Source organism: Tenrec ecaudatus, chromosome 7 (assembly GCF_050624435.1).
Source record: "Tenrec ecaudatus isolate mTenEca1 chromosome 7, mTenEca1.hap1, whole genome shotgun sequence".
In the NCBI taxonomy this organism is placed as follows: domain Eukaryota; kingdom Metazoa; phylum Chordata; class Mammalia; order Afrosoricida; family Tenrecidae; genus Tenrec; species Tenrec ecaudatus.
The window spans coordinates 163983413-164105308 of NC_134536.1; the positions used below are offsets into that span (position 1 = coordinate 163983413).

A 121896-nucleotide genomic window follows, 5' to 3' on the forward strand; every position below is an offset into this window, starting at 1 on the left:
TTGGTGAGTCAGGATGTGCGTCACTCTTTTCTTTTTTTCCCCTATGCCCCCTCGTTGGCTCCTGTGTGCTCTGAACAGACTAGTCCTCTTCCCTCTCCTTGAGCTGTAGTTTCAGCGTTGTCCTCTGAAGTGAATTCTCCCTGGGGGGAGGGTGGTGCTGTCCACTTAGTTGGTAATGGGGCCGGCCCCTCAGGCCTCTCTCTCCGTCCCCTGCTTCATGTCAGTGTGTTGCGTTCTTGTCTTGGAGCTCCGGGTTGAAGTCTTGTCTCTCTTTCCTGATCTCCCCGGAGCTCTGGGCGTGAGCTACCTATCTGGTAGCCATCTTCCTGAAGTCCTCACAGCAGGCACATCTTAATCCTCAAAGTAACCTCCTGCTTTTCAATACTCTAAAGAGATTCTGTGTAGCAGATTTACCTCCAATGCAAGGCATTGTTTGATCGCTTGACGGACGCCCGTGAGCATTGATTGTAGCTCAAAGTAAGATAAAATTCTTGATGACAGCAGTCTTTTCTCCGTTGATCACGATGTTGCCTGTTGGTCCCGTTGTGAGGCTTTGGTCTTCCTTACATTGAGCTGAACTCCACACTGAGGGCTGCACTCCTTATCTTCATCAGCCAGTGCTTCAAGTCCTCCTCTCAGGAAGCAAGATTGTGTCACCTGCATATCAAAGGTTCTTAATAAGCCTGATACTCCGTTATTCTTCATATCATCCAGATTCTGTAATGATTTGCTCAGCATACCCATGGTGAGAAGGTACGGCTTCGACTCACACCTTTCTTGATGTGAAACAATTACTCGCTTTGAACAACCGCCTCTTGATTCATGCATGCATTTCACAGGAGCAAAATGTCGGGTTCTGGAATTCCCATTCTTCTCAAAGCTCTCTGTAGTCTGTGATGATCCACACAGTGGAATGCCTTGTCAGATGCAGTTAGGTGAAAATGTAACCCCTTATCCTTCGATCTCCCTTTTGATTTATTTTAAAGCTGTTTCCATTTTTAATATTTCTGCTTTCTTTGCAATTGAGGTTTTCCTCTGGTTCCTGTTTGGTATTGTTTTTGTTTGTCTTTTTCTTGAGTCCTGAGTATCAGCTCCTCATTTCCCCCTTCCCTTCCCCACCCTCCCTCTCTCACAAACCCTTGATAATTTATAAATGATTATTATTTTGTCATGTCTTACACTGTCCAACATCTCCCTTCACCCACTTTTTTGCTGCCCGTGCCCCAGGGAGGGGGTTATATATAGATCCTCGTGATCGGTTCCCCCTTCTCCCCAACCTTCCCTGACTCTCCTGATATCGCTACTCCCGTTATTGGTCCTGAGGGGTTTACCTGTCCTGGGTTCTCTGTGTCTCCAGCTCTGATCTATACCAGTGTACACGCTCTGGTCTAGTCTGATTTGTAAGGTAGCATTGGATTCATGATAGTGGGGGGAGAAAGCATTCAAGAACTAGAGTAAAGTTGTATGTTTCATCGTTACTACCCTGCACCCTGACTGGCTTGTCTCCTCCCCGTGACCCTTCTGTAAAAGGATTCTTTAGTGATTCTAAAGCTGCATTTCCACAACCTCATCCCAGCTCCTACCTTCTGAAAGAATAACAATTTAACTTTTGAAGTGAAGATCTCCTCTTATACTTTACCTAGTGATGTTATCCTGCCTTGTGTTTGACAGACTAGCCTTCAGTCACTGCCCAGTAGTGAAAGGGTTGTAGCACCATACAGACCTCGCCCAACCCCATCCACCTTAGACCTGCTTGTTCCTGGGCAAGTTACGTAATCCGAGCATTAGTTTCCTCCTCTGTAAAATAGACAACACATTGGGGACTGGGATTAGAAAGTCCTCATAGAAGAAATGACATTTAATTTGTGCCCAGGGAGAGACGAGTCGAATTTTGATTGGTTGGCAGAAAAAGACAGCTCTGGAACATGAGACAGTACATGCAAATTCAGGGATGCATAAATATATATCAAGAGCTTTGTGAAATAACAATAGATAATTGATCAAGGATACACGAGGTTGGAAAGGTAGGGGAGTGGGGGAGAAAAGATGAGCTTTTTTATTATTATTAAATACTTTTATTGGGGGCTCTTACAGCTCTTATCACAATCCATCCATCCATCCATTGTGTTGAGCACATTTGTACATATGTTGCCATCATCATTCTCAAAACATTTTCTTTCTCCTTGAGCCCTTGGTATCAGCTCCTCATTCCCCCCACCCCCATGAACCCTTGATAAATTATAGATTATTATTTTCATATCTTACATCATCCTCTGTCTCCCTTCACCCACTTTGCTGTTGTTTGTCCCACTGGGAGGGGATTATATGTTGATCCTTGTGATTGATTCCCCTTTTCTCCCCCACCTTCCCTTTATCCTGCTGGTATCAGTACTCTCATTATTGGTCCTGAGGGGTTTATCTGTCCTGGATTCCCTGTGTTTTGGGATCTTATCGGTAGCCATGTACATCCTCTGGTCTAGTCAAATTTGTAAGGTAGAATTGGGATCATGATAGTGGCAGGGGAGGAAGCATGAAAGAACTAGAGGAAAGTTGTATGTTTCATCATTGCTACACTGCACCCTGACTGGCTTATCTCTTCCTTGTGACTCTTCATGTCCAATTGCCTATAGATGGACTTTGGGTCTCCACTCTGAGCCCCTCATTCACATTGGTATGATTTTGTTCTGGGTCTTAGATGCCTTAGACACCTGATCCCCTCAACACCTTATGATCACACAGGCTGGTGTGCCTCTTCCATGTGGGTTTTATTGCTTCTCAGCTAGATGGCCACTGGCTTATATTCAAGCCTTTAAGACCCCCAGATGCTATATCTTTTGATAACCGGGCACCATCAGCTTTCTTCACCACATTTGTTTATGCACCTATTTTGTCTTCAGTGATCTTGTTGGGAAGGCGAGCACCACAGAATGCCAAATTATTAGAACAAAGTGTTCTTGGGTTGAGGAAGTACTTGAGTCGAGGCCCAATGTCCATCTGCTACCTTAATACTTAACATATAAATATAAGTACATAAATCTATTTTGCTATCATTAAATATAAATATATTTACATATGTACATGCCTGTATTTAGACCTCTATAAATGTTCTTTGCCTCCTAAGTCTTTCCTCTGTAAAGAGGAGCTTATGCCAAAGGCTCAAGTAGAGAATGTTTTGGAAATGATGATGGCAGCATAGGTTCAAATATGCATGATACAATTGATGTATGGAATGCTATAATAAGAGCTTTAAGAGCCTCCAGTAAAATGATTTTTTTTAAGAGTTTTGTGTGACCTACATATTGACTACTCTCTGAAGAGCTATTATCAGTAAAGTTTATCCAGAGAGATAAAACAGATGACATACAAAGAACTGGAGCTGTGAATGCCTTCTGGCTTTGCAATAAAAAGACCCAAAACATTTTGAAGGAAAATAACTTCCAACCTAGACTTTTATAGCTTACCAAACTATCTCATCCAGTGTGATAAATGTATAAGTACATTTTCCAACAGGCAAAACATTTTTTTAAGTTTGCATCATATACACTGCTATTTAAAAAACAAAAGGAGACTTTTCTTCATTAAAATAAGACAGGAGACCACAAAAGGGTAACTACTGAATATAAAAATAGAAGATTCCTCACAGGGGACAGGTAAGTCCTGATAAGGATAAGGAAAGACAATCCCGGGATGACAGTTTTGTCACTGAGGGAAGCTGGTTATGATTGGAGCAGACAGTGTAGTCTATCTAATATGGGGGTGGGGGGTCAATATTGAGAGGAAATTTGTTTTTCACTAATGATAGATACAAATAAAACAAAGCAAAAGGAAAACATTAACTTCACGGAAAACAAAAACGTTGAATAGAAAAGGAAGAGTAAGTATGCTTTACTCCGTGATTTAGTACTAAATTATTTTGCTAATATGAATATTGAACATTGACCTAGCCAAAATTAAAAGATACCTGTATTATAAGAAGGGTATATATTAATTTCCTAAGACGGCTATAAAACACACCACCAGAGAAGGCTTTCCTGTCTCTGTCGACGTCCGGTAGCCCCGGGCTGGCAGCTGCAGCATAATTTCCATGTCACATGACTGTCCTCTCCCATCTGTGTGTCTGTCTGCATCGCTTCTCTTCTTGGAAAGACACCCAGTCATATGGTTAAGGGTCCACCCTACTCCAGTAGGATCCCACATTAATGGATAACATCTTTAAAGACCCAATTTCCAGTTAAGGCCATGTTTATGGGTAGCAGGACTTAGGGCTTCAACATACCTTTTTTGTGAGGGAGATATGATTCAATGCATAGCAAGGGCTACAGAAAGACACATGCATGGGTGTAGCATGGAAGCGAAAAAAATATCTAAATCCTCCTTTCCCACAGTGGGAAGTGATGTGCTCAAGTTGAAAGCTGACAAATCAAGATCCAGCACCACAACCTTGTTATTTAGAGGCAGAAATTAGTGAAAACTACTCTGTGAATGAGGACATCATGGGAAAGAATGTCAGGAGGCTGAATTATGATACCAAACCTCGTGGGACTATCTAACTCTTCAAGCTAGGTGTCGAATACAGGTTTGATAAAGGCTACAATGATAAAACATAAGACTGGGAGACAGCCAATGGAGAACTCTCTTCCAGGCTACCTTCCTGGAGGAGATGAGGGGAACTGGCTAAGATCGAGGCTTGCTGATGTTCTCATTAGCAGGAAAGAGTGGATAGGTTTTATTTTGGAGGACTCAAAAGAAAGAGAATTTGAGAATCTAGGAGCTGAGGTGTCCATTGCACTCCAAGATTTTAAAAGACTGATGGAACAGATCAAGAATCCAGGAGGAAAAATATTTTTTCCACATAAGAGACCACCTTGAAACTAGGGAGGGGGAAGGGTGAGGATATAAATATATATAAATCAAAATGATTCAGAACTGTTCCCAAAAGTTATCGTAACTTCTAGGTAATAATTCATCATGGAAAAGCACACTTCTTGCCACAAGAAGATTTTTTGGATAATTTTATTGAAATTTAAACAGAGATTAGAAGAATATCTTTCCCATGGTGTAGCAAGCCGGCTTCCAGCAAAAGAACAGCAGAAATGGGGGTGTGTTGGAAATAGACATCTCTGGTTGTATCTTCCAAGAATCAACTCATCCACCCCTGTCTCTGAGAACAACCCAGCCCCACACCTCAGCAGTGAGCTCTGGCCAGCCATGTTTGCATGGTCAGATCTTGCCCCCTATCACACTGCATTGAACTTGAATGGATACCTGTTCCATGTTTGACCTATCATATTTGTTTTTTGCAACAATTTAAAATTGTGTCCCGGAGACATGGGTCTCCTTTTCTGTAGGTCAGTGGTTCTCAACCTTCCTTATTGCCGCGACCCTTTTGCTAGTCTGGGTACTTTAGAGAAACAAATCCACAGAACCTCCTGTATAAGAGAGAGTTACTAAACCTCTTGGCATCACCTCTGTATGACTGGCTGGCCATACCATCAGGACCAGAATCCTGTGCAGGTTTGTGGCTGACCAGACTTTACTTTCAACTGCTGCTCCGTGAACCAATAAATTTTATTGAACACACACACAAAAAAGAGAGTTTTGTTGTGGTGACCCCCCAACCCTAAAATTATTTTTGTTGCTACTTCTTCACTGTCATTTTGCTACTGTTATGAATCGGGCGACCCTGTGAAAGGGTCGTTTACCGCCAAAGGGGTCGTGACCCACAGGTTGAGAGCCGCTGCTCTAGAGAGAGACCATGTGGGTGTTGCAATGAACAGGACCCGTTATATCCCATTTAGATCAACTTGGAACTCAAGAGATAAATTTCATGAAATTCATATGAATTGGTCCGTTCCAAAGTAACACGCAAAGGGCCTGAGCTGAGGAGTGAAATAGAGCCAAATAGCACAGCTGGACAGCAGGATGGCGGTCCATCTCCCACACACAATGGTCATCTCCCCAAGTTCCTTCTCCAGGTTCCAGCATCCCTCACACCTGGGAGAATTGGCCAAAACCTGACAACAGAGATATAGTACAGATGCCAGTAGGCAGTCTACTGCTGCTAACTAGAGCTTTGGGTAGGGCAAGAATGTGTGTGTGTGTGTGTGTGTGTGTGTGTGTGTGTGTGTGTGTGTGTGTGTGATGGGAAGCAAAGGGTGGTTGGTGTCCCACAAAATCCTGGAGGAGCACAGGAGCCCAAAAGTAGGGGGTAATAGGACAGAGGCCGCTCCCATCAGCAGTCAGTATGGTGAGGACGTGCTTAGTCGACTGGGTCACTGAGCGTGCAAGGCTGTCAGAAGCATGCCAGGAATCCATACGGTGTATCCACAATCCGCTTCTCTTAGAAGGGTCATGACCTAAAGTAACGGAGACCATATGACCAACGCGGTTCCAGCCCACAAGTCGACATTTTTGTTTCGGAGCAACCCAACACTTTCCCTACAACCTCGTCCCTCACCTCACCTCACCACTGAGCCTCTAGTTTCTGTCCACTCTGGGCTAGCCGAGGTCACTGGTTGACACCAATGGTTTGTTCCTAAAAGTCAGGAGTTCAAACCCACCCGGCTGTTCTGTGGAGAAAGACCTGGTGGTCTCCTTCCAAAAAGATGACAGCGAAGAAAGCCAGACAGAGTAGTTGTACCCTGTAACCACGGGTCAGTTGTACTCTGTAATCACAGGTCAGTTGTACTCTGTAACCACGGGTCAGTTGTACTCTGTAACCACGGGTCAGTTGTACTCTGTAACCACGGGTCAGTTGTACCCTGTAACCACGGGTCATTTGTACTCTGTAACCACGGGTCAGTTGTACTCTGTAACCAGGGGACAGTTGTACTCTGTAATCAAGGGTCAGTTGTACTTTGTAACCACGGGTCAGTTGTACTCTGTAACCAGGGGACAGTTGTACTCTGTAGCTCATGTGTTAGTCATACTCTGTAACTATGGGTCAGCCTTGACCCATGAACAAAACAACTAAGTCTTGTCTACATGCCCCTTCCCTGGTTTCTCTCCACCTCACAGAATCTGATTCTCCACCTTCATCCTGTTCAATTCCTCCCCTTCCTTCAATGGGACGTCTGGGGCCCCGTGCACCTGAGAACACTGGACACACAGGTGCTGTTGATGATGAGGATGGTGCCCAAGAGGAAGCCCATCAGGCCAACGGCCAGGCCCAAGGCGCAGATCAGGTTCCCTGTGGTGTCTGGTAGATGGGTAGACATAGAGGGCTCTGGGAGAGAGAGAGGGTGGGGGTCAAGACATGAGAACAGGATTCTAGAGAAAAGAGAGCCGCAGTGTGAGGAGGGTGGGCTGGGGAGCGGTCCACTCCGTACCCCAGTGCTTGAGGAGAGGTCCATCCAAGCCCCAGTGCTCCACCCTGCAGTCGTAGACGTCGTCCGCAGTCGGCACGAAGAGCAGGTAGAGGAACTTGCGGAATGAATGGTCCGGCTGGGAGTAGAAGCTGGTCTGAGAGACCCCCTCGCTGATTGTGTGACCATTGTGCAGCCACGTGACGTTGATCACAGGAGGGAAGATGTTGTCCACGGCGCAGATGAGAATGTTGGGCTGGCCCAGCGCCACCGGATACTTGGGGAACACCGTCACCTTTGGAGGCACTAGGAGGAATAAGGCTCTGAATCCCAAAGGCTCACCCCTCACACCCTGGGCCTCACTAGGCTGGGATTGGGGTGTTTCTTCTCATTTGGCCATGTGGAGGCAGGGGGTGTTCTGGGGACAGAGTGGTCATTGCTGGGGCAGGAAGGAAAAGTGAGGAAAGAAGAGGCTCCTGGGAAAGAAAGGGTCTGAGGACAGCAGTCATGGGTCCTGAGAGAGCAGCAGGTCAGACAGAATGGAGGCTCTGGGGTGGCATGCAGGTCCCGCTGGACCACTCCTGCCTAGCTGCACGGGCAGAGGAGGGACCAAATACCCCATACCGCTAGTGGCTCTCGTGCGATTGGAGCGCTGCACCAGGACGTCCAGATGGATTTTGATCATGGCAATGCTGGCCAGCCCACCCTGCGGGTCAAAGTAGGCAAAGTTGCTGAACTCGGGCAGACGCCACACAGCCTCCTTCGTCCTCAGGTCCACAGAGAAGAGTTGTTCCCCGTCAAATTCATTGACGAACTGGCCGGAGGCGTCGTAAGACTGGTAGAAGGCGGGTCCATAGGAGCCCATGTGGTCAGCTATTTGGGAGAGGTTAGCGTTAGCCAGAGGGAAGAAACTGTCTCCCAGATGCCATCGTTAGGTGGCAAGATGTGTGCGTGTCTGAGCAGGGCTGCTGGGAGATGGAAGAGCGAGAGAAGGAGAGAGGCAGGCACGTGCCTGACGCATTGCAGACCCCAGGGAGACACAGGGCTAGTCTGGTATCCCAGGGGGTGGGAAGAAGAAAGGTTGTCTTAAACTACGCTTGTTGTTAGGTTCCGACCCGTAGTGACCTTATGCCCAACAGAACAAAACACCGCCTGGTTGTGTGCCATCCTCACCATTCTTCCTACCCTGTTGCCCCGAAAAGAAGACTGTGTCTTATATTAATTTTTGCTCCCAAAGATGCACTAGGTCTTATTTACAGGGGATGCCTTATTTTTCCATGAAGAATACGGTACACATTTATTGTTTTATTAAAAGAGACCTCGCACTTCCTGTCTGCTCTGGCTGCGCTGTGGCCAACAGTGAGCTGTGCTGCGGCGCCCGCTGCTAGGGCCCAGAGTCCGGAGTTAGGGTAGCTTCGGGGGGGCCTTATTTTCAGGGAGGTCTTATTTTGGGGGATCCTTATATTTCAGTGAGAGGCAAAACTGGAAGTAGGTCTTAATTTCGGGGATGTCTTACTTTCGGGGAAACAGGGTATGCTTGAGCGCATTGTTGCAACCCTGGTGTCAATCCATCTCCTGAAGACCTTCCTGTTTTGACTGCTCCTCGACCGAGCAAGATGCCCTTCTTCAGGGATGGGTCTCTCTGACATCGTGTTCAAAGAATGTACAGAACAAAGCTATGCTTGGGCTCCCCCAAATTAACTCCTGCTCCAGCTCTGCTACTGGGTCTTATGTGTGAGATGGTGGGTGTGCACATGGAAAAAAGAGCATGTGATTTAGGACAGGAGTGGAAATGACGCTTTGGGTCCGAAACGCTGTAGAGGTGGGCGTGAAGAGAAATGGGCAATGATTAGCAGAGGCAATATTTTAGAGCTTTCACACAGAGACCAACGTATAAAAAAAGGTACAGTCGAAGGTACTGTAAAGAACTCTGGACCGGAAGTCAGCAGCTCAGGCCTCCTGTACCAATTCTTCCGTCCCAGACATTATGACTGAACATGTTTCTCCCCAGAACTGAGACTTGTTTTTCAGGAAATGGGGGCGGGGAGGGTTAGGTTTTAGCGGGTAAGAGTTCTTGGGCTTGCTCTGAGGTTATGTCAGGTCCAAAAGTTGAACAAGCTGCGGCTTGTCACAAGGAACTCACATCTAGAGCAGGATAAAGACGCATGCTCAGTTGACTCTGGACATGGTGACAGACACTGCCATTGACCGGAACTTGAAAGGTCATACCTTAAGTCAAGAAGTGGTCAAGATGGAACTTTGGGTCTCAGAAAGGAGGAAGCAATGGGGTGGAAACTGAACTTGAACAAAGCTCGTAATTGATGCTAGTGTGTGGCTGGACTGTGTGCTAAACCCAGAATGGACTGTGATAGAGTTGTTCATGACTCGGAGTGAGGAAAAGGAAAAATTAATCCTCTAAACTATCTCCTTTGTGTGAGTGGCCCAGCCCCCCCAGCCCCCACCCCAAATCCCTTACCCCCTCCCATCTCCTCGATCAACCCAGTTGCCCTGAGCACTCACCCTGGATGGTCCCTGTCTCTTGAGGGCTCAGGAGGCTTATCATGATGTGGAATCCCAGAGCTAGGCCCCCATTGAAGACCATTTCCCTCTGGTGCTATAAAGTCAGAAGGCTCAGACTGGAAGATAAAGAGGAAGAAAACATCTTTTAGATTAGGGGGAAGACCCTTGCTATTTTCAGCCAATCAGAGAAATTCTCCAAGGCAATGTGTCTGTTGCTAGGTAAAGAAGTAGAGTCGAGAGGCTGAGTGAGAACATGGAAGAATTCATTGGACCCAGGTGGACCAGAGAGGCTTGATCCACGGGAAGTTCAAAAGGAAGTCCTGTTTGCAGGACACGGGAGCAACTTAGACCAACTATTGCTCCGTCCTCCCAAGAGGAAGACTTGGGGGGAGAAAAGACCATTGTAACACTGCCCGGACCCATCCTCTCTGATCTGAATTCATAATGCAGGGGACCCTACTTTACCAATGCATTTAAAAAATCATTTTATTGGGGCCTCATACAGCTCTTATCACAATCCATCCATCCATCCATCCATCCATCCATCCATCCATCCATCCATCCATCGTGTCCTGCACCTCTGTACATGTGTTGCCCTACCTATGCATTTCTGCAGACGCATTTGGAGTTAGAAAAACAGAATCACTTTCACTAAAACACAAACCTTGCCGTTGAGTGGATTCAGACCCACGGTGAGCCTGCAGGCCAGAGTAGAACTGCTCCATAGAGTTTCCAGGACCTGTCTCCTTAGGAGACCAGGAAACTCAGTAGGTTTTGGAGACCCCTGACCTTTAGCAGTCCGATGCTTAACCCATATGCCTGCAGGGCTCCGTGACTTCACTACGAAACTTTGAAAGGGACACATTAGCTGGACAATAGGATAAGCATGTCTTTTAAATCATGATCTTATTTTCTATGAGAAAAGATATGCACTTGCTGGATATGCTCCGTGGGAGGGAGAGAGGCAAGGAGCTCCCGTGGACTCTTCTGAGGAGGGCGGGGGACGGAGGGATCTCCACTTGTCCTTCCAGAGCCACGAGGCCCACCTGGGCCCGCAGGTGAGTCTGTGGGACTGCATCACTCTGGCCTTCCAGCTGCTGGTTGGGCTCTGCCAACGGGAGACACTGGCAAAATGCGGTCTTCTGTCAAGAGCATAAAAGAGCATCGTCTATCCAGGTAAAGAAAGGTAAAAGTAAATATCTTTTGTCGAAAATCACACATGTTTTTTAACCTGGATGGAATCAGTGAAAGCACGTGGCTCTGTGGTTCCCAACTTGGCAGCACCTGAGGAGGAAGTTGTTAAAAACACAGATTCCTGGATCTCATCCTGACCCAATGAATCGACACACAGGAAATTTCCCAGGAGGTGGGCCAGGGAGCCTATGTTTTCAGCAGGCTCCCTAGGTCATTCTGGGGGGCAGCCAATGGTGGACAGTCTGACAAAAGCGGCTCTGGTCCTGTTTCCTCAGTGAAACATTCTGTTGGGAAATGCTGAGCGGCTCAGAGCCCTGCTTTCAAAGCAACTGAATGACAGCTCGTGGTGCATTTGAATGGCGTTATTTGTGGGGAGCACAAACCTTCCCTTCGTTCTTGTCATTTCCATTCTCCAGGGACTACACTAAACTAATGGCCAGCAGCACATCGTGGGTATGTTGGATCTCTCCGGAGATAGTTACACCTGGGTCCTTGACTCCGCGCAAGAAAGAATTCACACCGAAGCCTGGTTGGTGATCCAAGTGAGTCTTATGAGAGTTAGAAGAAGTTTCAGGTTTACACGGCACCCATAGGACTCCTCCCGACCATGCAGCCTGGTGGAAATTGCTCAGTGTCATGTAGACCAAGTTCTCCTTCCCTGCCACTCTATGTTGGATCTCTCCCTCCACCCCCTCGACTCTCGGCTCCTGCCTTTTCAAGGATTCCACAGGGAGGCATGGTGGACGACCCCTGATCGACCCCATTGGCTGAATTGAATTCACCTGGCCCAGGTGGGCCAATCCAGGTTCAACACCCACCCATGCCCACTGGCGGGAAACCTGAGCCTCTCAGCATGTGCAGTGCGCTGCTCTGTTCTGGTGCTTGGCTCTCTGGGCATGAGTTAACGGACATCCCCATCCCTGCGCTAATCTGCCTAACAGGTACTCCGTGGAAGCTCGTGAAGAAATGTGGACCGTGCTTCAGTCCTGCCCCGATAGGTTACGCCAGATCTTTGTCTCTGCTCTTTTACGTGTGGAAAGGTTGAAGCCCCGAGACAACGGGTAACCGATTGGTAAAGCATGGAATGTTCGTGAGTAAAGAACGCCCCTTCTTTGTTTAGAAGCAATGGGTTTGGGGGGTGTCTTCTTATTGTTGTTTAGTTGTTGTCAAGTTGCCTCTGACTCCTGGTAACCCCATCTGTGAAGGCAAACAATGCTCCGCAGGGTTTGCCTGTGGCTGTGACCTGTCAGAAGCCCCTCAGCCGGTCTCTTTTCCACGACACTTCTGAGTGGGTTCAAAGCCCCCCCTCTTGGCTAGTAGTGGAGTGCTTAACTGTCTGTGTCACCAGGGATTCCACATGTCAGAATAGAGGAGGACTTGAAAACATGCATCCTCTGTGTTCTTAACTTCTCATTCAATTGCACTATAATCCAATAACCTCGTCAAGGTGACACGCCGTCTTTGAAATGTTTTGAGACTTGTGTTCTGGCTTGGAATGTGATCGATTGTTTGTAAAAGTTGCATACGTAGTATCATTGTTGGGTGCAGAACTTGATCAATGTTAATTAGAGCAAGCGTGTTGATTTCCTTATCCTAATCTAGTTCTCCCTATTTTGGGACTGACCTTATGGTGCTGTTGGGTAAGCATTGGGCTGCAAACCACAAGGTCAGTGGTTCAAACCCACCAGCCATTCAGTGGCAGAAAGATGAATTTGTCTGTTGCCATAAAGATTTACAGCTTCGGAAGCCCTGTACAGGGTGGCGGTGAGTCGGAATCAGCTGAATGACAGTGGGTTATTTTTTTTTAAATAAATGACTGGGAGTCCTGGTTGCCCTATCTGGTCAGCATGAGACTGCAAGGTCTGCAGTTCAAACATACCAGCTGCTGCTCTAGAGGAAAATGAGGTCATCGGCCCCTGAAAAGTTTTGTAGCCTCAGAAACCCTGTGGGTTGCTTTGAGTCAGAATCAACTGAGCAGCAGTAGGGTATAAATAACAGCGATATAGTTACATTTCTCACTATGATTTCTATTTTCCAATGTTTCTACTTTTTAAATCAATTTTGCCCACTATAGGTCTACCGCATTAAGTGCTTACTTTGGGGAATGATTTTAAACTCGTGTTGTTGAGGCCATTCCGATGCATAGCACCCCGAGAGGCGGAGTAGAGCTGCCTCCTGGGGTTTCCAAGACTGGAATCAGGGAAGCAGGCTGTTGGATCTGCCCCCACCCCCACCCCGCCAGGAGAGGCTCATGGATTCACACCGTCAGGCTTTGGGTTAATAGCCAAGAGCTCAGCCTTGTGTGACCAGGGCCCTAGGTAATGAGTATCATCTTGGATGACTGACCATTTCCCCAGTGGGCACTCACAGTCACCAGTCCCAATAATGCTTCCTGTCCTAAAGTCTGTTGTGTCAAAGTTCTTTTGGTGTTTGCTTGACCTACTTTGTCTCTATCTCTATATTTTTAAATAGGGGCTCATACAACTCTTATCACAGTCCATACACACATCAATTGTGTAAAGCACATTTGTACATTCATTGCCCTCATCATTCTCAAAACATTTGCTCTCCACCTAAGCCCCTGACATCAGCTACTCATTTTTTCCCTCCCTCTCCGCTCCTCCCTCCCTCATTTTTCATATCTTGCCCTGTCCGATGTCTCCCTTCACCCACTTTTCTGTTGTCCGTCCCCCAGGGAGGAGGTCACATGCAGATCCTTGTAATTGGTTCCCCCTTTCGAACCCACTCTCCCACTACCCTCCCAGTATCGCCACTCTGTTGCACCCCCTCAGTGTTTTACCTCGGTGTGGCCGGATTAGATAGGGTGCAATTCCCATACTGTGTCTCCGGTGTTGTCCCCTGTAGGGCTATGGGTCAGTGAGGGGCATCATGTCTCCTAGTGGGGCCGGCCATGTGGTCCTCTCTGTCGACTGGCTGCTCTAAGTCTTGGGAACATCGTCCTCATGGCCTGGTGGGCCAAGATGTGCTCCACTCTCTCCTTCTCCCCCTTCTTCTGTTCCCATGTGCTCTAATCAGATATGTCCCTCTTCCGGAGCTGCAGATTCAATGCTGTCCCCTGAAATAAATTCTTCTGGAGGGAGTTGCTTTGTCTCTTACTCTTGCTGTGCACTGATGCTTTGGGTGTGCCTCCTAAATGTCTTAAAGATTTTGGTTTTGATTCGTTCTGGCAGTCTCTGTCTTCTAGTGATTCAGTGATGCTTCAAGGCAGGTACTAGTTAAAAGTGAGCAAACTTGCTTCTCCAACAGACAAATGCTGAAACCTCAGTGGCTTAACCGAACAGGTTCATTTGTCCCCTCTGTGCAGGAAAAGACGGGTTTGGCCCATGGCTGTAGCTCTTCATCCACACAGGGCCTCATGCACACCGGCTTCATCTGGCATCTCCACCATCACTTCACTTTCAGCGTTGGAAAAGGCATGCCTGTTCTTCGGGGCTTTGGATCAACAGCAACAATTGATCTTGTGGTAGTTACATAATTTCAAGGCAACTTGATGAATAGAGTGAAGGGGCGGGGCTTAGCCTGTCAATCAGGTCACGGCCTGATGATGCCTCCTGGTGGGCATGACCTTCTCATGAGGGAGGATTCTGGGAACTACCTCTCTTTCTCCCTGGGGGTGGGTCTCGGTCTCTCTCTCTCTCTCTCTCTCTCTCTCTCTCTCTGCCTTGGTCTTCACGCTGATGGAAGCCAGATCCTTGGAGATGTATCCACTGCCATTGGATCCACAAAACTTTGCACCCACCACCCTGTGCTCTTCCTGTATTAGGTATCATTGCATGTGCTAAGTCTAAAGAGGAATTTATAGACTCGTTTCAGACATATGGGCTAATATTGGATTTACGGACTTGATCTGGACTGAGCTGAGATGTCTTCTCAATATACAATTGCTCTTTGAGATACAGCTCTCTGTTACACACATATGAGTGTCTCTGGATTTGTTTCTCCAGTTAACCCAGTCTAACATGTCTCCATTCTATTGGCAGAAATTAGATGGGACCAAACCTAAGTGCAAGCCAGCTGGAAAATTGTAGTTTAGCTGTATGGTGTCAGAAAATGTAATGCTTTTGTAAGACCATACCACATTTATTGTGAATATCGCTGTATTTGGACTGCTAGTTCCTTATTTTTCCCCAATATTTCTGTTTTCTTTGTAGTCTTTTTCAGTTTTATAAATATGTGATCCCTATTTTCCTCTAACAAGTCAAGGCCTCTAGCACGCTCTCAAATCCAATGGTTTCCATTCTTCCTCCTTCTCCAACTTGTTTGATCAACCCATTCCTTACATAATTTTTGTATGTTCTGGGTATTTTCCTCCTGTTTTGATTACTTCCTCCAAAAATGTGCTGCCTGTGGGCATTTGTGTGGCAAATCTTCTGAAATTTGGTATGCTTGAGAGTATTTTGTTATACCATCATTTTTTTCAGATCATAAAACATTTATTTTAATCTTTTTAAAAAAATATTTTATTAGGGACTCATACAACTCTTATCACAATCCATACATACATCAATTGAGTAAAGCACATCCGTACATTCTTTGTCCTCATCATTTTCAAAGCATTTGCTCTCCACTTAAGCCCTTTGCATCAGGTCCTCTTTTTCCCGCCTCCCTCGCTGCTCCCCCCTCCTTCATATACCATCATTTTTTTATACCATCATTTTTTAATAACATTCAGTTTTGTATTAAATTCTAAGTTCAAAGTACCTTCCTGTTTTAGTCTGGGTTGACTAGAGAAATACATCCAGGGAGACTCATGTATATAAGAAAGGTCATTATATAAAAGAGTAATTGTATATTAATAAAACATCCCAGCCTAGTCCAGGTCAAGTCCAGAAGTCCAATATTAGCCCACATGTCTGATACCAATCTATAAATTCTCTTCAGACTCATGCAACGCATGCCATGACACTAAATGCAGGAAGATCACCAATCAGTGCATGGAAAGTCTTGTGGATCCAGTGGCGGTGGAAGCATCTCAGCTCTGGCGAGGGCCTCCATGTGACTCCTCCAGCTCCAGGGCTCTGCCTCTATCTGTGTAGCTCCATGTGACTTGTCAACAGGAATGTCTTGCAGGGAAACAAAGCAGAGCGTCTGGGTCTGTGCTCCAGTGAGCTCCAAATGAGGTCATCAAGCTGCGACCTGATTGACAGGCTGCACTCCACCCCTTCAATCTTAATTGTCTCAGTTGACACCAGATTATGCAACTACCATGCACACCCCTTTAATAGCTTAAGGAGCTCATCTCAATGTCATTTTGCATCTCGTGTTGCCGTATAGGAACCCTGGTGGCACAGTGGGTTAGGCATCTGGCTGCTAATGGAAAGGTCTGAGGTTCAAATTCAACCACAGCTCCAAAGGAAAAAGATGAGACTGTTTCTGCAAAGATCTACAGCCTCGCAAACTCTATGGGGCAGTTCTGTGCCCTACGGGTCATTGTGAATGGGAATCAACTCAGTGAGAGTGGATTGGGTGCAAAAACGCAGTTAAGAAATCTAATATCAGTCTCATGTAGAATTTTCTCATTATCTTTGATTTTTTTTAAAATTTTACTATATTGTGTTGAGAGTAGGATTTTTCTTCTCTCTCCCTGGGGGGCATAATGAGTTTTCTCCATCCCTTAATATGGGAAATTTGTTTTCCAAATTATTTTTTCCTTTCTATTTTTAGTTTTTTCTCTTTTTATTTATTTATTTTTACTGGGGAGGAAGACCTAGTTTTCTCTCTTTATGGAAAGTGCACTTCTATCCTCCATCTTTGTTGGTCATGGATTTTCTATTTCTTTTCATGTTTTCTTCTGGGAGAGTTCCTTAGCGTGATCCTCTAATGAACTAATTTGTTTTCTCTTATATTTTTCCCATAATACAGTTTTTTTATTTCTACTACAATATATTTCTTACACTTGCAATTTCTATTTAGATATTTAATAATTGGATAAGTTGTTTTTGTTCACATTATAATAACTCCTCTTAGTATGTCTTTCAAGTTCATTGTAAATGTCTGGTCTGTATTTTCTAACACTTCTTTCAAGGACGCATATTGTCCTTTTTCTTTAAAGTGAGCCGTCCTCCTGAAAAAGCTTAGTGTTTGGGGTCTCTGAATAGCTATCTGTACCAACTCCCTTAATTTGAAGAGCTAGAACTTCAGGAGCTCTAGGGTAAAAACAAAAGCAAAGCACTGGCGTTACCGCCCATTGCACGCTTCAACTTCTTTCTATCGTTGTAAAAATATAGCCAACATTCATCAACATCTTCCACGTGTCCAAGTCGGTGCCACCAATTAAACCAATCAGATTGTGACTTATTGCTCTTTTGATATCACCTTACCAAGCAACCCTTCAGGTCAAGACTTTGCCTTCAAAACACTTGAAGCATTCAGCATTTGAAACACAGGGGGCATTTGGAGAAGCCAATCTTCCTGCATATTGATCAACCAGCCTTGAGGTTGGTCGATGGAGTAGTAAAACATTGAGTGACTAATCCAGCTAGCTTCCCATTGGTTGTTCTCATCTGCTCCCCACTCCAGCAGGAACTTGGCCTTGATATTTTATCCCTTGCCCTGCAAAGCTGTACCAGCAATTGTCTTCTTCTTCTTTTTCTTTCTTTCTCTCTCTCTCTCTCTCTTGGGTCCAGAAAGAGGCAGACAAGGATTGTTCAAATCCAACACTGGCCTTAATCATACTTCTGAAAGTCACAGCTTTCAACCCGCCCCTATTAGTGCAAAACACTTTAATTCTCAAAAGGGTCTACTACTTTCCATCTAGAGTTTCTTCAGGGTTTATTTTTCAGTGTGAGAACCAATCATGCAAGCTAATTCATTCTGGCTGGAAGCATGCCTCTCCATTGTTTTCTTGTAAAAAATATATGTATAGACGACAGTCCCTCTTAATTAGAAAAGTCTTATGAGAGAAGGGATCAGAGTTCATCTGATCTTCGTTATACAATTTCCCTCCTCTCTCTGAAGCCTAGCCTAGCCTAGCATAATATTAAATAAATGCTTGTCAAATGAACACATGATCACAAACAAGTCTATAAAGGGAGTGCCTGTGGTTCTCGGGCGAGGCACCCAACGTTGAGGACAAGTGCCCGGGACAGGTGACCATCCACGAAAACCAGACTAAAGTGTCTACTGCTCAGAAGTAGCACACAGTCAATTACTCGACATTGTCAGAAGCACTGACTTTGAGGTGCAAGGAGTTGTGTCGATCATCTTCCCTGGTGCACGGTAAAGCGAGGGAAGTGTTAGAGATGTAAATTGTTAGATAGCATTGGAATCCCTGCTACGTCCTGTGTACTGAGTGCTACACCGGAACTCACAGAGGAGCAGGACACAGTCCATCCATCCCTAGGGCCTGTGTTCTCTGATGTAACCACCAGCATGGAGAGTCCAAACTGAGACTTGGTAAGAAAAAAAATAATACAAACTCTCTTACTGCTCATTTTGTATTCGTGGTTAGCTTGATCTTTTTTTTTTATTGACCTTTTTTTAAAACATTTTATTAGGGACTCATACAACTCTTATCACAATCCATATACATCATCTGTACATGCTTTGCCCTCATCATTTTCAAAGCATTTGCTCTCCAACTTAAGCCCTTTGCATCAGGTCATCTTTTTTCCCCTCCCTCCCCACTCCCCCTTCCCTCATGAGCCCTTGATAATATATAAATTATTATTTTGTCATATCTTGCCCTATCCGGTATCTCCCTTCACCCCCTTTTCTGTTGTCTGTCCCCCAGGGAGGAGGTCACATGTAGATCCTTGTAATCGGTTCCCCCTTTCCAACCCACTCACCCTCTACTCTCCCAGTATCACCCCTCACACCCCTGGTCCTGAAGGTATCATCCACCCTGGATGTGCCTCCAGCTCCTGTATGCACCAGTGTACAACCTCTGCTCTATCCAGACTTGCCAAGTAGAATTCGGATCATGGTAGTCGGGGGCGGAAGGAGGGAGCATTTAGGAACTGGAGGAAAGCTGTATTTTTCATCGGTGCTACATCGCACCCTGACTGACTCATCTCCTCCCTAGATCGTTTTTAACGTATAAAGATGAAGGTCCTGGAATTAATTTCACCAATTTCCTTGTATTTTGAAGATGTGGCCACCAGATCATTTTTTATCATGTCATTCCTGGCGCGTGTCTACCAGAACGCTCTGGACAACGGCTTCCTGCTGGTGACCAGAGGGCCATTCCCTTATGCCTAGATTCTTCCAGGGAAGCAGCCCACTCCCCAGAGGCCATGCTTTCTTTCCTGTGGCTCCCTGGATCAGAGGACAAGCTCACTTTTCCATTTCCTGGTTTGGGCTTCGAAGTCAACGTTTTGTACATGTTTTTTTAAAAAAAATAACTTTATTGTGAATTGGGTGAAGGTTTATGGACCTGATCATCAGGTTTACATTCAACAACTCAATAAGGTGACTCATGGAGACCCCACGTATCACAGAGTACAGTGTTTCCTTGACTGTAACTTTATCAAAGCAGAGTACCATTCTTCTGAAGTGCCTCTGGGTGGTCTTGAACTGTCAGCCTTTAGCAGCTGAACTAAGCATTTGCACTACCCAGGACCTCCGTAACCAGCCAGGAACAAGGCACCTTCTGAAACTCGTCTGGACTGTGTGCAGGTAGGTCCATACAACCACAAAGAATCTGTGCTTTCTAGTGCCTTGTGACCGTAGTAGTGTGAGGATCAAGGGAGGGGACAAAAGAGGAGGATTCTGATGTTTTTAAGATCCAAAAGTTAGAATTTGCACTAAGGAATCAACATGAGCAAATGGCAGGTTGCAGGACAGTTGTACAACATTTTCGTCGTAGCTTCGTTTACGTGTGATGAGCCCTACACTCCCGTTCCCCCACTTCTGCACGGAGGTAGCATGACATCGTATGTCTGAAGAAGATCTTTTTTTTTTTTTTTTTTAGTAAGGGGAAGTTCTTTATTTTGTCATCTATTGTGTGGATATATTTCTTTTTTTTTTAACAATTTATTGGGGCTCATACAATTCTTTTCACAGTTCATACATATACATACATCAATTGTATAAAGCACATCTGTACAGTCTTTGCCCTAATCATTTTTTTCTCTTTTCTTCTTTTACATTTTATTAGGGACTCATACAACTCTTACCACAATCCATACATATACATACATCAATTGTATAAAGCACATCCATACATTCCCTGCCCCAATCATTCTCAAGGCATTTGCTCTCCACTTAAGCCCCTTGCATCAGGTCCTCTTTCCCCCCCCTCCCTCCCCATTCCCCCCTCCCTCATATGCCCTTGGTAATTTATACCTCGTTGTTTTGTCATATCTTGCCCTATCCGGAGTCTCCCTTCCCCCCTTCTCTGCTGTCCCTCTCCCAGGGAAGAGGTCACATGTGGATCCTTGTAATCAGTTCCCCCTTTCCAACCCACTCACCCTCCACTCTCCCAGCATCGTCCCTCACGCCCTTGGTCCTGAAGGTATCATCCACCCTGGATTCCCTGTACCTCCAACCCTCATATGCACCAGTGTACAGCCTCTGTCCTATCCAGGCCTGCAAGGTAGAATTCGGATCATGGTAGTTGGGGGAGGAAGATCTTAAGTAAGTGGCTCTTCCCTGACAAGCCTCCTCAGGCAGCAATGCGTGTCCTCGCCGCATCACGAGAACGCTAGTCAAGAGATGGTCTCTTCCTCCGCTGGCCTCAGTATTTTACGCAAGCGATTCCGAGGACGTGGGAAAGGTGTTCTCCAAAGAGGAGGCATCAGACGCTCCAACAATTCTCCTGCTACTGCCTTCTGGGGTGGGTCTCCTCAAGTCCCGGAGGAGCCACCTCCATCATTAAAACCACCTCAGTCACTAACTGATGACACTGATTGGCGTGCTGGGGACTGCGGCGGGGAGCGAAAATGGACAACCACTGCACGACAAGAAATAGCAGAGCTTTTAAATAAAGGGTGTGATTGGCATGCAGCTCACACGCCACACAGTTGAAGAGTCCGGTCGCTGGAAGACCTGTGCAAACCCCACCACAAGCCATTTCAGAGCGCCGGCTTCCTTGTCCTCCTTGCCGTCCCGCCTCTCCCGCCATGCCCCCTCCACACTCATCCCTAACCTGGTCTCTTTCTCTGTAGATTTACTCATCTGGGTTTCATCCCATACCCAGAACATGATACAACGTACACACACACCAATGACAGGGCAAAACAGAGAAAAGCCACAGGAGAAAGGAAAGCAGAACATATTAAAAACAGAAATAACTTTAACATGCATCCAAAGATTGATCAGCTGTTGAGGTGTCACATTTTAACCGAACTACATCGACCATAACTGACCTTACAACGCTGTCTGTCTGACAGCAAAGCTGTCCCCTGTCCTGGGCAGAAGGGACTCACCAAAACTTGATCTGTGTGATTCACACTCACTCATGGAGTCCATGCCGACTCACAGTGACCCTAGAGGACAGGGTAGAACTGCCCCTGTGGGTTTCCAAGACTGTAATTCTTCACAGGAGTAGAAAACCTCCTCTCTCCCCCTCGGAGCATCTAGAGCAGCGGTTCTCAACCTGTGGGTCGCGACCCCTTTGGGGATGACCGATCCGTTCACAGGGGTCGCCCGAGTTTACAAAATGACAGTTAGGAAGTTGCAAGGGAAATCACGTTATGGTTGGTGGCTCAGCACCACATGAGGAACTGTCTGAAAGGGTCACGGCGTGAGGAAGGTTGAGAACCGCTGCTCTAGTGATTTCAAGTTGCTGACCCGACAGGTAGCAGCCGAGCATGTCGCCACTGGGTCACCAGGGCTCTACTCCATGTGAGGACCCTATAAATGGATCTGGGGCATCCACTGGCGTCCACCAAAAAAACTCACTGGCACCGCGTTGATTCCAATTCATCGCGACCCTGTATGACAGGACAGAGCTGCCTCTCTGGGTGCCCGAGGCTTTAACTCTTCATGGCAGTAGAAAGCCTCATCTTCCACCACCCTCTGCACACTGGTGGCCAGAGCTATGCTTTATACATCACCAGAAGTCCCACTGCTCTCCGCCATCGCAGACATACCACAAGTGGGTGACTTTCACACATCAATGTATTTTCTCGCCCTTTACGAGGCTCGAAGTCCACACTCAGGATGCCAGCTTTAGGAAAAGACTTTGTCTCTGCGTTGGCCCCGGGGGGGAGGCTCTTTCCTCCGTTCAACGTCGGGGGCCTGGTGTCTCTTGGCGGATCCCACGTGTCCTTCTGTGTGTCCTCCCTTGGATCTAGGAGGTTCTCAGGACAGGATCCCTGGGTCCAAAGAGGTGCTTCACTCCTGGCTCTTTCTTCATAACGACAGAAAGTTCCTCTGATCTCGGTTCTGGATCCCAAATGAATCTCTTCTAGATGTCCCGGGGGCGGGGTGGGTGGGGGGAGTCCTTTAATCATACAGGCAGATGTGCGGCTTCCCTGTGGGCTTAGCTGACGTCTCACTTAGACGTCTGCTGGTTATTCGACCACCTGTGAGACTTGTTAGCTATCTGACATTCTTCGTTCTGATAGGCAGGCTCCATCTGATTTGCCCACTGCACTGTGCTAGTGCACCTCTGTCTTCAGAGAGCGCTGCATGAGAGTACCCATTGAGCAGGGTTCCGTCATCAAAGTGGACTGTCCTTAAACTGGGTTTGTGATTAAGGACAAGCCTCAAATCCATTCTTATATCTAAGATGGATTATATATATATATGAGAATGTCTACTTACAGGCAGATTATCGTCTTCTTTGAGCTTTGCCAATAAATGCCCAGAGCCTTAGAGCTGATTTGCATATGGTTTCACTCCCACCAAGCTACCACACATCCTTTTTACGTTCTTAGTAAGCGATCTAATCCCCTTGATGGGTTACAAGCACCTTCCAGTTGCATGGACTTGCGCAATCATTTGGTGGAAGTGATAGACTATGGCTGGAAGCCATATTAAAAATCACGGCACTACATCTTTGTAATGTGTCAAATTACAGAGAATATAGACTCCTCCTCTAGGTTTATATTCATCAGACACCACCGCCCCTCCCCCCAGGGCCCCTTTGCTTGTAAGCCATACAAAGAGAAACATCCTCAATGCTAAAAGGCCAGAGCAATAGGTATAGCACGCTTTGCCAACATAAACCTGCTTTTATAATCTGATGGTCATGGGCTTTATGTTCCGTATTAAAGTATCTTCCAGGTCAAGAGAGAGGACATGTTGGAGCATAGTTTTCTTCTTTTTAAAAGGGACAAAACACGTGCACTGAGGGCTCAGCTGCTCTCCGACACACCGTCGACCTGGCCTTCGATCAACGCCTTGGCTTGCCCAGTTCTTGGCATTTTCCCTGGTCAGTTTCCATGAGCTGCTGTGATTCTTCCCCACGGGGTCCTCCCAAGTGACGCCCAGTGTCTGTGGGCCTTCTTATCCCCTTTCAAAGAGTGTGGAGCGACCAGTATGCACGTGGGTGTCACTGATGCAGAAGTAAGTAGAGGGGGTCTGGAGAGGGAAGGGAGTCGCAGAGGTAGTCCACGAAGAAGTGAGAGAAGAGAAACCATAGACACGGAGAATCATGTCCACACACAGCCAAGTGATTACCATGCAATGTGTCATGTGATCCTCATAACCCATGGAGGGGGACACCATTTTATTTTATTTTTTAAATCATTTTGTTTGGGGCTCATACAACTCTTATCACAATCCATGCATCCATCCATTGTGTCAAGCACGTTTGTACATTTGTTGCCATCATCCTTCTCAAAACATTTGCTTTCTACTTGAGCCCTTGGCATCAGCTCCTCATTTCCCCCCTCCCTCTCCCAACCTCTTTCCCTCACAAAGCCTTGATAATTTATTAATTTTTTTCATGTCTAATGCTGACTGATGTCTCCATTTACCCACTTTTCTGTTCTCCATCCCCCAGAGAGGAGGTTATATGTAAATCCTTGTGATCCGTTTCTCCTTTCTACCCCACCTTCCCCTTATCCTGGTATCACTACTCTCATCATTGGTCCTGAGGGGTTTATCTGTCCTGGATTCCCTGTGTTTCCAGCTCTTATTTGTACCAGTGTGCATCTCTGGCCTAGCTGGATTTGTAAAGTAGAAGGGGGGGGGGGGGAAGAGGCAATTAAGAACTAGAGGAAAGTTGTATGCTTCATCATTGCTACACTGCACCTTGACTGGCTCGTCTCCTCCCCGCGACCCTTCTGTACGAGGATGTCCAGTTGCCCACAGATGAGCTTTGGGTCTGGGTCTCCACTCCACACTCCCCCTCATTCACAATTATACGATTTTTTGTTCTTTGAAGCCTGTTACCTGATCCCTTTGACACCTCGTGATCGCACAGGCTGGTGTGCTTCTTACATGTGGGCTTTGTTGCTTCTCAGCTATATGGCTGCTTGTTCACCTTCAAGCCTTTAAGACCCCAGGTGCTCTCTATCTTTTTATAGCCGGGCACCATCATCATTTATTATTAATTTTTTAAGACGTGGAAACAGGGCATTAAAGAAATCGTTTGGCTATCATATGGCAAAGCCACAAATAAAACTGATATCTAACTGACTCCAAAAGTGGTTGGAGTTGTACCCCTTCCGTTACCCCAGCTGGTAGAATGTATAGAAAGACGTGGCTCTTATCCAGCAAAGACACCATGGGCCCTGATCAGTATTCTTTTTCTTTATCTGTGAGACACATGGCTCCCTTGCTTTGTGTAGCGATTCCAACTGTCTCATTGGAGGTGACTAGGGCCGTGTGTTTAGCTGTCCGAAGGAGAGGGGCCATGGGGATACAAACCGTTTTAAAAATCTAGATTAATGTTTAGTCCCAGAGCTCAGAAACTCTGAGCACTAAATATCCCGAGCCAGATTCACCCACAGCCTTCCCCAGCCATTCCTGTCCCCACTTCCTCATAGGACCAACTCGGGAAGTACCCAGGGCAGAGTGGACAGTCTCTGGAGTTTACCTCTAGAAAGACCAGAAACTGCAGTGTCCAGGACAGATTTTTCTAGGGAACTGATGATATAAGGAGAGCAGACATAGACCTGGGAGTCACACACACACACACACACACACACCCATCAGACACATCTCGCTCCGACATGTACAGCTTCGCATTGAGCTCTGCGGGTTCTCAGGAAGAATGCAGTACAAGCAGGCTTCTCAGAGGGGGCCTGAGCACAGACACTGGCTAGTGAGGAGTGAGATCGTCCCCATGCTTCAAAATGTCAACACTGATTATTCTGCATATGCCGTTGTCCTGGACTGGGTGCGGCATGACATGGCGGGGTCCTTGGGTGCAGTCACCCCTGGGTATCAGCACAGCCAGAGGAAAGCTGGGACCGGAGCTTTAAAATGGACTTGGGGCTGGGTTCTCCCCGGGTTCTCCCCGATGCTCTCGTCTGTGATGGAAAGATGTCACCTGCTGGAGAGTCAACAGTGGGTTCAAGACTTCAGGTTTAACGTTCCATCCCCAATCCCTTTACCTCCTTTTGCCATTCCTCACACCCCGCCAGGGAGAACGTGGTCTTCCCTGCGAATGCTGCTTCCCCCAGAAGCAGTGAGGTATCAAAGGACCCCCCCACCCAAGGGAAATAACTTCTCCCTAACTCTCCTACACTACAACAGCACACAGCCCTGGGCCTCTGGGAACAGTATAACCCAACTGTGGGGTGAACAGAGCGGAAGGAGGTAGCAGTAGGGACACATTGCATAAAATTTTTCTTTTTCTTTCCCTCCTTTTCTTTTTCTTTTTTTAATTTTTTTTGTTTTTTTTTTCTTTTTTTAATTAACTACTTTTATTGGGGGCTCTTACATCTCTTATCACAATCCGCACATTCATCTATTGTGTCAAGCACATTTGCACATATGCTGCCATCTTCATTTTAAAAAATTTCTTGTTTTATTTATTTATTTTAAAAATAATTTTATTAGGGGCTCATACAACTCTTATCACAATCCATACACACATACATTGTGTCAAGCATATTTGTACATTTGTTGTTGCCATCATTATTCTCAGAACATTTGCTCTCCATGTAAGCCCTGGCATCAGCTCCTCATTTTCCCCCCTCCCTTCCCGCTCCCCCTCCCTCATGAACCCTTGATGATTTATAAATTATTATTTTGTCATAGCTTACACTGCCCAACATCTCCTTTCACCCACTTTTCTGGTTTCTGTCCCCCAAGGAGGAGGTTATATATAGATCCTTGTGATTGTTTTCTCCTTTGTACTCCACCTTCTTTTGTTCTATGATGCCTGATATCTCATCCCTTTGACACCTCACTTGTTTACCTTAAGACCCTAGGCGCTATATTTTTTTATAGTTGGGCACCATCGGCTACCTTCACCACATTTGCTTATGCACCCACTTGTCTTCAGCAATCATATCAGGGAGGTAAGCACACAATGATATGTTTTTTTGTTCTTTGATGCTTGATACCTCATCCCTTTGACACCTAGTGATCACACATGCTTCTTCCATGTAGGCGTGGTTCCTTCTGAGCTAGATGGCCACTTATTTACCTTCAAGTCTTTAAGACCCTAGATGCTATATCTTTTGATAGCCGGGCACCCTCAGCTTTCTTTACCACATTTGCTTATGCACCTGCCTCATCTTCAGCGATTGTGTTGAGAAGATGAGCATCATGGAATGCCAGTTTAATACAAGAAAGTATTCTTATATTGAGGGAGTACTTGAGTGGAGGCCCAATGTCCATCTGCTACCTTAATACTAAACCTATAGATATATGCACATAAATCTATTTCCCCATCCTCATTATAAATATATGTACATGCCTTTATTTAGACATCAATAAATGTCCTTTGCCTCCTAGCTCTTTCCTCTGTTTCCTTTTACTTACCTCTTGTCCCTCTATCATGCTCAGCCTTCATTTGGATTTCAGTAATTGCTCTTGGTTACATTACCCTTGACCATGCCCTACCAGGCCTCCTACACCCTCCTCACCACCGATTTAGATCACACCATTTCCTCCCCCTTCCTCCCCACCCACATAACACTTTTCTATCATGAGGTTCTGATCATCATCTAACAGGTCCAGGGGCTAGTTGTATTAATTGGTACCTTGTGAATATTTCATTCTATCATTCCTTTGCTGCTCTATGAAATGCTTGCTCCCTTCACTCATGTGGTACCTTATTCTCCTACCTCTCTGCTGCTTTGAAGTGTCTTGGATCATCTCTCTTTTTGTGATCTTTACAGTTAGTCTAGGAGAGGCTAGCTAAAGTAGCAAACCGCCCCAAACTCTGGTTTCCGCTTATGCTCCGTGTCAATGTGCGTCAGTCGGGGGGTTATGGTCATCGTAGTTTCTCAGAGGACCAGCCTGAGAAGCGTCATCGGGACATTTGCTACCAAAGCTCCTCGGCCGAGAGAAGGTGGTGCAGTCATTTGACACGCGCCCCTGGCACCATTCATGATTGCTCTGAAGCAACGCCTGCCACCTCTCACGTTGCACATCTAGGACTGCCTCTTAATAAGATACCCACTTACACAAGGGACACTTCCTGAGAACATCTACACACCAGGAACTATGCTAGGCATTGTGGGTACAAGGAGCCTCTAACTCCTGCAGTTTACAAATAAGCTGCTGTCCTAGAGAGGACTTGTGGGTTGCCACCGTGTTTCCTCGAAAGTAAGACATCCCCCCAAATAAGACATACTGTTTTGCCTCTCGCTGAAATATAAGGCACCCCCGAAAATAAGACCTCCTTGAAAATAAGGCCCCCCGAAGCTATCGTAACTCTGGACTGTAGTGGTGGCAGAGCAGCCGAAGCAGACAAGAAGTGCAAGGTCTCTTTTAATAAAACAATAAACAATAAATGTGTTCCGTATTCTTCTTCATGGAAAAATAAGACATCCCCTGAAAATAAGACCTGGCGCATCTTTGGGAGCAAAAATTAATATAAGGCACTGTCTTATTTTCAGGGAAACGGGGTAGTAATTTTCCATTTCTTGGCCAGAGTAGCGGTTAGATAGGTATTTGACTGTACGTGGTTGTTTTGCGCTTTTCTTGTACACGTCCTCGATTTTACATAAAATGATTTTAAAAGGTAAAGAGGTGATTTGTAGCAAAAATACATAAATAGGAATATTAAAAGTATTATGTATTCATTGAACATTAATGTTTGTGTTATATTAATATTAAAATCTAGGAATGCTAGATATTCAATTTAAGTAGGAATATTAAATTTTGGTAATAATTAAAAATACAATTAAAGAACAGAATAGATGAGATACCTGATGGAACTTTTGCAACTGAAGAATAAGTAAAAGCAAGAAAAGCTTACTAAAGTGCTTTCCAATGGGCAACGTAACCGATTGACACGGAAAGTGTCGCAGGAAATCTAAGAGACCTGAAGGGTAGGACTAGAGGCCCTAGCTTCACTGGATACCTGGAGAGCAGAGAAACTAATAGAAGATGAAATGTCTGGGGGAAAGTAAGAGCTTTCTAAGGTTTAAAGAAGATTAAGTAATTTTGTTTTCAATAGCACATGGAGTAACAAGAAGACCTTTTAAAAAAACAAATACATACCTACTTTATAATGTATACCGCCATGCCACCTGGACTCCTTACTTTATCAAGGAATGGCAAGGATTTCTAAGACAAAGAATGAATTCTAAAAATGTCTAGAGAGGGAGAGAGAATGGTTCACCCTTTACAGTAACACAAGCAGCGCCCCCTATAGACGAGGAGGAACTAGATAGACGTCATTGTTATTAGCAGCAGCGTATAATGCCAGAAGGGAGTGGGGTGTAGACTGTCCAGGACCACAGAGGCGACATAACCCCCCACGTTTATTGCCCAGGGATCATCTTTAAATCTTAAATTAAAAAATATATATCTCCTGAAATCTTTCAATCAATCGTTTAGCTTAATTAGTACAGAGGATCTTGAGCATTTGGGGGGTTTAAGAATCATTTGTATAGGATCAGATTAACAACAGGAACTGCAAAGTCAGGTAGGAAGTTTGGAAGGCAGTGAGTTTCTGCTACACGCGGAGGAACAATTCAGAAATAGAGGGAACCAGAGAATATAGCCAACCAGATTAAATAAATGGTACATGTAGAAGTAGCTGAAGCAGTGGGCCATTTTGGTGTGTATGTTTTCAACAGTAAAAAAGGCTAATGAGATGTTTTTGTCATCGAACTAAAGGAACAGAGCTTTTCCATCCTAAATGTTATACCCTGACAAATAAACAGTTTAATAAAATAGGTATTCTCCAACATTCCAGACCTCTGATAGTTAGCTACTCACAGTATCATTTAAAATGCCTTCAGAAGAAGAACCCACATAAAATCTGAAGTGGCTGAATAGGAGGTAGCAAAAATAAGAAAGGTAGTTGGCCAAAGTTTATTGCTAACTACTTTCTTTTAAGAAAAAACAATTTTTAAAAAGAAAGCTAGCGTGTGTTTTAAACAAACCCAAACCAAAAAATGTGGAGTACACCGACACGGAAGTGGTAGTTGGGAATGCTGATCATTCACTCCCTGCCATCAAGTGGATATGTCAACTCAAACTGGCCCTAGAGGGCAGGGTAGAACTGCTCCTGTGAGTTTCCAAGACTGTAGCTCTTTACGGGAGTGGAAAGCCTGTCCTTTCTCCTGAGGAGCAGCTGGGGGCTCTGAGCTGCTGACCTTGTGGATCTCAGTCCAAAGTGTAACCACTACACCACCAAGGCTCCTTGGTGGTGCTGATAGGAAGGGACAGAAAAGTAATGTGAAGAATTTATCATTGGGGGTAGACGCAGGAATAGTATAAGAATTGGTCCTTTTTTGTTGTTTTTAAGTCCACAGAATAGCATGATTAAGGAAATTAAATTAAGATAAAATATTTTATGAGTAAAGTGGGTGAAGGCAGATGTCGGACAGTATAATGCATGACAAAATAATAGTAATTTATAAATTATCAAGGGTTCATGAGGGATGGAGGGTAGGGAGGGAGAGGAAAAAATGAGGAATTGACACCAAGGGCTCAAGTAGAAAGCAAATGTTTTGAGAATGATTATGGTAACAAATGTGCTTGACACAATGGATGGATGGATGGCTTGTGATAAGAGTTGTATGATTCCCCAATAAAATAATTTTTTTAATATTATGGACAAAATAAATTGACCTAGTAAATAGGAAACAAGAAATGAGAAAAACAAAAAAATTAAAATATTTTAATTGCATGTCAATAAACTTAATTATCTGCAATAAATTGAACAGGTTAATAAAAACAATGAAAAAGAAAAGTCTCAGATTGTAAAATAAAAGGATATCTAAAAGTTGAAAATTAAGTCATGAAAAAGACATTTCAGACAGACAAAATAAAAAATAACTGACATAGCAAATGTAATATTCTATTTAGAAATTAAAGGGGGGAAACAGAGAGAGTAAGAAAATGTAATTCTTTTTTTTTTTTAATTTTAACAATTTATTGGGGCTCATACAATTCTTTTCACAGTTCATATATATACATACATCAATTGTATAAAGCACATCTGTACAGTCTTTGCCCTAATCATTTTTTTCTCTTTTCTTCTTTTACATTTTATTAGGGACTCATACAACTCTTACCACAATCCATACATATACATACATCAATTGTATAAAGCACATCCATACATTCCCTGCCCCAATCATTCTCAAGGCATTTGCTCTCCACTTAAGCCCCTTGCATCAGGTCCTCTTTTTTTTCCCCTCCTCCCTCCCCCTTCCCCCCTCCCTCATATGCCCTTGGTAATTTATACATCATTGTTTTGTCATATCTTGCCCTATCCGGAGTCTCCCTTCCCCCCTTCTCTGCTGTCCCTCTCCCAGGGAAGAGGTCACATGTGGATCCTTGTAATCAGTTCCCCCTTTCCAACCCACTCACCCTCCACTCTCCCAGCATCGTCCCTCACACCCTTAGTCCTGAAGGTATCATCCACCCTGGATTCCCTGTACCTCCAACCCTCGTATGCACCAGTGTAATTCTTAAGCTGATGGTGCCTGGCTATCAAAAGAGATAGAGTCTGGGGTCTTAAAGGCTTGAAGATAAACAAGCAGCCATCTAGCTCAGAAGTAACAAAGCCCACATGGAAGGACACACCAGCCTGTGTGATCACGTGGTCCCGAAGGGATCAGTTATCAGGCATCAAAGAACAAAAAATCATATCATTGGCTGCACACCTCCATGATATGATCGCCGAGGACAAACAGGTGCATAAGCAATTGTGGCAAAGAAAGCTGATGGTGCCCGGCTATCAAAAGAGATAGTGTCTGGGGTCTTAAAGTCTTGAAGGTGAACAAGCGGCCATCTAGCTCAGAAGCAACAAAGCCCACATGGAAGAAGCACACCAACCTGTGCGATCACGAGGTGCCAAAGGGATCAGGTATAAGGCATCATCAAAAAAAAAATACCATGGTGAATGAAGGGGGAAGTGCAGTGTGGAGACCCAAAGCCCATTTGTTGGCCACTGGAGATCCCCTCACAGATGGGTCTAGGGGAGGAGATGGGTCAGTCAGGGTGCGATGTAGCACCGATGAAGAATACAGCTTTCCCCCAGATCCTGGATGCTTCCTCCCCACCAACTACCATGATCCGAATTCTGCCTTGCAAGACTGGATAGAGCAGAGGCTGTACACTGGTGCATATAGGAGCTGGAGGCACAGGGAATCCAGGGTGGATGATACCTTCAGGAACAGGGATGTGAGAGACGATATTGGGAGAGTAGAGGGTGAGTGGGTTGGAAAGGGGGAACCGATTACAAGGATCTATATGTGACCTCCTCCCTGGGGGACGGACAACAGAGAAGGGGGTGAGGGAGACTCCAGATAGGGCAAGATATGACAAAATAATAATCTATAAATTATCAAGGGCTCATGAGGGAGGGGGGACCGGGGAGGGAGGGGAAAAAAAAGAGGACCTGATGCAAAGGGCTTAAGTGGAGAGCAAATGCTTTGAAAATGATGAGAGCAAAGAATGTACAGATGTGCTTTATACAATTGATGTATGTATAAGTATGGGTTGTGATAAGAGTTGTATGAACCCCTAATAAAATGTTTTTAAAAATAATGATGGGATTTATATCTTTTTTAAAAAATGTAATTCTCATGAACCCAGATAGCCCTAAAAATAAAAACTGAAAGCAACAAGTGATAGAAATCTGCAGAGGAAGAATTGGTGCTAAGGTTTTAACTGTAGATGTGAATATAGTTTCCAAAATTAAGAACAGAAGCACAGATATTGAGATCTATGGATCACAAGAGTCATCTATTGTGCATGGGTTTGCCATGGATTGAGGGGCTACCTGATTGTCCTTAACAACAACAAACAGCATTAACAATCTAAATGATACAATCAAAAATCGCCCACAATTAGTTCTATGTGAAAGACATTTCTGACCACAATGCAATTGAATACTAAATCGATTAAAAGTATCGATAAACATTTCATGTATATAGAACATGAAACTAAAGCACCATGGGGTTAAAAATATAAATTCTAGAAGACAGTACAGAATGATAAATCAATCAATTAGCTAATTAATTAATTAAAGTACATTAAAAAGTCGTGCCTCAAAGAAACTGTTAAGTCCTCAATAAATGTGGTACAGGGGAAAAAAGATGGTGAAAAGGTGTGCTGAAAATTTAAAGAAAGAGGATAGAAATGGAGAGTAGAAAAATTAAATAAGAAAACACAAATAATAAAAATAAGGGCAGAACATTTTATGACTGTCGCTGTAGGTGCTGCTAGTCAGTCCCAGTCGCAGTTACCCGATGTATAACAGAGTGGGACGCTGTACCCGATGTCCGACAGAGTGGGACGCTGCCCGCCCCGCTCCACCTTCACACTGACAGGTTGAATTCCCTGTTGCAGCCACCTCACTGAGGCTCTTCCGCCTTTGTACTGACCCACCCCTCTGCCCAGCGCCACGTCGCCCTCCAGAAATTTGTCATCCCCCCATAACATGCCCAGAGTGCGTGAGATGAAGTATCCCCATTTTTACTTCTGATGAATATTCTGGTTATGATTTCCCCAAGGCAGATTTGTACATTCTGGCGGTTCATGGTATAATCACTATCCTTTGCCAATGCCAGAATTCAAAGACACCAACTCTTCCTAGGCTTCCATTTATATTGTTGGGAAAGGTGTTTGCAATGAAGAAGTCGTTGGTCTTGCAAAATTTCATCATGTGATCTCAGCTTTGTTTCTATCACCAAGACCCTCTCTCCCAACTATCAATTCTTCTTTATTGCTTCCAACGTCCACATTGCAATCATCAGTAATTATCAATGCATTGTAACTGCATGTCTGATCAATTTCAGACTGATGAAAATTTCAGCGGATGAAACTTCTTCATCACTGGCTTTAGTGGTTGGGGGATAAATGTGAATAATAGTATTAATTGGCCTTCTTTGTAGTCATACCGATAATATTCTATCACAGTGTTGTACTTCAGGATAGTTCTTTTGAAGATGACGGGGACCCCATTGTTCTTAAATATGTCATTCCCTGCACAGGAAGCCATAGTTTGCCTTACTTGAAACGGCTGAGGCAGACTAGTAAAAGAAACACCGTTTTTGTCAGCTGCTAAGTAACTTGCCCCTTCCTCCCTTCCATCTCAGAAAGTCGACTGCTGGTTGACCCACCCGTCTCCCTCCCCTTATGGGAAAATCTCTGCTGGTGATTTATTTTAGCATGCCCTCCCAAGTTCCCATGGACACTATGTTTATTTCTGATGATTCTTCAATAGATCGTTTGTTCTGATTCAATATTGTTCCCTTTGATGTTGTAATGCTAACGGTGTAGTTAATCTTGTTGTATCCAGGGTGATGTAGTCAAATTCGGCATTGTTTCTTTTACGATAAGGAATGTATCTTGTACTGCTTGCTTGCTCTTCTTGAAGTGACCAGAATGTTACAATCAATGCTGTGCGCTGTAATGCTCCCTAACCCTGAAGAATAGTAACACTAATGTTGCTTTCTGCTGCTGTTCACGCTTGCTTAAGTCTTAGACAAAGGATAAATGAGTTTTTCCTCTGAAAAAGATGGACTGAGCTGTGGCCTCAGGACTGTAATCAAAGAATCTCTTAGATTCTAGCAGTCTGGTTAGATTCTGTCCAGAGATTCTGCCTCTGCCCGGCAGCTGCTCCTGGACGTCTGGGACCTCCAGGGGAGGTGGCCGGTTTCACCAGTGCCGGGACTCCTACCTTCCTTCCCAGTTGAGCAGCTGCCGGGGGACGCTGAAATGTTGGGATTCGGCCTGAGTCTTCTGTTCCTCCGGAGGTAAGTTTCACTGTGGGAGCGGTCTTCTGGTTGACTTGGGAAAGGGACAGGACGTGGGCTGAACTCTTCCCAGCTCCTCCTCACCAGGATGCTGGCTGAGGAGTCTGGTATCTTGTTCAGCTGGCCGCTTGTCTTTTCAGGCCGTCACTTAAAGTCTGGTGCCTTGAATTGGAAACTGGTTTATGAGCTTGTCGAAATGAAGACAAGTTCAGTGACTTGTTAGGTCGGCAGCTTGTCTTTCAGACACTTACTGAGTCTGGTACTCAGGTTTGGCCAGCCATGACTGTTTGTCTCTATGTGTAACTTGGTCAGGCTAATTATTGTCCTCTTTGTGAGTGTATTTACGTTTCTTTCCTTTTTAAAAATAATTTTATTAGGGGCTCATACAACTCTTATCACAATCCTGTCTTTATGTCTCTCCTGCATATTTTATATATATATATATAATTTCCCTTTCCTCCCTCCTGGTGACTGGGCTGCTGGTTGTTAGCCTCGCAGCCACAGACCTGGTCGACTGGACATCTGGACAAACATTTTTGGGGGTTGTTATTTTTGTGCTTTCTACTGGCAGTTGGCTAAAAGTAAATGAATTTTAATCAGGACCAAGCGTTTTTTGTTTTATAAATTTAAAACCTTTGTGTGGTATTTTTTTAAAAGAACATAGAGTAGTTTTATCCACAAACCTGGGGTGTGGACAGACCGAATGAATATTAATCTAATCTGCCAGGGCCCTTGGCAAAAGTTTAAGCCTTTGTTTTTATTGTAAAAATAAATAACAGTTTTAAACAGCTTATACAGAAAAAGTCTGGTTCGGTTTTCAGTTCTCCTGGTTTAATTCTTTTGTACTGTTCTTTTGATGTTGCCTGGGAAGATATTTTGCCTTTCTAAAGTTTTATCTGCTCTGCAGTGTGGTTAAAATAGAAGACCTGTTGAGCTCTGTGTGTTTGTTGAGGACTTGAAGCAGTTTCACCCAGACGTTTGGGAACCAGGATGTTTTTGAATGGGTAATTAACCTTTGCTTCCACTGAAGTGTAAGTTGAACTCGTAAAAGGAGTTTTTCTTTACTTTGTTTATTGTTTTTTTTTTCTGGCAACTGTTTGTATTTTCTCACTTTCAGAAGGGAATTAATGGTTTTTAATTAATATATTTAAATATATTATATATATATGTAGATGTGTGTTTGCATCTAATTAAAACTCTAAACTGCCCGTCAGGGGAGCACCTGAGTGGTTTTACTTTCAATGAAACGCCCCTCACAATTGTTCGCATTGTCCTGAGAGGGTTAAAAATCAGCTCAATAACTACCCTTTAAAGTGTTTGTCTCAAAGCCCACAGGGAAGAAGCACACCAGCCTGTGTGATCACGAGGTGCCAAAGGGATCAGTTATCAGGCATCAAAGAAAGATAAATCATATCATTGTGTGCTTGCCTACATGATAAGATCGCTGAAGATAAATGGGTGCATGAGCAAATGTGGTGAAGAAAGCTGATGGTGTAAGGGGATCTCCAGTGGCCTACAGATAGGCTTTGGGTCTCCACTCTGCACTCCCCCCCCTCATTCACTATGATAACATTTTCTGTTCTGATGATGCCTGATACCTGATCCCTTCGACACCTCATGATCACACAGGCTGGTGTGCTTCTTCCATGTGGGCTTTGTTGCTACCCTGCTAGATAGCCGCTTGTTTACCTTCAAGCCTTTAAGACTCCAGACGCTATCTCTTTTGATAGCCGGGCACCATCAGCTTTCTTTGCCCTGGCAGCATAGTGGTTATGTGTTGAGTGGCTATCCTCCAGGTCCAAAGTTCAAAACCACCAGCCGGTCCAAAGGCTTTCTGCATCTCATAAAGAGTTACAAACTCATAAAGAGTTACAGTTCCAAAGGGGAAACCAATCACAGTGATCAACATCTAACCCTTCCCAGGGGGATGGACAATAGAAAAGTGGGTGAAGGGAGACAATGGTTGGTGTAAGACATAACAAAATAATAATAATTCATCAATTATCAAAGGTTCATGAGGGAAGGAGGGTGGAGAGGGGAAAATGAGGAGCTGATATCAAGGGTTCAAGTAGAAAGAAAATGTTTTGAAAATAACAATGGCAACAAATGTACAAATGTGCTTGACACAATGGATGGGTGGATGGATGGATTGTGATAAGAGCTGTACGGGCTCCCAATAAAATGATTTTTTAAAAAGAGTGACAGTCTCAGACACCCACAGGAAGCAGTCCTACCCTCTCCTACAGGTTCTTGATGAGTCAGAATTGACTTGATGGCAGTGAGCAGATTTGTATCTGCATTGCGAGATAATGGTCATGTTTTCTGTCATCTGTCGAGTTGTGAGATACATTGGATCTGGAATTTTTATTGGTGATACGTTTTTGAATTCCAGAGACTAGTTGGCAATTTTTTTTAATTTTAACAATTTATTAGGGGCTCATACAATTCTTATTACAGTTCATACATATACATACATCAATTGTATAAAGCACATCTGTACAGTCTTTGCCCTAATCATTTTTGTCTCCTCTTTTCTTTTTTTACATTTTATTAGGGACTCTAGTTGGCAAATTTAAAGACTGTCAACAAAACCTGGGACACCCATGAGGTTCCGGGTAGCCAGCCATTTCAGAGTAATTATCTGCCCACTCTATGTATGTGAACACAAGTCTTCACTGAGACTTAGTCTAGATGTCCTGCACAGTTAGGAAGAAAGGAGTAACTAGCCTTAAGTTATTCAAGCATAGTGAGTAAGACTGATGTGGGAAAAACATCTGTTTCCCCCATGTGACCCTTGTCACGAGATTCAGGCTCATGTAGCAAGGCATACCCACTGAATTTTAGCGATTCTACATCTTTTGGCTCATGCGTGTTCTCATGAAATGCACATTTCATATTTACTGTTCCAACATAGCATGGTCAACATCACTGAGCGCTGACCCAACAGAATGCTCACATTACAGAACAATGGCACTGACATCGCATGCAAGTAAAGCTGCTGACGCTCATCCAACAGTTGTTGCAGCAGTACAGGCACGGGAGCCGCCAGGGGTCCAGGCCACATTCAGAAGAGGATGTGGAACAAGGGACATCATTGCTGATGTCAAATGGATCTTGGCTGAAATGGGAGAACACCAGAAAGGTGTTACTTGTGTTTCATTGCCTCTGCCAAGGTATTCAGCTGTGGGGATCAGAAATGAGGAAGGCTTTGAGAAGAATGGGAATTCCGGAGCACTGCATGGTGCTCATGTGGAAATTGTACAAGGACCAAGAGGTGGTTGTGCTGACGGAAGCAGGGAATCCTTCTGTCAGTAGGGAGAGGTATGTGTCAGGGTTCACCCACCAACCGTATTTATTCAGTCTGTGCGCTGAGCAAATCATCAGAGAAGCTAGATTATATGAAGGAGAATTGGGCATCAGGATTAGAGGGTGGTTTGTTAGCAACCTGTAACGTGCAGATGGCACAGCCGTGGTTGTTGACAGCGAAGAAGACGTGGAGCACTGGCAGGGGAAGGTCAAGGAGGCAGCCTTCAGTGTGGATGACAACTCATTGCAGAGAAGACCCAACCCCTCGCAGCTGGACCAGCAGGTGGCATCATGAAAAATGGAGGGGAAATGGGCATTGTCAAGGATTTAATCTTGCTTGGATCCACAACCAATGCTCATGGAAATCACAGTCGCAAGACCAAAAGCCATGTTTCCATGGATAAATCTGCCGCGCACACCTCTTTAATGAAAAGCACGGATATTACTCTGAGTACCAAGATGCACTTGACTCGAGCCACGGTCTTTTCTTTTATTCCATTTTATTGGCATAGAATTCACATACCATGCAACTGAATAGTTCAAGCACACGAAGAAGGCTTGTACAATCATCACCCCAGTCCGTTTTAGATACACCGTGGTATTTTCAGTCGTGCGATGCATGTCCAAGTTGGACGCTTCCTAAGGAAGACCGGAGAGGAATCCATGCATTTGAATTGTGATGATGCTGGAGAAGACATGGACAGCAATACGGAGGGCCGAAAGGACAAACAAATCTGTCTTGGAAGGAGGTGGCCAGAGCGTTCCTGCAAGGCGAGGATGGAGAGACTTTGTCTTACACACTTCCGGCATGTTGGAAGGAGAGAGGACGCCGTGCTTGGTAAAGGAGAGGGCAGCAAAGAGAAGAAGGCTCCTCAGGAGGCGGAGCTACTCCGTGGCAGATCAGTGGGCTCCGGCATGGGAACACGGGTGAGGATGGCAGTACTTCGTGCTGCTGTGTGCATGGAGTTCTTGTGGATCAGAACCGAGAGGATGGCATCTAACTCCACGTAGCCTTGTCCTCAGATGCGGGGCGTTCCTGTTTTTCACTCCGCCCAGTCTTTCCAAGAGCTGCCCACGCAGCGTCCTCACCAGGCTGTGTCAATGGCCGTGGAGCATCCTGTGGTGCACATCGACATCTCTGCCAGAGACGATCACACGGATTGATTGCTGGAAACTCTCCGGTTTCCCAAAGATTATTGCGCCCAGAGTCACTCCCAATCTGCCCCCATACGTACCTTAGCAAATCCGTTGAGCTGTCTCCCACGTTGTAGAAATGCTGGGTCAGGTGACAGGACTTTCTTCTTGGGAAGGGTTGGAAAAGACACCAGCGATTGTTTAGTTAAGTCTCCTATGAATTGAGTAAAACCAACTGTGGACCAGGTAGGAAATCTGATCTATTCAAGAACACATGACCGGCTATCAGAACAATGTATATGGATGGAAAGTGACAGATGTGGGGACAATTTTCCAATTATCTTTATGTCAGTAGTAACCAAGAGTACTGGACTGATTTGTTGATTAATTGAGAGAAAGCAACAAAAAGACAGGTAGGAAGAGAGAAACGAGGGGGCAGGAGGGACACAGAGAACGTGATATAAATAATGTTTTATTTGGGTCACATTCTAAGACCCAGAGAGAGAGTTGCCCTGGGTCAGAACTCCCTCTCTGGTTGGAGGACAGGAGTGTTTCCCTAAGGTCTGTTACTGGCTGCCCTACTGGACTGAGGAGAGAGGCCCAGAGGAAATGATCACTCAACTCAGGGCCCCTTGTTGGCAGGTGGTCCCAGGAGTGTGGGCATCAGGGCATCGCCTGGCCAGCCAGCTCTGACCCCTTACTCTCCACAGAGCTTTACGTGTGCCGAGGAGATGCGAATGCTGACTTCTTCTTGGAGCGCAACATTTACAACAGAGAAGAGTACATCCAATTTCACAGCCACGTGGGGCTGCTTCAGGCTGTGACTGAGCTGGCCCAGCCAGCGGTCAAGAACCGGAACATCCGAAAGAAGTTCCTGGAGCTGAGGCCACATGCCGTGGACTTGGCGTGCATACACAACCAGAGCTGGACAAGGGGTTCACCTGAATCGCAGGGGTGAGGGTCTCGACTCTGGGAGTCTGGGCTCAGGCAGCAGAGGAAAACAGTCTCTGCCCGGCCTCTGAGCCTCAGCACGTCCAAGGTTGCGTGCTTTGAGATGAAAAAAGGGTCCAGACCGCTTGGGAAAGAGTCTTGCTATAATTTGCAGGTGGGGATGGTATGTGGGGCATGAGGAGGCATTTAGGATGAATGAGGAGGCCATCGAGCAACCTCATTGCTTCTTTTTAAAGCAGACAGCCATCTGATCCAAGGAATGCTGTTGCCTGACTATTCTGTTTGCAAACAGACACATGGAAGGGCTGTGCAGACATAAGTCCAATAACTGCATAGCTTATTGGATGCTTGCTGTCCAGATAACATGAGGGGCCCTAGTGGCCCAGTGGTTAAGCTCTCGGTTGCTGACGCAAAGGTCTGGGGTTCAAACCCTATGGTCAACGGGCCGGTCTACTCCCATAAAGACTACAGCCTTGTCAGGGTGCGATGTAGCAACGATGAAGCATACAACTTTCCTCTAGCTCCTAAATGCTTCCTCCTCCCCCACTATCATAATCCCAATTGTACCTTACAAATCTGGCTAGACCAGAGGATGTGCACTGGTACAGATAGCAACTGGAAACACAGGGAATCCAGGGCGGATGATCCCTTCAGGACCAGTGGTGTGAGTGGCAATACTGGGAGGGTAGAGGAAGGGTGGGTTGGAAAGGGAGAACCAATTACAAGGCTCTACATGTGACCTCCTCCTTGGGGGACGGGCAACAGAAAAGTGGGTAAAGGGAGATGTTGGACAGTGCAATATATGACAAAATAATAATAATTTATAAATTATCAAGGGTTCATGAGGGAGGGTGGAGCGGTGAGGAAGGGGGGAAATGAGGAGCTGATGTCAGGGGCTTAAGTGGAGAGCAGATGTTTTGAGAATGATGAGGGCAATGAATGTACAAATGCGCTTTACACAATTGATCTATGTATGGATTGTGATAAGAGTTGTATGAGCCCCTAAAAAAATGATTAAAAAACACTGTTAAAAATAAATAAAGGGGTGGGGGTAGACTACAGCCTTAAAACCCTATGAGACAGTTTTACACTGTCCTGTCGGGTCACTGTGAGTCAGTACTCACTCAACAGCAATGGGTCAGCAGTATACAAGTGTCTGTCATTCTGCTCTGTCCACCTGTATATCTATCACGTGTTTATTTATCTATCTGGCATCCCACCACGTCACAAATGGTTAATGGCTGCGCTACTACTCACTGAAGTGCTGCCAGGTCGAGCCCACGCAGAAGTGCCGCCTAAGTAAGGCCTGGCAATCTGCGTCCAAAAGACCTCAATCCCCAGCAATAACAGCAAAGTTCAACAAGACGGAAAACCGCCAATGCTGTCCAAATAATACTTAGAAGCCCTGGTGGCACCATGGTTAAGCACTCAGCTGGTCACTGAAAGGTCTGAGGTTCAAAGCCACTGGCGAGAGGAAGATGTGGCAGCCCGCTCTCCTAGAGATTCCAGGCTTCAAGCCTTTACAGGGCTGTTCTACTCTGCCCCACAGGGTCACCGTGAGACTGAACTGACTCGGTCACAACCAAGGAATATTCTTGGTTTGTAAGTTAAAGGTTTCTGGTAAAAATGCCATGGAGTGCTGACTTTGACCTTGACCTTGTCCTGGCCATTTTGGTTCTTTGTGACGTAGGACAGGTCCTTCTTGGAACAAACCCTGTTTGGCTTACCCCATCCCCTGGCTTCTCTCTCCAAACACGTGCCCGGGTGCCCTTTGCGTCCTCAACATCTAGAAATCAACTCCGCAAAGTAGATCGCGAGCCCACTGGTGAGCTCCCTCGGCTGTGGCGACCAGGTTCTTTGCTCACTCCTAGTCCCGCCCAAGATGAACATCTCCCCCTCCAAGATGGGCACCTTGCAGCACCACAGCCTCCTTGTCTGCCACATCACAGGTTTCTATCCAAGCACCATTCAAGCCTGCTGGCTCCGAAACCACCAGGAGGAAACCGCTGAGGTTCTATCCACAGAACTCATTCATAATGAAGACTGGCCCTTCCAGATGCTGGTGATGCTGGAAATCGTCCCCCAACAGGGGGACATCTATGTCTGCCACGTGGACCACTCCAGTCTGGACAGTCCTGTCACCATGGAATGGAGTGAGTGACTCCCTGATGCCACCCCCACTCCCACCCCGGTTGCCTTACAGGCTTCAGAGCAGGGTCCCCTCACAGTGTGTCCTGTCACTACATATTGGGCAACACCTGTCCTGTGGCTTTCCAAGCAGCCCCCGTGGCTGAGGTCCGAAGGTAAAAGCAGGAGAGAGCTGTTGGTTCTGGTGGGTGTTGATCCCTCACCCGGGACCCTGAGGAAGCTCTCCCTGTCAGAAAATTGATGAAGGCACTAACCTTCCCCACAACCCCAGCCCTCACCCGCCAGCCCTCAGTCATGAGAACCAGCGGCTCCCTTCAGCCTGCGAGTCTGAGTCTAACGGGCTCATCTGCAAGGCAGCTGCTGTTATCAGCACTTACATCCTTGGGAAGGTGTGGCCCTGAGGCCCATGCCGCTGGGGTGTTTTGTCACACCTGCTCCTCCCCACTGGGTCACACCTGGTGTTGGTCTCTCCCTTTTCTCTCCACAGTCAGCAGATCTCAGATAAGGTGGTGGGGGGGGGGGGCTCATCACTGACCATGGGTCGGTTTCCCCAGAGGCCCAGTCTGATTCTGCACAGAGCAAGATGCTGACCAGAGTTGGGGGCTTTGTGTTGGGGCTCATCTTTCTTATAGTGAGCTTCCTTCTCCATCGTGTCAGAAGCCAGCGAGGTAGGAAACCTTTGGACAGGGCGCTCTTCTGTGCCTTTGCTCCGTCTCACTAACCTCTTCTCTTGTGACGAAGAAGCTGAGGTAGCAAAGCAAAGCCTCGGAGCCCAAGGGCCACTGAAACCGGATTCTGGTCAGGCACAGACGGCCCTGGGGGGACGAAGCTGTCCAGGCTGAACTCATGGCCCAGCAGATACCTGAGATTCCTGGTCCCCGGTCTGCAGGGTGCTTTCCTAAGCCGGTGGTAGGCTCATCAGAAGCATATCTGAGTTATAGCAAGCACGGCCCTTGTCCTGAGCACTGCTTGAAGGTGAGGTGCCATCGACCAGTTTCTACGAATGTGCTTCTTCAAGCATGATCGACACAGAATCTTAGCAAGCTGGGGAGAGGGCGACACAGATGAGGTTCCCTGCCCTCAGCGCAAGTCCAAGGAGGCACCAGAGAAGACTCAGAATGACACCCGAAGGCCCACAAACAGGCCTGAGTGAGGCGGCAGGACAAGAGCGGAGGAAGGCATCCCTGCTGATTGCCTCCCTGCTGGCACGTCTGGTCCTCTGATTCCTTGAGTCTTCCCCACCCCCCACTACCATGACCCCAGTGCCGGCTTCTCAATTCAGACTAGACCGGAACATGTACACAGGTACAGAAAGAGATGGGAACTCACGGCACACAGAATCCAGGAACACGAGTGGCAACTGTGATACCAGAAGTAGAAGGGGAAGAGGGGGAGAGGAGGGGAGAAAGGGGGAACCGATCGCAATGATCAACGTACAACCATACAGGGGGAAGGACAACAGGAAACATGGGGGAAGGAGCCAGCGGTCCGGGTGAGAGATGACAATAATAACAATGTACAATCTATCGGGGCTATGAGGGTGGGAGGGAAGGGAAGGGGGGGAAAGAGCTGACACCAAGGGCTCAGTAGAAAGTAAATGTCTACAAGAGAATGAGGGCAACGTATGTACAAACGCGCCTGATTCAATTGATGTGTGGATTCGGATAAGAGTTGTACGAGCCCCCAGTAAAAAAAAAATTTAATGGGTGGGTGGGGTGGGAGGGGGTGTTAAGCCAGGATGAACTTTACAGAGTACTCCTAGGTACTTGAATTGGGTGGGGCGGGAGGCACAATTTAGAGATCATCCCATGGCTCCTAGCCCCGGGCGGAGCTCCTGCAAAGGTGCACACCCAGTGCTCGCCACAGGCGCGGGTTCCACAGATACGCTCCCGGGGGTCCTGTCTACAAACTGAGGCCTGGGTGATTCCCAGGCACCTAGAGACAGGATGCTGTGTGTGTGATTTGCTACTCCTTCCCGCTCAATCTTGAAACGCTCCTTTTTCCTTTCAATTCAGAAAGCAAGGGCTTCAACCAATACGTGGTAATCTCCTCTCTTCATCCTTGGTGGGAATATCAGTCATTTATTGCGCCATAATTTGGGGGGGGGGCATTTATTAAATCTCGGTGTTATAAAAAGAGGATTCCTGGTGGCATAGTGGGTATGTGTTGGGCTGCTAACCACAAGGTCAGCAGTTCGAAACCTCCAGCTGCTCCGTAGGAGAAAGATGAAGCTTTCTACTCCCGTGAAGAGTGGTGGGCTCAGAGACCCGCAGTTCTCCCTAGAGGGTGTCTATGAGTAGGAATTCCACTTGATTGCAGTGAGTGTGAATTTTGCTCCAAAGTCAAGGATAGCCCAAAAAATCTCCTCCATTTTCCACCAGGCCAACACTCAACCTCTTGTCGATAGACAGAGAGAGAGAGAGAGAGATATAAAGATATAGCATAGATATATATATCTAGGAGAGCAAATGTTTTGAGAATGATGAGGGCAATGAATGTACGAATGTGCTTTACACAACTGATGTATTATGGACTGTGATAAGAGTTGTATGAGCCCCTAATAAAATGATATAAAAAAGAAATATAATACATATAAGGGAAATGTGAACTCTAAGCGTGGTATTTCTTTTTCGTCTCTGCAAGGCTCCTGCAGTGACCTTGAAGAGCACAGGTCCCATGGAGCAAGTATTTCTCATACTTCTGTTTCCAGCAACCTGACTGAACTGCGCCCCTGACACTAGCTTTTTCAGTTTCTATGGTTTTTTTTCTTTTTTACAGATGTATTGACACATCGTCTGCATATCCTATAATGCAAGAGTTCAATCATATCAAGAAGGATCATACAGTCATTACCACAATCAATTTTAGAGCATGTTCTCTTTTTTTTTGAATGGTTAAATTGCTTTTAAAATGAGTTGTGTAATCACAATCAGTTCCTGTGCTCCCTCACCATCATGCATTGTTTGCTCCCCCAAACCACTCACCCTCCCTGTCTCTGACCCCCGCCTCTACCTCCCCTATAAAGCCTTGCATCAGTTATTATCTCTATCCCTCTTCTCCTTCTGTGCTTCACACACTGGGAAACCCAACAGAAACAATCAAGAACATAAATAAAATTAAGTGGTAAGTATAAAATAATAATATAAAGATTAAAATACAGATAATCAGTAAGACAGAAAAGACCACCCTCGGTATTTTAAAAGCCAGAGAAGAAATTTTTGTCATGGATAAAATAAGAAATACTTGCACCTAGACCAATTTCTAGTTGGGCCAAGAGGGAGGTCAACTGACCAAGTAGCAAGTTCAATCCAGCATAATCAAGTTTAGGATGAGATCTGTCTGATAATAAAGCTGCTGGAGACCCTGGCCTGTGGCTAGAGGGGATCAGGCAGAGGCTTAATCCCACCAGATGCTCTGCAGGTGGGTTTGGGGCCCCCACTGTCCTCCACAGTGGTGTTCACAATGTAGGCTCTGCTACTTTTCCCTGGGTCATATTTGACAATAACATATTTGCTATTGTCATCTTCGGATCACACAAGCTGATGTGCTTCTTCCTTGTGGACTTAGTTGACTCCCTGCTTAGATGGCTGCTTGTTTGAATACAACCCTTCAAGACACTATTCTGATGGATAGCCGGGCACCACCTGCTCTCTTCATCACACTTTGCCGTAGCACCCTTATCTTTAGTGATCATTTCATGAAGGTGAGCATCAAGCAGGGTCCTGTTGGCAGAACTAACTGTTCTTGGATTGGGGCTGGAGTTAAGCGGGAGCCCAGAATCCATCTGCTTGTCCGTGGGGCTGGCATGACTCAGGTTTACTTTCGCGTTCGTATGATGGCGAAATCGAAACCCCATCGGACCAGCTACACCAGCAATAGCAACCAACCAACCAGCAAACAAACAAGCAAAACGAAGGCAGTAAAACAAAGCCCCATAGAAGCAGAGGAGTCAAACCACGCTCCCTGTGACATCAGCAATGATACCCCTTGTTCTGTGTTTCTTCTGAATCCAGCGTGGAGTTCTGTCAACGTTACTTGCGTGTGATATTAATGACATCGTTACATGAGCTCCACCTTCTGTTTAGTCCCTCTTCTTTGGCACGGGTATAAATAAGGATTTCTTCCAGTCCGATGGCCAGGTAGCTGTCTTCCACGTTTCTTGGCACAGATTCACAAGGGCCCCCACCAGTACATCGGTTAGTGAAATAGCTTCATTGGTGCCCATCAATTCATAGAGCCTTGTTTTTGGCTAGTGACTTAAGTGCAGTTTGGACTTCCTTTTCCAATTCCATCGATTCCTGATCATATGCCACCTATTGAAACGGTTATATGGTGCCAGTTCTTTTTGGTACAGAGACTCAGTGTATTCCTCCCATCTCCTCTTGGAGCTTCCCGTATCACTAGAGTTTTGCCCAAAGAATCCTTTAATATGGAAACTAGAGGCTGATTTTTTTTTTTTTTACTTCAGGTCTTTCAGGTTGAACTATGCTGAGCTTGGTCATTTTTTCCCCTTTGTTGTTGTTTCCCAACTCTAGGATTTTGCACATTTCATTATACTGTTTTACTTTATCTTTGGGAACTGCCCTTTGAAATTTTCTGTTCAGCTCTTGTTTTGTTTTTTTAATAATTTCCCTCATTCTCATCAGCTCCTCGACATTCTAGAGAAGTTTCAAAGTCTCTTCTGACATCCACTGCGGTCTTTTCTTTCTTTTCCTGTCTCTTCTGGACCTTTTGCTTTCCCGTGGCTAATGTGCCTCGGGTCATCCCACAGCTCGCCTGCTCGTCCGCCCTGGGTGCTCAGTGTATCAAGTGCATTGCTGAGAGAAAAGCAGGTGGAGACACTCATGATCCCGGTTCGGCTCTGGTGGGCTTGTTTGTGTTCTCTTCCATTTCTACTTCAGCTTCTGTCTGAGCACCGGATGCTCTATTTCCCAGGTCATCTCTGCTATTCTGCTCCAGTCACCCACCAGCTGTTTGGGCGGATGATACTGAGAATCTCTCCCGACAGGTGCAGTCGGTTTGATTCCTGTGTAGTCCAGCCGGTGAGGTCCAGATGCATAGTCACCACGTGGGTTATTGAAGAAAGGTCTTAGCAATAAAGAAGTCATTGAAAATTCTATCAGAAAAGTGGGCGAAGGGAGACGTCAGACAGTGCAAGATATGACAAAATAACAATTTATAAATTATCAAGGGTTCATGAGGGAAGGGGGAACAGGGAGGGAGGGGAAAATGAGGAGCTGATGCCAGGGGCTTAAGTGGAGGGCAAATGTTTTGAGAATGATGAGGGCAGTGAATGTACAAATGTGCTTCACACAATTGACGCATGCATGGATTGTGATAAGAGTTGTATGAGCCCCTAATAAAATGTTTTTTTTTAAAGTGTAGGGGTGGAGTCTAGCTTGTCAATCTTGATATGACCAATGAGGTCTCTGTGTGGACATGGCCTTTTCCTGAAGATTCTGGGAATTCTGGTATCCCCCCTTGGAAGCAGGAGACTCTCTCTGCTCACTCCCTTGGAGACTCTACTTTCAAGGCTCAGTCCCTGAAAGATATTTCTGAGGAGAAGCCACATGGAGCTACCCTGAGGCAGACAGAGTTTTGGAGATGAAGGACCCGCCAGGCTGAGATGCTCACAACACCACTGGATCCACAAGACTTCCCACCCACTGGCCTGTGATCTTCCTGCATTTAGTGTCATTGCATGTGTTCTGTGAGTATGAAGAAGACTTTATAGATTTTTATTGGACATATGGCTAATATCAGGTTTATGGACTTGATCTGGACTGGGCTGGGATGTTTTCTCAATATTCAATTGCTCTTGTATATAAAGCTCTTTTTTTTTAAATAATTTATTGGGGCTCATACAATTCTTATCACAGTTCATACATATACATACATCAATTGTATAAAGCACATCTGTACAGTCTTTGCCCTAATCATTTTTTCTCCTCTTTTCTTTTTTTACATTTTATTAGGGACTCATACAACTCTTATCACAATGCATACATATACATACATCAATTGTATAAAGGACATCCATACATTCCCTGCCCCAATCATTCTCAAGGCATTTGCTCTCCACTTAAGCCCCTTGCATCAGGTCCTCTTTTTTTTTTTCCCCTCCCTCCTCTTTCCCCCCTCCCTCATGTGCCCTTGGTAATTTATACATCGTTATTTTGTCATATCTTGCCCTATCAAAGCTCTTTCTTATACACACAAAAAAAGAAAATAAAATTCTATCGCGCCAACCCCAGCTTCGTTTCCAACACCCAACCTATATTTTCCAACTGTGGATCCTTCCTTTTTGTTTCCAACTTTCGAATACCAGTCACCAATAATGATCAATATATCATGGTTTCATGTTTGGTCATATTTTTCATACTGAAATTTTTGATAAAATTAAAAAATGTCTTCATTGTTGGTTTTAGTGGTTGGTGTGTAAATTTGAAAAATAGTTGAATTAACTGGGCTTCTTTGTAAGAATGTATGTATTATCCTATCACAGACACCACTGGACCTCAAGATAGGTCGTGGCATGTCCTTTTGGATGATGAATGTGACGTCATTCTTCTTGAATGCATCGTTCCAGGCATAATCGCCCATATGATTGTATGATTTAAAATGGCCAATACCAGTCCACTTTCACTCACGAATGCCTATAGTATTGATCTTTATGGGTTCCGTTTCGTTCCCGATGACTCCCAATTGTCCTAGATTTGTACCTTGCGCGTTCTAATTCCAGTTTTTAACGCAGGTTTGCAGCTGTTTCTTTTCATTTTGAGTCGGGTCCCTCAACAAGCGAACATTTCGACAGCGCTGCCCGTCGTGGGGTCCAGGCTGACTCTGGGCTGAGCCAGCAGCTTTTCCCTGGTGGTATTTTGAGAGGCTTCCAGCCTGAGGGGCTCCTCTGAGGGCTTTACAAGGGACAACGCCCTGGTGCTCTTTGTAAGCTGTTCAATGGCTCGTCGCTCAGACGTGGACCACCTAGTCCTTCTTCATAGTCTTCCTTCTCTGGAAGCTCCGCTGAAGCCCGTTCACCTTGGGTGGCCCTGCTGGTGCTACCGTTGGCACAGCTTCCACCATCACATCAACACCCAAGCCACCACAGAATGAAAAACGGACAGGCGAGTCGGGGTATATGTTGATGTGCCCTAGGAAGATTCGTACCTCACCCAAAGCCCATCTGCAGACGATTGGACATCTCCCGACAGAGGGGTCACAAGGAAGGGACAATTGAACCAGGGTCGCACCGATAGAACACACAACATTCCTCTAGTTCCTGAATGCTTCCTCCCCCCACTCCCATGACCCAGTTCTAACTTACAAATCCGGCTAGACCGGAGGACACACAGTGGTACAGATAAGAGCTCTCAGCACATGGGATTCAGGACAGATAAACTCTCAGGAACAGTAGTGGGAGTAACGATAACATGAGGGTTGGGGAATGGTGGGGATGGGGAGAAAGGGGAACCCATTACAAGGTTGGATATGTAGCCTCCCCAGGGGAGGGGGATGAATAACAGAAATGTGGGTGAAGGGAGACAACAGACAGTGTAAGATATTAAATAATAATAATAATCTATAATTGATCAAGGATTCATAAGGGCGGGAGGGTTGGAGAGGGAGGGAAAAAAGAGAAGCTGATACCAAGGGCTGAAGTAGAAAGAAAATGTTTTGGAAATGTTGATTGTGTACGAGGGTACTTAATACAATTGACTGATAGATTGTTATAAGATTTGCAAGAGCTGCCCCCAATAAAATGATTAATAAAATAATACTCATGCATCCTAATTTTCTGGAAACATGGGTTATTACAGAAGACATGTGACTACAGAGATATTAATTATTATCCTAAAATAATTGTTACAAATGCTTTATTAACCATCATGATGAAATTGGTTATTTGTTTATTGATCTATTATGAATAAATCCTTTTACCAGGCCTCTCACTGCTCTTTTTTTTGCAAATTTTAAAAAATCATTTTATTAGGGGATCATACAACTCTATCACAATCCATACATACATCAATTGTGTAAAGCACATTTGTACATTCATTATCCTCATCATTCTCAAAATATTTGCTCTCCACCTAAGCCCCTGGCATCAGCTCCTCATTTTTCCCTTTCCTCCCTGATTCCCCCCTCCCTCATGAACCCTTGATAATTTATAAATTGTTATTTTGTCATATCTTGCATTGTCCGACGTCTCCCTTCACCCACTTTTCTGTTGTCCGTCCCCCAGGAAGGAGGTTATATGTAGATCCTTGTAATTGGTTCCCCCTTTCCACCTCACCCTCCCTCCACCTTCCCAGTATCGCCACTCACACCCCTGGTCCTGAAGGGATCATTGTCCTGGATTCCCTCTGTTTCCAGTTGCTATCTGTACCAGTGTACATCCTCTGGTCTAGCCAGTCTTGCAAGGTAGAATTGGGATCATGATAGTGGCGGGGTTGGGGGGGGGGGGGAAGGGAGGAAGCATTTAGAAACTAGAGGAAAGCTACATTTTTCATCATTGCTACATCACACCCTGACTGGCTAGTCTCCTCCCCGAGACCCTTCTGTAAGGGGATGTCCAGTTGCCTACAAATGGGCTTTGGGTCTCTACTCCTCACTCGCCCCCTCATTCACAATGATATGATTTTTTTGTTCTGATGATGCCTGATACCTGATCCCTTCCGACACCTCGTGATCTAACAGGCTGGTGTGCTTCTTCCATGTGGGCTTTGTTGCCTCTGGGCTAGAAGGCCGCTTGTTTACCAAGAATTAGAACTTACTTGATGAACTTAACAACACCTCCATCTAGTGGCCAACGGTGGAACCTGACCTTGGGAATAAAAAATTTGAGGTGATGGGCGAACGGTTTGGAAACAGTCCCGCCTGCTTATCACCAGGGTCCGGTCTGAGAAGAAGCCAAGGACACAAAGGGAGTGAGTCAAAGTAACACGGGCCAGCAGGCAGGCGCTGCTGTGGGTCGCCCATGCCCGTCACAGCGGTCCTGGTGACACACGGGCTGCTGCTCTGTTGCTGAGCAAAACCTAATTGCACTTATCAAGGGTTTACCATAAGAAATATACTAAGATCAGAGGGTCTACAGAAGTCAGTACAGGGAATTTGCGCATCAGAGAATGTCCAGGGCAGCGTTGTTGAGAAGTCTCGGGATGGAATGTTGGCTAGCCTGTGTGAAGCAACAGAGCAGCCTCTGGGCCACGTGGGGCCACTGAGCACCTGAAAGACCAGCAGCTAGTCCACCTCACTCACCGACACGGAGGCGAGGCTGACTCATAGCGACACTGTAGGACAGAACAAAACTGCCCCCGTGGGTCTCCAAGACCAACTCTTAGCACCCCAGCGTGAAAAGAAACTAGCGTGGCCAGAGAAGATGGCGATAAAGTGTCCAGTCCTGGCCCTCTGGATTTGGGGAGATCAGACCCCAAATCATAACAGACCCAGACTCTAGTGACTAAATTTACAAAAGCGGCTGAGACGGTTTCAAGTCCAATTCAAGCAGATTGTTTCTCCAACCACAGATATGATCTTGGCACGCCATCAGTCAACTCCTGCTGTTTAAAAGTACCAGGAACCAAGCCAAAGGGGAAACCAAGACAAACGCTTGTTGTGTGAGTCAGGGCAGACTAGAGAAACAAATTCACAGGCACGCATATGTGTATAAGAAAAAGCTTTGTATACAAGGGCAACTGAACATTGAGAAAACATCCCAGCCCAGTCCAGATCAAGTCCATAAGTCCAGTATTAGCCCATAGGTCCAATACCAATCTATAAAGTCCTCTGCAGACTCAGAAACACATGCAATGATGCTGAATGCAGGAAGATCACAGTCCAGTGGGTGGGAAGTCTTGTGGATCCAGTGGTGGTGTGAGCATCTCAGTGCTGGGCACTAGCGGAGCTGCGTGTGTCTTTTCAGCTACAACATCTTCCACGTCTAAGGAGGAAGACAGGAGTTCCCAGAATCCTCAGGAGAAGGCCATGTCCACGCAGAGGGCTCATTGACTATAGCCTGATCGAGAGCTAGACTCCACCCCTTCACTCTTTTTTTTAAATCATTTTATTAGGGGCTCATACAACTCTTACCACAATCCATACATACATCAATTGTGTAAAACACACTTGTACATTCATTGCCCTAATTCTCAAAACATTTGCTCCCCACTTAAGCCCTTGGCATCAGCTCCTCATTTCCCCCCTCCCTCCCCCACCTTTTCACTCTTAATCCTCACATTGACAGCGGAACATGTAACCACCATGCATGTGAACTCTGAGAACACCTCCCTCTCAGTCGATGCAGAAATAAGCACTTCCCCAGCACCCACTTGGATTGGTTCTTTCTGAGTTTGGAGAGCTTTCCCCAACAGATGAAGGCAGCTAGCTGCTGTCCCGTCCATTTTGTCACGTGGAGACCCTGCGTACTACCAACTGCCCAGCCTCGTGCCATCCGTACATCATTGCTGGGCTTTGAGCCCACCTGTGGCAGCCACTGTGTCACTGCATCTCACCAAGGACCTTCCTCTTGGTTGCTGCCGAGATCCCCGCAGCCCAGGACAGAGAGCCCCCAGCTGAAGACCCTGTGAACAAAGCACACCATTTACAAATTCCAGAAACGCTGAGTACAGGATCAAAGCCACTTTTATTTAGGAAAACATAATCGAATAGGAAGCACTGTTTTAAATATCCGAGTCATCGGAGGAGCCAGGGTCCGAGGAGGCAGGCCGTGAGACCACCAAATGGAGATTCCGAGGACCTGAAAGTTTCTAGAATAATTCCACCTCCTCCTGACCTGGGTTATTCGAGTTTGCTTCTCTGCAATTCATTGAATGGGCTTTTCCGCAGTTCTGGGAATGCGGGTCACACACACACACACAGCGTCTGGAGTGTCGTGTGGCCCTGGTGCTCATTAGTCAAGAGCAGGCATGATTATGTCCGTTCATCTGGTCCATCAGCCACCAAAGCTGACAGGCAGGGCCGAGGCATGTCAGACCGTTCAATGGGTCGGCCGATACAACATTTATCCATTTGGAGGTCATCGCAGATGATTTCAGAAAGAACCTCATGCAGACGGATGCGCAGTCGGAACTCGGTCACACAATCCAGTCTGATTACCCTTTCTAAAATTTCCCATGCTGCAGCTGCATCTGCTGGGCACGAGATGTGATATTTTCAAAGTAGCTGCAATTAAACGGCCCTTTAAAGACGCAGCCAAGCGGTATTGGGGAATTGAAGGGTCTGTTTAGATTGTTGGTAGTCATAACTCAAAGAAAGGGTCACAACTCCATCCCACAGCAGACACCTCTTGGGGTGTCTCAATAATACCATTTTATCTGGAAATAGTGACACACACACCCCAGCATACTACCCTGGCCCCAGGCCCTCTTCTGGGTACCCAGTCACAGAAAATCGGTTCACATGGAAACAGCAGATCCATTCCAGGCCTACCTGATTGTGGCTCCAGGAATCTGAACTGGGGGACCCAGAGGCACCGAGGTGGAAAGGAGCTCCACAGAGGGGTGCTCGTTGGGATGGTGCTGCGGGGACAGAGTCCACGAACCCCTGCTGCTGGGCCACCCACAATACCCTCTTTCTTCTCTACTGAGCCAGCCTCTCCTGCAATCCCCCAATCTCGTTTATAATCAATTCCCTTTGGAGTTTCCATGATTCAGAATCAGATCCTACCTTATGGTTGGGAACAAAAAAAAGAAACCTAAGTACGGGGTGGTGGCGGGGGTGGGGGGTGGGGGGGGAGTTGCTAGCAGCAGGAGTAGAAATGCAAAGAGGAAGCAGCATGCCCCACCCCCCAGAGCGGCCCCAATCACCAAAGACAGGAGATGGAGCCAAGAGAGCCTGGTTAGTGTCCCTCCCTTCTCTTCCCAGTGCAGAGTCTGACCCTCCCTTACAGAGCAGAGCCGATGCCCATCTTCCGGCAGGAAGCTTGTGGTCATGTCGTGGAACAACCCAGTTAGAAGCAGCAACCGCGGACAACCTAAATAAAGGTGGAGCTCTTGTTAGGAAAACAGAGTCCTCCCACCAGCTAATACCTGTGTCCCTTTCACCCCTAGGTTCCATCTCTGAAGAAACCTCCCCAAACCTAGACCACCTGCCACCCTGGACCTCCCTGTCTGAAACGCTCTGGCCCCGGGCCTCAGGGAAATGCCCGTTTTCCCTCTCCCTAACCTGGCACGTCTCTTAAATACATGTGTTGCTTGTGGCCCTTTCTTTGTTTCTGTGCCTTTTTGGTTCTGAAAAAGCACCCCCGCCCCTGCCAGACGTTAATAAGAATAAACAAAAACAGCCCCACTGCCGTGGACTCAGTGCCGATTCGTAGCAATCCTATAAGGCAGGTAGAGCTGCCCCTGTGGGTTTCCAAGACTGTAGCTCTTTTCAGGAGTGGAAAGCCTCCTCGTTCTCTCAATGAAAGTAACCACAACTGGAAAGTGCCAAGTTAGAATAGCTCTTTATTCTCATCGGTAATGTAAGCATGAGGAGACCTGACCCAGCACCATAGCCTGGACCCTGGGGGCGCACGAACCCAACAAAGAAATACATCGCCTGTGACTTAGCTCCCTTCTCGGTGGAGATTGAGCTCTCCATAGATAAAACGTGGGCCTAGAACACACCTTTTCATGAAGCTCAGGCCCCTGGGAATGCCACTAGATCCAACGGTACTTCAACGGTTCACTTTAATGGATGGAAAAGCCATCCACTTCTTGGAAGTCCAAAGACCTCTGCCCTGGACATTTCAAATCCCAAACCAAACCCTGGTCGCCGAGACAGCTCCAGCGCAGGGCGGCCCTGTGCTCGACAGGACTTTCAGTGGCTGGTTTTCCAAAACGAGCTCACCAGTCCTGACTCCTGAGCAGCAGCTCAGCGCTGGCCTATTGGAGGGAGGAGGAGCCACCCCCGATGGGCTAGCACCTTGCAGTTAGCAGCCAAGTGCATCCATTAACCGCTGACTCCACCGCCCGCGGACTCCTGTCAGCCTGGAAACTGGTGTTGCTGATGGAGAGACCAGAGCAAGGACACAGAAATGGACTGAGCTGCTTCCTGAAGGGAGGAAGGGTGGTGGGCCGGTGGCTGTCGCTGAGGAGAGAACTGATATCATTCTATCAGCCTAGTTGTTCAGGGGTGAGCCTATAGAGAACACAACTACAAATGTTCCTGATCTCCATTCAAGGTCTGGGCTTCCTTACTGAGAGGGCCATCTGCTGGAACAGGGCTAAGGCCACCCTGAAGATGAGAGGGGAGGTAACAGAGGCCGACGGAAGCAGCCGTGGGGGCTTCTACTCACTCCCGGAGGTCTGAGCGGAGAACCAGCCAGGGTGCCCACACCCTGCACACAGAAAGCGGGGCCTGCAAGTAGGGGGAACAGGGCACTGGCACCCCTGCTGACCACAACAGGCCTGAAGAACGGGGGCTGCGCCCCACAAAACCGGGTCACCACCCCTCCAATACCTACTGCGTGCAACACCTACCCCCTCCCCGGCTCCTCCCCACCCACATCAGCCCTGCTCCATTCAAACATTACAAGTCCCAGCATGCAACACAGCCCAGGCGGGGAGAAAGCAGAGGCCGTCAGCCCAGGCTCTCTGGGCTTTGGAGTGCCCAGGGTTGAATGACATAAATCACAAACCAAATCGGACCAGTTACGGTTGAGTCTGTTCTGACTCACGAGGAACCCCTGGGTTTTCAGTGGTTGGCTTTTCTGAAGTAGATCACCAGGCCTTTGCTCCGAGGCACCTTTGGGTGGACTCAAACTTTAATGTTTCCGTTGGCAGCTGAACGTTCAACTGTTTGCACCACTCAAGAAACTTGGGGGCTGGCGGGGTGGGGGGGGCGTAGTTCCATAATTTGTAAGCTTCCTTTTACCCATAAATCACAGATGCCAAAAATATCAGACCATGCAGAGGAGTTGCCCTGAGGGTGTGCCGACAGAAGGCTTCCTCCCCTCGGCCTTCTCTCTGTATTCTCACTGCCCTTCCCGTGCCCACACTGCCCGCCCTGGTCCTCCAAACCTGCTGTTGGCCTGGAGCCTCCCTCCAGCGCCTCAAATGCCCTCCTCCAGCCTGGGCAGCGCCCGCTGGCCCACAATCCTACACTATCACTTTCCTTTGCTAAAGCCATCCGCCACTGCCCCTGACTTACGGGGGAGTGGGGGGGTCAGTTAAACTCAAGACTTGAGAACTCAGCCCCTCCCACAAGACTGTGGGTTCTGTGGGCTCCTCAAAGTGGCTCCCCAACCAACGCCTCTGCCGCTCTCTTTTTACCTCCTCCCCACCCCATCCAGAAGCCTCCGCTGCCCAGAAGCCTCTGAAACCACAGGCCTGAATGTCAGGGCGCCTGCACTGCCCACACCCAACCCACTCCACCCTGCAGCCTCCACTGCCGTGGAGCGATGCCCTTAAACACTTTCCCACCTTGCCTCAGCGCCCGCCCAGGCCTGGGGGAGGGGAGGAAGAAGGCCCCAAGGCAAGGGGAGGGACTTGGCCCTGGCATCTGCTGGGGCAGCTTGGCACAGAATCGCTGGTAAAACGGCTGTGTAGAGAGGGTTGGCACTTTGGTCAAAGAGGCTTTTGTGGATTGGCCTGGGGAGCCCACCGCCGTGTGTAAATGTTGTGTGAGTGGCAGCGTGGCCTTGTCTCCATGGAGAAAAGCCCAGAGCTCCTGGCCAAAGGTGACCTGTAGGGGACACTCTCTTTTGTGCGCTGGAAGTGACCTCTGTGGGTGCAACGCAGAGGGCTCTCTGCTCGGAGGAGGCTTCCCCCTGGCCAGGCCAGGTTGGAAGTGGGTGCGGATGGAAGTGTCCATCCAGGTCTGACCTTCTCTGGCGCTGTGGCCCCCGTGGGGGACGAGGCCGGTGTGTGCAGGGAGTGTGTCTGCGGCCCCGAGACTTGGACATGGGAAAGATAAAGTGGGTGATCCCAGATACCCCATCCACCCACCACTGCCCCCCCCCACCATAGACAAGACCTCAGCAGGGGCTGCCTCCATTCCACCTCCTTCTGGGTTGGGAGAATGGGAATTTAGTGGGTGATGAAGGAAGAATAGCAATCGGGGATCTGAGGGGCTGACAGCACGGTGGGTTAAGCGTTGGGCTATGAACCGTCAGCCCTAGGTTTGGGGTTCAAAACCACTAGCCATTCAGTGGAAGAAAGAAGCTTGGAAACTCTGAGGAGCCGTCTGCTCCCTTTGGGGGTCGCCCTAAGGAGGAATCCAGTGGATGGCCGCGGATGGGGTTTGGAAGGATGGAGCATTCCGCTGGCCGGTTGGCAGGTCCTGCGAGTCCGTTGGCGCGTGGGCAGCAGAGGTGGGGGGATGCTCTCAGGCACGCCTGAGGCTTTCCCTGCATTATCCCACCCCCACCGCACCCTGCCCAGGCAGTGCAGGACCGCAAGGCATCCGTTTCCAGGGGCACTGAGGGAGGAGATGCTCGGGAGGCCGCCATCAGGGATGCCAGCAGTAGTCATGGGAGAAAAGGAGAGGCTGGGTCAAGGGTGCAAGCAACCAGCAATCCAGCAAGGAAAGGGGCATCCCAGGTGGAGTGGGGCTCTAGGCCCCCCGAGGCTTCATTTGCTCCCTGGGACTTAGTGAGAAGGTGAAGCCCCAGAAGTGGAAGAGGCCAACCCTAGGTAGGAGGGGCCCAACCAGACACCTGACCTTGACCCTGACCTTGGCCCTTGAAGCAGGGAGTTGCTGGACAGGCTGGATGAGGAGCCGCTTGGGAAGGAGAGGGGTGAGGCTGACCCAGAGCGGAGAGGAGGGGAAGGCACACAGGGCACACGAGCTGGAGCCTCCACGATGAGGCCTGGCATGCTCCCAGGGTCGGGGGTCAGGCCTCAGCCTTGGCTCTCTGTTCAAGACATCCCAAACCCAAGAGGTGTGGCAACGAGCTAAAGGCTGTGTTGGAAGTGCGCCTCAGTCTCTTCATCTACACGGAGTTGAGACCACTTAAGGCTCCTTCTAAGGAGACTGGGAGGCCCCCATGGTTGAGTTGGGTTGCTACCTTCCAGATCAGTGGTTCAAAACCCCAGCTGCTTCTGGAAAGAAAGATGAGGCTTTTTGTTCTCTTAAAGATCCCCAGGGGATAGATCTATTGAGGGATAGTTCTACCCTGCCCTGTAGGGCGCCTGTGAGTTGGAATTGACTCCAGGGCAGGGAGGCAGTGGAGTCCTTGAAGGATCCTTCCAGCCCTGCCAGTCCTAAAGGTCTGGGATGGGGGAGGTTGAGGTAGACCCATCCTCACCCAGAGACCATCCCCCAGCTGATGTCAGACAGAGCCCTGGACCATAGGAACCCTGAGCCCCAATGTCCTAGGAGGCCAGGTTTGTCACTGGCGTCTGTAATCCTGTACTTGATGCTCAGGTCTCTAGATTCTAATCACCTAGTTAGAGCTCAGCTGGGGAGGAGGAGCAACATAGGCCACACACACACACACACACACACTCACACACACACACACACTCACACACATATACTTACACACACACACACACACACTCACACACATACACTCACACACATACACTCACACACACACACTCACACACACACACTCACACACACACACACTCTCACACACATACACTCACTCACACACACACTCACATACACTCACACACACACACTCACACTCACACACACACACACACACACACACACACACACACACACACCAGGAGGACGCCATCACATGATTTACCTGTCAGTCCAAATGGATATTAGTCATAGGGCTACATAGTGTCCTGGAGCACCCCCCCTTCTCCACCCCCCATCCATAGGCCAGGCAGTAACCCTTTAATTGCAGACTCCGGGGAAATGAGAAGTGTCCAGGGGAGGGACTGGCCTTGGACGGCCAGAATGCCAATGGGATACTGTGGGAGGGGCTCCTCTAGGTCGCCGCAAGTGACCAGTTCCCACAGAAGAACTTGGATCGTTCCAACAACCTGCTAACTATGTACCCTGACCGGTCCCTTCACCACTGATTCCTTCCCCGGAGGTGGGGGGTGGGGGGTCCATGCCAGACGCAGACCAATAAAAGACAGCAGGTACTCTGGCCCAGGAAGCAAGCTCTGGGCAGGTAGAGATGAAAGAGCCCCACACTGGGGAGAGAGAGTCAGAGGCCTGAGGCAAAGGAGGCCATATATTCCAAGGTTCACAGTGGGTGCTACAGGTGCTGTGGTCAGGGGGGTGAGCTCAGCCCAGACACACCCACACAGTCACTGAGGAAGGCCCTGAGGCATGGATGGAGTGCCAGGGACTCACCCCTGGACAGCCTTGTCTCCAGCATCCGCTGCTGTTTATTGGCATTTCTCTTATCTTTTTTTTGTTTGTTACTTCATTTTCCGCTCTTTAAATAATTAATATAATTCATTTTAAATACAAAATACACAGTGTCCTTTCTCTTCTCTTCCACGTGTTTGGCGAGGTTGGGAAGTGAGTTTTAAATAAGGGTCTCAGCTCTCTGACAAGTCATAAGCACCAGATGGGGGGGCCAAGAGCCCCAGTGCCACCCCTGATGCCCACCCCAGGGGTCCCAAGTCCCACTTCACCCTTCCCCGGGGCGGCCCCTGCCAGGGGGGCTCTCAGTGCCCGGCCCACAGCCTCTTAGATGGTGAGAGGCTCTCTTGGGCGGTGGCACGTGGCTGATGCTATGGGATTCCAGGTGGGCCTGGTTCCGATGGGCAGGGTCAGGTAGACAAGGTCCTAGCCCATGAAGCAGACGGGTCCCAGCAGCACCCCTCCCCGCCGTGCGGGTGCCCCCAGGTCTGAGAAGGAGGCATCCAGCACCGGCAGTTGGTCCAGGACAGGTGTCCGCACCTCCAGCACTGTCCGACCTTGCTGCACCTAGACAAGAAGGAGAGGGGAGGAAGCTTGAGTGTGATGGAGGCGTAAGGATCCCCAACTTCAAGTTCACTACTCCCTTTGAGCACTCTGACATTTAGGGTTCCCTTAGTCCCTGTCTCCCGTACAGACTTGCTAAGTTTCTTCTTAAAACACCTTCCTAAGGGTAGGATTGGGAAAGGTCGGCGTTTGTACGCATGTGTCTGTCTGGCCGTGGGTTTATCTTATCCATGGTTTTTGTGGGTGGTCAGGTGGATGTGCGTCCATATGCTTGTGGGCACACCTATATGGTGACAGTCCGGATGTGTGTGTGTGGCTGTGTGACTATATCCAGCAGGCTCTGGGGACATGTGGAGATTTGACTCTGTGGGTATGCAGCCTGTGTGTACATGTGTCTGCAAGCCGGCAAGACCCGCCCTCTGCGATTCTTGTGTGTGGACCCACGCCTGGATCCCACCAGACATCATGTGGCTTTCGTCCCCACAGTCTGCATTCTATACTCTCTATCCTGCCCAACTCCACACAGCCAGACCAGCGGGTGACAGCCTCACAAACGGAGAAAAGATGGGAGGTGCCAAGGATTTCCTCCTGCTTGGGTTCACAAACGAGGCCCCAGGATGCAGCAGTCAGGAGATCAGAGGACCCTTTGCACTGGGCACACCTGCCGCACACGACCTCTTGCAAAGAGGTCGCTCTGAACACTCAGGTGGTGGCCTGACCCAAGCCCTGGTCTCTTCAATGGCCTCATCCATCTGTGGATGTTGGACCTTGCCTAAGACCGAAGAAGAATCGATGTGCTTGAATTATGTGCTGGCGAAGAATATGGAACAAAAGAACAAAAAAAGAAAGATTCTGTCTTGGAAGCAGTATGGCCAGAATGCTTCTTAGAACCAAGAATGGTGAGGTTTTGTCTCGGGTACTTTGGACATGTTGTTGGGTGAGACCGGTCCCTGGAGAAGGACATCGTGCTTGGTAGTCGAGGGGCAGGGAAAAAGAGGAGCTGCCACAAGATGGATTGACGCAGTGGCTGCAACAGTGGGTTCAGGCATGACAAGACTAGAGAGGCTGTCGCAGGATCAGGCGGGGTTTCATTCCGCCGCACACAGGGTCACGGGGAGTCTGGACAGACTGGACAGCACCTAACAGACTGGATAGCACCTAACTACAGCGACCGCCAGCTACACTCCTCCCCTGCTTCTGGGGCCTCTGCCCCTCACCTTCCTCACCGTCTGGGGCTCAGCCCCACAGGCTCACCAGCCAACCCTTCCTGCTTCTCACCTGACAACCGTCTCTGAATTCCTTGACGTAGGGACTGGTCTCTGGGCTCAGCTCATCCTCATTGGCCCCACGGAGCTTCAGGGGACCATTCCTGGGCCCCCGAGAGCAGGGGTAGGACACGTCCTGATGGGCCCAGACGCTGAGCAGACGCAGGAAGGTGAGCTGGACCACACCCACCAGGGAGCCCTCCGAGTCCACGTAGGAGAACTGGCAGGAGAGAGGGGGGCAAGGTCAAGGGAGACAGAGGCCTGCAGAGGAGCCGGAGCACTGGGGCCAAGGACAGGCAACGAGGGGATTTAGAAAGTTGCCAAGGGAAGGAGACAGCATTGTCTCAGGCCAGGACAGCAGGCTGTGCAGGGGCGAAGGGCACGGAGCTTGCTTGGGTCTCATAGCCCGGCCACCACTCACCCCAAGGGGGCCACGTGCTGGGAGGCAGGGGAAGGGGCGGTCAGGGGGTAGCTCTCACCTGTGTGACATCATCCCTGGGCGTCACGCAGGTTTCTCCTCCTGCCGTAAAGTTGCAGAAAACCCGGAAGGCATCTCGAGCACACCCTTGGTTGGGGTCAACCCAGTACTCTCCTGATGGGGGACGAAGAGGAAGCCTCTGGGTCCCCAGGTCCCACAGCCTCACTTCCTTCCCCAAGGCTGCCCCACCATGTTCTCAATCACCCAGCCCTTCGACTCTCCCCCCACACCCCGCCCTCACAGACCCTAGATTCTTCCTTTCCAACCACAGTTTCCCCATGGCCTGACCCCCCCCCCCACCTGCCCTGTCTCTGCCGGGTTCTCTGACACTCACCCAGCCCCACCAGGAGCACAGGCGCCGTGGATCAGGGGGGAGGAGCACATGCCTGTTCTCATTGCATGCCAGGTGTGGCTTGCTGTGGGCAAGCCTGAGTTCCCTTGTCTTGGCATTCCATTTCCCATGACCTTTTTGAAGCCCCTCGGCCTGCCTATAGACTGGGCTGCTGTTGGGCTGGTGCCCCATGGTTTGCCCATACGAAGTGCTACGAAGTCGCTCCCCGCACACAGTGCCCCCACCCACGGGGTTTCCCAGGCTGCGATCCTCCTGGAGGCAGAGCGCCCGCGGAGCCACTGGTGGCTTCTACTAAGAAGTTACCATCCTCCTGGTTCTCAGTCAAGCCCTATCATTGTGCCCAAACCATGTCACTTGTGCAAAGATCGCAATCCTTCCGCTGTGCCAAGGCCCTCAGCCCCGACCCGGGCCCCAACACCTTCCCCACGACTCTGCAGCACCCTCTCGGGTGGTTCAGTGCCCAGACCACTGTTCAGATTTGACTGGTATTTCCTCTGGCGTGCCGCTGAGGCTGGCACTGACCATCAGGCAGCTCGGGGTGGCACAGCTTCAAGTCCTGGCAGGTGCGGGCAGGGCTGTCCTGGGTCCCCGTGGGCCGCCTCATCTGCTCGATTTCATCCTTCAAGGAGTCGAGGGAGCCGAAGATCTCCTCTAGTCCCCCAGGGCTGCCCGGGGCGCCCCCGGTTGGCACGGCCTGGTCCTCCTGCATCAGGCGGCTTCCATCCACTGAGCGCCGAGTCTTCTTGGGCATCTGGATGGGCAGGGGCTGGATGACCTCGCCCGGCGGGCCCTGCAGGGAGGGACAGGTGGCCAAGGCAGAGAGGATGTCAGGGGGAGGTTCCCAGAAGCAAAGAAACACAGCGAGGAAGCCCACCCAAACTTGTCACTCACCGGGTGTCCTGGTGGGCCCTGGACGCCCTTCTCTCCCTTGGGTCCCCCGGGGCCCTGTCGAGGAAGTAAGTGAGGTCACAGAGGAGTCAGGAGGTCAAGGGTGGGCTCAAGGTCACACCAAGGTCCAGCCAGTCATCGGTAGGGAGTGAGAACCCCACCGGAGAGAATTTGTTTGCCCTGGAGAGGCAGTCGGGGGTCAAAGGTCAAAACTGACTTGGGTCACTCACTGTGGCTCCTTTGGCTCCTTTGGGGCCAGCAGGTCCCTGTGAATGAGGAACAAGGAGGACATGGTCACCGCAGCGTCAGGACAGGGCTCGGAGGAAGGAAAGGCGAGCGATGGGTCCACGGCGCTGTGGTGACTTCGGGAATGGCAGAATTTGGGCAGGGGACGGGTGCTGGGACCATCCCCACGGCTCTGACAGTGGGGCAGGGAGTCCTCGGGGCGTGAGGCCACCCACGGGTGGGCACTGCCTGCTAGACCAGCACTTGCCATCGAGGTTGCCAGCGGATTAGAGACAGGTGTGATGGGGTGTAGAAAAACAGATAGGGTACTCACAGGGAGGCCGGGGGGCCCTCCAGGACCAATGGGGCCCGATGCTCCTGGGATACCCTAGGAAAAGGAGGGCCGGCTTCACCTCGTGTCCCCCCCACTCTCCCCACCTCAGAGTCTCCACCTCCACCTCCTCCCCATTCCCAACGTGAGTCCCCCAACCCTCCTCCAGCCCCCAGCTCACCGTCTCTCCCTTCTGTCCATGGGCGCCCTGAGGGCCAGGAAGCCCCCTGTCACCCTTCTCGCCCTGCTCGCCGGGAGGTCCGATCAGTCCAATGAGACCCGGGTGACCCTGGAGAAGAGGACAGGAGGTCAGGGGGTGCAGCGGGAAGACACTGGGGATGCAGGGGCCTCAGGGCCTCAGAAGCCACAGAGAAAGGTGCAGGGCCTGGGGAGAGGAGGCTGTGAATCTGGATCCTGGGTCTTGGGGCCAGAGCCCTGAAGCAGAAGGGTGGGGTTCTCAGACCCCCCAGAGCTTCCAGTAGTGTGGGGGATGGGAGAGACCCCTGACCACACATCGTACCCACCTTCTCGCCCTTGGCTCCACCGTCTCCTCGGAGGCCAGGAAGCCCAGGTGGTCCCTGTGGGGAGAGAGGACGTCACTCTCTCCAGGGGCTGACCAGTTTCTCACCCCACCATGCCCTACTTGCCCAAGCTGCATCCCACTGCCTCCCCGGGCTCCCAGTACCCCCCAAGCAGGGGTCACTCACCACGGGGCCTGGAGGCCCAGCTTGGCCCGTGGTCCCAGGGCGGCCTTGCTGACCCTGTAGGTTCGAGGGGCCCGCAAGGGTCAGGAGCAGTGTCCTTCATCCTTTCCACACACCCCCACCACTTCACCCCCACGCCTCCATGACTCACCACTGATCCTGGAAGTCCCCTCAGACCATCAGGGCCAGGCTTTCCGGCAGGGCCTGCAGGACCCACAGGGCCCGTCTTCCCTGGGGCACCCACAGCTCCAGGGTCCCCCTGAAACACACACAAGGACTGTGTCCTAAAGGGCCGAGGAGGCGGGTTGGTTGGGACACAGGGGTACAAGGCAGCAGGTAAGCCAGGCCACAGCCCCAGGATCCCCTGGGGCCAGCACAAGAACGGGGACACCATGGTCCCACAGGGACTCAACATGGGTGGGGGGCATGAGGAACTCCTCCAGAGTCGGGAGGGGGGAGGTCTGAGGAGCAAGAGCAAAGGGATGTCCGTGTGTCGAGGGCAGGCAACCTTCCCTTACCTTGGCTCCCTTTCCTCCTTGCCGCCCCTCAGGCCCCTGTGTGCCGGCAGGGCCCTGAGAACAGAGGAAATGGCAGAGATGAGACAGTGCACTGTTGCCTCGGAGCCCATCCTGAGTGACGGGAACCTTGAACGTCCAAGTAGGGCTGTGCTCCCCAGCGGGCACAGTGGCTGAGTCAGACAAGATCTCCAGGCCTTTCCTCCGAGCTCCTGCTATGGTGGACTTAAGCCAGCCACTAGCCTTTCCATCAGCAGCCAGAAGGCTTCTTCACATCACTCAGGGGCGCCAGTGAGGGGGCCAGGCTCCACTGCTTCCTCCCGGCCTGTCCTTCTGGGGACACGTGTACACACACACACACACACACACACACACACACACACACCCTTACACATGCTCAGGCATACACCAGGGGCTGGTTCACAGAGGGTAAGGTTGTCCAAACAGAAAATTCTCTACATTTGGGAAAGAGCCACCACCAGGTGCCCCATCGCCTGTCTCAGCAGCCACTCAGCAAACACCAGCCCTGGCAAGTGCCTGCATTCCAACACCCGGGAACAAAGTTCCCCAAAGATCGCAGCACACTCTGAGACGCACACACACATCCACCCCAAGGACAACCCAGAAGGCAGCTCCCTGCCCATCCCACCGCCCTTGCCCCCTCCACCCACCCCAACAAGGGGGCTGCTTCCCCTGCTTACCCGCTTCCCTAGTGGTCCAGGAGGTCCGTTCTCCCCAGTGGGGCCAGGGGATCCCTAAGGAGGGAAAATAGCAAGGCTGAGTGCTTTCCATCCAGCCAAGGGTGCCCCCAAGAATGGGGCAGAGGCTTGGGATAAGGAGTCTGAAGAACTGGGTCCTTTTTGGGGTGGGGGGGAGAGGGGAAGGAAAGTGGTGCATCACTTACAGGCTGTCCTGGCTCTCCATCTTCCCCGCGGTCACCTTTGTGACCATCTTGACCCTGCAGGGATGATGTAAGGTAAGTCAGGTGGATCTGGGTACAGCTGGCCTCTCCCAACCAACTGTGCCTTCTCCCATCCTAGGACCTCCCTGCTGTGCCCACAACTCCCACACCACTGACCCTCCATAGGCCCCTCCCCTCCCAGGATAAGACTCACCCGAGGGCCACCTTCTCCAGGGGGGCCGGGGTCACCAGGGAAACCAACAGGACCCTAACTCAAAAGAACAGAGGTCAGGCCCACAGCCCCCCAAGACCGCCCAAAGCCAGCACAGGCCCTGAGGGCCACATTCTCCCTCTCAACAGGCAGCAAGGGGCCCCTGCACCTCCGTGTACCCCCTTTCTCCACCTCGTGTGCCCCCTGCTCCAAATGCTTCTAGGGTACTGACTAGGGGCGTCTCTCAGGTTCTCTCTGGGTCCTGGATACTGACTAGGGGTGTCTCTCACTTTCCCTCTCACACTCTGGGTCCTGGGCCCCCATGTCCCTTCTAGGAAATTTCATCTCCAGAACATCCCCTCTAGGCCCCGCCTCCCTCAGCCAGGTCTGGGTCCCTAACACTCCCAAGCGGTTACACTGCACACACCTGCATCCCCAGCTCTCCCATTCCCAAACTCACAGGGTTTCCTTTGGGACCGTCATCGCCTGTGGGGCCTTTAGGCCCCGGTGGCCCCGCCTCCCCAGGCTGTCCAGATTCTCCTTTCTCCCCACGGTCCCCGCGTGGGCCCTAGAGGAGCCATGGAGGTACAGAGGGGCATGTGGAAGTCTTAAACGTCAGGGAGGCTCCCCTGTTACCAGGACATCCTCAGCCTCCTTCCACCACACCCCTCCCTCCGTCACCATAAGAAGCCCACAGAAGCGGAAGCATGCGGGGGTTCCCCTGGCCCCTGTTCCCTTCGGAGACAGGGTGGTGGAGCTCCCGCAGGCCCAGACCTCAGAAGGAATGGCTGGGAGCAGACACCCCTGGGCGCAAAGGATCATGGGCTTGGGCACGGTCACTCACCTTGACACCAGGCTCCCCCTGGACCCCTGGAGATCCGGACTCTCCTGGCTCCCCCTGAAAGGAGACTGAGGTCAAAAATGACTTTCCTCCAAAAATCGACCCCAAGGTTCCCTCCTATCTCATCTTATTCTGCCTCACCAAGCCAAAAGGGGTGCAAGCCCAACCCTCATCACGCCCCAAATACAAAACTTCTCCGTTCACCCCTTTCACAATTACCTTCTCTCCAGGGGGGCCCAGGTTCCCAACACCTCCTGGAGGACCTTGCGGACCCTGGAAGAGGAACAGGGGTCACTGCCGACAGCATCAAGGCCGGGAAGAGGCCCCGAGGTCCGTCAGGAAAGTCAGTGAGCTCGGGAGGGGTCTGCTCCAAGCTCGGCCACTTCTCTGAGGCCAAGCTGGAGCCTGTGGGCCGGGGAAAGGAGGGGTGGCGTTGACCACAGGACTTGAAGGGCAAAGAGGACTCACGTCCGCTCCGTTGGGTCCAGCGGGGCCTCGAGGTCCTGGGGGGCCAGGCGGTCCCTGGGGAGGAACAGATAGATACATCAGAGATGGGGAAGGAAACCGAGAGAAAGGGGGGGTGGCCCAGGGTGAGGGGAAGGGGGCTTGGCAGGAGACCAGCAGGGAGAAAGAGGAGAGGCAGTTGAGCAGGGAGAAAGAGGAGAGGCAGTTGGCAGTCACAAGGGCCAGTGGTCACGGGGGCTGGGGTGGAGCCTGGATGTCAGGGGGTGGTTAGCAGAGTCCTGGGGCCATACTCCATCTGGGCTATACTCACCATGGGGCCCCCATCTCCTGTTTCCCCCTTCTCGCCGGAGGGGCCCGGCAAACCCTGTCCAGGTAAACATAAGGAAGACCCAAGTGAGGCAACACATCCCACCAAGCCCTCTCCCCCACCACCCAGCCCTCCCCAGACCCGCGACAAGGTCTGGGGCAAACATCTGACCCATCTTTCAGTCCCGATCCCCCAGCGCACCTGGAGGCCAATCGGTCCTGGCGGCCCATTAAAGCCTCTTGTTCCTTCGTCACCTTTGGCTCCAAAGTGACCCTGAGGTCCTCGGGCTCCGGGCTCCCCATCTGCTCCCTGAAGGGGGCCAGAGGCAAGGACATAGAGCTCATGGGTCATAGGTCAAGGCTCCTCTATCCACAAACCCCACATCACTGGACACCAAGCCCAGAGTCCCCATTTGTACCCGGCCTCGCCCCTAAGAGCGGAAGAGGAATTGCGGGCAGTCTTAAGCCTGCCAGGGCTGGGCACTCACCGCTGTGCCAGGCTGCCCCACAGAGCCAATGGGCCCAGGAGGTCCCGGAGGGCCCTGGAGGGGAAAGGAGAGTCAGATGGGCAGACAGGGAGGGGAGCGGGCGGGCAGAGGTTCAGGCCGGAGGCGAGAAGGCAGTCTTCAATGTCTTACGTGGTCACCCTTGTTCCCCTTGGCGCCCTTCTGTCCAGGGTCCCCCACCTCACCCTGGAAGAGATGGCATGAGGCAAGATGATGGAGGGGGGCAGAATCGAGAGACGACTGAGACAGGGCTCAGCGTCAGGCCTAGATCAGCAGTCTCATCTAGAAAGATGACTGAGCCCCAGGTGTAGGGGTGCCCTCACCTTGTCTCCATCCTCTCCAGCCACGCCTGGAGGTCCAGCAGGACCGGGCAGTCCCACAGGGCCCTGGACCCCATCACGACCAGTGGGACCCATGGGCCCCTTCTCACCCTATGAAGAGAGAAAGGAGGTCAAGGCCTGGAGCAGCACCCACACCCCACAGGACCCCCTCCGTGGTCCACCACCCCTGGGTGCAGAGAACCCCCTCAATGTCCCTCCCTAGGGGTCCCCTACACTCACCGGGACACCTTTCTCTCCTGCTGCTCCAGGGGGACCCTGTGGTCCTGGGCGTCCTGGGGGACCAATGGGTCCCCCAGATCCTGCTCCACCTCGCTCGCCGGGAGATCCCTGAGGGAAAGATAGAGTCAGACCCTCCGGAAGGAGACCTCAGCCCATCCACACCTGCAGAGCTCCGAGGGCGGTTCCGGGGAGAAGAACCCCAAACTGGATGCATCCTGGCTGATCCCTGGTTCCAGCTTCCCAACCCCATAGACACCACCGAGTCTACATCCAGATGCTGCTCCAGGCCCCTCCTTGTCCAAGCCCCTCCCTCTGGCTCCCAGGGGCCCAGACTCACTGCAGGGCCAGGAGGGCCGGCCGGACCTTCATTCCCCTTCAAACCAGATCCACCCTGTGAAGCAGACATTCCGGCAGCAGGGGTGAGGTGGGAAGGTGGGAAGGGGGTGCCAGAGGCATGCAGGGAAGCAGGATGGCCCGGGGGTGGGGGTGGGGTGGATGGGGAGACACAGGCCAGATGGGTGGAGAAAGTGATACAGGGTGGGGGGGTGGAGGGGCAGGGGAGGCCCCAGCAGTGGGGTCGGGAGTGACACTCACAGCAGTGCCGGGGAGGCCTCTCTCTCCTGGGAATCCCCTCAGACCTGCAGGACCATCCTTCCCTGGGGCCCCAGAGGGACCAGGGTCTCCCTGAAAGGAAACATGGTGAGCCACAGCCCTGTGCCAAACTGGGCAGAGAGCTCCCTGCCCTGCAGACCCCCCGTAGGCCATTCCCTTCAAAAACTCCAACCCCGGTCCCTGTCCCCCCTCTTCCCGGTCTCTCACTGACCTTGGTCCCTTCCTTTCCAGATGTGCCCGGTAGTCCCTGCTCTCCAGGGGGCCCTGGTGGGCCTGGGTGACCTCTCTCCCCCATGGGCCCACTTTCTCCTGCTGCTCCCTGGGAAAAGGGCAGAGAGACCCCAGGCTTGGACCCTTCCCCCCACCCACCCATTGTCTGCCAAAGAAGCCAGACTGGTCATCTTAATACCACACGCAGTCCCATCCATTCACCCACCTCCAGAATCCCTTTATAGCAGCCCCAAGGTTGTGGGGAAATTTCTGGGAGCCCCCCACCCCCGGAACCATCTTCCTTCCCCACTGTGGCATCACTGTGTTTCTGACGAAGACCTTTCTCTTCTCCGAGTTGGGAGGTGAGGAGGGGCAGGCTCAGAACCAGACAAAGCTCAGGATTTGGCCCCAACCCCCAGCCCCCAATATGACTCCATCCCCAGAGCTCCAGGTCAGGCCACCCAGAGGCCGGACTGTGTGATTCAGAGGAGGAAGATGGGCACACAGACAGGTCCCGCCACCTGGATCCATTCTCTCCAAGGGCAGGCGTACCTGAGGTCCCACCACCCCTGGGGGTCCAGGGGGGCCGGTCTTCCCTTGGAAACCCTGAAGGGGGAGAGGAACGAGTGGTCAGTGGAGCCACAGACACAATGGAGGAAAAGCAGGTCCCCACCCCACCCCAGTCCTGGGCGGCAGGCTGCGCCCTGTTGGGTGCTGACCACTCTGCCAGAGGGTCCTCCCGTGGGGTGCACTGACTGAAGATGGACAATCAGGGATCTGACTTACCACTTCTCCTCGCTGGCCCGGGTGTCCCGGCAGGCCATCCTTCCCAGAGGGACCCTGCAAAAGGTTCGGGTGTCAGGTGAACTCCAGGCTGGGGAGGGTAATGGGGGGAAAGGGGCCACAGAACCAAGGTGGGTCAAAGGCCAGAGGTCAGCTTACCGGGGGTCCTTTCGGGCCAGGAAATCCATTGGGACCCTGAGGTCCAGGAAGACCCTAGAGACAGAGATGTTTTGAGTTGCGGGGAGCTAGCCGGGAAACAATGCTTCTTCTCTTGGGGGAGGAACAAGCCAGCCCCACCCGGACTCTCTGGGGACCCTGAGAACAGGGAGGCTACAAGACATACTCACCCTCTCTCCAGCGGGCCCGTGGGGGCCATCGCCACCTGATGTGCCCTGGGGGGGTAGACAGAGTCAGGGAATAAGGAGGCTAGAGGGGTTGAGAGTGAGCTGGGAGGAGGGGCCCAAGTCAGTACCACTGACCTTCGCTCCGGACTTCCCGGTGGCTCCTCGGGGCCCCCGCTGACCCCGTGGGCCCTAGAGAGAGTGGGCAAACTGTCAGAATGACCCATGTGCAACCCCTTTGGACCCTGCTCCCAGCTCCGTCTCCCTGCAGCACTTACCGTGGGGCCACGTTCTCCCCGAGGCCCTGATTTTCCAGATAGGCCCTGGAGAAAAGGAGCAGAGAGCAGTCACCCAGGGCCCGGCCGGGTTCCTCTCCCATGACGTCCCCTTCATGACCCGTCCACCACCCTCCCCACCCCACCCAAGCCCCCCTGTACCTGGCCCCTCCACCACCCTCCCCACCCAAGCTCCCTCTGCCCAACCCGTCCACCACCCTGCCCTCCCAAGCCCCCCTCTACCCAACCCGTCCACCACCCTCCCCTCCCAAGCACCCCTCTACCTCGCCCCTCTACCACCCTGCCCTTCCAAGCCCCCTCTACCCAACCCATCCACCACCCTCCCCTCCCAAGCACCCCTCTACCTCGCCCCTCTACCACCCTGCCCTCCCAAGCCCCCTCTACCCAACCCATCCACCACCCTTCCTCCCTAGCACCCCTCTACCTCGACCCTCCACCACCCTGCCCTCCCAAGCCCCCCTCTACCCAGCCCTCCACCACCCTGCCCTCCCAAGCTCCCCTCTACCCAGCCCCTCCACCACCCTCCCCTCCCAAGCCCCCCTCTACCTGACCCCTCCACCACCCTCCCCTCCCAAGCCCCCCTCTAGCCGGCCCCTCCACCACCCTCCCCTCCCAAGCGCCAGCTTACCCGGGCTCCCTTCTCTCCACTGGCTCCCGGAAACCCAGGAAATCCCAGAGATCCCTGAGGGGGGATGGAGAAGGGGAAAAACTGAGAAGGCAGGAAATCAGGGGCCCAGGAGAGGCAGGGCGGTGGTGTGGGAGTCCTGGGCTCTGCCAAGAACCCATGGCCCCACTGTGCTCTGGGCCTCAGTAGAAGGCGGGCACTGAATGCCCTTTAGGGCCCCCCAGGGAAGGGGAAGGGGAGCAAAGGGACATGGCATCATCACCTTGGGGCCCTGGCGTCCAGGGTAGCCGGGCAGACCGGGAACGCCCAGCTTGCCCTGTGGAGAAGACAGGGGCCGTGAGCACTTGGCCTCTAGGGAGCCGACACACACACACACACACAGACACACACACACACACCAGCAGCAGCAGTACTCCAGCCCCGCCAGCTGCGTGGCCTTCCCCAGGGTAAACTGTGGCCCTCCACTCAAATGCTCAGAGCTCAGCTCCAGATACTTCATCCCACCTTCAGAACCTGCCCTGGTCACCCCGTGCCTCCTGCCCTTCATTCTCTGTGCTTCTTGCTCTGTGGGAGCCTGGGGGCGGTGTCCCCACCTTCTGTTGTCAGCTCCTCGGGCAGCGACCACCTTGATTTCTTATACCCTCCCCTCCACCTTTGGGCGCTCAGAAGGGGCCGTGTCTACAGAAAGCAACGTAGCCCAAGGCCCCTTGACTGACTCACAAGGAGCCCGGGCGGTGTCGGGGTTATACCCTAGGCTGTGATCCGCACGGTCATGGGTCGGAAACCACCAGCAGGAGGGAGACTGGGCTTTGTGCTCCGTCAACAGACCCGGCTCACAGACCCACAGGGCTGGCGATGAGCCAGCAGTGAACTGACTGCCTCCTTGACTCCAGCTTTGACACCCCGAAGCAGCTCCCAGACCTCTCCTGTCGCCCAGACAGGGGTGCCTCATTCCCCATCACCTTCTCGCCAATCAGCCCGGTGGGCCCAGGGTCCCCGTTGGGTCCAGTGCGTCCCTTTGGGCCCTCAGGGCCATCCTCTCCCCTGGAACCAGGAGCTCCAACCTCACCCTGGGCAAGAGAGTGGGGGAGCGAGTGTCAGGGAGTGGGGACGGTGGGCCCCGGCAGCAGAGGTGGGCACGGTGAGAGGACCTGGGAGGGGTGTCCCAGAGGCTCCTGGAGGACAGGAAGGGTGCAGATCCGGGTAAGAGGAGGGTCCCTTCGAGGACAGGAGGCGGCCGTACCCTGCAGAGTGCCTGGGGCTGGGCTGTGTCAGGGGCAGGCTGGTGACTGGGGACTTTGGAGCAAAGGGTCGCGTGGACATGAGTGTGGAGGACAAGTGAAGGGATTTGAACTCACCCTGTCGCCTTTCACGCCCATGTCACCTTTGAACCCAGGAAAGCCATCCTCGCCCTGAGAAAGAAGGGTGATGGAGGGTTGGCAGGTAAAAGGGGAGGTTTCAGGTTGGGGGCAGCATGGAACTGACAGGAGGGAGGGAGGGAGGGAGGGAAATGGGCAGGAATGTTAGGTGGGACCAGGTTTGTGGGAAGACATGTGGGGAGGCACGCTGCTCACCTTTTCACCCTTATGACCTTTCAGACCCCGAATTCCGTCCACGCCCTAGGATATTGAGAGGGTGGGGATCAGAGGGGCTGAGAGACTGAGCCCCGGAGACCTCCCTCTCACTCCCCCGACAGCAATTCTTGATCTTCTCCCTGAGCCTGACGGTTAGTTACCTTGACACCTCGTGGTCCTGGGTACCCTAGAGGACCCTGAGGTCCAGATGGCCCCTGGAAGAAGGAAAAGGGAGCTTTAGCAAAGGAATCTCAGGGGAGGCTGGGGGACAGCACACTGGAGTCTGGACAGGGACTCAGAGCCTGAGGATGGAGAGCTGTGACCAGTCGTGTGACTAAAGAGACCTGGGAATCATGAGGATCCTGAGGCCCCGAGGGCTGTGTGCAGATTCCTTAGGTGGGTGGGAGGAGGCATGGAAAATCTCACCTGGTTTCCTTTGGTTCCAGAAGGACCTTCCTTCCCAGGGTGGCCCTGTGGGTCGAAGAGAGAGTGAGCCCTCTGGCCTCTGGCCTTGTCTACGCTCCCTAACCCTCATTGTCCTGGTGTCATGAACAGGCACCACCAATGACCTCTCAGGGCCCAGAGGTCACACCCTGTCCTGCAGGGTCAAGAGGAACGCGAATCAGAGGAAGGAGGTCACTCACGGGCAGTCCATCTGCGCCAGGCATGCCAGGCAACCCTGGCTTCCCTCGAGGACCCTGCGGGGAGACACGGAGGCTCCGGGTCACGGGAGAGGTCAGCTCCGACCACTCAAGTCCCTGCCAGAAAGGGCCCTCCCTGAGCCCCAACTCTTAACACAGCGTCTGCCCCCACTTCTTGGCACTTACCTTCTCTCCATGGGGGCCAATGGCACCTTGCGGCCCAGGGAGACCCTACACAGCAGGAGAGTGGAGTCAGGCCGGTGACCCTCTCCCCCAGTCAGCCTCCCCATCATGCGAGCCACACTCTGGCCCGCTGCAAAAGCCCAGAGGATCACTGAGTTGGGAAGATGTAGGCAGGGCCACTCGCCTGGGTCCCAGGGGTTCCCTGTTGTCCAGGAGGTCCTGGTTCTCCCTGAGGTCCCTAGAAACAGACAACCAGGCAGGTCAGAGCAAGCCCAGGACAAGGAGCCCAGTCCTAGCAGGGACTATCAAAAGGGCAAAGGAGCAGGCAGCAGGTCAAGTTGGGGACAAAGGAAATGGACCCTTGGCGGGGCCCTTGGGAGTCAAGGGCTGAGGGCACTCACCAAGCTCCCTTTCGGCCCGTGGGGGCCATCCATGCCTCGGACTCCCTGAAACACAGAGGAGGGTGAGCAGGCAGGCGGGGCACTGGCTCCAGGGAGCCCAGCCATTCCAGAGGGTGGGTCCCCCAGTCACATAGCTGTCAGGCCTCAAGTTCGTCCCCAGCCACCACAAACAGCTGGCTCCGACCCGAAGGGTGTGGCCCTGCAGGTCTGTGGGCTTGTGGGTTATCTTTTTGTTTTCCTTCAGAATTTCTGTTGGCTGAGTTCAGGGACCTTGGCACATTGCCCCACATGGGTCCTGGGAGGGCACTTGGGGTTGAAAGTTGAAGGCGGGGTGGGGATGGCTCATAGAGGTCAACCAGCCAATGGAAACTGGTGTGTGTGTGGGCGGGGGGGTGTCAGAATGGACAACAGAGAGTTGGAGAGGTCAGGTGGTAAGGTCAGGATTGGAAGTCATGGAGAGTCACTTACCGGGGGTCCAGGAATACCAGGGGGGCCCTTGGGGCCAAGGAGACCTCGAGGTCCCTGTGTTCAGGGTGGGGGGAAGAGACAGCATGCATGAGAGAAGGTGTCTCTTTATGCCCCTGTCCCTCCCTTGGCATCCCCAAAGCCCCCATCCTACCCGACCTCAGGCCACTCACCGACTCTCCAGGCAGCCCCCGAGGTCCAATCTCTCCATCGTCTCCCTGCAGGAGGAAGGCCGTGTGGAACATTCCTTCCCCTCAGACCTCCCCCAGACATGGCCTCCTCTTTCCACTCACACTTACCCGCTCTCCATCCTCGCCTGGGGGCCCAGCGAGGCCCTGGGTACCAGTCTCTCCCTGGAAAGCAGGGTGGGGTGAGTGGGGGGAATCAAAGGACAGGGAGGGGCCTCAGAGCCCCAACACAGGGGACAAGGACCTTCTTCAGCTGCCAGCTAATTACATTCATCTTCATCCAGCCCCTGCTGGGACCCCACAGATTCCTTCCTTTACCTTGAGACCCTCTACCTCTCCCACCCCCTACAATCCTACAACCTACCCCCCAACCCCCTATTGCCCAGTGCACTCACCCTATGTCCTTTCTCCCCAGGCAGACCTGGGAGTCCGTCAAAACCTCGGTCACCCTGGAGCGGGGAGAGGCAGCCAGAGTGAGGGCCCAGGGAAGTGAGGGGGCTCGGTTATGAAACAAGAAATCAACACAGATGCCCCCATTACCTTCACTCCGGTTTCTCCCGGCATCCCTCGGGCTCCGTCGGCCCCAGCCCGGCCCTGGGAGGAGCCAGAAAAGTGTCAACACAAGCCCAGGTCCAGCCCTCCATGCCCCATCCCTGTCGTCCCCATCCCCGCCCCCTTTCATCCTGCTCCCTGGGCCACTCACTCTCCGGCCGGCTTTTCCAGGAGGTCCTGTGAGGCCCTGGGGTCCTCTCGGGCCCTGGTTGTGGGGGAGAGAGAGGTGGGGGTCAATAGATGCAGATGCAGGGGGCCGCGTTGAGTTAGAGACCAGATGTCATGAGGGTGGTCACCTGAGGCCCCAGGTCTCCAGATTCTCCCTTTAGGCCAGGACTTCCAGGGTGTCCCTGTCAGAAAGACGAGAAGGTGGCCGCATTGAAGGCTACTCTTGACAATGACCTCTCCAGTCCCTCCCCAAACAAAACCATGACACGTCACCCTGACCCCTTTGCAGAAATGTACACACACACACACACACACAATTGCCTACTGCCAAACCCACTCACTCACCAAGGGTCCAGGGCGGCCTGTGTATCCCATGGGGCCAGGGGGGCCCCGGAGCGCCAGCTAGGGGAGCAGGAGACAGCAGGGCTGAGGAAGAGGCTCCTGGGGAGTCCCCAGTCCCAGTACCCTGTCCAAATCACCCACCTGCTCCCTGCTCCCCTTCAACTGCTTCACCTGCTCCGTAGCCTTCCCTCTCTGTCTCAACCTGACCTGGAGCTGCTGATGGTCATCATTCCCACCCATCCCCATCCCTCCAGGCCCCTCTGAGAAGCTTTCCTTCCCACCATGCTCCCCAACATGAGACCCCACTCCCCAACCCTGACTTACCCGAGCCTGCTGCAGGATTGCCTGGGCCTGAGCCTCCTGGGCTGCCACCACAGGGCCTTTGTCCCCGGCACTACTGCCGAAGCGGAACTAGAGGTGGGAAAGGGAGTCAGAGAGAGGCAAGAGGCCCAGGTATCCTTCCAGAAAAATCCATGTGTCCCTCCCAGCCAGAGGCTTCATCTCACATTTCTGCAAGAGCCGTGCCCCCACCCCCATTCTGGAACACCCTTCCTGTCTTCCTGCCACTCTTCCATCGGGTTCTAGAAGACTGCCAAGTTTTCAGAAGACTCAACTCCTGCCCAGTCTCTAGGCCCTCTTCCACAGAGTCTCCCCAAAGCCACCCCACAGCCACGAGGCGAGTCTGATTCATAGGAACCCTGCAGAGGGCTCCCCAGACAGTCCCGTGCAGCAAGTCTCATCCGGTCTTTTCCCAGAGTGGCTGCTGGGCCCAAACTCCTGCCCTTGTGGCTGGTCTCCCAACGCCTAACCAACGAGGCCACCAGGGCCACTCCTGTGACTTTAGATCTCCTAAAATGTTGTTTGCTGCCTGCTTCTAGGTAAGCTAGGGTTGGTTTTAGAAGATTCATAGTTGGTTCTACACGACCAAGCGAGTCCCCCAAACCAGACAGTCCCCAGAGACTCTCCCACAATTCCCGGACACTCTGGTTCTTGATCATGTAACGCCATTCCCCGGGGGGTTTCCCCGTCATCTTCCCCTCAAGCCCCGAAGACAACTCACTGGGAGCATGAGCGAGGTGCCAGGAGGACCGGGGGCCCCATCTGATCCGGGGAGCCCTGCTCGGCCAGGGGGGCCCTGGGGAGAAGAGAGAATGGGAAGGATGCGGTGACACGAGGGAGACGTGATGCTCTTGGCGTTTCTAAAGCTCGCTAAAATAAATAAGCGAAGCGTGGACTCTCCAAGGTCTCTCCTGAACAGGGCCCCTGTGCAGCAAAGCAAGGGTGTGGCACCAGACTGCACACGCACCCCTCCAGCCAACGTCTACCCTCCTCTCTGTCTGGGGGCACCACATCCCCCTCGGCCAATGACCAGCCAACCAACAAGGAATGACTCCGCCTAGTAGTCTCCTGTTGGGTCCTTGAAGCCCCCCTTCAGCCCCTCTGATCAGGACACTCTCTTACCCTCTCGCCAGGGTCTCCAACTGGGCCTGGGTTCCCCTGGATGCCAGGGGGACCAGTCAGTCCCTGAGGAACAAAAGGGAAAGAGGTCAGAGGTGTGTGGAAAAAGGATACGTGGCTGAGAGGGCTCTGGGGAGATCTGGGAGAGAGTTCCAGAATTCAGAGGAGGAGGAGGAAGGAAAGAGGAGATCTGGGTCGATGCGAAGAGGGCCCCGTCGCACATCCGGACTGTCTTTGGGCAAAGAACAGGGACTGAGGGGTCATGGCTGAACTTACTGCAGGGCCTTCTGGGCCAGGTGGCCCCTCCACCAGCATCCCCTGTAGAGTGAAAGATTCAAAGTCAGAGGCTAGAGGGCTAACACCCATTAGTCCCGCCCCTGAGCTTCACTTCCCTGTCTTCCTTCCATTGCCCCAGCTGACTGACAAGCATGACTTACAGGCTCCATCGCAGCAGGTTCCCCTTTCTCTCCCTTTATTCCTCGGGGTCCATGGGCAGCCTGAGGGAGACACACATGTAACCCCCCAGCGGGGCCTGTGAGCAGCCAGAACACCAGGATGGCCCCCATCCCAACTCCCACTTTCCTCCCCAGGGCCTCCCCATATCACCCCAGTCCTACTCACAATTCCAAACATTCACAGAGCCCCCAGGGCTGGCCAGGAGACCTCAGCACACCCTCAATTCCAAATCAGCTCATCTGTTCAGCCCATCTCAGCAAACGCAGCCCTCTTCATCTCCCCAGAGCCTACTTCAGCTATGCCTCCAGACCTTCCTGGATCCCAACCTCCAGACCTTCCTGGATCCCAACCTCCAAACCTTCCTGGATCCCAATCTCCAGACCTTCCTGGATCCCAATCTCCAGACCTTCCTGGATCCCAATCTCCAGACCTTCCTGGATCCCAACCTTCAGACCTTCCTGGATCCCAATCTCCAGACCTTCCTGGATCCCAACCTCCAGACCATCCTGGATCCCAACCTCCAGATCTTCCTGGATCCCAACCTCCAAACCTTCCGGGATCTTCTTTTGGAAACCCTCATTCTGCCCCCCAGACGGCACTGGATCCTGAGAGGCGTTAAAATTCTCACCCTTCCCCCCAGCGTACCACGAAAGACTCTCTCTAAAATGGTGGGCATATTTTTATGGGGGAGTAGTGAGGCTGTGGGGCTGCGAGGGCCATGAGAATCAGATCAATGCAAACCTATGGAAACTTTAACTGCAGGAAGGAAACCCTACCCCCCGCCTCCCCCCCCCCCCGTGCACAGAAAGTCTCCTGTGTAAGAAGTGGCCCACCAATCCCTCAGGTACCTTGATTTCCTCCCCAGTCTGGGCCCTGACCTCGCCCTTGCCCCTCACTCCTACCCCAAGCCCACCTGCTTGCTCCCTCCACCAACCCCCACGCTCCCCATGAAGATACCCAACCCCAAGGGCAGAATCAAGACAAGGGCAGATAGAATGAAGAGCCTTCGACCTCAGTGCCCCCCATGCCCCCCCCACCATCGACCTTCTCCAGAATATGCCCCTCGACCTTCACAAAACAGTAAGGATCAGTGTCCAAACGCTCTCACATTCCACATCAGCCCCGAATATCCCGTAAGTAGCATTCCTTCAAAGGCAGCCGAGGGTCGAGGGTCGCAATGTTAGAGAAGGGGTGTGCGGGAGGGACAGGCAGCCAATGCTACAAAGCAGGCAAAAGATGAAGGGGGGTTGGGAGGGAGAGGAGGGGGAGAACATGAACGACCCCAACCGGCAGGAAGTGGCTGAAGACACACAAGACAAACGAGGGGCGCGGAACAAAGGGAAAACTACTTGGACGCAAGAATGAGGCCAAGGCCAAGCAAAATCAAACCCGGCCAAGCCAGTAAGAAGCCGGACTGCACCAACAGGAAGCGCCTGGACAGACAGGAAGCAGCCAAGAGAAAAAGGATCCCGGAAGTGGATCTCCAACAACATGGGTACAGTACCCAAGAGGAGAAAGAAGTCCCCCCACACGGAGGGAAAGTGGCTCTGGGAAAGGGAATCGCGACGGTGGCCGGCGAGTCTTCCAGAAAACAAAGGCTCAGCCGAGGACACACAAAGGGGCTGCGAGAGCAACCCATGTGGATGAACGGACACACGCACAGGAATTGCCTCGAGGGCATCTTCACACAAGACAGCACGGAAAATAAAACACAGACATAACTGCGGGGTTCGGGGACCCTGTCGGGCACAGTCACAAACCCACGGGTGCCATGGCTGGAAGAGGACGGATAGGGACAGACAGGAACGTGGTGGCTGGGTCAAAGGGCAACACACAGAATCAGATCATTTGGCACAACGATTTCACCCAAAAAAAATGCTGGAGACAGACTGGACATGAGTATCAGGTTAGAGCTGACGGGCCAAACGGTATTTGAAATGGGAGCTGAACTGGGACAGGAAGGCAGTGGCCAAGAAGGATAGGAAGTGAATCACAGGATTTAAAACACATATATGTAATACCGAAACGTCCACAGGAGTCACAGCTGAGGCGAAAAGCAAGGAAAAGCAAGAAGTCGTCTTCTCGGGCGTTCTGTATGGACAGAGAGAGCCAGCCAACCAAAGACAATCGTGGAGGGGACAGGAAGCGACGCTGCAGGTCCTCCCACCAAAAGTCAAGCATGGGTGGGGGCTCCCGGCACTTACGGCTCCTGAGTGGGCTGTCTCCGCGGGGAGGGCGGGGCCGAGCTCAGTCTCCTCCCGGTAATCATGCCCATAGCCATAGGTGTAATCGTAGGGCCCCTGAGGGGCATCTGTGCCACCCTCCCCATATTCCTCTGCCTGGAGCCTGTCAGCTGTGGGGGGCACCTGGAGATCTGTCTGGTCCTTCCCAGTGGGAGAGAAGGGGAGGGAGAGGAGGTAGATGGGGCATTAGGGCTGAGAGGAAACTTTCCAGGGACCCCAAAAGGTGACACCTTCTAACCCCAAAGCCTGTGGGTAAGTGAGCCTGGAGTCCCAAGAAAAGCAGGGCCACATCAGACGGAAATGGGCATCCAAGGTTCAACACGGGGAGGGGGTTCCAAAACCATGGGCCAGTGGGGAAGACGGGAGACGACAAGAAGGGTGGCCGGAGGGCTGGACGCAGACTGGACAGTCCATGGACACAGGAGAGCCAAAAGAGCCCAGGAAACAATAAAGCGACTGGTAGGGAGTCAGAGGGAGGCGGAAAAGTGGCAATGTCTAGCAGAAACTGGTTCCTGAGCATGGAATGAAGGCCAACAGGGCGTGGCCGTTTGACACTGATATGGAGAAGAAGTCACTCGGGGATCAAAGAAGGCTGGGCACAAACACGGACAATTGGGGGGCAGGGAAGTGGTAGCCACACTCAGAGGCAAGCGCATCCACAGGTCTGACGGGACCAGAAGACAGACAGCCGATCACAAATGAACATGACAAACAGAAGAGCCCCCCGGCCAGAGGAGGCGTTCACTCAAGATCACTTGGACCAGGAGAGTGGGTGCTAGACAGCCCTGGCCTCCCGCTGGGCCGAGGGCAGGGGGTGGAGTTACCTCCTCAGGGGATGGAAAAGGGCTTGCTTCCGGCATTCGTCCTTCTTCCACTGGGATGGGGTCCTAACCCCAAGGGGAGGGAAAGGAGCAGAGGAGCATGGGTAGGAAAGAGGAAGGATGGAGCAGTTAGCCTAAGGGAGGCAAAGCAGCATGCCCACCGAGGGCAGCGTTTGTCCCATGCTGGGGGGTGGGGGGAAATCTCAGATCTTGCAACCCCGTAAGAGTGGGACAGTTTAGGGAGAAGGATTCTCCGGGCGTTAGGCGTTTGGGAGCAGAGATCTGGATGCCCCGGCTCTACCTGCCGGTAACCAGTGCCTCTGGTCCTGGAGGGGCCCCGGGCAGCGAGGGGAGCTGCCCGTCGAGCTGGGCGCCGGGAGGGAGGAGGCTGACCCCGTGCTGGGCTGGATCCCCCAACCCTGGAGGGCCTCCGGCCTGCTGAAGGGGGTGCCTGCCGGGCTGATGACCTCTTGGCAGGTGGGGTGGGCTTTCGGGGAGGGGCCCGGCGGCCCCTGGGGGAAGGGGAAGCCTTGTGGTTGGGGCTCCGGGACCGCTGCAGTAGAGAGACATGGGAAGGGGCAGTAAGTGCATAGGCCCCCACCACCACCTATGTAAAAGGGCATCTCTCCCATAGACTGGGGACAGCAGGAAGATGTCACCGTCGACGTTTGTCAGGGATGGTAGATGGAAAGTGAGACATGAAGGGGTCCCTCAAGTTTACCTGATAATCAGGGGTCGTCCCCGGAGTCATCTCATCGTAATAGGGGGGCTCGTAGTCATAGGAGAGCAACTCAGTGGGCTGGGGTTGAGGAAATAGGGAGGGGGGCAGGTAGGAAGGGGGTCGGGTGTTTGGAGGCTCAGCAGGGAAAGGTGGGAAAGAGGGAGGTGAAGAGACAGTGTGGGAGGTAAGAACCAGGTGACATGAAGTTTGAGAACAGGAAGTAGGAGGCAGGCAGGGGGGGGACGGTGACAGAAGAGGTTGGTGGTCAGGAGAAAGATGGGGAGAGGTGGGACATGGGCAACAGGTCTCACATGTGGGGCAGAAGCAGATATGCTTGTGAGAATGGCCCTCCCATCTTCACACCACTGACCCCAAACCACATCGACCATGCTCAGCATCTGCACCCACCCAAACCAGTTTCCCTCCCGCCCCCCCCACCTCCCATGGTAGCCCCTCACTCCGCACCTCTGTGTGCAGAGATCTAGGGGCTGGCTTCCTTGCCCACACTTGGCAGATCCACCACCTTTTAGGGATCCTCTCTACCTGCTACTGCTTGGTCTTAACACCTCAATTTCTTTCTCCCCCTCTGCCTCTCCCCATCTGACTCCCCCAAACGCCCTCCCCAATCCTGGCCCTCCTCTCCTCTCTCCCTGATCACTTAGTTTAAGGAAAGGTTGAGAAACCCCAGGACATAGGTCTAGGGAAAGTGGCTGAGACAACAGCCGTAACGTCTTCATACGGACACTTTCTGCTTCTAAATAAAAATGAACAGATGGCTGGAGGGGAACCAGGAAAGGAGGTGGCTGGGAGAGGACAATGTGATGGGGGAGGGCGCCCACGGGGGCAGGAGGATGGGAGCCCCAGGTGGGGGAGTTCCCCCGGAGAGGGTGTCTGGATGGCTTTCCCTTCGGAGGTACGCTGTGGCTGAGGGCTCTCCTATCTCCCTCCTCACCTGTAGCTGGGGTTCCTGGTTCTGCGGCCTGTGAAGTTTGGATGGTTGCTTCTTTGGAGACCTCTGGGCTCTGTGAGGCTGTTGGTTCTGAGGTCTCTCCCGCGGGGCCCCTTCACACTCCAGTTCCTTCTGCTCACAGGATGCATAGGCAGCTTGAACCCCAGGAGCAAGGACAAGTTCCTGGACGTCACCCTACATGAGGAAAAGGACAGCAACCGGTGGAGGCAGGGAGGACGCCGAGAGGCCGAGCCGTGAAGGATGAGAGGTGGGTTCCGGGTCACACTATAACAATGGGACAAGGCCATTATCCGTTCTCCCAAACGTACAGCTTGTTTCCGTCTTCCCAGGAACCTCCTCATCCACGAGTTCATGGAAGTCGGGCAAGGACCTTTCAGATCCCTTTCTCAGAAGCATTCCACTCAGGGAGGCCCAGGAGGCAATGGCGATGGGCCACTCGCAGCTCCAGAACCAGAGCTAGAGCCCAGGCCTTCCAACCCCAAGGTCAACACAGTGCCCCTTGTAACGGCCCCTTGTGATGACTAGTACAGCTTTTCACAGAGGCCTGCAGCAAAGAATGGCCCAGGCCTAGCTGCCGCCTGGACCTGCCATTGGCAGTGATGGAGAGGATGCTCAGAATCACGGGAGATGAGAGAGGGGACCTTGTTTCTGAATCCCCGTTGGCATGCGTTTTGCCTACACGAGGCCCACCGTGTACTGTGCCTTGTCCTGTGGTGGAGGGAGACTGTGTCGGGCACAGAGACAGACTGGGAGCTGCGTGGAATGACAGAGATCCTCAATGGTCCCTCTGTCATCAGGCCAGTAGATGGTCACAGAATGTTGACTGGCTGGTTGGAGGGTGAGGACCTGCCTGCCTTTGTGGGTGGACAGGTGAGTGAACAGGTGAAAGGGTCAATCGATAGGTGGGCTCCCTAGATGGATTAATTGGTGGGGTGCAAGGTAGCTGAGTGGGTGGATGGGGTGGGAGGCTGGACGGCATGACTGAATGAGTGGCTTCGTGGATGGTCAGTTTAATGAAGCTGTCTACAAGTATTCTGAAGGCAATCGGTGGAAGTTCAGGGGAATGGGAAGCTTGTGCGGTAGGCAGGTGGATAAGAACGAAAATGTACATAGTTGGATAAATGGTGAGTGGTTGTATGAGGAGGTGGAGGAGTGGGCTGAAGGGGTGATTGAGGAAGTGGAAGGATAGGTGGGTGGACAGATGAGTGAAGGGGTAGCTGGGTTGAAGAAGACAGATGGACAGACAGACAGACAGTTCGATGGATGAATTGCAGGAAGGAAGAGTGGCAGATCAGAAAAATGGGTGGATCAGTGGTGAACAGATGAATGGGTGGCGATTGGGTGAGTGCTAGAGAACGCATGCATGAACGCATGGGAGGAAGGGACGCTTAGATAGGTATGTTGATGGTCTAAATGGATGGATGGGCGAGTTGGCATAGCCTGAGCAACAGAATACCTGGCCGTGCACAGACCTGCCATGTAGTGGGCACCTAGTTTTCCTAAAGAGAAAATTGAGCTGGAGACAACAAGAAGTGCAAATATGCACTCAAGAGGGAAGACACAGAGTCACAGGAAGTGAGAGGACGGCGTGCTAGGGTAGAAGGGCATGGACGTAATGCACGAGAGCAGAAGCTGGTTCCCCCCTCTCCTTGCTCAGCTCACCTCAAAGACCTCCTCATCCAGGATCCGCGCACCAAAGATGACCACTCCACTGGTGTCCAGCACGGGGCGGGCACTTCGGGGCAGGGGCCGGGTGACTCGTTTTTTGCAGTCAACAATGACAGTGACGGATTGGCCCTTCACGGCCACAGCCACATGGTGCCACCTGGTCGTGGAGGAAGAGGGGCAAGTGACTGTCTGAAAATCAGTAGGGTCGGGGTAAGGGGGGGGGGGCTTGATGGAAGCGGCGAAACCACTGTTCACAGTAGTTGCCACCACACTTGCTGTCATGTGATGACTGCAGCCGGCCCTGGGTTCATGGCAGCCCCGAGCGCAGCAGACAGAAGACGACCCCGCGGCGGTCACAGATCAGACTGCTGAGCTCTGATCTACAGAGGTCAATTGACCGACTTTTCTCTGTAGACCACCTTGATCTGGAAGCGCTGCTTCCATAGCAACGTGAAAGCCTCCACTGACATGCGATGGCTGCACATGACGTGAGTTGGCCAAACTCGTGGAAAGCAAGGATTCTATTCTGGAACCCCCAGGGCCGGCTAGAAATCGTAACACCAAAACCACGCTCCAGCCATCGAGTCGAGTCCCCTCAACTCAGAGCTGCCCTGTGGGACAGAGCCGACGGGCTCACAAGCTCTTCTGGGCCGTAAATCGTCACAGAAGGAAATGACCAAATCCTTCCCCCTCAAGTACTCACATCGCTTACTGAGTGTGTACAGTGCACCAAGCACCAGGAGATCATTCTGTCGCCTGAAGCTCACAATTCTATCATCAAAGGGGGGCTCTCCGGGAAGTGGGGGACAGCCAGACCAGACTTACTTGCCATCTGCCAGGTTGATACCTCGGAAGACCGGTTGAGCTAGGGGTTGAGGTCGCCCCGTCTGGTCCTCGTACAGGAAGCGGAGAGGTCGGCCGAGCTCCAGGCCCAGCTGCCGGATGCCCTGGGCACTGTAGAGTGTCAGGAACGGAGCCTGGAGGCCAGGCCGGGTCCGGACAACCGCCAGCAGAGAGAAATCTTTGGGGACACCTCCTGGTACCCAAGAGAGACATGCGCAGGTGGAATAAGAAGCCCATGAGAGCCCAAGGCCCCTCCCCTGCTGGCGTCCCGCCAGGATGGATGGCCACCTCCAGCCCTCTCGGCCTATCCTGGGTGACCCCTACCTGGGAAGAGCTGCCGGGTTGGGGCACTGAGCTGGGCGGGGCGGGAAATTCGGTAGGCCACATCAGCTGGACAGATGCCTCTTGTCCTCCGGACCCCATCAGGGAGAGAGGGGAACCTCAAGGCCCGGAGCACATCCACACGGGCGGCACCTGGGAGAATCCAGGAGGGTCAGAGGGAGGGGGCTGCCCTCAGGGGGAGCATCAGAAAGGGGTTACGTGGAGTCACCGTCACCGGAGGGACTGCAGCGTATCACCAGCAGGTCCTCAAGTCCTGTCCTTTCCCTGCCAGTGTCCCCTCCCTTACTCTCTCCTATCTCAGCTTAACCTAGCAACCGGTCTCTTCTACTCTCTCACAGGCACCTAAGTTTATGCGTGGTTACCAGAGGTGGGGGTGGAGTGGAAACTGAGAGGTTAAGGTGACACAACCGTCCCAGGAGGCTGTCTCACTGATAAAAGGTAGCGCTGCAAAACAGATGGTCCTAATTGCTGTCAGTAAATTGGACACCTGTAGAAAGTGTAATTGGCAAACGTTGTGTGATATAGTTACAAAAAAAAAAGACCAGCTGCTGAGGCTGCTAATGTACAAACTCAACGTCTTACGGGATTGGGCTCCTTGGTGTGGAGGCCTGGGGTCATGGTTCATGGACATCTCAGTGAGTTGGCCTCTAACAAGCTCCCTTTCTACCTCCAAGTGCATACTCCCTGGTGTCTGAAAAACTTGTAAGAGGCCCAGCACATGGCCTCCATTCGCGAGGGTCAGGGAGAGGAGGTGGATAGGAGGCTGGGGCCAACTAGCCACAGGACAACCGACTCCCTGCCACGAGTCCAGGATCGGGTGTGGCCAACAACGGTGACTGCACATTTCGGTCAAAGACTCCATAGAAGAATCCTGACCAAGAATTGGGGGTGTGGGGGGAGAACAGAATGTCAAAGGTTCATGAGTTCATGGGGAATGGACGGCCCCTGCAACTATGACCTTGAGATAAGTTTTAAACATACCCCTGAAGTCATCTTAGACCTGAACAAACCCACACCCAAACCCACTGCCTGCCAGTCCGTCCTGACGCAGGGTAGCCCTAGAAGACAGGACAGCTGGCCCGGGGTCTCCGAGGCTGCCAGTCTTTCAGGGGAGAGAGCCTTGTCCTTCTCCCACCGAACAGCTGGGGTGTTGGGTGGGTCACACCTTGTTCCACTGGGCTAACAGTCCAATCCACCACCCACGACGTCACCAGGCTCCTGAAACCTAAAGAGTAGCTTAGCTTGATTAGCCAAGGTCTTCTCCTAAGAACTGTCTGCATGGAATCAACTTGACAATCACCGCCATCGGGTCGGTGCCAGCCCACAGCAGCCCTGTAGGGCAGGGTAGACCGGCCCCTGCTGCTGTTGCTAGGAGTAGAAAGCCCCGTCTTTCTCCTATGGTCGTTTCGAACTGCTGACCTTCCGGGATCGCGGCCCAGGCTGTAACCATTACACCGCGAAGGCTCCCAAACGGGCCAAAGCAATTCAGAAGGTGAGAGAGGAACTTTGGAGGGAGGTGAGTGTGTGTGAATGAGAGAGGAAGGAGTCGTCCTGTGGCCAGCAACCCTGAGCGGGAGGGACACTTCACGTCGGGGGAAACACTTCACTCAATGCTCCCTCCTTTTTCCTTTCTCTGTATCTGTTGGCTTTTCCTCTTCCTTGTCCCTTTTGCTCCCCCATGACCCTCACATTCTGCTCAGTTTTGCTCTTTCTCCTCTCTCACTCCCTCTCCATATCTCTGGGTCTCTGGCCTCTATCCCTCTGCTCCAGCACAAACAACATCTGGACAATCGATCATGCTGGGCACAGGAGGGGCAGGGGCAAAGGGAGGGGGGGTACCAGGGAGGGAACAGGGAGGCAGCCTGTTGGGGAGGTGGGGACACTGATGCTGGCTACGTTGGGGCAGGGGAGGCCAGAAAGAGCTGCCTCAGGAGCCTGTGCCCCCTGCACTGGGAGATGGGCTGTGGGGAGGGGGAGCCTGATGCTGCCACGAGGGGGCTGGAGCAGGGCCAGGGCCCCGAGCCACACATCTGTGGATCTCATCAGCTTCCTTGCCCCAAACCCAGGCTAGCTCCCCACACCTGGAACCTGGACTCTGCCCCACCGCCTACCATCTAATGAATCCAATCCCAGGCCACCAGTCAGTGCACCTGGGACTCAACTTGCTGGGGCTCAAAGTGGAAGGTGCCTGGAAGGCGCCTCTCCCTCACTGGCCCACAGATGCATATCATCAGCTCCAGAGTGTGTGTGTGGGGTGGGGGGGTAGGGGAGGATTCCCAACAAGAGTTCCAGGCAAACTTTCATGGAAGTGTGGGGCAGGGCAGGGGCCAGAGCCGTCGGGAGAGCAGAGCGGGGTGGGGTGGGTGAGGTGGAGCAGGCAGAGAGAAAAAAGGCCCTTTGAGTCCAGGAGCCGGGAAACCACGGTCTTGCCCCCCCACCAGCCCCCACCCAAGCCGGCCCCCGCGTGTGGCGGCTCAGCAAACACCAACACACAAGGGCTGCTTTCAGAGACAGGGAATGAGGGAGACAGAGACACAGAGACTCACAGAGACCCCAGGCCAAGGAGACCTCAGAGGCCCCCACCCTCCACCAAACTCAGAAAAATACAGTTGGGTCCTAGAGACGGATTACCTGAAAGTCCACCCACAGCCTTCCCACCCCAGGCCACTTGCCTCATTTGGTGCCCCACCAAGTCCCTCTGGGGGCCCCATCAGCCCCTCACTACCCCCTCTGGCCCTAAATACCCGTCTACTGTCACTCTTATCAATTCTCTAGGGACCCACTTTCCTATTGAGTCCCAGCTCCACTCCCCCAGTCCCCAAATAAGAGAGTCATCTTGGCCATCCCTGCCTCCCTGGCAGTTGGTCCCCTTCCTGGGCTAAGCAGAAGCACCAGTGTCTAGTCAACCCCCTCCAGTCTCTGAGCCTGGTCTGCATCCCACAGTCCTCTCCTCTTGGAAGTTCTTTCTGTAATCAGACCTAACTCCTCTACGCTTGCTGCCTTTAGGACCATTTCTCTCCAGAGGAAGGAGACAAAGTGAATAGTCAAATTATAGGCAAATCAGCCCCCAGTGTATCCCAAGAGTAGGATCTGCCTAGGATCCAGGTGCTTCCAGGCCCCTCCTCTAGGACGCCAACCCAGTTCTTCTATGAACCCAGTTCTTCTACGGGTCCTGGGGAAATGAAGGTATAGATTGGGGTCATGGACACTGGGGTCCCCAGGGAGCCAGATGGGCCAGTGGGGGAGGGGAGAGGCAGGAATGCAAAGAGTTGGCTCCAGTCTGAGACACCTGATCCGGCCCTGTCCAGCGGCCGTCCTGTTGGCAGCCGGCCTCAGTGCTCCCTAGAGCCAGCCGCGTGGCAGCATCCAGGGCACAGGGAGGGGGGAGGGAGGAGGCGGCATGCCAATAGGACAGTCAGTTGAGTCTTCCCTCCTTCCCCAGCTCTGACCCACAGACAGCCTACTGGCCCCAAGGGTTACACACACACACACACACACACACACACACACACACACCTCATTCATCACCAGGGCCATCTACCATTCCCATCCCCAGCCCAGCACACAAAGATGGACCAGACTGGCCCTGGGCAAGGAACCCTGCTCTGCTCCAGGCTTTCTAGGGTCCCCCACCTTTCCACCTGACCTGTCCACCCCATGCCATCTCAAGGAAGGAACCTGGTATCCTGCCTCACAGCCTGGACCCTTGACCATCAGCCCTGGACATCAGCTGTCCCTTCCCCAGGGACCTGGAGCTGGACCCCAAGAGACCGGCCTGAACCTGGGCTGCTCTTACCTGCCCAGGCTGGGGCTGTGCTCAACCCCAGCACCAGCGAGACGAGCAGGAGGAGGCGGTGGCAGCGGCTGCCCAGCTCCATGGCCCGACGCCCCATGGCTGACAGGAGAGCCAAGCAGGCGGCTTGGACGCAGAGGTCCGGGGAGGTCAGAGGCTATCGGGCCAGCGGCGGCGACGCTCAGCGGCCCAACTCCATGCAGAGGCGCCGTCGGGGCTCCGGCTCAGCTCCCTCCTCGGTGGCCGCCGCTCCTGTGTGTCCCCGGCCACCCCAGCGGCCCAGAGCCCCCACCTCGCCCACGCCCCCGGCCCGGCCCCCAGCGGCAGTCGCCCGCCCACTGCCACCAAGGGGAAACCCCACCCTCCGTCTCCACCTGAGGCTGGAGGGGCGGGGGCGAGCCCTCCCTCCCTCCCTGATCCTGACTGGTCCCCCTGCTCTCGCAGACTCGGCTGACCGCACCCCCAGATTCTTCGGGAATATGGGTCCCTTGTCCCCAGCCTCTACCTCGTCCAGCACCCTGAGGTGCAGTCTCAGCCCCCCTGGTTGGCGACCAGCACCTCTGGGTATCGGTGGTGGGGCGGGACTTGGGACACGGAGGGGGGTGAGAGGCGGCCCGGGGGTCGCCGCCCCCTGTCACCAGGTCTCCGTAATTACATCCCCTTGCCCCGCCCCGGGTAATTACAGAGGCGAGCTTGGGGCTGGGGTATTTATAGACGGGGCTATAGATAGGAGACCCGCAAGGCCACAGCGGGAGGCAGGGGGGCGGGGTGCACTAATGGAGCCTGGGACCGAGGACCAGCCGGTGGACAAGGCTCCGGGTGATGAAAACAGGGGGAGTGGGTAAAGGAGTCCGGGAGCCCCAGGTGGAATGAGACACCGGCACTGTACAGATGAAGGGCAGGTGACGCTAGTTGGGAGGGTCTGGGGAAATAGGGTCACCCAGGGACACGAAGTGGCTTCCAGCCAGTGCACCCACAAGGTGGCCACATTGGGCGTTCTTATGCAGGCCCCCCCGCGCGCCGTTTTTGCCCGGAGCCAGCGGCACCGCTGGAGAGAAGGCTCGAACTCCAGCCCAGGCGCCGCCGCCCGCTGGCAGCGAAGGATGCAGGCTAACAAGGAGCCTTTGAGTATCAGCCTCCACCCCCTTACCCCTCCAGTCAGCCCCGCCCCCAAGCCTGGCACACCCTCCCCCGCCCAATGCGGAGGGGGGGCACCCCCACCCACAAAGCACGCCTTGTCTCCCCACCCTGCGCCTTTCTCAGACCCCAGGGAACCTGCGCCGCAGTCTCCAGGAGCGCATCCGGTGTTCCCTAAGGGGCACCACGGCCACCACCCCAAGCCCTGCACGGCGCTGCCCCCCAAACAGTCACCCAGTCCAGAAAAGCAGCGATTTTAATTTGAAAGCGAGTTTATGTGTGTGAGTGAAGGAGGGAAAGGAAACCCGAAGAGCAGAGCTGCAGGGCAGAAACCATGCAGCCCTGGCGCGCCATCTGCAGACCCGCCACCTCCCCTCCACCAACTCCCCTCCGTTCTTGGGCCAGACTCCTCCGCGTCCCTCCCCGTGCCATCCTACTGGGCAGCCAGTGGGAAGGCCCAGAGGACTACACTCACAGGGACAGTACTCGGCCCTCGTCCTCCACCCAAGGCCATCAAGGCAGGGTCCCAGTTAGATGTGGGGAAGAGGGGCAGCGGAGGGCAAAAGCCAGTGGTCGGAGATCCCCAGGGGCAAACCAACTTAGGGCCCTGCCTTTCCCAAACAGCCGCATCCACCACTGGCATGTCTTAGTCAACCTGGGGAAGTACAGTACTTCTCTGAGACTAACTGCAAGTCTCTGTCTTCAGAGGAAATTAAAAATAGCAGGTTGCCTCCTCCCCCACCTTGCTCCTCAGTCTGACTGAAGCAGGAGGTGAGTGCACCAGGGGCCCCTAGAAAGGAGCCAGCGACAGGCCCCCTCCCCTCTTCCAGAGCGACCCAGCTGCTGGGCTTAGGAAGAGGAAGGCCTGTCAGAGCCCTGCTCCCATGTCCATCTGCTTGGGGGGCCTGCCCCCCATGATCCATCTCTAGGGGAGCTCCCAGTTCCACTTTTCAGACGGGGAAAGACATGAGGCAGGATGTGAATGGGAGCAGGCCAGGGCTTTGCGCTGGGGAGGGAGACCAGTCCAGGCAGGGGATGGGAGCCCACACAGAACCAAGGACAGGAGGCCACTTCGGGGAAGTCCCCAGCCCTGGCAGCACTCTGGAGGCCCCAGTGACTTGGAATCTGAAGCAGACGCTTTGGGGTTAGAGGTAACGGAGCCCCTAAAAGGTCTCTGCTCTGGCCCTGCATTGCTCGTCCCCAGAGGGCCCCGGGGAACTTGGCCCCTTCCCTCCTCCCCTCCCTGTCCCAGGCTGGGAGTCTCTGCTGGATGCGCACCCCTGAGGGTGAGGAGGAGCACCAGTCAGTCGGGGTCCAGGCTCAGGCCAGTTGGTGGGGAGCTTCGAGCATCTCCATAAGGAAGGTGTCGATGGGAGTGTCACCAATGAGCTTGAAGAAAAACAGGTGCTCCAGACACTTGAGGCCAATGGACCGGAGGGCAGGGAGGCGCAGCAGCAGCTTGGCAAACCTGAGGCGGGCAGTGGAAAAGGAGGTGAGCGCTGGGTCCCCTCTCATGGCGCTGCCCAGTCCTGCCCGGGAAGGCCGCAGTGCCCACGGCTCGTCTCACCGTCCCTGCTGCTCAGGGTACTTCTGTTTGCAGTAGGTCTCCAGGGAGGCATACACTTTCTCCCGGAGGACCTCCACCTCACTGGGGTTGGAGAGGCCCTTGGCGTCTGGGATGGCCGGGAAGAGAGAACAAAAAAGGGGGAAGGTGAATCTCTTCAGGGCAGGCATGCAGGCGGGGCACACAGACCTTCCCCCTCGGGCCCCTACTTGCCCTCCACCAGCTGGCTTGCCAAAGGAAGCAGAGCTTCGAGTCATTTAGCCCATTCGGTTTGTGGGATGGAGTTGGAAAGGGAACAGATGCAGACTTAAAGAGATTTCGGGTTGAGGGTCTTACTGAGGGGGAATAGCTTAGGAGTCCTTGGAGAAGAGGAGGCCCCAAGGTTGCTTTGGTCTTGGAAGACAGGGGTGACCCTCCTCTTACCTGGATTGAAGAGAATGATTGCCCTCAGGCAGCCAAGCTCTGTCTTGTCCATCCTCATGTCACGCATTTTGGACACTAGCTCTGTCAGCACCCTGGAGAGGGACCTGCAGGTCACTCAAAGGTCACAGCTCAGCCAGCCTTGGACACGGACCAGCCTATAGCCCCAATCCCTCTACCTACTGGCCAGGCCAGTCCAGCCGAGGGCCACTGACCGATCAAAGATGGCTCCCACTCCTGCAGAGTGGGCAGAGTTGCGGTGCACGTGGAGCCCCGTGGCTAGTAGGATGCCGTCTCGGACGTCGATGGAGCGGTGCGAGAAGGAGGCGATGAGCAGCTCGTTCCACCCTGGGAGCAGGAAGGCAGGGGCGGGAGCAGAGTGGGGAAAGAGGAGGAGGAGGAGTGGCCAGGTCAGTGACCTGGGCTCCCTGGGTATGCAAGGTCAGGTCCCTGGGTTCACTGGCGGTCAGGAGGCCAAGGAGGGGCCAAATGTCAAGGTGACAAAGGGACCCAATGTCACTGACCTGCCCGGAGCAAAATGACCTGGTCATCCAAAGGCAATGAGGAGAAGTGTGGGATCCTCTTCGCCCACTCGACGAGCGTGAACAGCTGCTTGTCAGCGGCCTGGCAGATGTTAGTCACGGGGTCGTTAGGCTGCAGGAGGCAGGAGGGTAAGAGTTATGGAAGGCCTGGAGGTATTTTGACACACCCTCCTTAAACTGCGGTCTTTCTTCAGGTCCCTTCTGAACCAATCCCCATAATTGGGTTTTCTCCTCCAACAAGGATTTTTGGGGGATTTGCCTGTGGTTCTGCCGGTGCGGAGTTTGGGGGACGGAGGGAGCTCCCATGTCCACCTCAGGTGTTTGACACGCCTGGTCTGACATCGCTTCCAACCCCAGGCAGTATTAGGAGGAGGTTGGGGATCCCCTCCCCTGCCCCACCCCCATCAAGGAGAGTGAATCGACCCCATCACTCACGCTGCTGCCGCTACCCCCGGTTCCCCCAGGACCCTCAATGCCCTGGTCACTCTTCTGCTCCACAGCAAGCTCTGCCTCCAGGATCCTGTCCACAGGCATCTCCTCGGGGGCTCCCCCAGGCCCCTCCCCATCCCCATCTTTGTCCTTTCCCCGCTGACGTTCCTCCTGTACCGCTGGGGGATTGGGGGAGGGGGGGAGGGAAAGAAAGTGGACAGTCAGCAGCAAGTCACACAGGGTTCAAAATGCTCTTGAGAAACTTACCAGCATCTCAGAGCCCCGAAGAACTATTTCTAGGAACTGGGGCAGTCACTAGACATGGTAACCTGGGGACAACAGTCTTGAAGCAAGGGTAGACACATGAGTCAAGGAGAAGGGGAGGGGAGGGGAAGGAAACAAGGGCAACAGGGAACTAAGTCTTTAAATGTCCTATTGCATGCTAAGGTATGTGCCAAGCGCGTTTCTAACAGTCACACAACCACCACATACACGCTGTGAACTACTGTTCCCATCTTTCAAGATGGAGTGGGACATGGAGCAGGTCGATTACTAGCCCAAGTTCACGCACGTGTGCTTGGCTGCCGTGCCTTCAGAGATGCGGGCTCTGATCCCCTCCTGGCCCCTCTTCTGCCACGTAGCCCTGGGAAAGCCCCCTTACCCCCCAGCCTTGCGCTGGCCTTCACAAAGCTGAGGTTTGATGGAGACCATCACAAAAGCAGAGGTTCCCAAACTTATTTGCCTACCACCCCATTTTCAGAAACTTCACAAAACTACTCCGTGCCCTTTCCCCTGGCATTTAAAGCCTTCTGTATTATAGCCCATAACGCAGGATAAAGCACAGGGATCGATCTGCCTTGCAGGTGTCCCCCCTCCATCACTCCAGGTGCCCCTAGGGGGCAGTATGGGTCGCTCTGGGAACCAATGCTCTAAAGTCAATTGCCGGCATGTCAATTCTGACTCATGGAGACCCTGCGGGGCAGAGACCCCGCCTCTGTGAGTTTCTGGACTACAACTCTTTACAGGAGTAGAAAGCCTCGCCTTCCTCCCTTGGAGTGGCTGGTGGCTTCAAACTGCTGACCTTGCAGCTGGCAGCCCAATGCATAAACACCACCCCACCAGTCAGTCTCTGTCTCTCTCTCTCTCAGAATTCCTCAGCCAGACTTAAGCAGGTCAGATGGAGGGAAAGCAGCAATGTCGGTAGTGTCAGTGTAGAGACCCAGAGATCAGAGGAGACCAAAGAGAAAGCATCAAGTCAGACTGTTTGGGTTAGAGGAAGGGAGCTAGAGAGGCTCACTGTGGGAAGAGGCATGCTCTCTACCCTGGGAGCCAACTAGGGAGGGGACACAGGAACAGGCCAGAGAGGTCACCAAGAGGCGAACTAGAGGGACTAGCCTTAGGATGCCGGGAGGGGGGGGGGGGGGAGCTGATGAGGACAGTGAGCAATCAAACATCGCCCTCTGGAGGAGAGCGAGCTGTCCAGCCTCTGCAGGGACTGGTGTTCCCAGATCCTCTTCCTCCTCCCTCCTCTCCCAGGGTGGGCTGTAGAGTGTCCACAAGGCTGGGCCCCTGACTGACCTTCCCTCTTCATGCCTGTGGCCAGGCACTTCTGATAGCGGCAGTACTGACAGCGGTTCCGCTGGCGCTTGTCCACCGTGCAGTCCTTGTTGTCCCGGCATGAGTAGGTCAGGTCCTTGCGGATGGTGCGCTTAAAGAAGCCCTTGCAGCCCTCGCAGCTGTACACCCCATAGTGTTTGCCTGCAGCAGAGAGGGAGAGGGAGCCCACACGCCGCCGCTGTCAGACGGGCACTTCCCACCTAGCTTCTCTCTATCAAATCGCTGGCCAACCTCCCCAGGCAAAGCTTATTTTAAGTCCTCCCTGTAAGTGCCAAACAGCCAGGGGACCAGGAGGAGAAGGATGTTCCCCTTTTGTACATACGTGCTGTCTCAGCCCTTTCTTCCCTCTCCTGCCCCGCCCTACCACTTAGTTTCAGGTCCTCCACGCTCACCAGGGCTCCCCCAGCTCACTTTACTCCAGCCTGATCCTAGCACCCCAGAATTCCCACAGCCCACGGGACGTGGCCCCAATTCTATCTTTCCTCCTCTCTGGTCCTCTGAGTCCCGTACCTGAGCTTCTGTCCCCGCAGATTGCACACAGGCGTTTGCCAGCCCCAGGGCCACCTGGAGGGGGTGGACAGTGCAGGCCCCGGACACCTAAGACTGGTGGCTTCACATCTTCTTGGGGGCCAGACCCACCCCCAGGAAGCGATACTGTTGAGTTAATCTGGGATGAGGGAAATAGGGAAGTCACAGGGAGACTCATTGGGAAGGAGACTCTCACAGGTCCCAGGACTCATGCCCTCCCACAGGAGCAGGGGCTGCGTTGCACATTCCCGGGGTCACTCCACGCTACAGTCTATGGCACAATCCAAAAGAATGGGCATAAACAGTGTCCCCTGAAATTGTGCAACACAGTGGCTCTGAGGGGCACGGATCTTGGAAAGCAGATGAGACCATCCTGGAAAGAAAGAGGGGCTCAAGGCGCAAAAATGACTGACAGAAGAAAGGGATTGCAGGATGATTGCCAGGTCCTGTTAGAGGGCCGGGGAAGAAGCATGCACTGAAAGATCAGTCACCTCGGAAGCCCAGGAAGGGGTCTCTCAAGAACCACAGCCTACCCGGAAGAGAGGGCTAGATCAGTGGGCCATAGGCAAGTTCACACAATGATCTGGGGGTCACAAGGAAATGAAAGTGAAGAGGCAGCAGCAAGTCACGACCTCTCACCTGGGGGCTGCTGACAGGCCCGGAGAATCCTGGGGGAGCTGGAGGGGGCAGGCCTGGGGACCCCATGGAAGAGCTGATGACCGGGAAGGGGGAGCCCAGTGGAGGTGGTGGCAGTGGGGGTGGGAGCGGAGCCCCCGTGCTTCCAAGAGATGGGGCTGCCGAAGGGGGCAGGGGTGGCCCAGGAGGAGAAGGGGGAGGGACCCCCTGGGTAAGGGGATTTGGGGAGGAGCTGTCTGGGCTTCGGGAGTCTGAGGAAGGGGTACACACAAGTACAGAGACACACAGAGACAGGAGAGACAAAAAGAGAGAATGAGTCTTCGTTCATCCAACTGGAAGCTTTAATTCTCTAATCCCCTGCTGCACCCCACCCCCTCCACCCTATCCGGCCCATCACTCAGTCCAGAGACACCCTGTTGTCAAACGTTTTAACTCCCGTGGTGGTAGGGGAGGGGGGGGGTGCGGGAGCGGTGACAAAGGAGAGGTGTGTAATTCCAGGTGAGGCAAAACTCCAAGCAAGATATTTGCGTGACTACCGGGTCACGTCAAACCAGACCCGTCTCCGGTGGGTGGGGCAGCACGTGGGGTGCAACAACTAGCCCCTCCGTCCGTCCCTGCTTTGGAGCGCAGGAGCCTGATAGAGCAAGTGAGGGGTGTGGGTGGAAGACAGCCCCCCTCCAAGCACACGGGATCCACCTTCACGTGTCCAGTGCACTCAGGGTTGAAGGGAATCACGTCCTTCCCACGCCAGGGACTTCCGAAGCTCAGGGGCCTCGCGGCCAAGGTTAAGAAGGAGGCAGCTCCCCCTCCCCGCCCCGCCCCGGAGGGAGGGCGCTCAGGCCCTCGCGAGGTGGGGGGGTGCGTGTTTACAAACAAGGGGGCGGGAGCGGCAAGGAGAGCGCGCCGGAGGGTGGGGGGAAGGGGGCTTGCAGGCGACCGAGCGGCCACTCGCCCGCCGGTCCGCCCGCGAGGGCACTCACCCCGCCCGCAGTCGCCCATTCCGTCCCGTCCGGCCTCCCCCGGCTCCGGCTCCGGGGTTTGTTGTTCTCCGGCCGCTGCCGCCGCCGCCGCCGCCGCCGCGGGATCCAGCCAGGGCCGTCGCCGCCGCCACCGGGACGCGACCCCACAATGCATCTCTCTCCGCACCCCCACCGGCCCACACTGCCCCGCGGCGAGCCGCTGGGGGAGGAAGGGCGGGCGGGCGGCCCAAGACATGACGCCCGCTTGGGAGGGGGGGGCGCCGGGGAGGTGCCACGAACTCCCCGAGCCCCCGGCAGCCCCCGAGGGAAAGACTCCGGGCCAGAACCGGGCTGAGTCAGGCGCTGCGCCGAGCTCGGCTCCGAAATGACAGCGCCGCCGTGGCAGCCATCTTGGTACAGACGGGAAGTCTGGCTCCGGCGCCCGCCCCCTCGTCTGGCTGGAAACGGAGGAGGCGGGCTCCTCGGCCCTGCGAGCCCGCCGGGCCCGCCTCGCCTCAGAGAACCTCCGCGCTCGCGCATGCTCGCTAGAGACTGGGGGGCGGGGGGGGCCCTTCGCCGCGCCCGCAGCGCGACCATCTTGGTAAAGGGGTTCGGACGCCGGGAGAGCGGAATTTCCTGCTCTCGCGGGAGCTAAGGAGGAGAGTGCCACGTCCAAGCCGACTGGGAGAAGAGAGGATCCCGGAGCCGGTAAGAATTCCCTTGCTTTTTTCCCCCCACCGTTCTTTCCGGGCCTTTTCCGCCACCTAATGGGTCATAGAGACGAGGGCCCAGAGGGGCCATAATGCGGCGGACCGAAGCCTAGAGCGGCAGCCTCGGGGGCCCTACATCCGTGAAGGGGGGGACAGGATAAAGACAACGAGTCTTGGGAACAATGTGGGTGGGAACCGAATGGAATGGAGGGGCCCTTAGAGGTGGACGGAAGGCCCGACCTGAGTAAAGTGTCAGCTGTGTAGGCGTAGAATTGAGGGACAAGCGAAGTCACCGCCTCTATCCCTCCGGTCAGCATGATGGCCAGAGGCCTGGGGTCTCCCCCCTGGGTGACCGTGGGACTGCTGACCTGGGCGGCCTTGGGGCTGCTGGTGGCCGGACACGAGGGTCACGGCGACCTGCACGACGACCTGCACGAGGACTTCCATGGGCACAGCCACGGGCACCCACATGAGGACTTCCACCATGGACACAGCCATGCCCATGGCCATGGCCACACTCATGAGAGCATCTGGCATGGACATACCCACGGTCACGATCATGGACATTCACATGAGGATTTGCACCATGGCCATAGCCATGGCCACTCCCATGAGAGCCTCTCCCACAGAGGACATGGACATGACCATGCGCATAGCCATGGAGGCTATGGGGAGTCTGGGGCTCCAGGCATCAAGCAGGACCTGGACACTGTCACTCTTTGGGCCTATGTGAGTCCCCAGGGGATGGGGGCGAGAGGGGCTGGTTCTGAATTGTTCGAAAACCCGCACCATTTGCATCTCGCCTTTCCCTCACCAGGCACTTGGGGCCACAGTGCTGATCTCGGCAGCTCCGTTTTTTGTCCTCTTCCTCATCCCCGTGGAGTCGAACTCCCCTCGGCATCGCTCATTGCTCCAGATCTTGCTCAGTTTTGCTTCTGGGGGACTTCTAGGAGATGCCTTTCTGCACCTCATCCCTCACGCCCTGGGTAAGTGATCCCTGCAGAAGATGGGTTATTCCTGGGGCAGAGGGGGATCTCTCCCCTTCCCATACCCTCTGGTGTTTACCCCCAGGGGCGGTCGTTCTCTCATCTGGCCTTTTCCCTTCTTGCCCCAGAGCCTCATTCCCACCAGCCCCCGGTGGTGCAGCCAGGTGGACATGGACACTCGCACAGTGGTGAGGAAAGGGCAAAGAGGGGGTGGACTTGAGATCATGTTTGGGAACCGTCTGCCCTTCCCAGTCAGCATCTACACTTGGGGAAGAGGAATCGAACCTGTGCATTCCCCTTAACATCATTCCCCTTAACATCCTCAGGCCAGGGCCCCATTCTCTCCGTGGGGCTGTGGGTCCTTGGTGGAATTGTCGCCTTCCTTGTGGTGGAGAAATTTGTAAGACATGTGAAAGGAGGACATGGACACACTCATGGTCACACGCATGGAAGTCATGGACATGGAAGACAAGGTGAGCTGTCTGCCTCAGCATCTTCGTCTGTGGCTGTTAGATGGAAGAGGGCTTTTCACTTGAAAAGATGTCAGGTATGCACATTTCATTGTCTTTTTCCTTCATATCGAGGAAAAAGATATTTCTGCTGTGCCAGATGACTCATTGGAGGTAAATTAGCAGTGTGGCTACTCTAGCCATCGCTGTCAGTCACCTCCACACATTGCAAAAAAAGAGAAAGACAGTATGTCAGGCAGTGTCTGTTTCTCCACTCCTACCAGCCCCTCTCTTCCTTCAGAAGGTCCTTCAAAGGAGAAGCAGAATGCAGAGGGGGAAGAAAAGGATGCCGGGGGGGCACGGAAGAGGAAAGGAGGGAGCACGGGGCCCAAAGATGGGTCGCTGAGACCTCAGAACCCTGAAGAGGAAACAGCAGGCTCAGGTGAGGGTCAAGACTAGCATCAGCCGAAGCAGTGGGCATACTTGAGAAGCAGCGCACATGGAGGATGCAGACGGCTGAGACCCACAGGGGGCCTACTTGTGGAGTGGTCTCTTGGGGGGGGGGGTGAGAAGGGCTGGCCTGGCGATAGTGGCTGCCTCTGCTCTGATGGTCCTCCTCTTCTCCAAGACCTCCGTGTATCAGGATATCTGAATCTGGCTGCTGACCTGGCACACAACTTCACTGATGGCCTGGCGATCGGCGCTTCGTTTCGCGGAGGCCGAGGGCTGGGGGTGCTGACCACGGTGACGGTCCTGCTACACGAAGTGCCCCATGAAGTTGGAGACTTTGCCATCTTGGTCCAGTCTGGCTGCAGCAAAAAGCAGGTTGGTGATGATTTGTACCAAACCTGGTTGCCTGAAATCCTGTGTCCTTGCTCACCCACCCAAAATCCAAGACTGCACAAGTCCTGCTGTCATTAAAAACATCCTCTAGAAATGAAGAAGAGTACATTCTGTTTCTTTGTCCTGTAGCCTAGCATGTCTTCAACTGTAGTCTCTACTCTGAATGGTTTATGTTCACCCCACTCCTTACTCTCACCTGAATCAGAATGAGTGTCTGCTCTAAACTCTTTGTAAGATTTTTCTAGAAAATGCCTACCTAGATGCCCTCCCTTTCCCCCTTAGTTTCCAAAGACACCCACCCTACCCATGTATGCCCATAGCCCCCACCAGCCATAGCTAACACAGTGATACTCCTTTACTCCCGACTAATGTCTCTCTCTTCTGCTCTCCAGGCGATGCGTCTACAGCTGGTGACGGCAGTCGGGGCATTGGTGGGCACCGCCTGTGCCCTTCTAGCTGAAGGAGGGGCAGTGGGCAGTGAAGTGTCAGGCAGTGCAGGTCCTGGCTGGGTGCTGCCATTCACTGCAGGGGGCTTCATCTATGTGGCAACGGTGTCTGTGTTGCCGGAGCTGTTGAGGGAGGCATCCCCACTGCAGTCACTTTTGGAGGTGCTGGGGCTGCTGGGCGGCGTGGTCATGATGGTGCTCATAGCCCACCTCGAGTGAGAGGCGGGATGGATTGCCCCCCACTCCTGCCTCACGGCCCCAGATCCTCACTCCAGGTTGGGGGTCCTGACCAGGAATATCTGCCAGCGGAAAGAGTTGTGGCCTCAGGAAGTGGTGCTTTGGGCGGTGGGGGCCATTGCGGTCTGGCAGTTGAACAGGGGCTATCCAGGTGAGAAGAAGCAGCCTGAAGGACCACACTTTTGGGCACCAACTGACCACACAGTTGGGATTTCAGGGGCCAATGGGGGCTGGGAAGAAAACTGGAAGGGAGTAGGACGATGCCAGCCTACCAGTGTCCCCAATTCCATCTACTCTCAGAGGACCAAGCTGCCACATACAGGCTTCTCCAAGGGCCACCTGCTTCTCTCCCACCTGCTGGAGGCTTCCAGGAAGTTCAGAGCCCTGGACAGAGGACATAGAAGAATCGGGGGTGGGGGGGATGATGAACATCCATTAAACGTCTATGAATCGTGTGCCCTGATCTGGGAGTGATTTAGGAGGGGTGGGTGGGATGGGGGAAGAGTTAGTTGCTAATCTCCTGACCTTATCTTTTTTTTTTAATGTCACTGTTTGGATTGAGGGGTGGGGTGGAGTCCGGAAATAAAGTCCTCCGATCTGATCTACCGTGCCCTATGCAGTCTTTGTCTGTTTTGGGAAGTGGGAGATGTGGGTCCTGGGCCACCCAGGTCCCTAATCTGCAGTGTGTCCGCGCCCCGCTAGTGGCCGCAGACGGCCGAGAGCTGGCGCAGCCTATTGGCTTCGGCTCCGCTCTGGCCACGCCCCCGCGACGCTCGGATTGGCTCGGCGCCGTGGCCTCTGCCTCCTGCAGCCGTTTCGGGATGGCGTCTCAGCTCCGGCTGCGCTCCGCGCTGGCCCTGGTCACAGGTTGAGGGGTGCTCTCCCTTGGGTTGGGGTTCTGGAGTAATGTCAGGGGGGGGCTCGCCCTTGGGCCCCGCGGCGGTTGTGACCGCTGGAACCTTGTGTGAAATAACTCATGTAACAGAAGTCGGGTGACTTCTGACCCCTCCCCACTGGTTGCCCTCTGCCCCCGGCGTGTTCTCGCCCACCCTTTCCCATCTCAGGTGCGGGCAGTGGCATTGGCCGAGCGGTTAGCGTGCGCCTGGCCAGGGAAGGAGCCACCGTGGCCGCCTGCGACCTAGATGCAGCGGCGGCGCAGGAGACGGTGCGGCTGCTGGGCGCCCCCGAGAGCGGAGAGCCAGCGCCGCTCAGGGCCCACGCTGCCTTTCAGACGGATGTGTCTGAGACCGGGGCCGCTAAGCGCCTAATGGAACAAGTGCAGGTGACCCCACGTGACCGCGCCCCTGAAAAAAACGCTGACCCCGCGCCACCGCGCCGCTCCCTGTCGTTCTGTGGGCTTGGGGTGTGTGTAACCTTCCCCTCCCACAGGCTAGCTTTTCTCGGCCGCCATCTGTCGTTGTGTCCTGTGCGGGCATCACCCGGGATGAGTCTCTGCTTCACATGTCTGAGGACGACTGGGACAAAGTCATAGCTGTCAACCTCAAGGTGGTGACCTCGGAACCTGTGACTTCTGGCCTGGAAGAGGGCTATCACTGTAGCTGATCCTTTTTGCCCGGTTACTCCCTTAGGGCACCTTTGTAGTCACGCAGGCTGCAGCCCAAGCCCTGGTGTCCAGCGGTTGTCATGGCTCCATCATCAACATCAGTAGCATCGTAGGAAAGGTCAGACTAAATTAAGGAGGTCAACAGGCTAAATGGGGGGAGAGGAGAGCCCCTCCTGGGAACGGATGACTTATATCAGCTCTCTGACTCACCTATAGGTGGGGAATTATGGACAGACGAACTACACTGCCTCCAAGGCCGGAGTGATCGGACTGACTCAGACAGTAGCACAGGAGCTTGGACGGTTGGCAGGACCCCCAGGGGGGCTTCACGGAGGTTGGGGGAGGGGTACGTCTCTGAGGGAGAAACTCAGTAGCAGTCCTCTCCAGAGTCAGCACCCACTCTCCCTCCACAGCCACGGGATCCGCTGTAACTCTGTCCTCCCAGGGTTCATTGTGACACCCTTGACACACAAAGTGACACAAAAGGTGCGGGACAAGGTAGGACACGATCTCTCGGGGCTCCAAGAGAATGCTGAAGTCACAGTTGCGCCCTCCATGTACACAGGGGTGAAGGACTGGAAAGGGCAGAGGGTGCGGGGAGGCACAGACTGCACTGGGTGGACAAAAGGCTCCACAAAAGGACCTTTCATCCACACGCGGGAGTGTTTCCTTACAGGTGATCAGGATGATCCCGATGGGACGAATAGGGATCCCTGAGGGTGAGCACTGAGTGGGGAAGGGGCCCGAATGAACAAACAAACCCCGAGGTTTGTGGTATCTGTGAGAGGGCCCCACCAAGATTGGTGGTTGGGGCGGGAGACGATGATTGCTTTGGGCCCACGGGGGTCAGCAGGAGTCTGCCTCTCCCCACCACTCCCACAGATGTGGCCGACGTGGTTGCGTTCTTGGCATCGGAGGACAGTGGCTATATCACAGGGGCCTCGATAGAAGTCACTGGTAAGAGGCTGGTGTGGGGAGAGGGAGGGGGACAGAGAAGTGGGGCCTTCAGGAGATGAGAAAACCAGTTGAGGGAATCTGAAGCCAATGGGAGGGGCACTGAGTTTCCCTTCTCCGGGCCAGGGACCAAAGTGGGTGCGCCCAGCCCAGTGGCCCTCCGCCTTTCAACTGCCCAAGTGTTTCTGTTCCTCCCAGGAGGTCTTTTCATGTAACCACTTCAAGGACCCTGGACCCTGCTCACTCCTCCACCACCCTGCCCGCCCCGCTGGGCCTCCTGCCGACGCAGACTCTCCGTTCCCAGGCTACAAAAGGGTAGCAGTGTATGGCTCAGAGAATGCTGAACATGGGAGGCAGGGGTGCTTGTGACCCTAATAAATTCCAAATCCTCTTCCCTGCCACCTCCAGTTCTTCTTGTGTCCAAGTCCTCAGACGGCTCTCCACCGCCCCCTCCTTTCCCTTTCCCCAAGGATTGTTCCCTTTCACTGCCTGGTCTCCCAGGGCAACCCCCGCCACCGGGTGTGAGAGGAGAGAGTGTATGTCACTGTGTATGCCTGACACTCTGGGTTGGTTTTTTTTTTTTTTGAGGGAGGGTCTCTGTCCTACCCCCTACCCCTGGTCCTGCAGTCTCAGTCCCCCACCCCCCTGTCCCAACTCCCTGGGTCCTTCTGGTGCCCAAGGGTGATTTATTCATGGCCCCATCCAGTGTCCAGTCTGGCCTTGGAGGGGGGTCTTGGAACAGGTGGCCCTCCCCCACCCTTCTCCTTTCTCTAAGTCCCCCCCTTCCCCTTTCTCTCCTCTACAATAGCTGCAGCCGGCCTGGGGTCGGGTGGGGGGGATTAGGGGAGGGGGCCAGGATTAGGGGAATGGACTAGCCGATAAAAGAAGCAGGAGGGGAGCAGAAGGGAGGGGGCTGGGAGGAGGAGGAGGAAGGGGAGGGGGTCGGCGCTAATCGACTCTGGAGCCCACATAAGGACTGGCCACGGACAGAAGGAGAGGACAGGGAAGTAGGGGGGAACCTGGGAAGTGGGGGGGAATGGGACCCATTGCTACCCTGTCCAGAGATAGGCCACCCCCAGGGATAACCCGCAGCCCAAGTGTAGGGGCCCCAACTCAGCCTGGCGGGGTGGGGGGGAAGGTGGGTGCTGGAAGGCCAGGAAGGTCTTTCCCTTATGCCCCTCACCCCCAGCCCTCTTTGGGGATCCCTATGCCCCAGGCCTCTGGCCTCTTATTCCTCCTATACCCTTTTCCTTCTCTCAAGAGTCCTGGAAGAGGCTCCACTCACTTCCCACTCCAGACATTCTGCCTCTTAGGCACCCGCCCCCCACCTCCTGCCAGCGCACACCCCTCCCCGATTGGGGGCCCCATCGCGTGTGTGAGTGTGTGTGTGTCCGTCCCTGTTTCCGCGTGGTGTCCCTGTTGCCCCATTGCGCCCCTGCTCCTCCTTCCCCGCCCCGGGCTGCGGCTCCTGATTGTCCAAACGCAATTCTCGAGTCTATGGCTCCGGCCGAGAGTTGAGTCTGGACGTCCCGAGCCGCCGCCCCCAGACCTCGAGGGGAGAGCGGGTCGGAGGGCGTGGGGGGGCGGGGGGAGCGCCAAAGCGAAGGGTGGAGCAAGCGCCCAGGGTGGGAAGGTGGGGACTCTTGGGCGCCTCAGGACCCAGTTGCGCCCCCAGGACTAGAGGGCTGACGCGGCAAAGAAACGTTTTGCAGCTTCCTTCCCCCGACCCCGGAGCCCACGCTGGGATTCATGAGAAAGTGGGAGACGGGTGGGATTCCCCAGGGCGCCAAGGGGACATAGGGGCGGGGGTGGGGTGGAGGGTAGCCCCTTTTCCGAGCCCTCCGTGCGCTCCCGCTCGGGGGTCCTGCGCACCCAGGCCCCGCCCTCCGGGGCGGAGGCCCCAGGGGTGGCGGGGCGGATCAAAGGAGGACAGGCGGCTAAGGTTGGGGGCACATTGCACCACTGTGGGGGGCGGGGGCGGGACCTAGGCCCTCACGTGGCACGGGGCTCCGGGGACCCGGGTTCCTGACTGGAGGCGGACGAGTCTGGTGGGCGGAGAGCCCGGAGCCCACGCCGCGTCCCACCCGCGCCCCGGGGCAGCGGGTGACGTCTCCGCCGCCCAGGTTGGGGGGGGGGAGTGGAGGGGCGGGCGGAAGTGACGTAGGGCCCCAGCGCCCGGGCCATGGCGGCGGCGGCGGCGGGAGCTCCTGTCTGAGCAGGGGCAGCAGCCGGAGCGAATTGGACCCGGGACGCCCGGCCGCGGAGAGGTGCGGCGGCTGCCCGGCACCGGCGGCTGGAGCCGGGTGAGGGCCGGGCCGGCAGGGGACCTGGGGGAGCTTCTGGAGGGGCGGGGTCTGCACGAGGGGCGGCCCCCTAACACCCCCCTTTCCCCTCAGTCTCCCTCTCCTCCTCCTCCTCCTCCTCCACCCCACCCCCGCCCCTCCACGTTCTCCTCCGCAGCGGGACTCTGGTGGGGGATCTGTGTCTGGTCACCATGACGACGCCCGCGAATGCCCAGAATGCCAGCAAAACGTGGGAACTGAGTCTGTACGAGCTGCACCGGACACCGCAGGTGACGGGGATCCTCCCCCACAGTTGGCCCCTTCCTCCCACACCTCCCGCTCCGCGACCCCCCTGGCACAGCCTCTTCTTCAGTCTTTGCTCCTCTCGCCCAACCCTGCCTGGTGTCAGACTTTCTGGCCCTACCTTTAAGTTACCTTAACCTTAAAAAAAAAAAAAAAAACACGGTTACATTTATTCTCATTTCGCCCTCTTAAACAGCCCGGCCAGGGAGGCAGAAGAAGCGCTACAGCCTATGTTCGAAAGATAGTAAGCAGACCCAGAAATGACCTTCCCTCGCCCGACGCCTTAGGTCGGGGCCTCCAAGGCTGGCCTTAGGAGCTTGTTTGTTGCGGGAGGGGGTGGGGTTTGAACAGTTAACAGTGCACTGCTAAGGAAAAACTTAGCGAGTCACGCAAAAGAAAGGCCTGGAGATCCACTGCAGAAGAACCAGCCAGTTCTATCTCCTCTGACATCCATGGGGTTGTCAGGAGTCAAAGTCAATTCCAGAGCTTATGAAAATGGAAGTGTCCCCGACCATACCCCTGAGCATTCTGATCCGGCCTTTGCGTTGCAGTCTCATCCCCCCGGGCTCTGCCCCACACCTCACATCCTCTGATGGCAGAGGCCCGACTCCTGGTGACCGGGCACAGATCCTTTCTGTCCTCTGTCTTCTCTCACTCAGTCACCCCTCTCTTGTCTCTGAATCCCCAAGCAGCCAATAGGAAGTACCCAATGTCTGCCATCTCTCTGAAGGTCTCTAAATTCGTGTATCATAGCCCGCTTGAGTCCACAGCCTCCCCCCCCCCCCGCCCTCCCCCTACCCACTGCCCGCTCTGATGCCTCCAGGAAGCCATCATGGATGGCACAGAGATTGCCGTCTCGCCCCGGTCGCTGCACTCGGAGCTCATGTGCCCCATCTGCCTGGACATGCTAAAGAACACAATGACCACCAAGGAGTGTCTCCACCGATTCTGCTCCGACTGCATCGTCACAGCCCTGAGGAGCGGGTAACTGGAGGGGCCTGTTTGAGCTGGGGTGAACAGGACCAGGGCCCTGTTGCTGGTGCTGGCCCCGCCTGGACCTCACTGCCCAGGTGACTAACCACAGGGGGCCTCCCCTTTCCCAGGAACAAGGAGTGTCCCACCTGTCGCAAGAAGCTGGTATCCAAGCGGTCCCTGCGGCCAGACCCCAACTTCGATGCCCTCATTTCTAAGATCTATCCCAGCCGGGAGGAATACGAGGCCCACCAAGACCGGGTGCTCATCCGCCTGAGCCGCCTGCACAACCAGCAGGCACTGAGCTCCAGCATCGAGGAGGGGCTGCGCATGCAGGCCATGCACAGGTACAGAGCGCGGCGGTGGCACTGGCACTGGTGGGGCCCACCGTGCTGGCCTTGCTGCTGGCTCACGAGGAGGAACCATAAGCAAACCTAGGAGCCTGCCCCAGCCTGCTCCTCAGGCCTGGAAGCCATGGATAGAAAGCCTGCTTCTTGTAAGCACCCGGTACTACAGTTCTTGAGAAGGAGATAGCCTCCTTTCTAGACGTTAGAACAGCAGTGGTCTTGAACTTTCGCTCTCAGTCATACTGCTGGGGAGTACTAAGTTACCACCTTGGCCAGCGTTTCTCAAACTTGAATGTCTTTCCAAATTACCTGAGAGTCTTGCTAAAAACGAAAATCTTGAGTCACTCGGTGTGGACTCAGATCTAAGATTCTGCATTGGAAACCGCCTCCCAGGGCACGATAATGCTACTGCTTCTTGAATCACCCTTTGCTTTGTGAGCTCTGCCGATCTCAAGCAAGTGACTTGGTCTCCCCAGCTATTTATAATAGGGCAAATATAATTAAGGATCAGCTTCACAGGATAAGCTAGAGAGGGCAAAACACTCAGGGCACGCCACCCAGACGATGTATAGTGAAATATTGCATATCCCTGTTCTCAATTCTCTGAAGTTTAAGGTCCTCCGCTGGTATCCCTGAGGTTTCCTAACCTCGCCCACTTTCGTCCACAGGGCCCAGCGTGTGCGGAGGCAGATCCCGGGGTCGGATCAGACCACCACGATGAGTGGGGGGGAAGGAGAGCCTGGCGAAGGAGAAGGGGACGGAGAGGACGTGAGCTCAGACTCCGCTCCCGACTCCACCCCTGGCCCTGCTCCCAAGCGACCCCGCGGAGGGGGCGCAGGGGGGAGCAGTGTAGGGACTGGGGGAGGCTGCACGGGAGGGGTCGGTGGGGGTGCTGGGTCTGAGGACTCTGGCGACCGGGGAGGGACTCTGGGAGGCGGCACCCTGGGGCCCCCAAGCCCTCCCGGGGCCCCCAGCCCCCCGGAGCCCGGAGGAGAAATCGAGCTCGTGTTCCGGCCCCACCCCCTGCTCGTGGAGAAGGGCGAATACTGCCAGACTAGGTGAGGAGCCCCGCCTTTCCCCAGAGCACAAGCCAAAGAAGGCTGAGCCCGGAGGCCCTTCGGGAAGTCTCTCCTCGCAGCCCCCCTTCCTTCCTTACTTCCTTCTCTGAAGCCCCCCATGCCCTTTCCTTCGCAGGTATGTGAAGACCACCGGTAATGCCACCGTCGACCATCTCTCCAAGTACTTGGCGCTGCGCATCGCCCTGGAGCGGAGGCAGCAGCAAGAGGCAGGGGAGCCAGGAGGGCCTGGAGGGGGTGCCCCGGATGCTGGAGGACCTGATGGGGGCGGTGGGGAGGGTGGGGGTGCCGGAGGAGCTGACGGCCCCGAGGAGCCCACCTTGCCCAGCCTGGAGGGCGTCAGCGAGAAGCAGTACACCATCTACATTGCCCCAGGGGGCGGAGCTTTCACGGTGAGCTGGGAGAGGCGTGGCCGCTCTGCACTGCCGCGCTCCCGTCTTGGCCTCTTACTCACCAGCCCTCCTCTCCCCTGTCTCCCTCCGCGTTCTTTTGCTTCACCCCGCCCCTCTTTATTATTGTTCTCTCTCTCTCTCTCTCTCTCTCTCTCTCTCTCTCTCTCTCTCTCTCTCTCTCTCTCTCTCTCTCTCTCTCTCTCTCTCTCTCTCTCTCTCTCTCTCTCTCTCTCTCTCGGGCGGTGGGGGTGCCGATGCCATTTCTCCCCTCCAACGTTCCCCCTCTCCCCTTCCCCAGACGCTGAACGGCTCACTGACCCTGGAGCTCGTGAATGAGAAGTTCTGGAAGGTGTCCCGGCCACTGGAGCTTTGCTACGCCCCCACCAAGGACCCAAAGTGACGCTGCAGAGGGGCACCCAGAGGACAAGGACCACAGGGTGGCCCCCGAGCCCTGGTCTACCACCCCAGCTTCTCTGTCCCCCAGTGACCCCAACCGGCCAACCAGCAGAAGGACACAAATGAGAAGTGGCTTTTATACAAATTATCTATATCAGATTCTTCTATATTGTACAGAATGGGGCATGCGCCCCATCTACTGCGTTTTCTATTGACCCCAGCTTGCCGTCTCAGCAAGAACGCTCCCCGCTGCACCATCGTCCCAAACTCCAAGACAACAAACTTGCTTTGTTTCCTCTTTGAAACCTGCAGTTCTGTGTCTCTGTTGGTCAGGGGTGTGTGTGGAGGGAGGGGAGCCCAGAAACCCTGGAAAGAATGAGCCTTGGAATTGGAAAGAAATGCCAAAGCTTATTCAGAGGGTCTCATTCACTTAAATCAGGAGGCTTGATTTCCCCCACCCCCGCCCCCAAGCAGCTCAGGGAGAGGCAGGCTGAAGGAGTGGAGAGGTGTGTGAAGGTCAGGCTTCCACGCCCACACCAGACAGACCGACACAGACACACTCCCCTGAAGTTTGAATCACACAGGCCACCGAAATGCAGGGTCTCGGTTTTGAAGGACAGTGGCTTCAAAGAGCAAGGTTTCTCTGGAGAGGGTGACAGGGCTGTGATGGGCACTGGGCCTCTTCCCCTGGAGGGGCTGGTCTCTAGCTAGAAAGAAAACGATAGAGGGAGGTGGGAAGAGCTCTGGGCACCCCAAACCCTGGGTCGCCTTCTGAAGCTAGGCGAGCAGGGACAGGGACGACAGCTCCCAGGACGACCTAGCCCCCCTGGGAGTTCCGGGAGAGGGGCAGTGGGGGGGGGGGGCTCCTCACCAGCCTGGAACTGCTCCCACCTCCCCAGCCTCACTTCCGCAGCCTTCGGAACCCCACGCCCACCCTCCGTGCCCACTCCACATTCCTGCGTTTGCTCCAGGGTGAGTCCTGGGGTCAGGGGACAGGCAGACAGGCGACTCCACCCTTGGGAGAGCTGGTTTCTTCCGCCCGGAAAGTACAGCAGGGCCGGGCCGGTGGCCTACCGCCGCCGCTTAGACCCGGAGCTCGGAAACAAACCCCGCCGTCCTCAGCCCTGGGGGAGCCCCTTCCTACCCCTGCCTCCCCATCCCTGGACCCTAAGGCCCCTTCTCTTCTTGCGGGAGGAAGGTGGGCGTTCCTCCCGGAACTTCGTGGAAGAACACAGGGAGGCGTTGCGGGAGAGTGCGGCGGCCTTACCTCCTCTCTTCAGACCCCATGGGCTGTCCCCACCAGCATTCGCTTCCGTTTCCCAGCCTGCGCCCCCACCAACTGTCTCTTACCCTCCGAAGTCCCCAAGCCCGCCCTCTCCTACTGTGTATGGGAGACCCCTTTTCTCCTACCCACACCCAAGAGAAATGACTACTCTTATCATGTGTTTCAATGCCTAAATCACACACACGTTTCTCCCCTGACCTTCCTAGGGGATCTAGTTGCCAAATCCTGCACCCTGTCCGAGCCTATCCGAGTCGTGGGTTAGACTAAATGAGATACAAAGTATACAATAAAGGAACTTGACTGTGTCGTGCTAGTGTAAGATACATGGAGTCCCCATTAGTTACAAGGCAGTGCCTTCCAGGTCCCAGCCAGCGCCCCCAGCGCACGTGCTGTACTTTGGGGAAGCAGGTTGCCAGGCCCCAAGATAGCTAGTAGTGGAGGGCTTAGCCATGGACACCCCCAGGGCCTCGTGAGGCGCTTCCAAAAAAGTGGTTTCCGTTGCTTCACAAACTTTGACGTCCCCTAGTACAGGTTGTGGAGCTAACTGGGCATAGGGGAGAGACGGAGGATGGCCCCAAATGTCAGACTTGGGTTCACGGTTTTTGCCAGCCCAGCGACTGTGTGTAGGCTTGGACCCTTTAGGAGCATGCAAGACGCTGGCAAGAGGTTGCTATGAGGTTTGAGCCCAGTAATGCCAGGAGAGTAAGGCACTCGGCAGGGGAGTGGTGCTTCCAGTATGGGCCCTGCATGAGCACCCCCAAAGCCAAAAGCAAGGAAACAAACCAGCAGACCTCACTGCCACTCAGTTGAATCAGTCTCCTAGGGAGCCTGCAGGACAGAATAGAATTGCCCCTAGTGAGTTTCCCAGGCTGTAACTCATTTGTTTTTTTTTTAAAAAAACAAGTACATGTGTTACCATCATCATTCTCAAAATATTTTTCTTTATTAAAAAATAATTTTGGCAAAGTATGACAAAATAATAATTTATAAATTATCAAGGGTTCATGAGGAAGGGAGGAATGAGGAGGGAGGAGGAAATGAGGAGCTGATGCCAGGGGCTTAGGTGGAGAGCAAATGTTTTGAGAATGATGAGGGCAATGAATGTACAAATTGTACATTGTATGAGTTGGATGAGCCCCTACTAAAATGATTAAAAATCATTTTATTGGGGACTCGTACAGCTCTTATCACAATCCATCCATCCATCCATTGTGTCCAGCACATTTGTACATTTGTTGCCCTCATCATTCTCAAAACATTTGTTTTCTACTTGAGCCCTTGGTATCAGCTCCTCATTTTTCCCTCCCTCATGAACCCTTGATAATTTATAAATTATTATTGTTATTTCATGTCTTACACTGACCAATGTCTACCTTCACCTACTTTTCGGTTGTCTGTCCCAGGGGAGGAGGGTTCGATATGCTAATCATTGTGATCACTCCCTTCTTTCTCCCCTCACCTTACTCTTACCCTCCTGGGAGCACTACTCTCAATATGGGTGCTGAGGGGGTTATAGGTCCTCAGTTCCCTGTGTTTCCAGCTTTTATCCATACCAGAGTACATGCTCTGTTCTAGCCAGATTTGTAAGGTAGAATTGGGGTCATGACAGTGGGAGGGAGGAAGCATTGAAGAATTAGAGGAAAGTTGTATGTTTCAATGGTGCTATACTGCACCCTGACTGGCTCCTCTCTTCCTTGTGACCCTTCTGTAAGGGGATGTCCAGTGGCCTACAAATGGGCTTTAAGTCTCCACTCCCCACTCCCCCTCATTCACAATGATTTGATTATTTGTTATGGGTCTTTGATGCCTAATACCTAATCCCATCGACCCCTCGTGATCACACAGGCTGGTGTGCTTCTTCCATGTGGGATTTATTGCTTCTCAGCTACATGGCCGCTTGTTTAGCTTCAAGCCTTTAAGAACCCAGACCCTATATCTTTGGATAGCCGGGCACCATCAACTTTCTTCACCACATTTGCTTGGGCACCCATTTTCAGACTGTAGTCCTTAACAGGGGTAGAAAGCCTCATCTTTCTCTCCTGGAGCGACAGGTGGTTTTGAACCTTTGACCTTTTGGTGAGCAACCCATTACCACACTGACCCTGGCACGTGTGGGGATCGGGAAATTGGGTGTGCAGCCAGTAATGTGCATGTTCACAGCTCTCCCTGCAGGCGACGCGGTGGGCAAGGAGGAGTGCAGTCACTGTTCCATGAAAAACACCTGGGGCATAGGCTCTATGCACTGGGCTGCTACCGCAAGGTCAGCAGTTCAAAACCACCAGCCTCTCTAAAGTGACCATTTCAGAAACCCGCAGGTGTCTGTCCTATAGGGTCACTGTGAGTCAGAATGGACTTGATGACCTAGAGTTTGGAGTTGGGTTTTGCTCCTGGGGTGAGGGCCAAGTCATCTCATGCAGGAGGGGCGCCAATCTCTCAGGGTGCAGTCACAGCTCTGGGCTGGCAGGACCTCACAGAGGTGACTGGGCTGGGCTGGACTGGATAGAGAGCAAAAAGGAGAAGTCTTCCTGCAGACTAAAGCCTCCCTCTCCATCCCCGACCTCTCCACACCCTCCTCCCTACACACACACACTCCACACACACCCCTTCATGTTACCTTTTTCAGGGTTCTCAGTTTCCAAAACAGCCGAGGATGGTCCCTTCCATCAGGACAGGTCGTCAGCACCCAGCAAGCAGCCTCGTGGTCACAGCTGCAGCTTCAGGAGGGATCCAGGGCGGGTGTGAGGGAGGGAAAGCACACCCACCTAGCCAGCCAGAGCAACCTGGCAATCATGGAGGTGACGCATGTCCCAGCCAGATCCCCTCACCTACCAGATGTCTGAGCGGAGCAACAGAGCCCTGGAGTCCAGGCCCTGGAGACCCCAAAGAAAGGCATCCTCCAGAAGACCCCTGCCCAGGTGAAGACTTCTTCCGAAGATCCCACGCTTACCTGGCAGGCCTCAAGACCCTGATAAACTGATGACTCGATTTGGAGGAAGGACCTTTCCAGAGCCCCAGTCTTCTCTTGTCCCCTTCCCCCCACTAAGTGGCCCTGCATCTGTGCCTGCCGTGGATGCGGGTGGTAGCCACCATGGCAGGCCTATCTGTCACGCTTGGGTGAGAGCCGCTTCCTGCAGCCAGAGGATCTGCCTGGCCCAGGCACCTACCTGTGCAGTAGGTATGCCCTGACTTCAGCCCTGGTGGCGACCGGGATGTGCATTGGCTGTGTGCTCCCATGACGCTGGGTAGGTTTCAGCAGAATTTCCAGGCTAGGAAGAAAGGCCTGGCAAATGTGCTTCGGACATTCAGCCAGTCGAGGCGATGGCACAGGGCTGGGCAGGGTTTCCTTCCGTGTGGAAGGGAGCGCTGTGAGCTGGGGGTGCACCTGAGTCATGCCAGGGCAGCAATCCACAGTGCAGCGGTGGGAGAGAGCTCTTTTGAAATGCAAACCTGCTTTTTCCTGGCAAGGTGGGCGCTTAAGCCCTTGCATGGCTTCTCTCTGATCTTAAGGTTAAAGACCGGCTTCTAAGACCCTACAGCTCTTTCCAGCCTCATCTCTAACCCTACCCTCTCCACGCCCCCCCCCCACTTTCTCCGGTCATGCAGGTCTGCTTCCGCTTGCTCCGGCCACCCCACCATACTTCCTCTCACCGCCCCTTCCTCCCCCGTCCTAGTTACAGCGCCTCCTCTTCATTCTCCAGCTCCCAGCTCACCTTCCGCCTCCTCAGTGCTCCTGCACCCAAGTTCCCCTTTCCCTGGGAGCGCTTGGCACAGGTGCAGCTCTGCATTCTGGGGGGTGATTATTTGAGGACCGCTCAAGAGACATCTCCCAAAGGCTGGCAGGAGGGCACCTGGGCAGTGCAGGATCTGCCGCTCGTGGGGGTGGCACAGCCCACCTGGGGCCAGCCCATGGGCAGAGTTAGGATCACACATCAGAACCCAAAGCAAAGCTCTCCCTGCAGCAGCCGGAGCGCTGAAAGTGCAGCAGCCTCAGGTCCAAAGGCGGAGAAGGAGATTTAGGTAGAGATCGGCGTCCCTGAAAACCAGATGCTTCAGGCAGAGCCCCGGTTTCATCCTAAACCTCGGAATAGTACACACACACACACACACACACACACACTTGTGACCACCGAGGGGACAGGGAGGGGTGGCAGCCCTGAGCACTCTCCCTGACCAATGCAGAAAGGCAGGACAAAGCTGTTTGCCTAGGAAACGGACAGGCAACAGATGAAGCAGAGACACACACAAAGAATACGGAAGGTGGGCTTCCGGAACACAAAACTCCAAAGCACTGCCATCCAGGCGATTCTGACTCCCAGTGTCCCACAGATTTGAAAAGCTACTGTCAATCTTTAGCCTGTCGAAAGGATCAATCCCCCACCAACCCTGTATTTAAACGGCTGGTCTTGTATTGCTCTTAGGACTAGGTCAAACAGAACTTTGCTGATGTGTCACTGTTTCCCAGCTCTCTTTGCTGTAATGTGTTGAGGGAGCCCTCGCGGTTGCACACTGGGCTGCTCACCACAAGGTCGGCAGTTCAAAACCACCAGCAGCTCCTTGGAGAAAGAAGAGGTTTTCCATTTCCCAGAAGTCTCTACAGTCTTGGAAACCCACCGGGACCATTCTCCTCTGTCTTACAGGGTCGTTATGAGCAGGAGTTGACTCAGTGGCAGTCAATGTGGTTTTCCGTGTGGTAGTGTGCTGAATAAAACTTTGCTTCCCTCCATGACACCGGTATTATAATAAAAAAGGGAATGTTTTTCTTACCTTTTGTTCCCTTTTGTTCTAAGGTGATATTTGTTGTTTTAATTTCCCCTTTTTATTTGTGGACGATCACACCTACAAAGACAAAGTATCGACGTGTCCAGCTTCACATCGAAGCAGTAACAGTACCCTAGTAACCCTGCCATCGCATGTGTAGCTCTATCTTCTTCTTTTTCAATTTCTTTTTCTTTCCCATCCAGCCTCCATCCGTACCTGGCAATTCTGCCTCCACCCGCCCCACCCACTCCTACCACACACACACCTTGTCATAGCCTTCAAAGTCATTTCCTTTGCTGTGAAAATCACTTTTCCCTTTTTAATAAGAATGCCATGAAAGAATTATCTTTATGCGCTTGTTTAACTTTCTGAGCATTGTGTCCCCTCTTTAGTCCATCTCATGAGGTGTCTTGGCAGACTTGCCACTGCTTTCTAATGACGTATGATGTCCCATTGTGTGTGTGTACCGCCCTTTGCTCACCCAGACTTCCACAGACAGGGGTTTTGATGGTTTCCGCCTTTTTGCTATGATAGAAATTGCTGCCATGAGCATGGGTGTGTACACATCTGTTGTTGTTTTATTTTACTTTTATTTTTAAAATCATTTTGTTAGGGGCTCATACAACTCTTATCACGATTCATACAATACATCAATTGTGTAAAGCACATCTGTACGTTCATTGCCCTCATCATTCTCAAAACATCTGCTCTCCACTTAAGCCCCTGGCATCAGGTCTCCATTTTTTCCCTTCCCTCCCCGCTCCCTCCTCCCTCATGAGCCCTGGATAATTTATAAATTATTATTTTGTCATATCTTACACTGTCCGACATCTCTCTTCACCCACTTTTATGTTGTCCGTCCCCCAGGGAGGAGGTCACATGTAGATCCTTGTAATCGGTTCCCCCTTTCCAACCCACCCTCCCAGTATCGCCACTCTCACCTCTGGTCCTAGACTCCCTGTGTTTCCACTTCCTATCTGTACGAGTGAACATCCTCTGGTCTAGCTGGGGGAGGAGGAAGCATTTAGGAACTAGAGGAAAGTTGTATGTTTCATCGTTGCTACATCACACCCTGTCTGGCTCATCTCTTCCCCGAGACCCTTCTGTAAGGGGATCTCCAGTGACCTATAAATGGGCTTTGGTTCTCCACTCTGCACTCACCCCCACATTCACCATGATAAGATTTTTTGTTCTGATGATGTCTGATACTTGATCCCTTTGACACCTCGTGATCGCACAGGCTGGTGTGCTTCTTCCATGTGGGCTTTATTGCTTCTGAGCTAGATAGCTGCTTGTTTACCTTCAAGCCTTTAAGACCCCAGATGCTATATCTTTCGATAGCCGGGCGCCATCAGCTTTCTTCACGACATTTGCTTATGCACCCATTTGTCTTCAGCTATCATGTCTGGGAGGAGCACACAATGATATGATATTTTGTTATTTGATGCCTGATAACTGATCCCTTTGGCACCTCATGATCACACAGGCTGGTGTGCTTCTTCCATGTGGGCTTTGTTGCTTCTGAGCTAGATGGCCACTTGTTTACCTTTAAGGCTTTAAGACCCCAGACACTATCTCTTTTGATAGCCGGGCACCATCAACTTTCTTCACCACATTTACTTGTTCACCCGTTTTGGCTTCAGCAGTTGTGTCGGGAAGGTAAGCATCATAGAATGCCAATTTAATAGAACAAAGTATTCTTGCATTGAGGGAGTGCTTGAGTGGAGGCCTAATGTTCATCTGCTACCTTATTACTAAACCCATAAATATGTGCACATAGATCCATTTCCCCATCCTCATATCTAAATATATTTGCATATGTAGATGCCTTTATTCAGACCCCTACAAATGCCCTTTGCCTCCTAGCTCTTTCCTCTATTTCCTTTGACTTTCCTCTTGCCCCACTATCATGCTCAGTCTTCATTTGGGTTCCAGTAATTCCTCTTGGCTGCATTACCCTTGATCAAGCCCTACCAGGCCCCCCACACCCTCCTCACCACCAATTTGGATCACTTCCCGTTCCCTTGTCCCTGGGTTTGTTAACACCACTACCTTTCCCCCTCCTCCCCCTGTCCCATGTCCCCCCAGAACTGTTGGTCCCATTGTTTTCTCCTCCAGATCGCTCATCCAGCCCATCTCATCCAGACAGACCTGCGGAGCTCATAACATGGACAAAAATAAGACAGAGCAAAACCTAGCAACAATATACAACAACAAACCAATGACCAAACAACAACAACAAAGAAAAGCTTGTAGTTAGTTCAAGGACTGTTTGTTGGCCTTTAGGAGTGTTTTCCAGTCCAGTCTGTTGGAACACCGTGCCCTGGCCCCAAAGTCCACCTTCAGCATTCCCTGGGGACCTCGCCGCTGCGTTCCCTTGCTGTTCTGTTGCACCCCCTTAGTGTTTTCCTTCGGTGTGGCAGGATCAGATCAGGTGCAATTCCCACACTGTGTCTCTGGTGTGGTCCCCTGTAGGACTATGGGTCAGTCCTGTTTTATTCTTGATTTCTTTATGCTATGTACCAAATAGAGAAATTGTAGAATTATCAGGAATTACACAGAAATCAAGTTGACTACATCTATGGGAAGAGAGGATGGACATGGCTCAATGTCATTAGATCAAGGAGAGCCCTGGCTGACTGTGGAGTCGACCATCACTTTCTCGGATGTAAATCCAGGCTGAAGCTGAAGGGAATTCAAACAAGACCCAAAATATTACCTTGAGTATACTAAAAAACAAAACAAAAAAAACCTCACGGCCATTAAGTCAATACTGTCTTGTATGGACCCTCCAGGACAGGGTAGACTTGTCTTTGCGTTTCCAAGACTGCAACTGCTCACAGGGGTAGAAAGCCCCATCTTCTAAGTGCCCACGTGGGGGTTTTCAGCCCAATGAGTAACCCCTATGCCAGCAGGGCTTCTAGGACAGATTGGACCCACTGAACACTAATGACAAACGATCTGGTGAGCTGCGGGAGGCCATCAAGAACATGGGTCATGAAGAAAGCAAAGGGTCATGAGAAAGGAGAGAAAAGTGGGTGGCAGAAGAGACTTGGAACCTTACTCTCCACCACTGCCCTGGGAGTCGATGCTGACTCATCGCAACCCCTGTGGGCTTCCGAGACTGCAATTGTTGATGGGCATAGAAATCCCCGTCTTTCTCCCTCGGAGCTGCCTCGAACTGCCCACTGTATGGATTGCAGCCCAACGTGTAACCTCTCTACCACCAGAACCCCTCGATCGCAGAGCAGCCGAGGCAAACGGGAGAAACAACGAAGTCAAAGAGCAGGACAGAAAAATGCAGAGGACAGCTGCAGCATTTGAACTACAGGGCTGGCGGAGAATCCTGAATGTACCAAAACTGCTGAGAGAATAGATCCGCCTTGGCAGGACAGTCACAACGCTCCTTCAACTCACCAGCACCTAACCCCACCACTGCGTTTGTTTCCAGATGAGCCGCCCTGTGCTCTGCAGGGAGTGAGCACCAGCCACGTGTGGGCATTCCCATCTCTCCATGTCCCCTCCAGAAGTTATTATTTCCTTGCTGAGTGCCGATGTGAGGTGACATGTCATCGATGTTTGAATTTGCTGTATTCCTCTCATGACTAATGAATTGGAGCATTTCTTCATGTGATTGGTGGCCACCTGAGTGTCTTCTCTAGTAAATTGTCTAGCCATGCCTGGTGCCCATGGGTTGGACGGGGTTATTCGTTTTTTTCTTTCTCTTTTTGTATATATAAATGTATTTATTATAGATGATAGATAGATAGATAGATAGATAGATAGATAGATAGATAGATAGATAGATAGATAGATAGATAGGTAGATACAGTTGTCTAAAGACTGTCTCTTCACAAGATATAGATAGCCAGCACTCCATCCACCTCTGCAGCAGGACAGCCCTGTCCAGAAAGGAGCTCGCTCTGGCAGAAGGGCCCTGGAAGCAGTGCGCGACCACCTCTCCAGCTTCCGCGCCTCGTGCCTTTCACGGACATCTGAATAGATACCATCTCCCTCTAGAATGACAACTTGGAGTTGGCTATGAACAAAACAGGTCAAGCTTTTGGCCAGTGCCTGGGGGAGCCTGGTGGAGAGTCACGGTCACCCAGGGTCTCGGTGGCAGAGGCTGCCGCAGGCGTCCGTGGCTCAGCATTTGGAGACGGAGTGAACATGCGCAGTCCGTGCACACCTTTGATTTCTTCCTTCAGGGCCGGGAATGTCCGTGACCTTGATAGCTGTGGCTCCAGAAAAGTTCGCTTTGAGCACCTCGGTCACTCGGTCTCCCCTGCCCTTTTGGTGGCAAACGTCCCAAGGGCACAGTGCAGAAGAGGAAGCCCGCGCATCCCGCGGAGCAGAGGCGCCACCACGGGCCCCATACCAGCCGAGGCAGCCCGCAGGCCAGAGCTCGGGTTTTTCTTATTATGTGTTGTGGTTCTCAGCATAGGAGTTCTCTCGACCTACTGGTTACTCGTTGGCTTGCTAGCCTCAAGTTCGACAGTTGGAAACCACAAGGTGCTCCTCAGGAGAAAGACAGGGCTTTCTACTCCAGTAAAGAGTTACAGTCTCAGAACAAAAAATCATGTCATTGTGAATGAGGGGGAGTGCGGAGTGGAGACCCAAAGCCCATCTGTAGACAACTGGACATCCCCTTACAGTAGGGCCTCAGGGAGGAGACGAGCCAGTCAGGGTGCAGTGTAGCAACGATGAAAAATACAACTTTCCTCTAGTTCCTAAATGCTTCCTCCCCCACCACACACACCCCCACTCCAATATCATGATCCCAATTCCACATTGCAAGTCTGGGTAGACCAGAGGATGTACACTGGTACAGATAGGAACTGGAAACACGGAGAATCCAGGGCAGATGATCCCTTCAGGATCAATGGTGTGAGTGGTGATACTAGGAGGGTGGAGGGAGGGTGGGTTGGAAAGGGGGAACCGATTACAAGGATCTACGTGTGATCTCCTCCCTGGGAGAGGGACGGCAGAAGAGTGGGTGAGGAGAAATGTCAGACAGTGCAAGATATGACAAAATAATAATTTATAAATTATTAAGGGTTCACGAGGGAGAGGGGAGCAGGGAGGGAAGAGAAAAGTGAGGACCTGATGCCAGGGGCTTAGGCAGAGAGCAAATGTTTTGAGAATGATGAGGGCAATGAATTTACAAATGTGCTTGACACAATTGATGTATGTATGGATGGTGATAAGAGTTGTATGCGCCCCTAATAAAATGATAAAAACAAATAAGTAAATAAAATAAAGAGCAAATTAAAAAAGAGTTTCAGTCTCAGAAACTCACAGGGGTGGTTCTACCCCGGTCTACATAGTTGCTCTGAGTCAGAATCAACTTGATGGCAGTGCGTGAGTTCTCCGTATGTTGTTGAAATTGGCCTTTCATCTGATAGATCATTGTCAAATATTCTTTCCCCGTTGGTGGGTTCTCTCTTTACTCTTTGGATGAAGTCTTCTGATGTCCTTTTTTTTTTTTTTTTAGCACTCATGGCTTTTATTTATTTATTTATTTTTGTTTGTTTGTTTGTTTTCTTCTTTTTTTACATTTTATTAGGGACTCATACAACTCTTATCACAATGCATACATATACATACATCAATTGTATAAAGCACATCCATACATTCCCTGCCCCAATCATTCTCAAAGCATTTGCTCTCCACTTAAGCCCTTTGCATCAGGTCCTCTTTTTTTTTCCCCCTCCCCCCCCCCCGCTTCCCCCTCCCTCATGTGCCCTTGGTAATTTATACATCGTTAATCTGTCATATCTTGCCCTATCCAGAGTCGCCCTTCCCCCCTTTCTCTGCCGTCCCTCTCCCAGGGAGGAGGTCACATGTGGATCCTTGTAATCAGTTCCCCTTTCCAACCCACTCACCCTACACTGATGTCCTATTTTTAACAGTCGTATTTGGCATATAATTCATACAGTTAAATCCTATGGAGAAGAGTTGTACAATCATCGTCAGAGTCAGTTTTAGAACATGGTCTTCGTTCTTGAAATCATTATTAGCTCCCCATTCCCAACCACTTCTGCCATGCCCCAAGAGAGTATTAAATTCTAGAACAAATTTAAAGTGGCTCAAGAGCGACCTAAATGGTAAGATAATACATTTTAGCCTAACTGCCCCTGCCACAGTTGACCCTACACCACTCTCTGTCTGGTAACAGGGCCATTTGCACTCCTGGACTGTGATCCGAGGGGATGCACCAGAGGCTTCATCCACATGGAGACCCTACAAATAGATGTTGGGGCTCCCGCTTTCACCTGTAGCCTTCTGCAAACCTGGTGCTCCCAGTTGAAGCTTGGATGCTATTTCCTCCTCTGGATTTGGATTTTATTATTTACAAACCTTGGGTCACTCAGAGTGCTGTGCTTCTTTCATGTGGACGTGGTGGATGCCTCACGTAGAGGGCTCCTTATGGGAAGACAACCCTTTAAAACCCCCGATGCTATTTTTTTCTGATAGCCGGACACTATCTAGTTTCCTCACCCCACTCTGCTATAGCACCCTTATTATCAATGATCTCTTCAGGAGGGTGAGCATCAAGCAGGGCCATGTCATACTAAACAAGCCAACAGATACACTCACTGCCTTTGAGTTGATGCCAGCTCATAGTGACCCCTACCCCCTACCCCCACCCCGTGGGTTTCTGAGACTGTAACTGCTTATGGGAGTAGAGCCCCATCTTTATCCCGAGGAGCTGCTGGTGCTTTCAAACCGTCGACCATGTGGATCACTGTTCAATGCTTAACCACTGCACCACCAGGGCTCCTATGCGCCGTATCAAAAGAACTAATTATTCTTAGATTGGAGCTAGAATTAAGTGTGAGCCCCCAATCTATTCCTATACCTAAGGTTCATATAGGTCTCTGGTTCACTTTAGAGATCATTATCAATCATCCTCCTGGGGCCTAAGGTAATCCTATCAATATTGTCCTTACTTAATCAGTGCTATTGAACTCAAAACACTACTGAGAAAGGGAAACTATAGACGCATACCCCAACTATGACCTGCAGTACATGAATTATTGGCATACAGATTAAACTCTTACATGACTGGACACTACACAAAAAATGGGTTGTGATAGGGCAAAACCGTTCATCTCATTCATTTGCACAGGCAGAACCATGTCTCCCAGATTGTTG

At 52.5% G+C, this 121896-nt stretch overlaps 7 protein-coding genes and 1 non-coding gene across 18 annotated transcripts; 5 read left to right on the top strand and 3 right to left on the bottom strand.

Annotated features, from left to right (window-relative positions):
* Positions 1 to 7061: 7061 nt before the first annotated feature.
* On the bottom strand, positions 7062 to 9906 carry LOC142452596 (HLA class II histocompatibility antigen, DO alpha chain). The gene is made up of 4 exons (XM_075553844.1): positions 9825 to 9906; positions 7929 to 8177; positions 7329 to 7610; positions 7062 to 7225 (listed from the first exon to the last, which is right to left on the bottom strand). The coding sequence occupies exons 1-4, from the start codon at positions 9904 to 9906 to the stop codon at positions 7062 to 7064; spliced, it is 777 nt and encodes a 258-aa protein (XP_075409959.1).
* Positions 9907 to 37493: 27587 nt separating this feature from the next.
* Positions 37494 to 42968, top strand: LOC142452597 (HLA class II histocompatibility antigen, DP beta 1 chain-like). The gene is made up of 5 exons (XM_075553845.1): positions 37494 to 37597; positions 39359 to 39651; positions 41539 to 41820; positions 42370 to 42446; positions 42900 to 42968. Exons 1-5 carry the CDS (start codon positions 37494 to 37496, stop codon positions 42966 to 42968), a joined length of 825 nt encoding a protein of 274 aa, XP_075409960.1.
* A 16154-nt stretch (positions 42969 to 59122) lies between these two features.
* On the bottom strand, positions 59123 to 89006 carry COL11A2 (collagen type XI alpha 2 chain). Its single transcript, XM_075553847.1, has 64 exons — positions 88910 to 89006; positions 85096 to 85245; positions 84754 to 84964; positions 83923 to 84085; positions 82243 to 82434; positions 80573 to 80635; positions 77487 to 77546; positions 77326 to 77367; positions 77053 to 77115; positions 76652 to 76726; positions 75916 to 76002; positions 75595 to 75651; positions 75378 to 75431; positions 75233 to 75286; positions 75070 to 75123; positions 74925 to 74978; positions 74641 to 74694; positions 74515 to 74559; positions 74345 to 74398; positions 73877 to 73921; positions 73660 to 73713; positions 73479 to 73523; positions 73296 to 73349; positions 73078 to 73122; positions 72813 to 72866; positions 72652 to 72696; positions 72436 to 72489; positions 72040 to 72147; positions 71340 to 71393; positions 71081 to 71134; positions 70435 to 70479; positions 70295 to 70348; positions 70163 to 70207; positions 69975 to 70028; positions 69819 to 69872; positions 69585 to 69638; positions 69034 to 69141; positions 68805 to 68894; positions 68548 to 68601; positions 68211 to 68318; positions 67974 to 68081; positions 67783 to 67836; positions 67633 to 67686; positions 67347 to 67454; positions 67149 to 67202; positions 66842 to 66895; positions 66593 to 66646; positions 66377 to 66430; positions 65993 to 66100; positions 65536 to 65589; positions 65325 to 65378; positions 65122 to 65175; positions 64424 to 64477; positions 64057 to 64164; positions 63909 to 63962; positions 63726 to 63779; positions 63383 to 63490; positions 63205 to 63258; positions 62876 to 62911; positions 62649 to 62702; positions 62280 to 62547; positions 61407 to 61519; positions 60941 to 61147; positions 59123 to 59665 (listed from the first exon to the last, which is right to left on the bottom strand). Exons 1-64 carry the CDS (start codon positions 89004 to 89006, stop codon positions 59525 to 59527), a joined length of 4968 nt encoding a protein of 1655 aa, XP_075409962.1. The 3' UTR covers positions 59123 to 59524.
* Positions 89007 to 90281: 1275 nt separating this feature from the next.
* On the bottom strand, positions 90282 to 97212 carry RXRB (retinoid X receptor beta). Of its 2 annotated transcripts, none has more exons than XM_075555443.1 (10): positions 96760 to 97212; positions 95783 to 96030; positions 95126 to 95282; positions 94577 to 94756; positions 93005 to 93177; positions 92552 to 92681; positions 92243 to 92375; positions 92031 to 92134; positions 91611 to 91716; positions 90282 to 91511 (listed from the first exon to the last, which is right to left on the bottom strand). In XM_075555443.1, exons 1-10 carry the CDS (start codon positions 96992 to 96994, stop codon positions 91364 to 91366), a joined length of 1614 nt encoding a protein of 537 aa, XP_075411558.1. In that variant the 5' UTR covers positions 96995 to 97212; the 3' UTR covers positions 90282 to 91363. The 2 variants fall into 2 exon arrangements, with proteins under 2 accessions (XP_075411558.1, XP_075411557.1); XM_075555442.1 differs by having other exon boundaries at positions 92031 to 92122; positions 96760 to 97129.
* A 46-nt stretch (positions 97213 to 97258) lies between these two features.
* Positions 97259 to 101010, top strand: SLC39A7 (solute carrier family 39 member 7). Of its 3 annotated transcripts, none has more exons than XM_075555446.1 (8): positions 97259 to 97446; positions 97763 to 98177; positions 98266 to 98434; positions 98563 to 98622; positions 98761 to 98907; positions 99188 to 99325; positions 99512 to 99708; positions 100119 to 101010. In XM_075555446.1, the coding sequence occupies exons 2-8, from the start codon at positions 97764 to 97766 to the stop codon at positions 100389 to 100391; spliced, it is 1398 nt and encodes a 465-aa protein (XP_075411561.1). In that variant the 5' UTR covers positions 97259 to 97446; position 97763; the 3' UTR covers positions 100392 to 101010. The 3 variants fall into 3 exon arrangements, with proteins under 3 accessions (XP_075411561.1, XP_075411559.1, XP_075411560.1); XM_075555444.1 differs by having other exon boundaries at positions 97285 to 97446; positions 99185 to 99325; XM_075555445.1 differs by lacking the exon at positions 97259 to 97446 and having other exon boundaries at positions 97453 to 98177; positions 99185 to 99325.
* Positions 98984 to 99112, top strand: LOC142454075 (small nucleolar RNA SNORA19). Its single transcript, XR_012785605.1, has one exon. It is a non-coding gene; the product is annotated as a small nucleolar RNA SNORA19 (small nucleolar RNA).
* Positions 101011 to 101206: 196 nt separating the features above from the next.
* HSD17B8 (hydroxysteroid 17-beta dehydrogenase 8) lies at positions 101207 to 103321 on the top strand. Of its 5 annotated transcripts, none has more exons than XM_075554182.1 (9): positions 101207 to 101276; positions 101474 to 101691; positions 101799 to 101915; positions 101999 to 102091; positions 102190 to 102275; positions 102387 to 102471; positions 102650 to 102692; positions 102856 to 102930; positions 103126 to 103321. In XM_075554182.1, exons 1-9 carry the CDS (start codon positions 101231 to 101233, stop codon positions 103140 to 103142), a joined length of 780 nt encoding a protein of 259 aa, XP_075410297.1. In that variant the 5' UTR covers positions 101207 to 101230; the 3' UTR covers positions 103143 to 103321. The 5 variants fall into 5 exon arrangements, with proteins under 5 accessions (XP_075410297.1, XP_075410298.1, XP_075410299.1 ...); XM_075554183.1 differs by having other exon boundaries at positions 102387 to 102459; XM_075554184.1 differs by lacking the exon at positions 102650 to 102692.
* A 1746-nt stretch (positions 103322 to 105067) lies between these two features.
* RING1 (ring finger protein 1) lies at positions 105068 to 109000 on the top strand. 4 transcript variants are annotated; one of them, XM_075555449.1, is made up of 7 exons: positions 105068 to 105194; positions 105388 to 105499; positions 106336 to 106496; positions 106616 to 106831; positions 107500 to 107889; positions 108026 to 108299; positions 108598 to 109000. In XM_075555449.1, exons 2-7 carry the CDS (start codon positions 105422 to 105424, stop codon positions 108697 to 108699), a joined length of 1221 nt encoding a protein of 406 aa, XP_075411564.1. In that variant the 5' UTR covers positions 105068 to 105194; positions 105388 to 105421; the 3' UTR covers positions 108700 to 109000. The 4 variants fall into 4 exon arrangements, with proteins under 4 accessions (XP_075411564.1, XP_075411563.1, XP_075411562.1 ...); XM_075555448.1 differs by having other exon boundaries at positions 105069 to 105194; positions 105324 to 105499; XM_075555447.1 differs by having other exon boundaries at positions 105076 to 105230; positions 105324 to 105499.
* Positions 109001 to 121896: the final 12896 nt, after the last annotated feature.

Bases quoted from the DNA above. Each gene is read 5' to 3' on its own strand.
- RXRB (XM_075555443.1), bottom strand. From the start codon at position 96,994: ATGTCTTGGGCCGCCCGCCCGCCCTTCCTCCCCCAGCGGCTCGCCGCG. The intron at 96,031-96,759 runs GTGAGTGCCCTC...CCCCTTCCTCAG, and splicing joins AATGGGCGACTGCGGGCGGG to ACTCCCGAAGCCCAGACAGC. The intron at 92,376-92,551 runs GTCAGTGACATT...TCCTGCTCCCAG, and splicing joins GGTCATTTTGCTCCGGGCAG to GGTGGAACGAGCTGCTCATC.
- RING1 (XM_075555449.1), top strand. From the start codon at position 105,422: ATGACGACGCCCGCGAATGCCCAGAATGCCAGCAAAACGTGGGAACTG. The intron at 105,500-106,335 runs GTGACGGGGATC...TGATGCCTCCAG, and splicing joins AGCTGCACCGGACACCGCAG to GAAGCCATCATGGATGGCAC. The intron at 108,300-108,597 runs GTGAGCTGGGAG...CCCCTTCCCCAG, and splicing joins CAGGGGGCGGAGCTTTCACG to ACGCTGAACGGCTCACTGAC.
- COL11A2 (XM_075553847.1), bottom strand. From the start codon at position 89,006: ATGGGGCGTCGGGCCATGGAGCTGGGCAGCCGCTGCCACCGCCTCCTC. The intron at 77,547-80,572 runs GTAACTCCACCC...TGTCTCCCTCAG, and splicing joins CTTTTCCATCCCCTGAGGAG to GCTGCCCATGGACCCCGAGG. The intron at 62,912-63,204 runs GTGAGTACCCTA...CCTCATTCACAG, and splicing joins GAGGGCCCCCCGGCCTCCCT to GGACCTGCTGGCCCCAAAGG.
- HSD17B8 (XM_075554181.1), top strand. From the start codon at position 101,231: ATGGCGTCTCAGCTCCGGCTGCGCTCCGCGCTGGCCCTGGTCACAG. The intron at 102,276-102,386 runs GTTGGCAGGACC...CTCCCTCCACAG, and splicing joins GTAGCACAGGAGCTTGGACG to CCACGGGATCCGCTGTAACT. The intron at 102,693-102,855 runs GTGAGCACTGAG...CCACTCCCACAG, and splicing joins ACGAATAGGGATCCCTGAGG to ATGTGGCCGACGTGGTTGCG.
- SLC39A7 (XM_075555444.1), top strand. From the start codon at position 97,764: ATGATGGCCAGAGGCCTGGGGTCTCCCCCCTGGGTGACCGTGGGACTG. The intron at 98,435-98,562 runs GTAAGTGATCCC...TTCTTGCCCCAG, and splicing joins CCTCATCCCTCACGCCCTGG to AGCCTCATTCCCACCAGCCC. The intron at 99,326-99,511 runs GTGAGGGTCAAG...CTCTTCTCCAAG, and splicing joins AGAGGAAACAGCAGGCTCAG to ACCTCCGTGTATCAGGATAT.
- LOC142452596 (XM_075553844.1), bottom strand. From the start codon at position 9,906: ATGGTCTTCAATGGGGGCCTAGCTCTGGGATTCCACATCATGATAAGC. The intron at 8,178-9,824 runs GTGAGTGCTCAG...TCTCCCAAATAG, and splicing joins AGAGACAGGGACCATCCAGG to CTGACCACATGGGCTCCTAT. The intron at 7,226-7,328 runs GTACGGAGTGGA...TCTCTCTCCCAG, and splicing joins ACCTCTCCTCAAGCACTGGG to AGCCCTCTATGTCTACCCAT.
- LOC142452597 (XM_075553845.1), top strand. From the start codon at position 37,494: ATGGGAATTCCGGAGCACTGCATGGTGCTCATGTGGAAATTGTACAAG. The intron at 39,652-41,538 runs GTTCACCTGAAT...GCTCACTCCTAG, and splicing joins CAACCAGAGCTGGACAAGGG to TCCCGCCCAAGATGAACATC. The intron at 42,447-42,899 runs GTGAGCTTCCTT...CCCTGCCCTCAG, and splicing joins TGGGGCTCATCTTTCTTATA to CGCAAGTCCAAGGAGGCACC.